At 43.6% G+C, this 125,825-nt stretch overlaps 2 protein-coding genes across 2 annotated transcripts; both read right to left on the bottom strand.

Annotated features, from left to right (window-relative positions):
- Positions 1-8,125: 8,125 nt before the first annotated feature.
- On the bottom strand, positions 8,126-16,365 carry LOC311102684 (ovarian cancer G-protein coupled receptor 1-like). Its single transcript, XM_084144055.1, has 2 exons — positions 16,104-16,365; positions 8,126-10,501 (listed from the first exon to the last, which is right to left on the bottom strand). The coding sequence occupies exon 2, from the start codon at positions 10,399-10,401 to the stop codon at positions 9,319-9,321; it is 1,083 nt and encodes a 360-aa protein (XP_084000181.1). The 5' UTR covers positions 10,402-10,501; positions 16,104-16,365; the 3' UTR covers positions 8,126-9,318.
- Positions 16,366-16,705: 340 nt separating this feature from the next.
- Positions 16,706-120,106, bottom strand: LOC311102682 (protein Daple-like). Its single transcript, XM_084144053.1, has 32 exons — positions 119,673-120,106; positions 113,984-114,084; positions 107,995-108,103; positions 64,842-64,911; positions 61,424-61,482; positions 57,268-57,351; positions 56,641-56,781; positions 56,244-56,440; positions 55,868-55,949; positions 55,231-55,389; positions 54,192-54,338; positions 53,816-53,960; positions 53,277-53,458; positions 52,639-52,776; positions 52,207-52,482; positions 51,496-52,041; positions 51,120-51,359; positions 47,707-47,834; positions 43,883-44,024; positions 43,473-43,682; positions 42,742-42,903; positions 42,151-42,428; positions 38,964-39,107; positions 38,146-38,332; positions 37,703-37,848; positions 37,480-37,569; positions 36,447-36,712; positions 34,125-34,334; positions 24,685-24,750; positions 24,471-24,539; positions 24,000-24,253; positions 16,706-19,976 (listed from the first exon to the last, which is right to left on the bottom strand). Exons 1-32 carry the CDS (start codon positions 119,730-119,732, stop codon positions 18,999-19,001), a joined length of 6,066 nt encoding a protein of 2,021 aa, XP_084000179.1. The 5' UTR covers positions 119,733-120,106; the 3' UTR covers positions 16,706-18,998.
- Between the last annotated feature and the right edge of the window lie 5,719 nt (positions 120,107-125,825).

The raw sequence follows: 125,825 nt of genomic DNA, 5'->3' as shown, positions 1-125,825 counted from the left end.
TGTTTGGAGGAGGAGGAATGCTGCCTATGACCCCAAGATACCATCCCCACCGTCAAACATGGAGGTGGAAACATTATGCTTTGGGGGTGTTTTTCTGCTAAGGGGACAGGACAACTTCACCGCATCAAAGGGACGATGGGCCTGGCCATGTACCGTCAAATCTTGGGTGAGGACCTCCTTCCCTCAGCCAGGGCATTGAAAATGGGTCGTGGATGGGTATTCCAGCATGACAATGACCCAAAACACCGGGCCAAGGCAACAAAGGAGTGGCTCAAGAAGAAGCACATTAAGGTCCTGGAGTGGCCTAGCCAGTCTCCAGACCTTAATCCCATAGAAAATCTGTGGAGGGAGCTGAAGGTTCGAGTTGCCAAACGTCAGCCTCGAAACCTTAATGACTTGGAGAAGATCTGCAAAGAGGAGTGGGACAAAATCTCCCCTGAGATGTGTGCAAACCTGGTGGCCAACTACAAGAAACGTCTGACCTCTGTGATTGCCAACAAGGGTTTTGCCACCAAGTACTAAGTAATGTTTTGCAGAGGGGTCAAATACTTATTTCCCTCATTAAAATGCAAATCAATTTATAACATTCCTGACATGCATTTTTCTGGATTTTTTTTATGTTATTCTGTCTCTCACTGTTCAAATAAACCTACCATTAAAATTATAGACTGATCATGTCTTTGTCAGTGGACAAACGTACAAAATCAGCAGGGGATCAAATACTTTTTTCCCCTCACACTACCACTGCACCTTCCACACTACCAACCACCAGACCACTACCCACAGTAGTGAAAATACCATGCTGCTGCTGTCATACTCATCCTCCCCTCCACACCACCCTCCCCCTCACTACCTCCCCAAACGACTGGGGCTGGACCTTGGTCTGTGACCAGGTGGAAGCCCCACCTGAGCCAAAAGCTACTACACTGCAAAACCCTACAATATCTCACGTTCAACTCACATCATTAATCATCTGATTGCATGGAACTTGAACACATATTACAGTACATGGCAGTCTTCCTAAAGGCTTGAGTTCAATGCTGTCATGTTTGGATCAAACCGAGAAGTGAGGTGTGGAGTTGGAGGAGTTGTGAATTGCCTGCAGCTGTGCATTTGATTGCTCCCGAACGTTTGTTTATTACAAACTTCATAAATTATAAACCATTGTCCTTTGTAGCTCAGTTGGTAGAGCATGGCGCTTGTACCGCCAGGGTAGTGGATTCGATTCCCGGGACCACCCATACATAAAATGTATGCATGTATGACTAAGTTGGATGAAAGTGTCTGCTACGTGGCATATATTATGTTATTATAATATTACAAGCTAAAACCTGATATCAGAAAACGCCATAAATCAAGTTGTTTTTGTAGCTTTGTGATGTTAATTCTAGAATAAACAAGGCACTAGATTAGAACTACAGTGGGGGAAAAAAGTATTTAGTCAGCCACCAATTGTGCAAGTTCTCCCACTTAAAAAGATGAGAGGCCTGTAATTTTCATCATAGGTACACGTCAACTATGACAGACAAATTGAGAAAAAAAATCCAGAAAATCACATTGTAGGATTTTTTATGAATTTATTTGCAAATTATGGTGGAAAATAAGTATTTGGTCACCTACAAACAAGCAAGATTTCTGGCTCTCACAGACCTGTAACTTCTTCTTTAAGAGGCTCATCTGTCCTCCACTTGTTACCTGTATTAATGGCACCTGTTTGAACTTGTTATCAGTATAAAAGACACCTGTCCACAACCTCAAACAGTCACACTCCACACTCCACTATGGCCAAGACCAAAGAGCTGTCAAAGGACACCAGAAACAAAATTGTAGACCTGCACCAGGCAGGGAAGACTGAATCTGCAATAGGTAAGCAGCTTGGTTTGAAGAAATCAACTGTGGGAGCAATTATTAGGAAATGGAAGACATACAAGACCACTGATAATCTCCCTCGATCTGGGGCTCCACGCAAGTTCTCACCCCGTGGGGTCAAAATTATCACAAGAACGGTGAGCAAAAATCCCAGAACCACACGGGGGGACCTAGTGAATGACCTGCAGAGAGCTGGGACCAAAGTAACAAAGCCTACCATCAGTAACACACTACGCCGCCAGGGACTCAAATCCTGCAGTGCCAGACGTGTCCCCCTGCTTAAGCCAGTACATGTCCAGGCCCGTCTGAAGTTTGCTAGAGTGCATTTGGATGATCCAGAAGAGGATTGGGAGAATGTCATATGGTCAGATGAAACAAAAACTTTTTGGTAAAAACTCAACTCGTCGTGTTTGGAGGACAAAGAATGCTGAGTTGCATCCAAAGAACACCATACCTACTGTGAAGCATGGGGGTGGAAACATCATGCTTTGAGGCTGTTTTTCTGCAAAGGGACCAGGACGACTGATCCGTGTAAAGGAAAGAACGAATGGGGCCATGTATCGTGAGTTTTGAGTGAAAACCTCCTTCCATCAGCAAGGGCATTGAAGATGAAACGTGGCTGGGTCTTTCAGCATGACAATGATCCCAAACACACCGCCCAGGCAACGAAGGAGTGGCTTCGTAAGAAGCATTTCAAGGTCCTGGAGTGGCCTAGCCAGTCTCCAGATCTCAACCCCATAGAACATCTTTGGAGGGAGTTGAAAGTCCGTGTTGCCTAGCGACAGCCCCAAAACATCACTGCTCTAGAGGAGATCTGCATGGAGGAATGGGCCAAAATACCAGCAACAGTGTGTGAAAACCTTGTGAAGACTTACAGAAAACGTTTGACCTGTGTCATTGCCAACAAAGGGTATATAACAAAGTATTGAGAAACTTTTGTTATTGACCAAATACTTATTTTCCACCATAATTAGCAAATAAATTCATTAAAAATCCTACAATGTGATTTTCTGGAGAAAAAAATCTAATTTTGTCTGTCATAGTTGACGTGTACCTATGATGAAAATTACAGGCCTCTCTCATCTTTTTAAGTGGGAGAACTTGCACAATTGGTGGCTGACTAAATACTTTTTTCCCCCACTGTATATACAACTGGTTTTAGTTTGTGATATAGACCTTGAAAACCACAACCTCTCAATAAATATCTCGTGTTGAAAAGTGTTCTTTTTTTGTTGTTGGTAAAATCATCACGCGTTGATTCGTAGGACCAAATTAGTAGAACCAAAGAGAGAATCAGTCACACACGCACACTGGGCAGACACACACACACACGTAGATCAGAAGGCAGACTGCTCCCAGGGACAGTTGACTTCCTTTGTGGCACGCTACTGACTGTGCACTGCTACTACCACTTCCTCTCCAGATCTGTGTGTTTTACACACCAGAAACACGGGCTTGGTAACATTTTGACTTAGTGACGAGTCGGTGAGAAAAGCACTTGCTAAAAGCAGAGTACCACTGCAACCTGTGTCCTAAAAACCCTCTTCTGTAATTCATCACAGAGATAGATTGTTTAAAGTTGCTAAACACACACTGTCTTACTAATATGAATGGTGTTAATGACATTTGTATTGGAAATCATAAATCAGTTATGTGATTGATTACTTTTAAAATTATTATTACATGATGTAACAGTTTATGGAGTGTATTAAAATCATCTGATTAGAACCAGAGCTCCACTGAAACATGATCTCATCAACTGCCAGTGCCAGTGTGTGCCATGCTAGTGGCCACCCTCCCTAAATATCCCACCTTCTCCCTCCCTCTCGCTCGCTCTCCCTTACTTCCTCCCTCTGCAGCCAAGGTCACTCACAGATCTGTCTAAAACAACCTTTCACACACACTTCTTAGTCAACACTGTCTGACAAACACATGGAATGGTTTCAGGCAACCCCGCAAAGACAGTAGACATATTGTATTCTCCAGCCAAAGAATTAAATCCAACATTATGCTCCTACTCTTGCTTGTAGGCCTTATGTCACACAGTTAGTTTATCTATAGTTTTGTTATCTAACATGGACATGATAGAAAGCGATGATATTAGGTTTGACCTTTCCAAATGAAGCCCTTTCCTTCTAGGTTCAGCCAAAGTAAAGTTAGTGTCGTCCAAAGGAGGCTTCTGTTGCTAGGTTAATAAACAAACCAAGGCTTTTTATTAGCTAGCTACTGGCTACACCTGAGAATGTTTAGTAATATTCGATGATGGAATTAATGAGTTGCTAACTTAATAAAATAAATGTTTTAATGCAGAACTGAACGATCTCAGCCCAACAAAAACAGGACGCTGACAATTACAGTGTCAATTCAACTCTAGTCCCACCGAGCCATGCATGTGTGTGTGTGCGCATGCACGGTTCTGTTTCAAGTGTGTCTGGAGTTTGATGCATTAGTTGTGTTTTTGAGTGTGTAGTTCTATTTTGAATCAAATTCCAACTTCCATGGCAAAGTTAACAAACTTTGGGTGTTTCTGGGATGAATCCTTCAAATTCTTCACAGGTGAGAGAGTTACAGAGACAGTCGGCATGATAGAGGAATGGCTGTAGTTGCATCTGCCTCCCAAACTCCTACAAGGTGGCAAAAGTGACAAATGAAAACATACGAGACAATTTGTTTTACTCCTCAGAGATATCAGATGAGAGATCTGAATAAGATACAAATTAAAGCATCAAATCTTGGAGAAAAAATTACATGAAAGCCCTCTCTTCCAGAGAACACAATCCCAGAAGAAGACACCTTAACTCAACAGAGGAATCTGTACAACTTCAAATATCAACCATCATGACAGCATTTTAATATTGAAGTTGTACATATAAGAGACAGATGTGCTGAGAACATTTCCAATAAGACCAAAAGAAAAAAAACAGCAAGGGTTCATAACTTCAGCAGAAGTAGAATAAAAGTCATGTAACAGCAACTATCCTACGCAACAAGAAGGCATTTCCTGCATCACTGAATACAGTGCGTCACTGCTAACGTCTAGCAAGACCGCATGGTCACTAAGCAAATCTTTCAAATAGCAAGAACTCAACAAGAGAAGAGAACATTAAACCCATGAATTGGTTTAGACATATTTTACACATATACATCTACAAAAATAGACTTTGAACATTACTCTACAGATATATCATACAGTGAGGGAAAAAAGTATTTGATCCCCTGCTGATTCTGCAAAGAGGAGTGGGACAAAAAGGGTTTTGCCACCAAGTACTAAGTGATGTTTTGCAAAGGGGGTCAAATACTTATTTCCCTCATTAAAATGCAAATCAATTTATAACATTTTTGACATGCGTTTTTCTGGATTTTTTTGTTGTTATTCTGTCTCTCTCTGTTCAAATAAACCTACCATTAAAGTTATAGACTGATCATTTCTTTGTCAGTGGGCAAATGTACAAAATCAGCAGGGGATCAAATACTTTTTTCCCTCACTGTATGTTCTTATTTTTATCATGTGGTTAAACTGCCATGCATATACATACAATATTTGAACAAATATTACATTTGATACCATTAGAGCCCCTATAGTAAATGTGAATTTCATTGCGTTTTCTTTTGGGCTGATAGCGACAATTGAGTCAACACTATTGTTACACAGTCTCCTACTGTATGAAGTTCTTCACCCCTGGCTTCTTGTTCCTATGATTTATGAGCTCTGAATGTTTGCCTTCCCTGTTCCAATTCATCATCACCCATTAGAACAACCAGTCTATCCTTAGGTGATTTACAACTGCCTCATTCACCACTGAAAAGCCTATTTTCCTATGTCCTTTTGCTTTGGGAAAAATCCCAATGTAAGGAGGGGAAACATGCAGCAGAAAATAATCTGTGCAGAGTGTGAAAGGTGAGAGGTCAGCTGTGCTGGTCCCCATGTGGGTCGTTTAACCTGGAAATACTCAGGCTGTGTGGCCAGGACACAGCCTGGGAAGACATGGGAACGGGAGAGGGGATGGGGGTGTCATGGGGCTGTTCCAACTAAGACATCCTTAATAGAGGCAGGGCAGGCCCCTGGGAAAGAGAGTGCGGTGGAGAACATTGTGATCGACCTACGCTCCACAAAGAAGTCAAGTAAGTCAGGACCTCTGGGGTACTATTGAGCTTGACTCTGCAATTCTGCTGGAATAATCCACTTAAAAACTATATTTTTGTATTTGTTTAATTGGTCCACTGTTGATAGAGTCACCAAATGTTGTGCATGTCAGCAATCAAGTTTTCAAGATCTAGAACTTTCAAATGATGCATAACTCGTCATACCAGCTGTATTTCTGCCTGCTTGAATGGCAATAGCTCAGATACACATTAAAACATGAAATGACCCGGGAATCAATAGAACATCGCTCAGAGATGCACAAAAACAATATAACATTCAAAATGAATGAATATTTCCTTTAAGGATCTTAACCAATAATGTATGCATTTATGTGAGCCCCAAAAGTATTGGGACAGTGACACATTTGTTGTTGTTTTGGCTCTGTACTCCAGCACTTTGGATTTGAAAGGATACAATGACTATGAGGTTAAAGTGCAGACTGTCAGCTTTAATTTGTGGGTATTTCCTTTCATATCGGGTAAACCGTTTAGAAATTACAACACTTTTGGTACATAGTATCCCCATTTTAGGGGACAAATTCACTTATACAGTGCCTTGCAAAAGTATTCATCCCCCTTCGCATCTTTCCTATTTTGTTGCATTACAACCTGTAATTTAAAATTGATGTTGATTTCATGTAATGGACAAAATAGTCCAAATTGGTGAAGTGAAATAAAAAAAATAACTTGTTTCAGTGCGTGCATATTTATTCAACCCCTTTGCTATGAAGCCCCTAAATAAGATCTGGTGCAACCAATTACCTTCAGAAGTCACATAATTAGTTAAATAAAGTCCACCTGTGTGCAATCTAAGTGTCACATGATCTGTCACATGATCTCAGTATATATACACCTGTTCTGAAAGGCCCCAGAGCTGCAACACCACTAAGCAAGGGGCACCACCAAGCAAACGGAACCATGAAGACCAAGGAGCTCTCCAAACAGGTCAGCGACAAAGTTGTGGAGAAGTACAGATCAGGGTTGGGTTATAAAAAAAAATCTGAAACTTTGAACATCCCACAGAGCACCATTAAATCCATTATTCAAAAATGGAAAGAATATGGCACCACAACAAACCTGCCAAGAGAGGGCTTGGGACCACTTTAAGCCGTACACTCCACAGAGCTGGGCTTTACGGAAGAGTGGCCAGAAAAAAGCCATTGCTTAAAGAAAAAAATAAGCAAACACGTTTGGTGTTCGCCAAAAGGCATGTGGGAGACTCACCAAACATTTGGAAGAAGGTACTCTGGTCAGATGAGACTAAAATTGAGCTTTTTGGCCATCAAGGAAAACGCTATGTCTGGCGCAAACCCAACACCTCTCATCACCCCGAGAACACAGTGAAGCATGGTGGTGGCAGCATCATGCTGTGGGGATGTTTTTCATCGGCAGGGACTGGGAAACTGGTCAGAATTGAAGGAATGATGGATGGCGCTAAATATAGGGAAATTCTTGAGGGAAACCTGTTTCAGTCGTCCAGAGATTTGAGACTGGGACGGAGGTTCACCTTCCAGCAGGACAATGACCCTAAGCATACTGCTAAAGCAATACTCGAGTGGTTTAAGGGGAAACATTTAAATGTCTTGGAATGGCCTAGTCAAAGCCCAAACCTCAATCCAATTGAGAATCTGTGGTATGACTTAAAGATTGCTGTACACCAGCGGAACCCATCCAACTTGAAGGAGCTGGAGCAGTTTTGCTTTGAAGAATGGGCAAAAATCACATTGGCTAGATGTGCCAAGCTTATAGAGACATACCTCAAGAGACTTGCAGCTGTAAATGCTGCAAAAGGTGGCTCTACAAAGTATTGACTTTGGAGGGGTGAATAGTTATGCACGCTCAAGTTCAGCTTTTTTGTCTTATTTCTTGTTTGTTTCACAATAAAAAATATTTTGCATCTTCAAAGTGGTAGGCATGTTGTGTAAATCAAATGATACTTCCAGGTTGTAAGGCAGGGTTCTTCAATTCCGGTCCTGGAGGGCCGAAACACTTCTGTTTTTTATTTCTACCTGGTAGTTAATTGCACTCACCTGGTGTCCCAGGTCTGAATTAGCCCCTGATTAGAAGGAGAGGATGAAAAACAGAGGTGTTTCGGCCCTCCAGGACCGGAATTGAAGAACCCTGTTGTAAGGCAACAAAATAGGAAAAATGCCAAGGGCGGTGAATACTTTCTCAAGCCACTGTATGTGTAATGAAGTAGTAAAAACATTTGTACATCTTTACTACGTTAAGATTGTGGACTGTACAAACTTGTTGGATGCATTTGCTGTTTGTTTTGGTTGTGTTCCAGATTATTTTGTGCCCAATAGAAATTAATTGTAAATAATGTAGTGTCCTTTTGGAGTCACTTTTATTGTAAATAAGAATAGAATAGGTTTCTAAACACTTTTACATTAATGTGGATGCTAACATGACTACACATAGTCCTGAATGAATCATGAATTATGATGAGTGAGAATGTTAGAGGCATAAATATCATAACCCCACGACATGCTAACCTCTCACCATTACAATAACAGGGAAGGTTAGCATTTTTGGTGGGGTATGACTTAAAATCCAAAGTGCTGGATTACAGAACCAAAACAACAACAGAAATTGTCACTGTCCCAATACTTCTGGAGCTCACTGTTTGTATGTATTTTTGTTTATGCTCTCCACACAGTGTAATTTATGATTCTGAGTTGAGGAATCCTTTACATACCCCTGAAACTGTGAGCAATTCACAGATATTGAGCAGCAAGAATCTAACCCTAACCCAAGAATCCCAGAGGACCTACGATAGAGATAAGTTAGGTAATAAGTAAGAGATACGTTAGGTCATGTGTTGATATGTCTGAGCTGTGCTGATAGGTATGAAGTCAGTCACTCCTGAAATCACCTTCTGGGATTTAAAACCCTGAGAATTAATATGAAATAATGTGATGAGCGATAGAAACATTCAAATGTTGCAGGAAGAAATCTGCCAGCCTATACAGAGATAGTTTTGAACTCAGGCTTATACACAAGGCAGCATCATGTATACACGTGTCCTGCACATGTTAAAGCAAAATAGAACAAGTTGTAAAATTAAAAACAAAAAAACATTATATTGATATGTATATTGACGTATACCTTATAACACTGTTATAGCACTGCTATAACACGTTTGTTATGACATCATCTCATTGCAGAATGTTCCATGTCACTGTCAGTATTTTTCCTCCATCCCTCTTATCCAAATCTGGTCCCAGCTCCTAGACTACTATTCAAGCATCTTTAGGTCCTTCCAAAGAGCTTTATAAAACCCTTGTATTATTTATATTACTGCTAGATCATCTGGTTCTGTGTCAGCGGTGTGACGGTTGTTGTCCCCTTCTCGTTGAAGGTGTCCACCTCGTTGGAGTCTGTCCCCGTGGCGGTGACAGAGCTGTGCTGTCCCCTGTGGTAGCAGCAGCAGAGGGCCTGGGTACAGGCCTCCTGGGCCTGCTGGATCCCCTGCTGGGCGCTCTCACTGACGAAGCAGTACAGCACTGGGTCGGCCACACAATTGAAGCTGGTAAGCAGCAGGGAGAAGTGGTAGTAGTTGAAGATGCTGATGATGAAGGGGCAGTCCCTCTCAAAGACGGTACGCAGCAGCAGGAATACGTGGTACGGAGAGAAACACACCAGGAAGATGACGATGGTGCTGGTCACCAGGTGCTTGATGCGGGTCTTCTGGGCGCTCTGAGTGCCCGTGCTCTTTCCGACCGCCCGCAGGACTCTGAAATATGACACGGACAGGATGCCCAGGGGGAACAGGAAGCCAACGGAGAAACGGTAGTAGTTAATTGGGTACTCCCACGGCTGCATGGGGTAGTGCTCAAAGCAAACCGATTGGTTGGTGCGGTCAGTGCTTAGTTCCTTGTGTCTGAAAAAGACCACACCCACAGCAATCTCTTTCAGCCAGATGAACGTGCTGGCCAACGTAGCCGCCCGCATGCTCCGGAATGCTGTAAAGTGGAACGGGTACACCACGGCCAGGTAACGGTCTATAGAGATACAACATAAGAACCCAATACTAATATAGATGTTTTCATAGAGCAGGAAGCCACACAGTTGGCACAGCCACTCCGCTTGGCTCCAGTCATCTCCCTGGAAGATGTACTGCAGCCAGAGAGGCAGCGAGGCCAGGTAGAGGAGGTCTGACACGGTCAGGTTGAGCAGGTAGACCCCCAGCTCGTTCTTGGCTCTCAGCTGCAGCCAGGCGTGGTAGAGGGAGAAGGCGTTGGTGGGCACGCCGATCAGAAGGACCAGGATGTAGGCTCCAGAGAACAGGTACTGATGGATCTCATGGCTGATGGTGCAGTTAATGTAGTCCGACCCAACCTTGGACATGTTGATCGTCATGGCAGACATGGCCCACATCCACATGCCATTTTCCTTTCTGTTAGTAGTAGCACCCACACACTACCAGGCTGTGAGACCCATGGTTAGGTTGATTCAACACAAAGGCCATTCCTCCCACTCAGCTCTGGAAGACAAAAACAAAAACAAATAAATATCACATGAGGAAAGGAAGTTGTGGTCCTGAAATGAAAATACATACAATGAGAGTAATCTGATAGAATGATATAATTAGGCATGGACTAAGAACAAGGCTTCACCAGCAGACTGTGACAATCTTAACTCAACTGGAAATAGCGATGGCCACTCACATCTTGAAATAACATACCAGTATGTTACAGTTGCAACTAGTGGCAAGCTTTACTCAAAATAGAGGCATCTTTCCTTATTATAAAAGTGTGCAAAAATACATTGGCAGTACACACATACTACTCCCACTGCAGTATTCAGACAGGAAATCTATTGTAATATCAATATAATTCAATGATGTCACATCTGTGAGGTGTTTGGAATCAGGGTGAAGTTACTACTTTATGTGTATCCGCATAGCTTCTCTATTTCTGCTGTGTGTGTTTTGTGTTCCCCCACAACCCCCAGACCTCCAATTAGAGTGATTCTCCTGTTTTGCTGTGAGGGACCTCAGGAGGACTGAGGAGATCAGGTAACAGTTTTCCCCACTATCTCAGACTATGGCTATGTCCTGATTTTCCAACCATCTCCTGAAGTGTGTACTTGCACACTTTCTTGCATTAATTTAGCAATGGTGGAAACTCCCTCCTGCCAATTCTTACACCAATCCCATGCTTTTAAATCCATGACGGGGAGTGTGCAAGTGCACACTTCAAGAGAAGGGTGGGGAATTCAGACATAGCCTAGCACTCCACAACAGACCTCCAGGACAGAGAAGAGATCAAGATAACATAGTCCCAGTCATGACTTCACAGCTTCTCAGAAGAGCCATACGCTCTTTTGTAAAAAAAAAAATTAACCCCTGAATGATAAGCCTATTGAAAACAATGTATATTATACCTGCGTAGTAATGTTGTAATTACACGAGTAACAACATTGTAAAAACATTCATTGTGTGACCATGATTAAAATACAGGACATTGCTCTGTTCAGGCATGATGAATCCCACTCCAGCTGGTGTGATTTCCCTAGAGCTTTTGCTGTTCTATGTGAAATTACCTCTGGTTCATCACACAGGCAGACACATCCAGGTGAGGTCTGCGCTCTACTAGCTGGCCTGGCCTACATAAACTCAGCAAAAAAAGAAACATCCCTTTTTTCAGGACCCTGTCTTTCAAAGATAATTAAGGTCACAGTTATGAAAACTTAGGACACTAAAGAGGCCTTTCTACTGACTCTGCAAAACACCAAAAGAAAGATGCCCAGGGTCCCTGCTCATCTGCGTGAACGTGCCTTAGACATGCTGCAAGGAGGCATGAGGACTGCAGATGTGGCCAGGGCAATAAATTGCAATGTCAGTACTGTGAGACGCCTAAGACAGCGTTACGGGGAGGCTGGACGGACAGCTGATCGTCCTCGCAGTGGCAGACCACGTGTAACAACACCTGCACAGGATCAGTACATCCGGACATCACACATGCGGGACAGGTACAGGATGGCAACAACAACTGCTTGAGTTACACCAGGAACACACAATCCCTCCATCAGTGCTCTGACTGTCCGCAATAGGCTGAGAGAGGCTGGACTGAGGGCTTGTAGGCCTGTTGTAAGGCAGGTCCTCAACAGACATCACCGGCAACAACGGTGGGCACAAACCCACCGTCGCTGGACCAGACAGGACTGGCAAAAAGTGCTCTTCACTGATGAGTTGCGGTTTTGTCTCACCAGGGGTGATGGTCGGATTCGCGTTTATCGTCGAAGGAATGAGCGTTACACCGAGGCCTGTACTCTGGAGCGGGATCGATTTGGAGGTGGAGGGTCCGTCATGGCCTGGGGCGGTGTGTCACAGCATCATCGGACTGAGCTTGTTGTCATTGCAGGCAATCTCAACGCTGTGCATTACAGGGAAGACATCCTCCTCCCTCATGTGGTACGCTTCCTGCAGGCTCATCCTGACATGACCCTCCAGCATGACAATGCCACCAGCTACACTGCTCGTTCTGTGCGTGATTACCTCCAAGACAGGAATGTCAGTGTTCTGCCATGGCCAGCGAAGAGCCCGGATCTCAATCCCATTGAGCATGTCTGGGACCTGTTGGATCGGAGGGTGAGGGCTAGGGCCATTCCCCCCCAGAAATGTCAGGGAACTTGCAGGTGCCTTGGTGGAAGAGTGGGGTAACATCTCACAGCAAGAACTGGCAAATCTGGTGCAGTCCATGAGGAGGAGATGCACTGCAGTACTTAATGCAGCTGGTGGCCACACCAGATACTGACTGTTACTTTTGATTTTGACCCCCCCTTTGTTCAGGGACACATTCCATTTCTGTTAGTCACATGTCTGTGGAACTTGTTCAGTTTATGTCTCAGTTGTTGAATCTTATGTTCATACAAATATTTACACATGTTAAGTTTGCTGAAAATAAATGCAGTTGACAGTGAGCGGACGTTTCTTTTTTTGCTGAATTTAGGTATCGATTTGCCAGGCCTTGCTACCAGGTGACTAGTGAGCCTGCTAACAGCCCTATGCATGTAACCTTGGCAACCTAAACTGGAACTACGAAGGCTGAATATCAGAAATACAAGACAGTCAATACAGAGGGAGGACGGCACGGTGACCATGGAAACAGGACACAAAATAATAATAATGTATTAAAGTTTTATAGTGCTATTCATTAGATCAATAATCTCAAAGCGCTTTAAAGCAACACAAAAAAGACACGAAATTGACTGTAGAATCATTTTTGATCATGTTCCACCTCTGTTGCCAAGGTGTACTGTACTCATGCCTGGAGTAGTAACATGTGCTGCTGAAGAACAAGGAGCTCTCATCTCAAATCAACATTATGATAGTCAAGAATGTAGTGATGAAATATTAAAATGCATCATTACCCTCACAGGTCCTTCCTACATTGTGATATTATTCCATAATGAAAATGTCCAGAGTTACTCTGCTCTTACTTTTGTCCTCATAACCTCAGGTCTGAATAGGCCCATGTGCAGATGGAGATAAGTCAACATAAAACCATAAACAATCACCACCGATACTGATGAGTGTAGCAAGGGGTGTGTTCAGTAGGCAGCAAATGTTTTGAAGCAGAGTGAAAAAGGGAGGTACTCCCTGAAATTATCCAATTACAAACATACATTATTATTTTGTAATCAGATAACATGTAAATGATTACATGTAATAGGTTACTCCCCAACCCTGGTCATAAAGAGGACTGTAGGTCAGGGACTCTTGAAAGACTGGACAATCTGATGTTTTTTCCCACAAATATTTTCCTTAATTTTAACATTTGAAATATATATTTTTGATAGACCAAAGTATCAGCTATCACACCATGTAACACCACAACCTCATTATTAACTTTTTTCATAAAATGCAACTAACTGGATTTGTCAACTCTGTCAGACACCATAAAAGGCATTTCATTTTTACAATTATTGCCCAACAAGTTGAAAGGCCTTGATTGTTTAATTCTAACGTTTGATTATTTAAATATGTAATACAAAATCTCCAAACGTATTTTTGTTTTGTTTTATAGCACTATTAAATGCTCCAGGGCTAATTTAGTTAGCATTTTGGCATGTTTTTCTACATTTAGAAAATAAAACATATATAAAGCAAACATTATACCTTAGGTCTAGCACAGCAAATACTTTAATAGTTTAAGCATCTGTTGCATAACAGTGATTCAAATATTTTTTCTGAATATTGACAAAAACTTTCTGAAGGGGGTTAGCCATCAGTGAAGGAGTTGACAAGCCACTGACAGAGTTGATAAGATACTCAAAACAGACATTTTTGCCTCTAAAACTAAAAGTTCAATACAAACATTTGTAAAATATGGAAAATGATTCATTTGAGAATCCATAATAACCATTATTAGAATCTATCAGGCAGATGGAGTTGCCAGTTTATGCTTGTGACAGTGGTGATGCCAATATTTGTTTAAATCTATCAAAAGTAGAGAACTTTACAGACCATGGGTTGTCTTGTAGCACTACATGTAATGAGGACATGAATAAGGGGTCCTTATGGTATAGCTGACCCTGCTCATTCCTGATTAATTTAGTATTTTAGACAAATCTAACGGCATTGACAAAATCTCTAGACACATATTTTAGGAATCAGTTTTGAAATAAATATTATTTAAAGTCTGACAGGGCTATTGCAAGAAACGGCATAAGATAATTTTTCAGTTAATACCAATTATTGCCAGTTTTAAGAATTGTAAACACTTTTTTTTTGAAGAGTTTGAAATTGGGGATCCTTTGCTCCAGACAAGGACATTTCCTGGCATAGAGCCGACATGGAAATGAATAATATTAAAAGCATTTAGAAAATTCACAAAACAAATATTTTCCCTTATAACATTTAGGTAAATGTACATTTTAATCTCAAATAATGCAACTAAATCTATAAAAAATAAGTTTTCCCTGCCGGACAAGGAGTGTCCCGACTTTCAAGAATCACTGAGGTGCATATCCTAATTTAATAAAGACTGCAGACTACAAACATTACAGCACAATCAGACCTTGAGTTAATGTCTAACTGAAAGCACTCCTGTGAGTCGGCCATGAGTATTGAGATCCAATTCATGTCTGTTTAAATTCAGCGGTCTCTAATCGCCTTTCCAAGGAGCCACTTGCTTGAGGCGATTGTGTGAGAGTGGGAGTGAGAGTGGAAGTGAGAGTGAGTGAGTGAGTGAGTGAGTGAGTGAGTGAGTGAGTGTGAGAGTGAGAGAGAGACTAAGTCCAAATCAGTTCATAGCTCTTCGCCAGTCAACCTATTCATTCATAGACCAATGCACCGGAGACGAAGACCGGCACCCAACTATGGTAGCCTGAGGGCATTACTTGGCCCACTAAGAAAAACACCAAGTGACTGGGGCACCACAAGAAGAATGCATTGGCACATTGACTTATCCTCTTAGTTTGACTTCCTACTTCCAAGCCTACTTCTTGTCCTAAACTCACATAGAATAATTATTCCACCATACTCACTTGCAGAGGTATTGGACAATGAATGTCATCAACGAGGATAGTAGCCTAGCTTAATATTTTAAAAGCTAGAAAATGCATTACTGTTATTGATATTACTCACGTAACAATATACAAAATCCTTTCCAAACCTTGCACCTGTTATCGCATTGCTCTCCAAGCTGAAATCTGTCCAGAATATTTATACTGACTAAATACTGTCCACGCCACAGCATTCTGATTTCTTTCTTTCAGTATAGCCTACAGGATGTTTAATAAGATAATTGCATTAGAAGATGCTAAAATAGGATACATACAAATGTATGCTATAATATACACAATGTAGGCTATTTCCCTCAGACAACAAACACTGGAAAGCCTATTGTACAATTGCAATAGCACAGCATTTAGGAATTATTTGCAAAGATGGTGCATTTCAAACAATAGTTTTAAAAACCAATTAGAGCTACCAAGGCTTAGCCTATTAAATAAAACTCAAATACATTGAATGAGTGCGGCAATGGACTAGGCTTAGAATATACAGTTGACTAAATAAGGCACGTGTTAAACACCCAAAATGTGCGATATTATAAAGAAACGATATATTTTGTTTTTACCTTATCGCTCCACTAATAGGCTGCGCGCGCTCTGTCTGATGGTATGAGTCCATAGGTTCCTTGGTAGCAACTCTTGTCAGTGCTCTGAAGAAACAATCGCTTCTTTTTTTTACCAATCTGAAAGTAACGCTGCTGTATCACACAAGTGCCACTTTTTAGGCTACATCTGAGGAACGTCAGAGGCAGGCGGTCGCAAGCTCTTTCCCTCAGCGCCACAGAACAGATTCCCGAGAAATGTGTGGGAGGTGAGAAGAATATGAATCAAAACCACACTTTCATGATAAGAATGCTCGTTGCGCTAGTGCCTTTTTCGGTCAGGACATCTTCTTGAACTTCATCATCTATCATCATGTGGGTGTATTCCTTACCCGCCTCCTTCCAGTAAACTACACTCCTACTGTGTGTTTATTCATGCAATAAATGCTGGGACTGACCCTCTGATAATATTTTAACTTGCATCAGTTGCATGGTGTGGGTAATACAGGATAATACAATTGCATGACACAGACATTTCTTAACATGATGGTGACATTACCCTGACAATGGTCACACCATAGTCACACAGTAACAGAAATAGGCCTACAAAGACAGGCAGGAGAAACTACATTTTACAAAACTTTATTTAAAAAAGAATCCATTGTTTTTGGACAAAAAAGGTCTATGCATCTTCATCAAGTTATGAAAACAAATCACAAACATTTGCAATATTTTCATTTCAGTATCTTTGCACGTTGGTAGGTCTGTCATATAACTCCATAGGCATTTTTTAGTAGTGTTTGGTCACGATTATCAAAATCAAATCTGTCCAGTACACACAGAAACGGTGTACCAGCCTGACAAAACCTTAGACAACCGTACACATGGTGATGGAACACGTATTGTGCATAGAAAAGAGAGGAGGATACGTAGTCAGTTGCACAACGATGCATTCAACCAAAATGTGTCTTCCGCATTTAACCCAACCCCTCTGAATCAGCGAGGTGCAGAGGGCTGCCTTAATCAACATCCACGTCATCAGCGCCCGGGGAGCAGTTGTTGTTGGTGGTTAACTGCCTTGCTCAAGGGCAGAACAGCAGATTTTTCCACCTTGCCAGCTCAGGGTTCGGTTACTGGCTCAATGCTCTTAACCGCTAGGCTACCTGCCTAGGCCTGTGTGTGATCCACAGCAAACAGCTGATATTCCTCTTGGGAATGCTAAGCATGCCAACCTTTGATCAATCTGTTTGGAATCTGAATAGAACAAGTTGAAGGAAGATTTGAGTGCCAAATATTTTCATGCTCTATATACTATATAATACACTGTAATAGGCTGACTAGTCATTTACCTAATAGAGGAGTCTAATGAGGTTTTTATCCACTGGCTTTTTACTAATACAGAAAACGCATCAATACATTAAGAGAATGAGATGTTGTGCACAATTCAAAACGACACCACCCTTACAGTGAACCACACAGTCAACTTCACAACAAACTCATTTAGGTTAGAAGATAAAAACACACAAACAAGCAGACATAGTTTTGTCATTTGAGAGGAACATAATAAATTAATGGAGTCTTACTGCCATTTTAGAGCTGGGTAGCGCTGTAAAGCAAAATATACAAAACGTAATAATTCAAAACTAAAAAGACAAACTTTAATAGCCCCTTGTCGATAATGTCACTGATTAGTTTTCTGCAGTAAAATGTATCCAGTGTTCAGACACATATCTACTTATTTATCCTTGTCTTATAGTGCTCTTCGGAATGTATTTGGAAAATAAGATGTATTATATGCACATACAAGACATCAGACTGACAGTGTTCTATTGTATAGGGATCAGTTTTCTGGGAGCATTCATGGTGTTTAGTCATGGAGAACATTATATATTTAACTTTTTTATTCTTCAACCTGACCAGTGTCTCTGAAACTCTCATATTCATCTTTCTTCATTTCTCTCTCCTCTGTCCATCATCACCACCATTATGTAAATCATCTCCAAATCTCAGTCTTTCTTCATCTTCAACTCACTACATCTCCATAACTTCTCTCAATCCTTTCCTCCAGAAATTGTCCCCTCTTGCTACAAAAAGCCCTGCTTTGTCTCTCTTCGCGAGTTGGTCAGTCTGGTTTACCCTCCCTCTACGGTATATCTGCCTGTTTCGTCCTGCCTCGCATACACCAAAACAGATATGGGATGAATTACATGCTCCCCACAAGCCAGTTTCACTTTGAGATGAGATATACTCTCTCAAAAGCCCATAGTTTGGTCACCCACAGACGCAACAGAAAACAGCATGTTCAAAGTGGGAGAGGACCCATTTCCAGTAATGTGTCACTGAGGCTGTGTTGAGATGAACAAACACTGTCCTCAAGCTCCTAAAGATGGAGGACAGATGTTACCATGCAATTACTCTGGGAGTGGTCTTTCTCTCCATCCCCAAAATGGTAGTTTTTCAGATTCAGAATAGAACTCATTGGACAGGGCCAAACCCACTGTGCTGTGCATAAAGTGCACAGAGAGCAACCAGTGTTGTCCAATAGAAAAAAGTAAAGAAAAATACATTAATTGCTCTCTAGTGCTTTTGTCTTCCTCAAAGCATTCCTGTACCTGTTAACGTAACTGCGGCGCTGGCGGTCCCGAGTCCCATGCCCACGTCTTGGTCATGCAAATCAAATCAACCATATGTTTGCCAGCTGGGTACAGGCCCCTGTGGTATGGTGGTCTCTTTGGGGCAGCATTTCCTTTATGAAGCTTTAAAGCAGTTAGGAAGTTTCAAACGATCAGAAACAGAAAGGATGTGGTCCAGTACAGTGAGGACCAGCCTAGCGGTGCCAGACCAGACCAGGCATCCTGTGGTTTAGCAGGAAGAACAGTGTTTGTACAGTACTGAGGCTTGCCTCTACACTAACGGCTCCTAGACACAGCCGTACTCATACCACACAGTCTGAGGGTCGTTGTTGGGGTCTGGGGAGGCGCTCTTGGGGTGCTCCTCCGTGCTGCAGCTCAGCCCCCCTCCTCCTCCTCCCCCCACCTCCGGTTTCTTCAGCCTTGCCTCCCTGCGCTGCACCTCCTCATCCTGTGCCTCCTCCAGCTTCAGAGCCAGCACCGCCCTCACCGGTGTCACCATGGCAACCTCCCCACCGTGGTTCTTCTGGGGGGTGGGCTGTCCTTGTGGCTGCAGTCCGGAGCTGGGGCTGTTGTTCCTGGGGGTGGAGCCTGGTGTTGTTATCCCTCCGTAGCACTTGGGCTGCAGGGACAGGGAGGAGGAGTGGTGCTGGGGAGGGGCCAGGCTGAGTGGTTCCTCTTTGGGTGGAGCCAGAGACAGCCTGCGGGGGTCTATGTCCGAGGGTCCTGCTAACCTGGCAGACTGGGGGCGCTCCCTGGCCATGGCTCCAGTCCCAGGCCTCCTGACCACCCAATCCCCACCACCTCCACTGGGCGAGCCTCCTGCCTCCATGTCTGGCCGGTAGCTGTCTGGACCATTGGAGCGCAGCAGGTCAGCGGAGGCCAGGCTGAAGGTCCGAGACAGACTGCTGCTGCCCAGACCTCCTCCACAGGGTGCAAGGAGTCCCAGGGGTGAAGGCCGCCCCCCTGTCCCTAACCCGTTGCTGGCCCGGTTGGGTAGGGTCTGTGAGTGGGACTGGGGCGTGGAGGTGGATCCCTCTTGGAGCCGGACACTGGGCTTGACACTCTGGCCTGGTTTGGAGGTCCTGCCTAGCCCCTCACCAGCCCGGTGGAGGTCTGTGTCTCTCTTCACAGTGGGCGTGACATAGCTGGTGGGGGTCTTGGCTCCGTCTCTCAGAGGAGAGGGCCGGCAAAGGGTGGATCTCTCTCGCTCTCCTAATGGGTTGAAGTAGTCCGCCACCAGATCCTCCCGACTGCCCGTCTGTACCTGAGGGGAGGGAGGAGAAAAAACAGACACAGTACGTAGACAGATTCATCAAGGAAATAAACCCTTATCACCCAGGGAGGTAGTCCATCCAGAGCTATAACTCTCCATGCTGAAATTCCTGGATTACTGAACAGACAACATCGGACTGATCCAATCAGTGTTTGTTTAGATGGTGTCGGTTGTTAAACAGCATTAAAGATTCCCCTTCTCACTGCTAGCAGGGCTAACAGTCAATGAGCTGATAAGAAAACTAAATTTAAGAAATCCTTTTATAAACAAAGGGAAGTATTGATTTGGTCTTATCTACCCTGCACCATTAAGAATACCGGGACTGTGAGGTAACACCATTGCTCAGGTATCAATCAATACAGCACTTTGGGATGTTGGTAAATGGGAGTCTTTAGGCATCAACAGCTCTCAATCAAATTTAGTTGTAAAAGGTTTAGAGGCAAAAACGTTGTGTCTTAATTAGTTTTACAGTATTTTAATTGGTTAGTCAGGATCAGAGGGGCACAAAACAATCAGATTGGTCTCTGCATTCAGAGAGATAGAAAGAGAGCAAGGCGTTGAAATCTCTCTCTCTCAAGGGGCTTTACTGGCATGGGAAACACATGTTTACATTGCCAAAGCAAGTGAAATAGATAAACAAAAGTGAAATAAACAATCAAAAATGAACAGTAAACATTACTCACAAAAGTTCCAAAAGAATAAAGACATTTCAAATGTGAAATTATATATATATATATATATATATATATATATATATATATATATATACAGTGTTGTAACGATAGTTAAAGTACAAAAGGGAAAATAAATAAATATGGGTTGTATTTACAATGGTGTTTGTTCTTCACTGATTGTCCTTTTTTTTTGTGGCAACAGGTCAAATCTTGATGCTGTGATTGCACACTGTGGTATTTCTGTGTAATCTGGGGGAAATATGAGTCTCTAATATGGTCATACATTTGGCAGGAGTTTAGGTAGTGCGGCTCAATTTCCACCTCATTTTGTGGGCAGTGTGCACATACAGTGCCTTCGGAAAGTATTCAGACCCCTTGACTTTTTCCACATATTGTTATGTTACAGCTTTATTCTAAAATTGATAAAAAATAAATACATCCTCAGCAATCTACACACAATACCCCATAATGACAAAGCGAAAACAGGTTAGAATTTTTTTTTTATGTATTAAAAGTAAAAAACAGAAATACCTTATTTAAGTATTCAGACCGTTTGCTATGAGACTCGAAGTTGAGCTCAGGTGCATCCTGTTTCCATTGATCATCCTTGAGATGTTTCTACAACTTGATTGGAGTCCACCTGTGGTAAATTCAATTGATTGGACATGATTTGGAAAGGCACACACCCGTCTAGATAAGGTCCCACAGTTGACAGTGCATGTCAGAGCAAAAACCAAGCAATGAGGTGGAAGGAATTGTCCGTAGAGCTCCGAGACAGGATTGTGTCGAGGCACAGATCTGGGGAAGAGTACGAAAACATTTCTGCACCATTGACGGTCCCCAAGAAAACAGTGGCCTCCATCATTCTTAAATGGAAGTAGTTTGAAACCACCAAGACTCTTCCGAGAGCTGGCCGCCCGGCCAAACTGAGCAATCGGGGGAGAAGGGCCTTGGTCAGGGAGGTGACCAAGAACCAGATGGTCACTCTGACAGAGCTCCAGATTTCCTCTGTGGAGATGGGAGACCCTTCCAGAAGGACAACCATCTCTGCAGCACTCCACCAATCAGTCCTTTATGGTAGTGGCCAGATGGAAGCCACTCTTCAGTAAAAGGCACATGACAGCCCGCTTAGAGTTTGCCAAAAGGCAACTGAAGACTCTCAGACCATGAAAAACAAGATTCTCTGTTCTGATGAAACCAAGATTGAACTCTTTGGCCTGAATGCCAAGCGTCACGTCTGGAGCAAATCTGGCACATCCCTACGGTGAGGCATTGTGGTGGCAGCGTCATACTGTTGGGATGTTTTTCAGCAGCGGGGACTGGGAGACTAGTCAGGATCGAGGGAAAGATGAACGGAACAAAGTACAGAGATCCTTGATGAAAACCTGCTCCAGGACCTCAGACTGGGGCAAAGATTCACCTTCAACAGGACAACGACCCTAAGCACGCAGCCAAGACAACACAGGAGTGGCTTCGGGACAAGTCTCTGAATGTCCTTGAGTGGCCCAGCCAGAGCCCGGACTTAAACCCAATCTAACATCTCTGGAGAGACATGAAAATAGCTGTGCAGAGACGCTCCCCATCCAACCTGACGGAGCTTGAGAAGATCTGCAGAGAAGAATGGGAGAAACTCCCCAAATACAGGTGTGCCAAGCTTGTAGCATCATACCCAAGAAGAATCAAGGCTGTAATCACTGCCAAAGGTGCTTTAACAAAGTACTGAGTAAAGGGTCTGAGTACTTATGTAAATGTGATACTTCAGTTTTTTATGTCTAAACCTGTTTTTGCTTTGTTGTTATGGGGTATTGTGTGTAGATTGATGAGGGAAAAAAAACATTTTAATCCATTCTAGAATAAGGCTGTAACGTAACAAAATGAGGAAAAAGTCAAGGGGTCTGAATACTTTCCGAAGGCACTGTAGCCGGTCTTCTCTTGAGAGCCAGGTCTGCCTACGGCGGCCTTTCTCAATAGCAAGGCTATGCTCACAGTCTGTACATAGTCAAAGCTTTCCTTACATCTTGGGTCAGTCACAGTGGTCAGGTATTCTGCCACTGTGTACTCTCTGTTGAGGGCAAAATAGCATTCTAGTTTGCTCTGTAATTTTGTTAATTCTTTCCAATGTGTCAAGTAATTATCTTTTTGTTTTCTCATGATTTGTTTCATCTTTCTGTAGGTGATGGCTTTGTTATGGAAGGTTTGGGAATCGCTTCCTTTTAGAATTTAATGGCTCTTTTCTGGATTTTGATAATTACCAGTTATTGGCCTAACTCTGCTCTGCATGCATTATTTGGTGTTTTACATTGTACACAGAGGATATTTTTGCAGAATTCTGCATGCAGTCTCAATTTGGTGTTTGTCCCATTTTGTGAATTCTTGGTTGGTGAGCGGACCCCAGACCTCACAACCATAAAGGGCAATGGGTTCTATAACTGATTTCTAGCCAGATCCTAATTGGTATGTCAAATTTTATATTCCTTTTGATGGCATAGAAGTATTGTTTTAGTGATTCACCATAGTGAAAGCGTAGGCTCAGGTTTTCTGAGTCTATGTTTTTGGTTGGATAGGTTTCGCAATTTCTTTCTTAGGTTTTTGCATTCTTCACAAACCATTTGTCATTGTTGTTAATTTTCTTAGGTTGTCTGCTTGAAATTGTTTGATTTGATAGGGAAGCTGAGCGGTCAAATATACCGTTTAGGTTTTCTACTGCCAAGTTTACACCTTCACTATTACAGTAAAACATTTTGTCCAGAAAGTTGTCTAAAAGGGATTTTGATTAATTTAGTAGAGTGAGTTCGGTCTGCTCTATACCAAATTAGCATACCCCCTGAGTCCCTTCCCTGTTTCACACCTGCTCTCTGTAAACTAGAGGCCAACCAGTGGGTCCATCTCCTCTATACCATGTTTCTTGTGTATTTGCAGACGTAAAACAAACTTAGTTCAGACCATTCATATTTTAGAGGCTCTTTTTGGGAGATAGTCTAGGTTGGCTGAATTATTTAACTAAATGATCACACATAATATAAACATGAGAATTGGCCATAAGAAGCCACAACGCCTTCATCCATTTCCGTATGACACTGTATGCTTATAGTGGCTGGTGAAATGTAACCACCCAGAATATATGTGTCATATAAAACTACTGGCTATATCCACAACGCCATTCATACCAAACCCTCCATACATCACTTCATGGCATAGTATGTGCCAGTTCTTACAGTGGTTGATGAATATGTTTAGCCATACTAAGCTAGTACCCCCACATTCCAAACCCTTCATCCATCTCCCCATGCCACGTCATCTCTCTATGCTTACAGTGGGTGGCGCGTGTGTCAATGCTTACAGTGGGTGGTGAGAGGGTGTTGCTCTCCTCCAGGAACTCTTCCAAGGTGACCATCTCGCTGCCAGGGGAGGAGGTCCGGTGGTGGGCAGGCCGGGGTGCACTCCTCTGGACCGGGGTGTGGGTGTGTGTGTGGGTGTCGTAAGGGACCGTGGAGCTCCGGGGGAGGGACAGGGAGTGGGACACGTCGTGACTAAGGCCCACTACGTCATCACTGGACAGACTAGCAGAACGGTCCTGCAGGCGCTCCAGGGAATCTGGATGGACAGAGGTAGAGATAGACAACTGCTGAAAATGACTTAATTAAGTCCGTATTTGGGGATAGTACCAGAAAGCAGGGTAAAATAGTGGTTGGAGATATGCTTAGGGTAACATACAGTCTGGTATAGAAAGCAAAGATTGTTAAAAATAAAAGAACATCTATTGAATATGTGGTTTGCAGGGTTTGCAGATAGGAATAGATGTTGGTTGTACCTTTGCAGTTGACAGGGGAGTTGCTGCTGGAGGTGTTGCGACTGAGCTCAGCAGAGCCTGGTCGATAACCTGCAGAGAAAGAGATGGAGGGGACTTCATTTTCACTATGGCTCAGGGATGGAAAGAACGAATAAGAATAAAGAGAGTGAGCAAGAAAGAATGTGATAGGGATACAGAGCAGTCTGAACATTTATTGATCATCCAGGTGCTTTACCTGCGTTTCCATGGACAAACAGGGCGTCAGGGGAGTGAACCCGAGAGTCGTCCTCATAGATGAAACCTGCAGAGGACACAGAGAGGAAAGGGGGAAGTGAGAGTTACTCATTCACGTCATCACACATTTATAGAGCGTTAAACGTACGTGTTATGAGTCATTGGTCTTAACAGACGTGTCCCCACATCATTGCACCAACGTCTCTTATTAACTGTTCCTGTCCCAAATTACAACTGAAACTGTGCACACTAAAAGGTCAGGAGTGTAAAGGGCGATTAAGGGGACATTTCTAAGCTGTAGGAAAAAAACTAAAACATGTTTACACAAAGTAGGAAGTGAGACGCCTGTTTTTCAAGTATAGTTCATAAATTAAAAGATGTTCATTTGACATAAGCATAACCATAAGCTTATGTCTCTCCACACGCTTCAACCTTATATGACAGCCTGTAGATAAACTATGAATACAGTGGCTTGCCAAAGTATTCAACCCCTTTGCATTTTTCCTATTTTGTTGCCTTACAACCTGGAATTAAAATAGATTTTTGGGGGGGTTTGTATCATTTGATTTGCACAACATGCCTACCACTTTGAAGATGCAAAATACATTTATTTTGTGAAACAAACAAGAAATAAGACAAAAACTGAAAACTTGAGCGTGCATAACTATTCACCCCCCACCCCCCACATCCCCACATCTAGCCACTTGGATTTTTGCCCATTCTTCAAGGCAAAACTGCTCCAGCTTCTTCAAGTTGGATGGGTTCCACTGGTGTACAGCAATATTTAAGTCATACCACAGATTCTCAATTGGATTGAGGTCGGGGCTTTGACTAGGCCATTCCAAGACATTTAAATGTTTCCCCTTTTTTTTATTTTTTTTATTTTTTTATTTCACCTTTATTTAACCAGGTAAACCAGTTGAGAACAAGTTCTCATTTACAACTGCGACCTGGCCAAGATAAAGCAAAGCAGTGCGATAAAAACAACAACACAGAGTTACATATGGGGTAAAACAAAACAAAGTCAAAAATACAACAGAAATACAATTAATATACAGTGTGCAAATTTAGCAAGTTATGGAGGTAAGGCAATAAAATAGGCTATAGTGCAAAATAATTACAATTTAGTATTAACACTGGAATGATGTGCAAGAGATGATGTGCAAATAGAGATACTGGGGTACAAATGAGCAAAATAAATAACAATATAGGGATGAGGTAGTTGGGTGGGCTAATTTCAGATGGGCTGTGTACAGGTGCAGTGATCGGTAAGGTGCTCTGACAACTGATGCTTAAAGTTAGTGAGGGAGATAAGTGTCTCCAGCTTCAGAGATTTTTGCAATTTGTTCCAGTCATTGGCAGCAGAGAACTGGAAGGAATTGCAGCCAAAGGAGGTGTTGGCTTTGGGGATGACCAGTGAGATATACCCGCTGGAGCGCAGACTACGGGTGGGTGTTGCTACGGTGACCAATGAGCTAAGATAAGGCGGGGATTTGCCTAGCAGTGATTTATAGATGGCCTGGAGCCAGTGGGTTTGGCGACGAATATGTAGTGAGGACCAGCCAACAAGAGCGTAAAGGTCACAGTGGTGGGTATTATATGGGGCTTTGGAGACAAAACGGATGGCACTGTGATAGACAACATCCAATTTGCTGAGTAGAGTGTTGGAGGCTATTTTGTAAATGACATCGCCGAAGTCAAGGATCGGTAGGATAGTCAGTTTTACGAGGGCATGTTTGGCAGCATGAGTGAAGGAGGCTTTGTTGCGAAATAGGAAACCGATTCTAGATTTAACTTTGGATTGGAGATTCTTAATGTGAGTCTGGAAGGAGAGTTTACAGTCTAACCAGACACCTAGATATTTGTAGTTGTCCACATACTCTAGGTCAGACCCGTCTAGAGTAGTGATTCTAGTCGGGTGGGCGGGTGCAAGCAGCGTTCGGTTGAAGAGCATGCATTTAGTTTTACTAGTGTTTAAGAGCAGTTGGAGGCTACTGAAGGAGTGTTGTATGGAATTGAAGCTCGTTTGGAGGTTTGTTAACACAGTGTCCAATGAAGGGCCAGATGTATACAAAATGGTGTCGTCTGCGTAGAGGTGGATCTGAGAGTCACCAGCAGCAAGAGCGACGTCATTGATATACACAGAGAAAAGAGTTGGCCCAAGAATTGAACCCTGTGGCACCCCCATAGAGACTGCCATAGGTCCAGACAACAGGCCCTCCGATTTGACACATTGAACTCTATCTGAGAAGTAGTTGGTGAACCAGGCGAGGCAGTCATTTGAGAAACCAAGGCTATTTAGTCTGCCAATAAGAATGCGGTGGTTGACAGAGTCGAAAGCCTTGGCCAGGTCAATGAAAACGGCTGCACAGTACTGTCTATTATCGATCGCGGTTATAATATCATTTAGGACCTTGAGCGTGGCTGAAGTGCACCCATGACCAGCTCGGAAACCGGATTGCATAGCGGAGAAGGTACGGTGGGATTCGAAATGGTCGGTGATCTGTTTGTTGACTTGGCTTTCAAAAACTTTTGAAAGGCAGGGCAGGATGGATATGGGTCTGTAACAGTTTGGATCTAGAGTGTCACCCCCTTTGAAGAGGGGGATGACCGCGGCAGCTTTCCAATCTCTGGGGTTCTCAGACGTTACGAAAGAGAGGTTGAACAGGCTAGTAATAGGGGTTGCGACAATTTCGGCGGCTAGTTTTAGAAAGAAAGGGTCCAGATTGTCTAGCCCAGATGATTTGTAGGGGTCCAGATTTTGCAGCTCTTTTAGAACATCAGCTGTCTGGATTTGTGTGAAGGAGAAGCGGGGGGGGGCATGGGCAAGTTGCAGCGGAGGGTGCAGAGCTGGTGGCTGGGGTAGTGGTAGCCAGGTGGAAAGCATGGCCAGCCGTAGCAAAATGCTTGTTGAAATTCTCGATTATTGTAGATTTATCGGTGGTGATAGTGTTTCCTAGCCTCAGTGCAGTGGGCAGCTGGGAGGAAGTGCTCTTATTTTCCATGGACTTTACAGTGTCCCACAACTTTTTGGAGTTAGTGCTACAGGATGCAAATTTCTGTTTGAAAAAGTTAGCCTTTGCTTTCCTAACTGCTTGTGTATATTGGTTCCTAACTTCCCTTTAAAGTTGCATATCGCGGGGGCTATTTGATGCTAATGCAGTACGCCACAGGATGTTTTTGTGCTGGTCAAGGGCAGTCAAGTCTGAGGAGAACCAGGGGCTATATCTGTTTTTAGTTCTGTATTTTTTGAATGGGGCATGTCTATTTAAGATTGAGAGGAAATTACTTTTAAAGAACAACCAGGCATCCTCTACTGACGGAATGAGATCTATATCCATCCAGGATACCTGGGCCAGGTCAATTAGGAAGGCCTGCTCGCTGAAGTGTTTTTGGGAGCGTTTGACAGTGATGAGGGGTGGTCGTTTGACCGCGGACCCGTTACGGACGCAGGCAATAAGGCAGTGATCGCTGAGATCCTGGTTGAAGACAGCGGAGGTGTATTTAGAGGGTAAGTTAGTCAGGATGATATCTATGAGGGTACCCATGTTTACGGATTTAGGGTTGTACCTGGTAGGTTCGTTGATAATTTGTGTGAGATTGAGGGCATCTAGTTTAGATTGTAGGATGGCCGGGGTGTTAAGCATATCCCAATTTAGGTCACCAAGCAGTACGAACTCTGAGGATAGATGGGGGGCAATCAATTCACATATGGTGTCCAGGGCACAGCTGGGGGCTGAGGGGGGTCTGTAGCAAGCGGCAACAGTGAGAGATTTATTTCTGGAAAGGTGGATTTTTAGAAGTAGAAGCTCAAACTGTTTGGGCACAGACCTGGATAGTATGATGGAGCTCTGCAGGCTATCTCTACAGTAGATTGCAACTCCACCCCCTTTGGCAGTTCTATCTAGACGGAAAATGTTATAGTTGGGGATGGAAATTTCAGAATTTTTGGTGGCCTTCCTAAGCCAGGATTCAGACACTGCTAGAACATCAGGGTTGGCGGAGTGTGCTAACGCAGTGAATAACTCAAACTTAGGAAGGAGGCTTCTGATATTTATGTGCAGAAAACCAAGACTTTTACGGTTACAGAAGTCAACAAATGATAGCTCCTGGGGAGTAGGAGTGATACTGGGGGCTGCAGGGCCTGGGTTAGCCTCTACATCACCAGAGGAACAGAGGAGGACTAGAATAAGGATACGACTAAAGGCTTTAAGAACTGGTCTTCTAGTGCGTTGGGTACATAGAATAAAGGGGGCAGTTCTCCGGGCGTTGTAGAAAAGATTCAGGGCATTATGTACAGAAAAGGATATGGAAGGATATGAGTACAGTTCAGGTAACCCTAAGCGTTGGGTAACAATGAAAGAGATAGCGTCATTGGAGGCATCGATTGAGCCGGTCTCGGCGTGTATGGGGGGAGGAACAAAGGAACTATATGAGGCAGTTTGAGAGGGACTAGGGGTTCTACATTGAAATTGTATAATAAGAACTAACCCAAACAGCAATAGGCAAGGCATAATTGACATGGGAGAGAGGCATAAAGCGGTCACATGTGTTATTAGAGAGAGCTAAGACACAACTGGAAATAGCGATAACGTTTGGGCTAAGACTAAACAGAATAAACAGGACAGAGTACCGTGTAAAGCAGGGGTGTCAAACTCATTCCATGGAGGGCCTAGTGTCTGCAGGTTTTTGGTTTTTCCTTTCAATTAAGCCCTAGACAACCAGGTGTGGGGAGTTCCTTACTAATTAGTGACCTTAATTCATCAATCAAGGACAAGGGAGGAGTGAAAACCCGCAGCCACTAGGCCCTCCGTGGAATGAGTTTGACACATGTGGTGTAAAGGAACAGTCCAGCAGGCATCAGCTGTGCAGCTGAGTGATCATAAGGTCCAGTGAACAGCAATATGTGAGTCCGAGAGCAGTTCAAATTGGTGCTTCAGCACAGCTAGCAGGGAGCACAGTTGTGGTTTGCGTGTGCTAGCGGGCCGGGGCTGGCAGATGGATCTTCGTGGTCGTCGCAACGGGAAGCCTGTTGAAACCACATCAGACTATTTCGTCGGCAAACCAGTCGTGTTGGATCGGCGGGGCTCAGTGTCAACACTAGGAGGTCCCGTCCGGTTGACAGAGAGGTAGATAGCCGGGAGATGGGCCTGAGGCTAGCTCAAGGCTAACTGGTGCTTGCTATAGGGCAATGGTAATGGTAATCAGCCAACAACAGGTTGCAGCTAGCTAGCTGGTTGTGATGATCCGGCGCTAGGGTCCAGTGATTCCGGCAGAAAGTCCAATAAGCTCTGGGTCGATAGCACGCTGGGTCGATAGCATTGCCCCTTAAACCACTCGAGTGTTGCTTTAGCAGTATGCTTAGGGTCATTGTCCTGCTGGAAGGTGAACCTCTGCCCCAGTCTCAAATCTCTGGAAGACTGAAACAGGTTTCCCAAAAGAATTTCCCTGTATTTAGCGCCATTCATCATTCCTTCAATTCTGACCAGTTTCCCCAGTCCCTGCCGATGAAAAGCATCCCCACAGCATGATGCTGCCACCACCATGCTTCACTGTGGGGTGTCCTCGGGGTGATGAGAGATGTTGGGATAGCGCCAGAAATACTGTTTTCCTTGATGGCCAAAAAGCTCAATTTTAGTCTCATCTGACCAGAGTACCTTCTTCCATATGTTTGGGGAGTCTCCCACATGCCTTTTGGCAAACACCAAAACTCTTTGCTTATTTTTTTCTTTAAGCAATGGCTTTTTTCTTGCTACTCTTCCGTAAAGCCCAGCTCTGTGGAGTGTATGGCTTAAAGTGGTCCTATGGACAGATACTCCAATCTCCGCTGTGGAGCTTTGCAGCTCCTTCAGGGTTATCTTTGGTCTCTTTGTTGCCTCTCTGTTTAATGCCCTCCATGCCTGGTCTGTGAGTTTTGGTGGGCGGCCCTCTCTTGGCAGGTTTGTTGTGGTGCCAAATTCTTCCCATTTTTTAATAATGGATTTAAATGGTGCTCCGTGGGAGTTTCAGATATTTTTTTATAACCCAACCCTGATCTGTACTTCTCCACAACTTTGTCCCTGACCTGTTTGGAGAGCTCCTTGGTCTTCATGGTGCTGCTTGCTTGGTGGTGCCCCTTGCTTAGTGGTGTGGCAGACTCTGGGGCCTTTCAGAACAGGTGTAAATATACTGAGATCATGTGACACTTAAATAAAGTCCACCTGTGTTTAATCTAACTAATTATGTGACTTCTGAAGGTAATTGGTAGCACCAGATTTTATTTAGGGGCTTCATAGCAAAGGGGGTGAATACATACAGTTGAAGTGGGAAGTTTACATACACTTAGGTTGGAGTCAATAAAACTTGTTTTTCAGCCACTACACACATTTCTTGTTAACAAACTATAGTTTTGGCAAGTCGGTTAGGACATCTACTTTGTGCATGACACAAGTAATTTTTCCAACAATTGTTTACAGACAGATTATTTCACTTATAATTCACTGTATCACAATTCCAGTGGGTCAGAAGTTTACATACACTAAGTTGACTGTGCCTTTAAACAGCTTGGAAAATTCCAGGAAATTATGTCACGGCTTTAGAAGCTTCTGATAGGCTAATTGACATAATTTGAGTCAATTGGAGGTGTACCTGTGGATGTATTTCAAGGCCTACCTAACTCAGTGCCTCTTTGCTTGACATCATGGGAAAATCTAAAGAAATCAGCCAAGACCTCAGAAAATAAATGGTAGACTTCCACAAGTCTGGTTCATCCTTGGGAGCAATTTCCAAACACCTGAAGGTACCACGTTCATCTGTACAAACAATAGTATGCAAGTATAAACACCATGGGACCACGCAGCCGTCATACCGCTCAGGAAGGATACACGTTCTGTCTCCTAGAGATGAACGTACTTTGGTGCAAAAGGTGCAAATCAATCCCAGAACAACAGCAAAGGACCTTGTGAAGATGGTGAAGGAACAGGTACAAAAGTATCTATATCCACAGTGAAACGAGTCCTATATCGACATAACCTGAAAGGCTGCTCAGCAAGGAAGAAGCCACTGCTCCAAAACTGCCATAAAAAAGCCAGACTACAGTTTGCATCTGCACATGGGGACAAAGATCGTACTTTTTGGAGAAATGTCCTCTGGTCTGATGAAACAAAAATAGAACTGTTTGGCCATAATGACCATCGTTATGTTTGGAGGAAAAAGGGGGATGCTTGCAAGCCGAAGAACACCATCCCAACCGTGAAACACGGGGGTGGCAGCATCATGCTGTGGGGATGCTTTGCTACAGGAGGGACTGGTGCACTTCACAAAATAGATGGCATCATGAGCTAGGAACATTATGTGGATATTGAAGCAACATCTCAAGACATCAGTCAGGACGTTAAGGCTTGGTCGCAAATGGGTCTTCCAAATGGACAATAACCCCAAGCATACTTCCAAAGTTGTGCCAAAATGGCTTAAGGACCACAAAGTCAAGGTATTGGAGTGGCCATCACAAAGCCTTGACCTCAATCCTATAGAACATTTGAGGGCAGAACTGAAAAAGCGTGTGCGAGCAAGGAGGCCTACAAACCTGACTCAGTTACACCAGCTCTGTCAGGAGGAATGGGCCAAAATTCACCCAACTTATTGTGGGAAGCATGTGGAAGGCTACCCGAAACGTTTGACCCAAGTTAAACAATTTAAAGGCAATGCTACCAAATACTAATTGAGTATGTAAACTTCTGACCCACTGGGAATGTGATGAAAGAAATAAAAGCTGAAATAAATCATTCTCTACTATTATTCTGACATTTCACATTCTTAAAATAAAGTGGTGATCCTAACTGACCTAAGACGGGGAATTTTTACTAGGATTAAATGTCAGGAATTGTGAAAAACTGAAGAATAGGACTGAAGCAATGTCTGAGACCCCCCTACTTGATAAATACCACACTGTGTGTGTGTGCGTGTGTGTGTGTGTGTGTGTGTGTGTGTGTGTGTGTGTGTGTGATCCCTCAGAGAGATACACCAACCACTAGGCCTACCAACTCCCCATTCAGTGTGAATGGAACAGCAGGCTGAAAGAGGCAATCCTGCCACCATGGTAACCCTGAAATTATGTTGCCAGCTTTTGATTTACTAGTAATTTTGCATGCTGAACAACCCCAGGCAATATCAGTAGCCTAGTGCGTAGGCTAGCGCACTGTGCGTAGGCTAGCGCACTGCCCAACGAGCGGTAGGCCTGTTTCTGATCTGGCATCACCTTCAGCATTCAAAGGACTTTTAAACTGCTTTTTACTAGGATTAAATGTCAGAAATTGTGAAAAACTGAGTTTAAATGTATTTGGCTAAGGTGTATGTAAACTTCCGACTTCAACTGTGTATGCACGCACCAGTTTTCTGTTATTTATTTTTTATAATTTTTTGAAACAAGTTATTTTTTCATTTCACTTCACCAATTTGGGCTATTTTGTGTATGTCCATTACATGAAATCCAAATAAAAATCTATTGAAATTACAGGTTGTAATGCAACAAAATAGGAAAAACATCAAGGGGGATGAATACTTTTGCAAGGCACTGTAATCCACTTAGTGTCTACATACTGAATCCAAATGTTGCTCCTGTATAATATAATGTAGAAACTGGCTCTGCAAGATGATGTAGCCTAGAGCCACAAGGCTCCTTCCTGTAAGTGTTTGTGTATCTATTCCCCAGTTGATGGAACAAGGTTCTGAGATTCGACCAGAAGGTTTCATGGAAAGTAAACAAACTTTCCATTAGACCGTGACTGTGATTATTGACTGAGGACGGCAGAATTATTCCATAAGAAAGCACTGAACACTGATGGTCTGCCAGATTTTTCAGGACTGCGTAAACAATGCATTCTGGGGGATTAGAGATTTAAGTCACCTGTTTGGTGTTATTCTAGAACACTTGCTAGGTTTCCATCCAATTGGCAACAGATTGTCATGTGAATATTCAAAAAAGATGCGCATTTCCATCAAACGGACTTGTTGCAGATAAAATGCTGTGCGTGATTACGTAGTGCACATAACAATCACTTTTGCGATGAAGTTTCCATGTACCGAATAACATTTATTTAACCCTTATTTTTACCAGGTAAGTTGACTAAGAACACATTCTCATTCACAGCAACGACCTGGGGAATAGTTACAGGAAGGAAGAGGGGGGATTAAAGCAGAAGTTCAATGTGTTTCAATCGCATTTTCACTCTCTCAATGGTTTTGTCACAAAATTGGTTGCGGTAAAATTGCGAACTTGCCCAATCTGCAACAAAACTGTGGCTGGAAACTTGGTTAATGACTTTAAGTAGAGACTGAAGCAAATTGGTTTCATGACATAGAAAGGACATACTGCAGGCCAATACTAAGTCATGGTCACATTGAAGATGGCGGTCACATTGAAGATGGCAGGCAGATAATGCATGGGCATTGGGCCTACTGTACCTTTGGCCCTGCGTCCAGGCCTGGAGCTGGAGTTGGGTATCAGGCCTGAGGTGGAGGTGTGGTTGGCGGGGGTGGAGTGAGCAGCAGCCCCCCCTAGCTCCACACCTCTCCGTCTGGCATACAGCTCCTCAGCGCCGTTCACACTATCACTTCTGCCCCCTGGAGTACGGAACAGCTCCCTGCCTCTGGCCACTCCACTGTCGTTTAGTGCTAGGGAAACAATGACAGAGAAGTTAGTACCTAATGGTAACACATCCGTCCAAACAAACAAACACCAATCTGGACACAGCAGAGGCAGGTGAGCTGGAGGCTGCTGGACAGTGGACACAGCTAGGCAGGTAGACAACAACTTTGTTAGAGCAGAGAAGGGTAACCGTCAGCAAAAGCTTTCTAAGGAAACAAGTTGACTTCTGGCCTTTGGCATGTTTGCTACGGTACACCAATATACAGTAGTCTCATAATTACCACTTCTTCAGTCAGACCTTTCCAAATGGCAAGGTACGTACACCAATGGTTTCCAGATGCATTTTGGACCTACCAATGTTGCTATCCGATTATAGTCTTTCGATCAATTTTAGTTATTCAGGCTAAACCTTGGCCTGCTAAGACAGAATAGAACACTGAATGTTCTACTTCAACATTCTACAGGAAGTGAGCCTTTAGGGAGGGTCTGGTCCTGTACCCTAGGCTGATTCCCTTCCCTGCTCCCTCTCTCCCTCAGTCAAGCATGGGATTGGTCATTGATGCAAACAGCACCGTGTTAGTAGCTCCAATAGAACAGTTATTCTCTATTTTAGCACAGCCATTGTCATTAACGTAGGCTGAGCGAGGGGATAACAAGAATGGTGTGGAGGGAAAAGAGATGGATAGTGATTGTAAAAAAGCATGGCAGAGAGTGACAGACAGCACACAAGAGTACAGGATATGGACTAAAGGAAGATAGTGGTGTGTGTTTGGGTGTGAGACAAGGAGAGTCAGGGAGAGTATAGTGCTAGCTGGAGGCAGTCATTATCAGCAATGCAACACAGGCTAACACTTAACATGGAACAACACAGCACAGAGAGCAGGTGCACACAGGCATCCTAAACACTCAATCACTCCCTAAGTGGCATTTCTATCACCCTGGGGGGGGAAAAAGCACAAATCCTTTGAACAGCAGTAAATATTGCAGATTGCCTCTTCAAGTAGTTCTCCTCTCAACATCCCTCCATCCATGTGGAACATGGGATTGATACCGTCTGCCAGACTAAGAGACACAGCAGACAGAGTAACTGCCTTTATTGGGCTGGTAGGCATCGCTCTTCACAGTTGCCCACTTTACATTATTAAACATATCAGGTGACACACAGATATATCGCATTCTCACAGAAGGAGGCAAAGCTGCTGGCTGGCTGGTTGCAGTAAGGGAGGGCTCCAATCCAAAACAAGGCTACTTACTGCAGGGTCTACCCAGAGTCTAGAGTGGAGTACCTGGTGAGAGGCTGTAGGCCTCAAACTAGCCTGTTCAGTTCAGAGTTCAGTCCCTGTGTGTGTGTGTGTGTGTGTGTGTGTGTGTGTGTGTTGTGATGGGAGGAAAGCTTGATAAGTGTGTGTATTAAGACGTCTGTTTTCTGTAAGGAAATAATGACAGAGGGCCAAAAAGTAAAGATGTTACAGATAAAAGAAGGGGGTAAATAAAGAGGACTGCGTGAAGATGATGAAGATGGTGGTGTTAGAACTGTCCAATGATGGGCTGGAGGGGCTCGGTGCTGCAGGTGGGGATGTCAGAGGAGGACCAGAAGCGAAGGCGTCTAGAGAGAGAACGTTGTGAGGGAGGCGTCTTGGGAACCTTCTCCTGGCTCCTAGTCCTCAGATAGCCAAACCGCTTGGCTGCTGTGACAGGGGGTATTGCTGGCAGGACTGTTGGTACTGGTGGCAGGGCTGAGGCTAGGAATGGGGGTACTGAACGGGAGGGGGTTATGTTATACATAAATGACAAAGAGAAGAGGGAGAAAGAGATTGAGTGAGTGATTGAGTGAAAGAAAGAAAGAGTAGTTAACTGCATGCATTATATAAATCAACAGGGTCCGAAATAGCCCAACAAAGACGACGAGATAAAGTATTAAAATGTTTAGTCATGCAATAGATCCCCATTGAACTAGTAGAGAATGAAGAACAGATGTAAAAAACAAAGGCAAGATGAGCTTTAGGGGGAAGACATTTTAGATTTTGTGTAGCTAGCCTACAGCTCCCTCTTGTGGAAAAAAGAGGACTTGTAGAACTGTATGGCCAGGACAACTTCCATTACCCTGGATGAGTAGACATCCCCTGTGTCTGTCTTACCTCTGCTGGAGTGGGTGGGGGTGAGGGCAGGGAAGTGTCCCTGTCCATGGTGGTTCTCCTCCAGAGAGTGGTTCCATACAGAGTCCAGGCTGAGGTGGGACTGGCGGGGGGGCAGTGGAGGGGGAGGCATGTCAGGGAAGTCCAGGGTGGGAAGTTCGGGCAGGGGAATGTCTGGGGTGCTCCGCACCCTCTCCCTGGAGCTGTCCTGTCTGTTCTTTGGCTTGATGAGTTTGGCCAGAGCCTTGGCCCTGGCCCAATTGTTCCTCCTGACAGACAGACACAGACAGGAAATCACAGTTACACTCTGGGGGCCCTAGCACCAGTAATTTCACCCCTATGTCTAAATGTAATACTTGTTTTAAATAAATAATTTTGACAGTTAGGCTTTTTCATTTCCACATGTAGCAAGAGAAGTGTTTATGTTGTCCAATCTATATGGTAGTAGGTGACTCAGACTGACAATAGTTGTCATGCATCTAATTAGCCTATTTCTCAGCCTCCTCATCTAATTGGCTTTCAAGTTCAAAAAAGTTTGGTGAATCAGGTTGGACTTGGATGGAGAGTGAGTGAGTTGTTCAAGATGGATAAACAAAAAGGCCAGACCAAGTGGTGCACAAAAACCGCAGCAAAAAAGCTTTATCTGATCAAGCTTGTTTCAAAACCCCCCCTTCTGTGAATACTGGTAAGCCTACGAGTGATGAGACTGATAGAGGCTAGACTGCATTGTCTGCATAATGAAACAATCCCTAGTAAGCTATTGTTTTGACGGTGGACTAATTGTATTATTTGGCATTAATAGACAGGTTTTATGCAGCGCAAACTTTCTATCCAAGCTGCGAGAGAGTGCGAGGACAGCTAAGGTAGGCTATAGGCATACAGGACAATTGTATATAAAAAATATTTTAAAAAATCACTTACTGATTAGTATGCTGTTGTGGGGTGGGGCTAGGGCTTGCTAATGCATCCATTTGTCATCCTATCCATAGTTCATTGACTTAGCTACATTAGAAAGTCAAAATGTAACAGTACTAACTTTTTAGGGGCTGGATCATAATACTTGTACTGATCCATGATCTTCTCCTCCAGTTTCTCCTTCTGCCTCCGGAGCGAGTTCAACTTGTCACTGGAAACACAGGAGTAGTTCGATTTATTTATGACATTCAATTAATCAAAATTACTTTCCTCTATATACCCACATGTGCATGCACACACAAGCATGTGATCATGACCGCGCACACACCTACACACGCACTTACATGTACTGTTTCTGCTCTTCGTGGTAGAGCTCCTTGCTCTCCATGGTTCTCTCCAGCAGGGTCTGGTTCTGTTGGCTCAACATCTGGATCTGACTCAGTAGGTGGTGGTTCTCCTCCTCCAGGTTCCCCTTCAGACGTGTCAGCAGCTGGAGACAGAACACATAGAGACACCCTGTTGCTAAGACTGCAGCATTTACGTGTCACTACAATTCAATTGCATTATATCTAACTTTAGAAATGCACTAAACATTTAATATGGTTTAAGTCAATTAGCAGTTAGTGAGACTGACCCAGATTAAGTTGTATATTAAAGATTAGGACACATATTAAACCTAATCCTGGACAAAACAGCACTTTCAAGTCTCTAAAGCATAAAAGCACTTTCAAGTCCTGTGAATGTGCAGTAGCTCATTGCAGTCCTTGAGTGTCAGTGGTCTGTGTACCTCACAGTGGTTGTCCAGCTTGGTCATGGAGATGTCCAGACCCTGGTGCTGCTCCTTCATTGAGTCGTATCTGGCCTGCCAGCAGTTCACCTCCAGCTGAGCTCTGTTCAGACTAGTCTTCAGCTCCTTGGTCTGCACCTGCAGCCTGTCATACTCTGCACGCAGTTGGGAGTGAGTCTGGGTCAACCTACAGGGGGTGTGTAGAGACATTATGAAGAGACATATGAGGACCTGGTGCTTTGCAAAATAAATCACTCTTCAAAAGCCTAATTTTAGGGTCAGCTCATCAGTTTTGTAGTTAATTTTGTTCGATTTTTGCTGAGAATTGAGTTCAGCCATATAGAATTTTTCTGCCCATTCACTGACGTTTTCCACTTGGCAACAACAGCTTTATCTGATTGTAGTGTTAAAAAAACATGGCAGTGTATGTAAATGGAAAAGATAAGGAGAAAGTCAGCCATTACAGTATTTAACCACCAGAGGGTACCAGTGTCAGGCTGTTCTCTACCAGTGTTACCGCTGCACTCATTTTTTCCAGAGGAAACACTGTTCTCTACATTTTTGACATTTGAGTCATTTAGCACACTCTTATTCAGGGCGACTTAGAGGAGCAATTAGAGTTACGTGCCTTGCTCAAGGGCAAATTGACAGACTTTTCACCTAGCCGGCTCGGGGATTCAAACCAGTGACCTTTCAGTTACTGGCCCAACGCTCTTAACCACTAAGCTACCTACATTCTCTCCCATATGGTGCCGTTTGTAAAGCTGGAGTTAGTAGGTGTGGTTGTATAGAGGTGCTGCTGTGCTGACTGAGCTCACCTGTCCACCTCCCCCCTCAGACTCTGCTTCTCCCTCAGAATCAGGGCATTTTTGTGAATCTCTTCTCCCAGACTCTCCCGTTCCTTCTGGAGGGTGGACTCCACTGCCTCCATGGCATCTTTCTGCTTCAGCAGCACTATGTACCTGCACAGACAGAGACAAAGACACAGAGACTGGGTTAAAGACAGATCCTCCTCAGAAGTCACATAAACAGATATATGGCGCCTAGTTAACTGTCCCCAGGTTTTGTGTTGTGTTACATCTAAAATAGGCCATGGCGATCCCATCCCTTATAGAATCCTATTGATCACCAAAACACCTAACCTCTCTTTACACTCAAGAAAGAAACAACAATAGCGATGTTAGGTTGGACAAGAGTTGGTTGGAAAAGTCATGAGATATTGAGCGCCTGAGACGTGGTAGTGGTGTGTTCTAAGAGCTGACATGATAATAATATAATATAATATGCCATTTAGCAGACGCTTTTATCCAAAGCGACTTACAGTCATGTGTGCATACAGTGGGGAAAAAAAGTATTTAGTCAGCCACCAATTGTGCAAGTTCTCCCACTTAAAAAGATGAGAGAGGCCTGTAATTTTCATCATAGGTACATGTCAACTATGACAGACAAAAGGAGAAAATTTTTTCCAGAAAATCACATTGTAGGATTTTAAATTAATTTATTTGCAAATGATGGTGGAAAATAAGTATTTGGTCAATAACAAAAGTTTCTCAATACTTTGTTATATACCCTTTGTTGGCAATGACACAGGTCAAACGTTTTCTGTAAGTCTTCACAAGGTTTTCACACACTGTTGCTGGTATTTTGGCCCATTCCTCCATGCAGATCTCCTCTAGAGCAGTGATGTTTTGGGGCTGTCGCTGGGCAACACGGACTTTCAACTCCCTCCAAAGATTTTCTATGGGGTTGAGATCTGGAGACTGGCTAGGCCACTCTGGGACCTTGAAATGCTTCTTACGAAGCCACTCCTTCGTTGCCCGGGCGGTGTGTTTGGGATCATTGTCATGCTGAAAGACCCAGCCACGTTTCATCTTCAATGCCCTTGCTGATGGAAGGAGGTTTTCACTCAAAATCTCACGATACATGGCCCCATTCATTATTTCCTTTACACGGATCAGTCGTCCTGGTCCCTTTGCAGAAAAACAGCCCCAAAGCATGATGTTTCCACCCCCATGCTTCACAGTAGGTATGGTGTTCTTTGGATGCAACTCTGCATTCTTTGTCCTCCAAACACGACGAGTTGAGTTTTTCCCAAAAAGTTCTATTTTGGTTTCATCTGACCATATGACATTCTCCCAATCCTCTTCTGGATCATCCAAATGCACTCTAGCAAACTTCAGACGGGCCTGGACATGTACTGGCTTAAGCAGGGGGACACGTCTGACACTGCAGGATTTGAGTCCCTGGCGGCGTAGTGTGTTACTGATGGTAGGCTTTGTTACTTTGGTCCCAGCTCTCTGCAGGTCATTCACTAGGTCCCCCCGTGTGGTTCTGGGATTTTTGCTCACCGTTCTTGTGATCATTTTGACCCCACGGGGTGAGATCTTGCGTGGAGCCCCAGATCGAGGGAGATTATCAGTGGTCTTGTATGTCTTCCATTTCCTAATAATTGCTCCCACAGTTGATTTCTTCAAACCAAGCTGCTTACCTATTTCAGATTCAGTCTTCCCAGCCTGGTGCAGGTCTACAATTTTGTTTCTGGTGTCCTTTGACAGCTCGTTGGTCTTGGCCATAGTGGAGTTTGGAGTGTGACTGTTTGAGGTTGTGGACAGGTGTCTTTTATACTGATAACAAGTTCAAACAGGTGCCATTAATACAGGTAACGAGTGGAGGACAGAGGAGCCTCTTAAAGAAGAAGTTACAGGTCTGTGAGAGCCAGAAATCTTGCTTGTTTGTAGGTGACCAAATACTTATTTTCCACCATAATTTGCAAATAAATTCATTAAAAATCCTACAATGTGATTTTCTGGATTTTTTTTCCTCAATTTGTCTGTCATAGTTGACGTGTACCTATGATGAAAATTACAGGCCTCTCTCATCTTTTTAAGTGGGAGAACATGCACAATTGGTGGCTGACTAAATACTTTTTTCCCCCACTGTACATTTTTACGTATGTGTGGTCCCGGGGATCGAACCCACTACCCTGTCATTACAAGCGCCGTGCTCTACCAATTGAGCTACAGAGGACCACAGACCTTGGCTATCCCATCAGGGTCGTTTAATTCATTTTCACCAAATGAAAAAGGAAAACACTGACCGAAACAGGGAGGGACTACCTTCATCTGTCCACAACAAACTCTAATTTTAGTTCTGTTGAAAAACATTTTTTAAAGGTTTTGCTACGGTGTGCCCTAACAAAAACACAACCCAGGCCTTTGAGGCGTACATGGACCAGCTGATATTCCAGCTGATTAGGCCCTTGACGGTACAGCAGGCAGACTCTTCTAATCCCTGGGCCTCAACCCCATGCCCCTACTCCATTATTCATAAAGGAGAGAAGGATAGGAGGAGAGATTATTAGTCAGCCAGATCAGCACGTCACAGTGCCTCTCACATCACTCCATTTAAACTGACCTAACGGTATGGTTCACAATATAGTTCCACAGTATGAGTCATAATGTCCATAAAACCTAGTGGTCAAACAGGGAAATGGTTCCAATCGTTTTTCCACCATCCATTTTTGTTTTACCATAGGGGATTTTAGAAACACTTCAAATAAGGGCTGTGTTTCGTGTAAGCTTACCCTGGCGTGACGTTTTGATAACCACGTAAATCTCTCTAGGAAAAGGTAACTTATCAATATATTCGCCTGTATGCTTATGTTACTAGCTCCTAACAATGCAGTCAAATGTCAAACAGCTAAAATATAAAGAAAAGGACAAAAAAGGCAATAAATCAAGAACGGCGGGACGAATCCAATTAACAACCCAAATAGCACTGTGGAAGTATCAAAATTCAATCTATACACATGTACACTGGGGGAATTTACACAAGATAAACTAAGAATTATATGTATAGCAGTAGATATATTGGAGTGAGCTATGTCAAGAATCCAGTAAATACTGTAAATAAATATGTGAGTATATAAATAAATATGCGTGTGCCCAGTGGTTTGTGCAACCCCTGTGTGTGTGTGTTCCATGTGTGTGTATGTGTGTGACCCACTTGTTCTCCAGTGAACGGTGCTCCTGCTCCAGAGTTCTCTGGTTGCCCTTTAGGGCGGCGTGTTGGGCGATGAGCTGCTCGTACTCTGCCGCCTGTCTTTCGTGAACGCTCAGCAGGCGCTCGTGGTCCTGCAGCACGCCCTCCCTGCCCACCCGCGCCTCCTCCCGCTGCCGCTGCCACGCCTCCGACTCACTCTCCAGAGCCCCCACCTGGCCCTGCAGCATGGCATTCTGGGCCATGAGAGATGCACTCTGGGAGTTGAGGGTGGAGTTCTCCACCTAAAGGTGGGAGGATCACTTTATTAAACCTATTAAGATGCTGTCTGTGTCAGCTGGCATTCAAACATACCACAACATTTATAGAGGTATAATCCTTCTCAGATTATCACAACATCTCCATTCAACTCAAATTGGTTATCCTACAACATCTACATAGGCAATAACTGACACAGATACTCTAACTAAGAATGCAAACAAGGGGGCGAGACACAAAAACAACTGCCAGACCACCACACAGCCAAGCTCAGAGCAAGAAGCAGAGTAGCTGTGATAACATGTTGGAGTCTAGCCCCTGTAGTATGTATTTTAGTACCTGTAGTTTGGCTGTCTGTTTGTGCAGGGCCGTGTTGTGCTCCTGCAGTGCTACAGCCTGCCTCTGTAGGGCCACAGTCTGGGCATTCAGCTGGCTGTTCTGGTTGTCTAGCTGTCTCAGCAGATCCTTCAGTAGGTTCTTCTCTGTCTGCAAGGTTGCATTCTGGAGGGAAAGAGGGAAGTGGGTAAGATTATACATGGACAATACACTGAGTGTACAAAATATTAAGAACACCTTCCTAATATTCAGTTCTTGAACTGGTGCACCTGGTACATACGACCATACCCCGTTCAAAGGCACTTAAAATATTTTGTCTTGCCCGTTCACCCTCTGAATGGCACACACACAATCCATATCTCAATTGTTACAAGGCTTAAAAATCCTTCTTTAACCTGTCTCTTCATCTTTACTGATTGAAGTGGATTTAACAGGTGACATCAATAAGGGACCAGAGCTTTCATTTGGATTCACCTGGTCACTCGATGTCATGGAAAAGGCAGAGGTTCTTAATGTTTTGTACACTCAGTGTATACCATTTGGATAACAGTTTGCCACATGCTTGCATATGCCAGTATGTTTTGACAGATACTGCAGTAGCTGTTTAGCGACTCATGTTCTAAGCATTCACAGCCATTACTTGTCAGAAGCTCAACCAAACATTCAACCCTTGCCTTTAATTCAACCCTATCCTTTATCATCCATTCTATCCATATAGAAAGAACACCACTCACGTTCTTCTCTATGTCGATGAGGCGGTCCTTGAGTTTGAGGAGCTGCGCGGTGGCCTCTCTCGTCTCTGTCTCCCACTTCTCCTCCTCCTGACCCTGGCTGGGCCTGCCCTGGCTCTGACCTGCAGCCTGCTGTGTGGAGCTCTGGGTCTGGGAGTGGGCCTCCTCCTCCTCCTCCTGCCTCTGTCTCAGAGCCTCCACAGTCTTCTTCATCTGATCACAACACAGAGGACAACAGTGTGGGAAAAAAGATTGTAAGTGAACAAATTACCTAAAAGAGAGTAGAAGTAAGCGTGAAAGTGTTTGTTTGTGTGTGTGTCTGTGTGCCAGAGTATGATTATTAGAGAATGTGTGTGCTCCAAATATGTATGAGTGTGTGTTTGTGTGAATGAGAGAGGTGTATAGGTACGTACAGTGCTGAGTTCAGTGCGTAGCTGCTGGTTGAGACTACTAGACTCCTCTAGTCGAGACTCCAGACCATTAATCTTCTCTTCACGGATGTCCAGAGTCTTCTTCAGCGTTGACTCGATCTTACTCTCCAAGATCTTGTACTTACTGAGACAGGCATACAGTATGTCTAAATGTCATATCAAGTCCAATAGAATGTCCCAGACACAAATTACTTCATTGTGATTCAAATTAATCAGCAATGTGGTGCTTTTATTTAGGTGCCATGATCAAACATAATGGAAATTCCTGCAGAACGATGCAAATGTACTTATCTATACTAATGAGGCTGAATGTACCATTTATTTTAGCTTATTTCTTCTAATATCAAGAGTGAGAAGTCATGTTTAAAAGTTTTACAACCATATGACTATGAGGGAAAAACCAGAAAAACCCAAGCCAAGAGGTGGAACACAATATCATCATGAGCGTGCAGTGCACACAAGAGATTACTAAGCGCTGTTAGAATGTAACTCAGGGTAGTGAATTTCTTTGAGGTTAACTGATTAGTGGCAGCTTGGGTTTCATTGAGCACCAATAGCTGGAGAAGGAATGTCTTTGCTTTGTAATCCAACCCCTCTGGGTAACACTACCTTGGGTCTCTAACTCTTACCTTGAGAGGTGCCTTTTAACACATCCTCAGAGACTCGTAAGAAAAACCCTCAAGAAGATGCCCTACTTTGGGGGCAATACAAGTCTTTTAAAAAGTGTCTTATTTCATAGCTTTCCCCCTCAGAAAGGCTGGATTTCAGGAGTGTACAGTACAGCTATTCCCACAGTGCTGTCCCACTGTGCTCACCTCACCAGACCTGGGGTTCAAATAGTATTCATTTTATTTCAAATACTTTAGCTGTGCTTGATTGAACTTGACTGGTACAATTGAACCAATGGAATATTCCTAAAAGTGTAAAACCTCACCCATCTGGCACTCCAGGCAGGCTCAATCAAACACTCAAAGAATTTGAAAAAAAGAACACTACTTGAACCCAGGTCTGGTGCTCACTGTGACTGTATGCTACCTCACCCGGCAGGACAAGATTCTAGAACTCCTCTGCTCTCCAGGGAAAATTCCAGAGAAAATGTAACTGCTGCAAGCCACACAAGAAAGGAAACAATCTTTCCCCTGTATTTTGCCATTCCCCAAACAGTCTCATGAAATTGGTTATAACAGAACACTGCACATGTGCCACTGGAGTTATTCTGACCCCCTTTAGAGAGGAGTATTCAAGGACAGGCCCTCACACACACAGTTTTGAGTCACACACACACACATATTCATGCCACCACAGTAGTACCAAAATAAAATATGGAGAAATAAAGCCGGAGAGAAAGAGAGATTATACACTTTCAACACAGGTTTGAACATAAACCCGGACTCACCCACTATACCTGGCACAGGAAGTAGGTAGGAAGGTTGGGAAGCATCCATTAAAGCAAATAACACTGGCTTAACATGAAAAGCCCCTTTACTTTGAGCTTTACAAAACCCAACATGACCCCTGTTCCTCATCCAAAGTGGACATTGGGAACACATATTTTCACAAGGGGCCAAGAAGCAGTTCAGCACACACACACATGCTATGAATTACAAAATACCTGCTAAAAAATACTCAATACACTCGGTTCCCTTTAAAAAAATACTGGTAGTGTGGTGGCATACTGGGACAGTGTAGATGTAGTGTAAAGCATTTGGTAGTGTGATGCCAGTCGAAGCTTGCATCCACTACAAGACCATGGTGCTTGCCTACGGCGCAGCAAGGGGAACTGCCCCTCCCTACCTTCAGGCTATGCTCAAACCCTACATCCCAACTCGAGCACTCCGTTCTGCCGCCTCTGGTCTCTTGGCCGTCCCACCCCTACAGGAGTTAGCTCCCGCTTGGCCCAGTCAAATCTCTTCCCTGTCATGGCACCCCAATGGTGGAACCATCTTCTGAAAACGTCTGAAACTCTACCTCTTCGAAAAGTATCTTAAATAATACATTAAATAAGACATAAAAAAAGTAAGTTATCACTACGACTGTGATATGTGGTTGTCTCACCAAGCTATCTTAAGATGAATACATTAACTGTAAGTCGCTTTGGATAAGAGTGTCTGCTAAATGACTAAAATGTAAAAAGACGCATTCTGGTAGATCAGTGGAGGCTCCTCAGAGGATTAAGAGGAGGACCATCCTCAGTGAATTTCATAAAAATAGTAAAACATTATTATTATTTTTTTATTCCTTTTTAGATAACTATACTAAATATAATCACATCACCAAATAATTGATTAAAACACACTATTTTGCAATTAAGGTCTACAATAGCCTCAACAGCACTCTGTAGGGTAGCACCATTGTGTAGCCGGAGGACAGCTAGCTTCCGTTCTCCTCTGGGTACATTGACTTCAATACAAAACCTAGGAGGCTCATGGTTCTCACCCCCTTCCATAGACTTACACAGTAATTATGACAACTTCCAGAGGATGTTCTCCATCCTATCAGAGCTCTTGCAGCATGAACTGACATGTTGTCCACCCAATCAAAGGATCAGAGAATGAATCTAGTACTGAAAGCATAAGCTATAGCTAGCTAGCACTGCAGTGCATAAAATGGGGTCCTCTGTAGCTCAGCTGGTAGAGCACGGCGCTTGTAACGCCAAGGTAGTGGGTTCGATCCCCGGGACCACCCATACACAAAAATGTATGCACGCATGACTGTAAGTCGCTTTGGATAAAAGCGTCTGCTAAATGGCATATTATTATTATTATGTGATGAGTAGTTGACTCAAAGAGAGAACAAGACAATAGTTGAAGAATTTTGAACAAATCAATTTCTTCCACTCTACTCAAACACCCTGCTCAAACAGAAGGATGCTACGTTAGCTAGCTGGCTATGACTAAACACCACAACACTGGACCTCTTCCAAGTCAAGGTAAGCTTTTGGTTTTACTAATTTATTGCCACCGGGGCCCACCGGTGTAAGTGCTAAACTGCTTACTGACTATACACTAACGTTACTGCATGATTGTAGCGGGTTTACTAACACATTAGTTCTATTAGCTATGTTGACTATGACGTGACTTTAGCTAATATGGTGACAACGATGTAGGCTGTGTGTAGCGTTTATGATATGGTTTGGCTTGGAAAGTTTTTTTTGTTGCCTGGTCAGATACAGCTGATGTGTTCTGCACTGAAGTCCACAAGCGAAGGGAAAAGATGAGTAGGAGAGAGAGCACATTGATGCGAGAAGGAATACAACGTGGCTGCTATGAAAGTGAACTGTGTTAACGTGTGATCAGGGGTGTATTCATTCCGACGATTCTATTGAAAAAAGTTTCTTAAACGGAAGCTAACGGAACAAAACGGGGATAAACATACCTGAATTTGTCCAACAGAAACTCTCGTTTGCAACTGTTGGACTAATGATTACACCCTATATCAGCTAGATGCAGGCAAGAGTGTGCAAGGCGGTCCATGTGTCACCTCAAATGTTTCTCTCTACCTGTGTGCAACTACGTTGTAGACTTTCATTCATAGGCTAGGTTGTAGCAACCTCACGATGGGTATAAGGACAATTCAAGTATCATGTAGTATCCTAAACCTATCGCTGTTACATTGAACTGGGTGAATGGAATATGAATGACAGTCATCCAATTTGCTGTAATAGAAATAAGGCCATGCTCATAAAAAATAAAATCCTCCCTCATCTTAAACGGCACTGACCGCCACTGTGTTAGATGTATTGTATAAAATCTGGTAGTGTGATGAGGGAGGATGCATGCTGGTAGATGTAGTGTAAAGCCTCTTACTTGTCTTCACAGCTGTTCTTCTCCTGCAGTAGTTTCTCTCTGTTGAGGCCGATCTTCTCCAGCTCGTTGCTCAGTGTCTCCAACTCGTTCCACTGCTGCTGCACCTTCAGCTTCTCATTCACCAGGTCCTGGACAGGACAGAACACACACAATGAAACCCTGACTCTATTGACCTGTCTACCAAAACAGTTTTAAGGGTCAGACACACAGAGAAATTTGACTGGCGATAGGTACTTAGCACCTCTGTCCAGAGTGTCGGCAGTTAACTTGTCGTTGTTCATATAGAAGAGTTTTACCTCCGATTTGCTTCGTTGAATACTCCGGCCCACAAGGTGGCAGTAGCTTGTTTGGCTTGTGCCTGCTGTAGCTAATGTAAGCTAACTAGCAATAATTTGTAGTAAGCCCTTGTTGATACTAACCACATGGCCACAACTAGATATCTAGCAACATTAAAATGAAATCACAATGATTTGTTTTTGACTGAAGCAGCTGCCTGTTAGCTGTTGAGCATCGGTGGACTAGCTAGCTATGTTGTGCTAAATGGCGATGCTAACCGTTTATCTAACATTAGCTAGCAAGCAAACTGGCAGCATGGGATAGTGAATTAAATGACATCTTCATCATCTTGCTAACGGTAGATAGCTAGCTTGGTAAAGCATTTAGTGTTGTGTGCATTGTGCTGCACCTAACACCCCATTCATTTCATACGAAGTGTGTGTGACTGCCTAGCTCAGTTAGCAAGCTAACATTAGCTAGCTAACTAACGAGCAGGTGCTTATTATCAAACTGAACCATACAGAAAAATCCTTCAAGCACAAAACTCCTTAGCTAGATGTAAAAGATGTAAAGATCTGCTCTAGAATGTTGTTTATTATGCAGCTTTATTGTTGTAGTTACAATTCTGATGAAAAAGGGGTGGGAAAAGTGCACTCTTTTTGAAAAATTCTTGTCACTTCTGTCGGCTCCCTTACGAAAAAAGATTGCAGTCAGAGTGCAGTATAACTGCAGTATGCTGCAATTACTGCATCCAAAATACCACAGTCGACTGCAGTTACTGCACTTTAACTGCAGTTTCAAAACCGCAATCTTTTTTTGTAAGGGCTTCCCCAGGTGGAGGTTTGTGCTCTCTGATTGGCTCAAAGTCAAGTTCTCGGCAACTGACGAGCATTGCGATTCTACAAGTAGAAACGTCAGGTTCGTCGGTACCAGGTCTGTATATACGTTTTTTACATTTTATTATTAAATTTGCAAAAATTTCTAAAAACATGTTTTCACTTTGTCATTATGGGGTATTGTGTGTAGATTGATTATATCGTTGTTTTCCTCATCAATTTTAGAATAAGGTTGTAACGTAACAAAATGTGGAAAAAGGGAAGGGGTCTGAATACTTTCCGAATGCAGTGCATTCAGGAAGAGGGCACTTTTCCCTGTGTAATCCACCCGGGAAACACAGTCCAAAGAGTTCAATTTTGGTTTCATCAGACCAGAGAATCTTGTTTCTCATGGTCTGAGGTACAAATCAATATTACGAAGGTGTTCTTAATGTTTTGTACACTCAGTGTATATCATAGGCTATGTAGCCTATTGGATAACAGCTCAATCATATGGGCTATATTGGGCTTGGGCTCATACAATGTCTTTAATGTATGGCTCATCAGGCTCAGGTAGTGCAGTGGGGGAAAAAAGTATTTAGTCAGCCACCAATTGTGCAAGTTCTCCCACTTAAAAAGATGAGAGAGGCCTGTAATTTTCATCATAGGTACACAGACAAAATGAGAAAAAAAAATCCTAAAAATCACATTGTAGGATTTCTTATGAATTTATTTGCAAATTATGGTGGAAAATAAGTATTTGGTCAATAACAAAAGTTTCTCAATACTTTGTTATATACCCTTTGTTGGCAATGACACAGGTCAAACGTTTTCTGTAAGTCTTCACAAGGTTTTCACACACTGTTGCTGGTATTTTGGCCCATTCCTCCATGCAGATCTCCTCTAGAGCAGTGATGTTTTGGGGCTGTCGCTGGGCAACACGGACTTTCAACTCCCTCCAAAGATTTTCTATGGGGTTGAGATCTGGGACTGGCTAGGCCACTCCAGGACCTTGAAATGCTTCTTACGAAGCCACTCCTTCATTGCCCGGGCGGTGTGTTTGGGATCATTGTCATGCTGAAAGACCCAGCCACATTTCATCTTCAATGCCCTTGCTGATGGAAGGAGGTTTTCACTCAAAATCTCACGATACATGGCCCCATTCATTCTTTCCTTTACACGGATCAGTCGTCCTGGTCCCTTTGCAGAAAAACAGCCCCAAAGCATGACGTTTCCACCCCCATGCTTCACAGTAGTTATGTTGTTCTTTGGATGCAACTCAGCATTCTTTGTCCTCCAAACACGACGAGTTGAGTTTTTACCAAAAAGTTATATTTTGGTTTCATCTGACCATATGACATTCTCCCAATCCTCTTCTGGATCATCCAAATGCACTCTAGCAAACTTCAGATGGGCCTGGACATGTACTGGCTTAAGCAGGGGGACACATCTGGCACTGCAGGATTTGAGTCCCTGGCGGCGTAGTGTGTTACTGATGGTAGGCTTTGTTACTTCGGTCCCAGCTCTCTGCAGGTTATTCACTAGGTCCCCCCGTGTGGTTGTGATCATTTTGACCCCACAGGGTGAGATCTTGCGTGGAGCCCCAGATCGAGGGAGATTATCAGTGGTCTTGTATGTCTTCCATTTCCTAATAATTGCTCCCACAGTTGATTTCTTCAAACCAAGCTGCTTACCTATTGCAGATTCAGTCTTCCCAGCCTGGTGCAGGTCTACAATTTTGTTTCTGGTGTCCTTTGACAGCTCTTTGGTCTTGGCCATAGTGGAGTTTGGAGTGTGACTGTTTGAGGTTGTGGACAGGTGTCTTTTATACTGATAACAAGTTCAAACAGGTGCCATTAATACAGGTAACAAGTGGAGGACAGAGGAGCCTCTTAAAGAAGAAGTTACAGGTCTGTGAGAGCCAGAAATCTTGCTTGTTTGTAGGTGACCAAATACTTATTTTCCACCATAATTTGCAAATAAATTCATAAAAAATCCTACAATGTGATCTTCTGGATTTTTTTTCTCAATTTGTCTGTCATAGTTGACGTGTTCCTATGATGAAAATTACAGGCCTCTCTCATCTTTTTAAGTGGGAGAACTTGCACAATTGGTGGCTGACTAAATACTTTTTTCCCCTACTGTATATTTGAGTGACACATCTGGTTTGGGTGTGAAATACCGGAATACACAGGGAAAAAAGGGATTTATTCTTGGGCTGTAACATTTGTAAAATACATTTGAAAACATTCAACCCTAGTATTGTACACCTATCACTTCAACCTTCTGTACATTATCCTCCAACCTCTTCCCCATACATACCTCTCGGAGTGTGGCCAGGGTCCTCTTGTCAATGGTGGCCTGTTTCTGCAACTCCTTGTTCTCCCTCTCCAGCTGTTTGACCTTCCCAGCCACCTCCTTTAACCTCTCCAGCTCCTTCTCCTTGGTGATGCCCTCCTTCTCCAAGGAGGCCAACTTTAGAGCGCTCTCCTCCAGCACCCCCCCCTTCACTTCCAGCTGCTGCCACAACCTCCGCGCCTCCTTCTCCAGCTGCTTCCTCTCCTTAAAATCAATAAAATTCAGTTCAATTCAGTGTATATACATTTGTATTATCCCATCAGGGAAATTCATTGTGCAGCTAGAAGTGCATAATACTCAACAACTACAGTATACATGTAACATACACACACAGACGTACCTTCTCTGACTGGCCCAGCTCCTGTTCCAGCCCCCTCTTCTCCTTCTCCACCGCCTCCAGGCATTTCCCCGCCAGGCGCACCTCCTCCAGCTCCCGTCTCAGCCCCCCAGTCTCTGTCTCTGCCTGCTTCAGCTCCCTCACCAGCCCCTGGATCTTAGTGGAGCTGTTGTTCAGGCTCTGCTGGAGCCTCTGGTTCTCCTGGCCCAGGCTGCTGACGCTCAGCTCCAGCCGCTCCGCCCTCTTCCCCTGGGACCGCAGCGCCTCCACGGAGTGGGTCAGATCCTCCCTCTCCCTCTCCAGCTCCCCGTTCTCTTGTTGGAGCTGGGCCAGGCGCACGGCGGCTGGCCGGAGGGACTCCACGGTGCGGCGGAGCTCCAGGTTCTCCTCGTCCAAGAGGCTGTGGTCATTCTCCAGCGTGGCGAGGCGCAGGCTCACGTTCTGGGCCGTATCCGCCTGCTTCTTCAGCCTCCGGTTGTCCTGCTCCAGGCTGGTGTTGTCTCTCTCCAGGGCCTCAGCCCTGTCACATGTGATCTTCAGGGAGGCCACCTACATTTACATTTACAGTTCAGTCATGTTGCAATGATTGTGATATGTAGTTGTTTTAACTACCTAAGTTGAATGCACTGATTGCAACTCACAATCACTGCAAGTAAAACATTTTTCAAAAATAACTGCAAATAATCGGCAAAACAAGTACAAGACCTGCCTCACCTCTCTTTGCAGCTGCTCCTTGCTCCTCTCCAGACGTGTTTTATCCCTCTCCAGCTCCTCCCCCCTCTCCCTCAGTGTCTCCAGCTCCTTGGTGGCCTGCCTGCCCTGGGCCTCTAGCCGGGCCAGCTTGGACCCTGTGTCGGTGATGGTCTGGTGGAGGACGTGGTTCTCGGTCTCCACCTCCCTGACTTGGGCCTCGCTGTCGATCTGGGCGCGCTGACGCAGGGAGCTCACCGCCTGGCTCAGGTGCTCCTTCTCCTGCTCCAGCTCGGAGATCTGGGGAACACATAAAGACAGTCAGGTGGGATAACGAGGACGTAAGAGGGACCACTGATGACAACGTGACACAGACACGGTTAGGACCCTGAAGTTTTCCTCCGGGCCATGAAATGGTGCATTTAGCATGTGTAAAGGTAGTAGTACAGTTTGTACCTGTCTATTCTTGTCTGCCTGCAGTGTCTCCACAGTCTTCTCCAGTTCCTGCTTGTCTTTGAGAAGGTCTTCTCCCAAACCCTCCATGTCCTGGGTGGTCTGCTTCTCCTGGTCCAGCAGGGTCTGCATACGCTCCAGCTATAGAAGAAACAGCAGACACAAAATGGATGACAATCATGATAGAAACCACAGACACTAAATTGATTAAATTCATCAATCATCATAAATATGAAAGCACAATATGTCAGAAGTATGTGTGAGAGATATGTACATTCAAAACATTCCCACCGGTGCTGGGACAATGACAAATACGATGAATAGAGAAAGAAAGATTGCACTCAGTATATGCTGCTCTGCTCCCACCTGCATTCTTTAATTTAACTGCACTACAATACATACTGCAATGCATTCTGCTGACTATCTATATAGGGCATATGTGGGAACAGCATATTATGCCACAACACACAGACTGCCATTCTATAAAGCATGTGGGACCAGCATAAAGTACTGTCTGCATGCTTCCTTTCTGTATTCAAGGGAAGTGCGTCCATCTGTGTGCGTCAGAGTTGGTGATTTTGCATGTATGAGAATCTGTCTGTGTGTGAGTATGTGTGCAAATCAGTGCATGTGTACAGTACCTTCTTGCTGAGGCCCTGGTTCTCTCTCTCCAACTCCATGGCGTGTGGCCGGCCCTCCTCCTGACTTTGTGAAGCCTCTCTGAGCTCCTGGATGGTGCTCTTCAGACCCTGGTTCTCCTTCTCCAGCTTCAGCAGACGGCTCGATGCAGACTCGTTCAGCTCAAACACAAACGACTTGCGCGCTGCACAGGGGGGGGGGGGAGAGAGGGGTGCTTGTTCAGTTCTGTTTGTGAATACATTTTCTCCTATTTAAAAAACTGTCTAGTATCTTGTATTTGGAGATGTTCTGTGCATGTGATCATGGTAGTGGCACACTGTGTAGGTTTGTATACAGTGTGTTGACAGAGGAGTGAGCACTGCTTTGTGATGAATGTAAAACTTAGCCAGATGCCATCACAGAGTGAAATATTATCTTCAACACTACGGCCAAAATATATGAAGTCTGTATTTTCAGCCCTTTTGCGTCCAAAATCTCCATCAACAGCTAATGGAAGATGATTAATATGAGCTCAATGTAATGTGTGTGTGTGTGTCCTTACTGTCATTTTTGTCGCTGTTCTTGGCCAGCTGCTCCAGTTCCCAGCCCAGGTGGGCAGACTCGTTCATGCTCTGTTTCTGAGAGATCTCCAGCAGCATGTTCTCTTCTGTCAACTCCTCCAGGCGCATCTTATCTGTGTCCCGGTCCTGAGGAGGGACAGCAGAGTGGGTCAGACACACACAACAGTGCACACACATACCCTTTTCACACTATTGTGCCAACCCTGACCATATTGTGTTAGTGTTCAGATACTTTCTTGTTACATCTTCTTTTCCAGCAATTACGGTGGATGTGTAACTCAGTTTTGTCAAAAGGGTAAAGACATACACAGACCGCGTGATCCAGTCATTGATAGACACCGGGTTCAATTTTCTCACCATCTCCACGTCGTGTAGTTTGGAGCGCAGCTGCAGGTTCTCCTTCTCCAGCTCATGTAGTTTGTCACAGCGCTCCCTGGAGGCTCCCAGCTGTTCCTCCAGCAGGGTTCTGGTCTCCATCAGAGTGGCGTTATCTTCTCTCAGCTCCTGTAGACACATATAATACAGACAGACACACAGTGAGATGGAGACAGATGGACATATACAGCGTGTTTGAGGGGATCGGCCTGAGCAAGACGCTGTGCAGATTTGCTAATCTTGATCACATAATGAGTAGTTAATTGGGGATGCAAGGTGATTTGTAGATCAGTGATTCCACTGCAATGTAGTCAATCTCAAAAACGCACACAGTAAGATGGAGAGTGTGAAATATAATGAGTCAGAGGCTGAGATGGAGACAGAGGGACATAGTGATTCAGCGGCCTGCCACTGACAGCTGTGGAGACCCGTGCCTGGACAAACCCATAAAACCCTGGGCCTGGTCATTCTGCTGATCAGGAGATGCCACTGTTCCCCTGTGAAAGAGACAGCAGGGGTTGTAGTCAATGTTGTAGTACTGATTTGACCCAGAAACATGAAAGACGTGCTGCTAAGGATCATGGTTCTTATGGGTCTTAATGTGCGCCACCAATCCCCTCATCCTGTACTCAGAGTGTGTCTAATGCGTCTTGACAGATGAGATTGGCTAAACATGTGGATGTGTGTTGACAGATGAGATTGGCTAAACATGTGGATGTGTGTTGACAGGTGAGATTGGCTAAACATGTGGATGTGTGTTGACAGGTGAGATTGGCTAAACATGTGGATGTGTGTTGACAGGTGAGAAAAATGTGTTGTCCCTTTCAAACAAAGGCGCATGAACAGTGGACTACGCTGAAGATATTTGATACTTTATTAAAACCAATTTGTTTTGTCAAATTCCTTCACCAGGTTATTTTCCTTTAATGTACAGTATTATTTGATTTCAAGTGTCATTCAATTGATGGTGAGTCACAACATTTATTCAATTCAATTAAATGAAATGTTCAGTGTGAATCACCTCGACTCGTGTCTTGTAGAAGTGGACGTCGTGTAGCCTCTCCATGCAGCGGCTCAACTCTGTGTCCAGTCTGTCCACCTTGGCTGCCTTCTCCCTTAGAGCGTCCACTTCATCCCTGTACGCACGCACTGACCGCGCCTCTGCAAGTAACTGCATGTTCTGCACAGGTCACAAACACACACTATGGAGCTGACTCCGCAGGGCACACAAACAACACTATGGACTAGATGTGATCTGCAGTGAGGTTATGACAAAATGAAATCTTTCTATTTTAGAATGTGCTGGTCTCATGGGAATATCTTAAAATGGTACTGGCTTTTGTAATGTGAGAGCAGCTAAAACCTTGCCCTACTGTGAATATTCTGAAGACAGAATAAATATTCTATGCTTTCTAGCATGTAATTTGTGGTCAAGATTTGAAATGTCTGGGAACCATTTTTCCTGACTGGAAAAAGAAGGGAAAGTTGGGTCTCAGTGCATGTTTGTGAGTAAGAGAAACTGTGGGAGAGAGTAAGAGGGAAAGAAACAGAGGGAGAATGTGAGGGGGAGATAAACAAGCAGAGAGAGTGAGGGGAAGAGAGAGGGGGAGAGTGTGAGGGGGACACATGAAAGCCAAAGTGAAAGAGGAAATCTGCACCTCCTGCTTGAGTTTCTGCATCTCTAGATCCAGCCTCTCCACCTCATGTTTGGTATCCACCAGCTGCTCAGCCTTCTCCTCCCTGGGAGAGACACAGCACACATTTGGTTGGCAAATCAATTTGTTCAGACATAACATGTTGACATATCTACATTGTAATTAGAGAGGGCTTCTAGTAATACGGAAGCTAAAATCTTGGAAAATAATTTGTCTAAATAAAATATATGAAATGCTAAAATCTTTTTTCTAGCCTCAAGCACATCTTGTAAATACTTTGTCTCAATAAAATAAATATATTAAATGCCAAAATATCCCTAAATCTAGCCTCTAGCATCTAACTGTAGCCTGCCATGGTAGAGATTTCCTTGTGACTCACAGTTCCTGTCGCGAGCGTCTCAGTTTGGCTTTAGTGTCAGCCAGCTCCACAGCCAGATGCTGCCGGTCCTCTTTGGACAGCCAGGAGATAGGTCCGCCCAGGCCTAGGTCGGTCCTCTCAGGGTTGGGGTAACCCAGGTGGTTAGAGGGCTGCTGGGACTGGAGGTAGTCCCTCTCCTGGGTCAGCTCCACGATCGCCTGGAGGAGGGTGGAGAAGAACACTGTCAGTCTATTGGCTGTGTGTAAAAAGAACACAAATCAAGTCTGAATGACAGACATAAATCCATTAGGTACATATCATGTACAGATGTATTTTTTACTTTTAAAGGTATTGTGAGTAATACAGTTGATTTTAAAAGTTGTAATTGGGTGTGTTTCAGACTGTCTTTGATACCAACCTCTGCACATTCATCTCTTTCATCTATGAGTTTGCGGAGGTGCAGGGCCATGTTCCTGGACAGGGGGTCCAGCTCCTCAGGGGGCATGTCTGGCAACTCCAGCCACTGCAGGTCCAACACATTCTCCTGGTTATGGGTCACCTGAAGGGGTAGACAGACAATATAACTACAAAGCGCTATCTTGTATTTCTGCAGCTGTGCAGTGCAACATATTGTCTAAATAAATACATTACTGTAGCCCTAGAAATAAGACTTGAATGTGCCAGTATATGATGACTCACAGTACATAATGTGAGAAAAAGATTCACTATAAAAAAGTGGATTGACATGCATGAACATGAACATTGTCTAAATGTCAATAGAAATGCCATACTGTGGGAGTGTAGGCCTAGGATTAATACCTGTTTGTGTCTTTACTTTATTAGATACATTTGACAGGGACAGTGCACATAAATCAATATTTCTGTAAATGTGCCAGATTTAGCCAGACGCCTAATTTTAATCTGTATTTTCTAGTGTATCTGAAGATAATGTGAGAAGAATAATCACTATATTAAAGGAAGGGCTAATGCGCATGAACATGTGTGCCTGCTTTGACGTGCACACACCTACACCTGCACTACTCACCTCTTGAATGTGGGAGACGATGGCTGCCTGCTTCTCGAGGTCGAGCAGTTTGATCTTCTCAATGATCTCTTCTTTCCTCTCACACTGCAGAGAGAGAAACAATGACAGACCTCTATTAGATACCTATAGGTACTATAAACTATCAGGAACATATTCTGATTGACTTGGTTTTTGAAAAACTGGGTGTTTGAATGGTCATAATTACACATAAACCAGATGAAAAGAAGGTTTTAAATCTTATAGAAATACTGTATAGGGTAACATTGAGGACCTGAGGCAGCACGTATCTAATTGTCAGCTTAGGGCTTGTTGTTGGACTCTGGAAATTACAATTCAATGGAGAGAAGAAAAAAAAACAGGATTAGGCCAATTATAAGAGGCATACAGTGGGGAAAAAAAGTATTTAGTCAGCCACCAATTGTGCAAGTTCTCCCACTTAAAAAGATGAGAGAGGCCTGTAATTTTCATCATAGGTACATGTCAACTATGACAGACAAAATGAGAAAAAATAATCCAGAAAATCACATTGTAGGATTTTTAATGAATTTATTTGCAAATTATGGTGGAAAATAAGTATTTGGTCAATAACAAAAGTTTCTCAATACTTTGTTATATACCCTTTGTTGGCAATGACACAGGTCAAACGTTTTCTGTAAGTCTTCACAAGGTTTTCACACACTGTTGCTGGCCCAATTTTGGCCCATTCCTCCATGCAGATCTCCTCTAGAGCAGTGATGTTTTGGGGCTGTCGCTGGGCAACACGGACTTTCAACTCCCTCCAAAGATGTTCTATGGGGTTGAGATCTGGAGACTGGCTAGGCCACTCCAGGACCTTGAAATGCTTCTTACGAAGCCACTCCTTCGTTGCCCGGGCGGTGTGTTTGGGATCATTGTCATGCTGAAAGACCCAGCCACGTTTCATCTTCAATGCCCTTGCTGATGGAAGGAGGTTTTCACTTAAAAATTCACGATACATGGCCCCATTCATTCTTTCCTTTACACGGATCAGTCGTCCTGGTCCCTTTGCAGAAAAACAGCCCCAAAGCATGATGTTTCCACCCCCATGCTTCACAGTAGGTATGGTGTTCTTTGGATGCAACTCAGCATTCTTTGTCCTCCAAACACAACGAGTTGAGTTTTTACCAAAAAGTTTTGGTTTCATCTGATCATATGACATTCTCCCAATCCTCTTCTGGATCATCCAAATGCACTCTAGCACACTTCAGACGGGCCTGGACATGTACTGGCTTAAGCAGGGGGACACGTCTGGCGCAGCAGGATTTGAGTCTCTGGCGGCGTAGTGTGTTACTGATGGTAGGCTTTGTTACTTTGGTCCCAGCTCTCTGCAGGTCATTCACTAGGTCCCCCCGTGTGGTTCTGGGATTTTTGCTCACCGTTCTTGTGATCATTTTGACCCCACGGGGTGAGATCTTGCGTGGAGCCTCAGATCGAGGGAGATTATCAGTGGTCTTGTATGTCTTCCATTTCCTAATAATTGCTCCCACAGTTGATTTCTTCAAACCAAGCTGCTTACCTATTGCAGATTCAGTCTTCCCAGCCTGTTGCAGGTATACAATTTTGTTTCTGGTGTCCTTTGACAGCTCTTTGGTCTTGGCCATAGTGGAGTTTGGAGTGTGACTGTTTGAGGTTGTGGACAGGTGTCTTTTATACTGATAACAAGTTCAAACAGGTGCCATTAATACAGGTAACGAGTGGAGGACAGAGGAGCCTCTTAAAGAAGAAGTTACAGGTCTGTGAGAGCCAGAAATCTTGCTTGTTTATAGGTGACCAAATACTTATTTTCCACCATAATTTGCAAATAAATTCATAAAAAATCCTACAATGTGATTTTCTGGATTTTGTTTTCTAAATTTGTCTGTCATAGTTGACGTGTACCTATGATGAAAATTACAGGCCTCTCTCATCTTTTTAAGTGGGAGAACTTGCACAATTGGTGGCTGACTAAATAGTTTTTTTCCCCACTGTAGATAACGCATTGATTTACATAATGCATTCCATCTATGCCCGACATTGATATTTTTTGATGTATCATGTTTTGAAAAAAATTACTGAGGACAATTCAACAACTATTCAACACTTCATCCCACTTTTTCCCAGGAACAAGAAAAACCAGTGCAGGTAGAGAAACAGAGGGGGAAAATGTAGGGAGAGGCCGGGGGATTGGGAGGGAAAGAAAACAATAGTGTACAGAGCCAAGAGAATGGCACAGTACAGCCTCTGGTGCAGACACAGGTGGGTGGGCCCTGGCCTGCACTATTTAACCCTTTATCAAATCAAATTGTACATTTTTACATTTTAGTCATTTAGCAGACGCTCTTATCCAGAGCGACTTACAGTTAGTGAGTGCATACATTATTTTTTATATTTTTCATACTGGCCCCCCGTGGGAATCGGACCCACAACCCTGGCGTTACAAACGCCATACTCTACCAACTGAGCTACATCCCTGCCGGCCATTCCCTCCCCTACCCTGGACGACGCTGGGCCAATTGTGCGCCGCCCCATGGGTCTCCCGGTCGCGGCCGGCTACGACAGAGCCTGGATACGAACCAGGATCTCTAGTGGCACAGTTAGCACTGCGATTCAGTGCCTTAGACCACTGCGCCACATATGTGTTTAGCAGATGTTATTGAGGGTGTAGAGCCTCTGCCATGCTCTGTGGTATTGGTGCTACATTGGACATGTCGATTTCAAAAGAGAAATTCATTTCAAAACATTTGATGGCCATTTTGAATTGATTCATAAAATGTTGATAAGATAACATGCCATTGCTGTTGCACTTTTGGCTACTGTTATCAGTTGCAGTTAATAGTTCTGACATGTAAAATTATGCCAATACAGCTTTTAGTGCTGAGCGATTAGTGCTTTTTGAGGTCGGCTCGGTTTCGGTTCGATTATAAAAAAATAATCTCGGTTTTCGTTTTCGATTATTTTTTTAAAACATTCAACGCATTATGAAATAATGACATTAAAATACTTTTACAGCTTTTTAATGGTAATTCCAAAGCCAAAAATTTTGAACATTCAATTGCCAAAACATAGAAAATATTCCATTGTCTCCGTCGGGTCCACATTGGGTAGACAATAGAAAAATAGGATATTACTATGAAATCAGTAAATATTTCAGTTGTGTATATTACTTTGTTTTTATTTCAGTTGTGTATATTACTTTGTTTTTATTTCAGTTGTGTATATTACTTTGTTTTTATTTGATGACTGTTATTTTTGATTCCTTAAAAGTCATCATCTTATCTCTGCTCAGGCAGTTGCAGACAACCAGCCAGACAACGTTATCTCTGCTCCCCATACTGTCTTTAGTCATCCTATTTAGCTAGGCTAGCCTGACAAAGCATGCTGCAGAGCTGTCTGACTAAATCATTTGATTAGTTCTTCAAAGTAGATAAGGGGCACTTTCATGAACTGTCTCTATCCCTCTCTTCTATGTGTCGTGTACTTTCCTCTCTCATGCGGTCTGTATGTATCTAACAGGCATAAAAGTGTATCCATCCTTGTCTGAGCTGTAAAAAAAACAGGCACAATGGATTATGGTCATTGTAGTTAATTACCATGTTTCTGCGCTGAACTAGGCAGAATATTTGCTTAATGAAAACTACAACGCCCTTCAGCCCAGCGTCCCACTCTCCCGTGAATGATCCGTGAATGATTTGATTAAGAAAACTAAATTGAAGCGAGGTCGGTCAATTAGTTGTTTAATAACCCCCCACCCCCCCCAAAAAAACGAAAAAACGAAATGTTGGTTAATTGCTCAGAACTAGCAGCTTTACTTCCTGGTGTGATCAGGTGCCAGGTGGGGTAGTGTTTGCCAAGGCAGATAGATACTGTAGTACAGAGATTATGGGACTTGTGAGTGTGACTTTACACTGCTCTACCTTGTTAAGAGAGCTCAGTCTATATTATCTCCCCCTCCCCCCTGTGTTAAAATAGTATTTGAAATCGTTCAATTACTTTAGATGTGCTTGATTGAGCTTGCCTGAGCGTAGTGCCAGATGGGTGGACTTTGCACTTTGTCAGACTATTCCATTGCACCAGGCAAGCTCAATCAAGCACAGCTAAAGTTTTTGGAATACTATTTGAGTCCAGATCTGCTCGTCTCAATTAGTGTGTATTGTGTTACCTGCACAGCACAGCCTAGGATCAACAGCAGCAGTCTCTTCACCTCTTCCATGCCCTTGCCTGTTGAAGAGAAGATAAAGACATAACTGATTAAAACCACCTTTCCTTTTAGCCAATTGATTTTGAGCTCAGAGTTGGTTTTGGTTTAAATCCCACAGGCAGGCAGCAAATCCCAAATGACAGCTTTGTGGGCCTCTCCCATCCCCCCAGTTCTTACACCAATGGGCTAAAGGATCTCTCCCCCATCCCTGTTGGTTTGGTTAGGAGCCATCAGTTAGTCGGTCAATCTTTAAATCAGCCTCAGCTCAGGGTTATGTTCGGGTGTTTTTGTGGATGTAGCAACCCTTTATTTTTCAAGTTTCAAGTTTTAAGGTCACGTGCACAAGTACAGTGAAATGCCTTTAATGTAAGCTCCAAACCCAACAATGCCGTAATCAATATAGCACAAAAAATAACAAGGTAGAACAAAAACACAGAGGAAATAAAAACAAGAACACAAGACAGTAAGAAGCTTTATACAGGTTCAGTTCCAATACCATATTTACAATGTGCAGGGATACTGGATTATAGCGGTAAGGTGACTAGGCATCAGGATATATGATAAACAGTAGCAGCAGCGTAAATTATGATTGTATGCGAGTGTGTGTGTGTGTGTGTGTAGAGTCAGACAAAATTTGTGTGCATGTTATTTGTGTGTTGGCGTGTCAGTGTGCGTGAATGTGCACAGTCCTGTGAGTGTGCTTAGAAATATATATAAAATACAAGGGTCAACTCAAGATAGTCCATGTAGCCATTCTGTTAGCTATTTAGCAGTCTAATGGCTTGGGGATAGAAGCTGTTCAGTAGCCGGTTGGTGTCAGACATGATGAACCGGTACCGCTTGCCGTGCGGAAGCGCTATACATATGATTTACAAGTCTTTACACCTTCGTTTTGTACAGGGTTTGCCTGGGATCAGCTGTGTGTGTGTGTGTGTGTGTGTGTGTGTGTGTGTGTCCTTGCCTGGAAGGGACTCCTAAAAAGCTTGATCAGAACTCTGGGGAAAAGGGCAACAAGGTTACCATGGAGACCCTGTCTGCGACCCAGCCCATATTCCATTGAGACCAACTAAAAAGACAAGAGAGGTACACACAGGCAGGCAGTGGTGTCGCCCTGAGAGGAGCTTTTCACCGTTTCTACAATCTACACTGAACACGGGAACTACACTGAACATGGGAACTCATGGAAAAGCTAACTTCCTGAGGCCATTCCATACAAACATATCACATTACATTTTAGTCATTTAGTAGACGCTCTTATCCAGAGCGGCTTACAGTTAGTGAGTGCATACGTTTTCATACTACACATCCATCCACAAACAATAATATGAACACATACCCCATTACCCACTATTCAGATTCAGTTCACATACCAAGGCTGGCTTACAGCAAAAGCCTTCCAACAACACCATCACTCCCATTCGTACACCACTATTGTTCTTGACTGCTAAACACGTTTTCTTATAAGGGCCAATCAAAGGCCTTGATCTAGATAAATTGGCACCGGTAGGAAAATAAAATCTGCCAAATGGGTCCTGATAAAAAGTTATTTCTGTGTCTGACAGTCGCAGGAAACAACATGTAAAACAAGCATGCGCGCGTCAGGGTAGTGGCCTAACCCATGAAAGACCTAGCCGCCAGCAGGAGAAGGCACAACACTGTCTGTCTGACGGTGAAGCTGAACACTTCAAACATGAGGATGAGGCAATTTAAGATGGCATCATCCTGAAGATATTTTATCCCATGCCAGCACAGTTACAAAAGCCATGGAAATAACTGGTCTGGTGATCCTTTTATTCATTAATGCATACAGTACAGCACTGTACTGCATGAACTATACTGAACAAAAATATAAATGCAACAAGTAAAATGTTGGTACCATGTTTCATGAGCTGAAATAAAATATCCCAGAATGTTTCCATACGCACAACAAGCTTATTTCTCTTCAATTTGTGCACAACATTTTTTACATCCCTTTTAGTGAACATTTCTCCTTTGCCAAGATAATCCTTCCACCTGACTGATGTGGCACATCAAGAAGCTGATTAAACAGCATGATCATTACACAGGTGCACCTTGTGCTGGAGACAAAAGGCCACTACAATGTGCAGTTTTGTCACACAACAGATGTCTCATGTTTTGAGGGAGTGTGCTGCCAGAGAATTGAATGTTAATTTCTCTATCATAAGCCGCCTCGCCGATGTCGTTTTAGAGTATTCGTGAGTACATCCAACCGGCCTCACAACCACAGACCACGTGTAACCACGCCAGCCCAGGACCTCTACATCCAGCTTCTTCACCTGCGGGATCGTCTGAGACCAGCCACACAGACAGCTGATGAAACTGAGGAGTATTTATGTCTGTAATAAAGCCCTTTTGTGGAGAAAAACTCATTCTGATTGGCTGGGCCTGGCTCCCCAGTGGGTGGGCCTCCCAGGCCAACCCATGGCTGCACCCCTGCCCAGTAATGTGAAATCCATAGATTAGGGCCTAATTCATTTATTTAAATTGACGGATTTCCTTATATGAACTGTAACTCAAAATCTTTGAAAGTATTGCATGTTGCGTTTATATTTTTGTTCAGTATACATACAGTATGTGTGGGCTATGGGGTATTCGTTTTATGGAGCTATCATGGAGTTTCAAAAGCCTTAAGTATATAGAGGAGGCCCCAAGAACCACACTAGCTAGATGGAATCTGTCGTAACAGAGTAGCATACACAAGATATGGTTCTGTGTTCTGAGATGAAATTATATGAGGAAACAAAAACAACTCTTCCTTCTCATAAACGTTTAGTTTGTACTAAATCAGACTATGGTCCCATCAAGGCCCAATACTATAGTAGCATTAGGTGAACTATTCCCAGCTGTGCCTGTGTCTGTGTCTTGAGGACAGCGGGCCTCTGTATCTGCCCTCTACTCACCCACTATAATCAGGTCTGGCCCTCTCCATAGCCACAAACATACAGCTAGCCATATCAGGTGTGACCCTGAGAGGTTGTCGACACTAGGCCGGAGGCCCCTCACACTCAGCACTCTACATGGCCTGATTAACCTCCTACATGCAGATAGACAGACTGCAGGGTTCCAAATGGGCCTTTTCCTGCCTTTCCCACTTCCTGACTGACCCCAAAAAAGGGCCACAACATGTGCATCCCTCTCACCCAACAGAGAACAGGCCCTCATTCAGGACAGTATAGTAACTGGCCTGCAATGACAAGGGGATATGTAGAGTGGCTTTTTAACAACTTGTTAGTATGTAGGGGACAATGTAAGCACTTGTTGTGAATCTTGCACTAGCTAGCTAGTCAACTGGATTTCGAGGAGTAGCTACCTGAGACTTGTTGTGCGTTTGGGAACAAGAGACAGAGCACCACAGTACCTGAGAGGGGGTCCTTAGCCATGGTCAGCACATTAGGCAGGGTCATCAGGATGAGCTGCTGGAGACACTCCTGAAATCACAGAGGAGAACATAAGAGGTTAACTAACAGAAGTAATAGAGGAAGGAAACAATAGCAGCAGAAGTCCTGTGTGCCTGCCACTGCCGGTAAGGCAGTCATGGTTAACTAGGCTACCTCATAAAGCCCCAGCCTCCAGCCAGAACAGAACAGGACGCTTCCACTGGCGTGAATATGGAGGGCGAGGTCGCTTACAAACCTCTACCAGCGACCCACAGCTAGGTGGGAACGGGAAACACACATTGACAGACAGACAACCTTGATGGAAATGAGCCCGTTTTCAGCTTGTGGAGAACATGTTTGGGGAGGAGGGAAGTTCACATAGCAATCAATGCAGTGCCCAGCTGTAACCCTCTCCTAGTGACAAAATATCTGCTGAACTCTAGGCTGCAATAACAAACACATTCACAGCCAGACTTTTTATTTTCTTATTTTACCTGGTAAGTTGACTGAGAACACATTCTCATTTACAGCAACGACCTGGGGAATAGTTACAGGGGGGAGGAGAGGGGATGAATGAACCAATTGGAAGCTGGGGATGATTAGGTGGCCATGATGGTATGAGGGCCAGATTGGGAATTTAGCCAAGACACCGGGGTTACCACCCCTACTCTTACGATAAGTGCCATGGGAACTTTAGTGACCACAGAGTCAGGACACCCGTTTAACATCCCATCTGAAAGACAGCACCCTACACAGGGCAATGTCCCCACTCACTGCCCTGGGGCATTGGGATATTTATTTATTTTTAGACCAGAGGACAGAGTGCCTCCTACTGGCCCGCCAACACCACTTCCAGCAGCATCTGGTCTCCCATCCAGGGACCAACCAGGACCAACCCTGCATAGCTTCAGAGGCAAGCCAGCAGTGGGATGCAGGGTGGTATGCTGCTGGCAACTGGACACATTGAGAGGTAGGAAGGAACACAATCACATACATACACACAACCTGTGCACGTACGTACTGTTTGTTCTCTCATGTCACACTCCCATGCCTCTGTCTGTCTGTCTGTCTGTCTGTGTGTGTGAGAGAGAGTGAGTGAACCTGAGGCGCAATGGACACCTTGATAACAGGCTATAACACAGCACACAGTAGACAAGACCCAACACGTCCAAATGACCTCAGCCCCTCGTTTAAACACATACACACCCCTACACAGACACTACACACACACACAAACACACTGCTGGTATGTCACCTGTAATGATTATAGCTGTAAACACCAGGCACGTGCTTCACACAACTCATTGTGGTAGAAAGAATAACTTTACTCTAGTTGGAGAGTTTAACTGAAGTCAGTTTAAATATTCTTCAGGTCATACTGCAGGTCTTGTAATGACATAAAATGGGAAAACTGAAAGATTAGGTTTAGGTCCAAAAGGCTTCTTAACAGCTTTAACCCCCAAGCCATAAGACTCCTGAACAGCTAATCATGGCTACCCGGACTATTTGCATTGTCCCCCACCCCCCCACCCCCACTATTACGCTGCTGCTACTCTTTGTTTATTATCTATGCATAGTCAATTTAACTACCTACATGTACATATTACCTCAATTACCTCGACTAACCTGTGCCCCCGCACATTGACTCTGTACTGGTACCCCCTGTATATAGCCTCGCTACTGTTATTTTACTGCTGCTCTTTATTTTTTTTTATTTTTTTTCTTAACACTTATTTTTCTTAAAACTGCATTGTTGGTTAAGGGCTTGTAAGTTAGCATTTCACTGTAAGGTCTACAACTGCTGTATTCAGCGCATGTGACAAATACAATTTTATTTTATTTTATTTGATTTGTGGTCAACCCCTGACTGAAGCAAGTGACTAAAATCCTGACCCAAGCCAAGCCCAGTCACATGACATGAGCAAGCTTGACAGACAGAGAGAGAACTGACACCAATCAGCAGCACCTAAATACAGAAGTTAGCCTACTATGACATCACTCCTTTTCTTTCCCCTCCAGACTCTGGAGGCATTAGATTAGAAAGGCCTGGGGGAGAAGAGAAGAGGGGCCTCCTGTATAGAGGGTCTGGGTGGTGGTATGATGACCACCCACTCTCCCTCCCTGGCAGAGGACTCGGCCTAGCTACAGCTCTATTGTCAGGTAAAAACTGTTGAACATTCCATTTGTTACCCTTGTCATCCACAAAAACGCCCCCCACTTCTCCATTTAAAATGCTCTGAACTAGAAACCAGGACCGCACAATGGGTTTAGAAAGAGCAGAACAGAGCAGTCCAATTGCCTGCAAAGCTTCTCATCTTACACTAGCAGCACCTTAGAGATGTCACGAGAATAAAAAGATGGGTGTTACTTTTCCTTAGCTAAGGTTACCTGGTTGTTGTGAAAATCTGGGTGCATATTTGGACATTCAACAATAACCTTCTCAAGTGTTATGGCCTACAACATTAAAACTTTAAACTAAATCAACATTAAACAATGTCCAATTACCAGCTTTTTGTCATGTGGCTAGCACTGGGGCTTTGTGGAGGAGTTACAGGCTTCATGTTTCAGTAGACAGGTGATCATAGAGAGGAACCTGAGGGGGAATGACAGCTCTGAGACAGGCTGCCTATCAGTTTACCCTCTGGAGGACAGGCCAGTGAGGACACTAACAGTAGCTGCAGGTGTTGGATATGATGCATATCTAAATATACTGAACAAAAATATAAACGCAACATGTAAAGTTAAGGTCCCATGTTTCATGAGCTGAAATAAAAGATCCCAAAAATGTGTAACCACGCCAGCCCAGGACCTCTACATCCAGCTTCTTCACCTGCGGGATCGTCTGAGACCAGCCACACAGACAGCTGATGAAACTGAGGAGTATTTCTGTCTGTAATAAAGCCGTTTTGTGGAGGAAAACTCATTCTGATTGGCTGGGCCTGGCTCCCCAGTGGGTGGGCCTATTCCCTCCCAGGCCCACCCATGGCTGTGCCCCTGCCCAGTCATGTGAAATCCATAGATTAGGGCCTAATGAATTTATTTTGATTGACTGATTAATTTCTATGAACTGTAACTCAGTAAAATCTTTGAAATTGTTGCATGTTGCGTTTATATTTTTGTTCAGTATAGTTCTTCCCTAACTCTGTCTACATCCCAAATGGCAGCCAGGCTCTGGTCAAAAGTAGTGGACTATAAAGCGAATAGGGTGTCATTTGGGAAGCATATTCTCTTTGCCTGGTCAACTCCTGCTGTCAGCCAGTCCAAACCAACTCCATCAGGAGCAGAGGAGAAACCAAACCAGAGCAAATTAAACATGACAGCACCCTTGCAGATGATGCCTCTAAGGCTATAACTAACCAAAGAGCATATTGATGGAAATAGGAGAGATATTGCCTTGTTGTTTCTCCAGTACTCGGCTCATTAGGCACCAAACTGAAAAAAAGGACTGAAACAGGGAGGGGGAAAACACTAATTTTCATTTGACCTTTTAAAATGTTTTGGTATGGTGGGCTTAACTGAACATGACACTGTGGTATTAGCCAAGTTAGTGGAAAACAACAGGCTAACTGGCTGGGACACACTAATACACTAAAAAAATACGTCCGTTTTACATTATTGATGGATTTCAGCATTCAGGTAAGGTCATGTTCAGGTACTGGAGTCTCCTCTTCTATCCAATCGCTCTCTCTTTTTCCATTACCCACCTAACAATGATAATTACTTCAAGTACAAAAACTACAATGTTTTCGGTGACCTCATATTCGTGTGTGATGCAGTAGGTAGGAACGTCCATTTGACAACAGCCATTTCCACTCTCAAATCTACCTTTGTTACATCATTAGGCGTGAGATGAGTTAGCACTACAGATAAAAAAGTGAAAGGTCGATGGGAATCTCCATCACAGATAAAAGGAGAAAGAGACGAGAGCTCCAGTCTCCTCTCCAACCTCCCCCACCACCACCAAGATCAAGGAGACAGAGGCAGGCTGGGTAGCTCTGCTCCGCTCCAGCGCTGGGCTCTACACAGTAACGTCAATCAGAGCATTCCCACAGGCCACACAGCCCTCAATTGGCCTCCCCATCACTGATCCTCTCCCCCCTCAGCACAGACAGACCATGGAAACAGCAGGACTCCTGCTTCCATCCACTCTACCGGGGCTGCTTCAAAGCACCACTTCTATACTTGCATACTAATTTGTGTAACTGGGCGAAAGCAGAGGCAATCTCACTCAGACGTTTAAGTTATTGCACTTAAAATACAGAAATTCCCTTCCCCATGCTATTCCAACGTATTGTAGGTGTTCAGCATAAACAATGGGCTGTATATACAGAGCTCAATGAGCAGGTATTATCAGAGGGAGAAAGACCACACCCTAAAAAAGTTTTCCTGAGGAGAAGGCAACACTAGTCTATAGTCAACAGTGCTGCTACTGTTGTGTTAGGGGGGCCCTACAGTGTTCTGCTCCTGTTCTATGGGATGAGGCCCGACGGGCACATAGGAGTCTGCTAGCAGCTAGCTGGTAGTCCTGAGCAACAGACTTCTGCAATAGCCTGGGGACACAGTTAGCTAGCTGGAGGCCCTTGAGGGTGTCACAGCTATGAACAATCTGGCGATATGCCCAGCCAGCACCCTGCACCCAACTGCTGCCACCTGCCACCCTACCTACCAAGGCAAACAGCAGAGTGACTGTCTGAGGATATTACCACGCTACACTGGAAACATAAGGACCTGACTCACAGGGAAACACACACTGGCTACCTGGGTTGTTTTTGTCACATTGAACTGAGAACAATTAATGACGCATGCTAAAGGTCCAGGTCCTTCAATATGATTTAGATTTTGTTCTGAAATGTGTATAATATTCTGTATAAAAGGTGTAATAAGTTGTATATCATTTCTGTGAAGGCTGTATTTGTGTGAACAATGTAAAAAGGAAAAATAAACAACAAAAGGAAATGAAGAATGCTATGTAAAAAAAAAAATCTAGGTATTGGTTGAGTGGAGGAAGTCATCATGTTCAGTAAAATCACAGAGACTGGATCAATACCCATAGTAGAACAGAACAGCCTGGTGAGTATTTCAATATATTATATGTAAGTGACCCATTTAGAGAAAAACCCCTACACCCCCCTTGGTCTGACCTCTGATCCAGGCTAGGATCAATAACACAATCACCAGCTACCCACACTCACTGGTGGAGCTCAATCACATGGGCTGTGTGTGTGTGTGTGTGTGTGTGTGTGTGTGTGTGTGTGTGTGTGTGTGTGCGCATGTGTGAGAGAGAGGGGGGAAAAGAGAGAGAGGGGGAAAGAGAGAGAGGGGGAACAGAGAGAGAGGGGAAAAGAGAGAGAGAGGGGAAAAGAGAGGGAGGGGGGGGGGTGAAGAGAGAAACCACTAGTCAATTCCCCCAATGTTCATGGCCCATCTCCCCTGTTAACTGTCCCAGTGCACCATATTCCCTGTTGGGTAGACACCCACCATTCCCTTCCCAGAACTGACTACACTTCTGTAAATAGTAAGCACTCATACATACAACGCTTCAGTATGTACACATTTTAACATCGATGTTCTGTGAATGCTTCTCTGCTATGAACTAATCATTCCATCAGCAGAGCTTCAGTGGCTGTTTTCTTCACAATTCTGACCACACCGTACTGAATTATTTCTCACCTGGGCGCCTCGGTCTAGTCTACAGGTATCTCAACAACCACAGGGTACTACATACGCTATATAAAGCGGTACATTATGAGAGACGGGGTTTGGTAATAACTGCCTGTGCAGATATACTGTACAGAAAACAGACAGACTGAGAGGCATGGAGGAAAGAGAGTGATCATTAATTGCAAAGACAAAGAGGCTAAAATAAGAAGTTACGGCGCAATTGCAGTGCAAAGTATTCAGACCCCTTGACTTTTTCCACATTTTGTTAAGTTACAGCCTTATTCTAAAATGGATTAAATAAAAAAATTATTCATCAATCTACACACAATACCACATAATGACAAAGCAAAAACAGTTTTAGTAATTTTTGCAAATTTGTTACAAATAAAACATAAACATCTTATTTACATATGTACTCAGACCGTATGCTATGAGACTCGAAATTGAGCTCAGGTGCATCCTGTTTCCATTGATCATCCTTGAGATGTTTCTACAACTTGGAGTTCACCGGTGGTAAATTCAATTGATTGGACATGATTTGGAAAGGCACACACCTATCTATATAAAGGTCCCACAGTTGACAGTGCATGTCAACTTTGCACTGTAATAGCGCCGTTACAGCTGATGCCTGCTGGACTGTTCCTTTACACGGTACCCTGTCCTGTTTATTCTGTTTAGCCTCAGCCCAAACTTTATCACCATTACCAGTTGTTGTCTTAGCTCTCTCTAATAACACCTGTGATTGCTTTAAGCCTCTCTCCCATGTCAATATGCCTTGCCTATTGCTGTTTGGGTTAGTTCTTATTATACAGTCCCTCTCAAACTGCCTCAAATAGTTCCTTTGTTCCACCCCCCATACACGCCGAGACCGGCTCAATCGGTGCCTCCAGTGATGCTATCTCTTTCATTGTTACCCAACGCTTAGGTTTACCTCAACTGTACTCATATCCTTCCATATCCTTTTCTGTACATAATGCCCTGAATCTTTTCTACAACGCCCGGAAATCTGCCCCCTTTATTCTCTGTACCCAACGCACTAGAAGACCAGTTCTTAAAGCCTTTAGTCGTATGCTTATTCTAGTCCTCCTCTGTTCCTCTGGGTATGTAGAGGTTAACCCAGGCCCTGTAGCCACCAGTATCACTCCTACTCCCCAAGAGCTATCATTTGTTGACTTCTGTAACCGTAAAAGCCTTGGTTTTCTGCACGTAAATATCAGAAGCCTCCTTCCTAAGTTTGAGTTATTCACTGTGTTAGCACACTCCGCCAACCCTGATGTTCTAGCAGTGTCTGAATCCTGGCTTAGGAAGGCCACCAAAAATTCTGAAATGTCCATCCCCAACTATAACATTTTCCGTCTAGTTAGAACTGCCAAAAGGGGTGGAGTTGCAATCTACTGTAGAGCTCTATCATACTATCTAGGTCTGTGCCCAAACAGTTTGAGCTTCTACTTCTAAAAATCCACCTTTCCAGAAATAAGTCTCGCACTGTTGCCGCTTGCTACAGACCCCCCTCAGCCCCCAGCTGTGCCCTGGACGCCGTATGTGAACTGATTGCCCCCCATTTATCCTCAGAGTTCGTACTGCTTGGTGACCTAAATTGGGATATGCTTAACACCCCGGCCATCCTACAATCCAAACTAGATGCCCTCAATCTCACACAAATTATCAACGAACCTACCAGGTACAACCCTAAATCCGTAAACATGGGTACCCTCATAGATATCATCCTGACTAACTTACCCTCTAAATACACCTCCGCTGTCTTCAACCAGGATCTCAGCGATCACTGCCTTATTGCCTGCGTCCGTAACAGGTCCACGGTCAAACGACCACCCCTCTTCACTGTCAAACGCTCCCTAAAACACTTCAGCGAGCAGGCCTTCCTAATTGACCTTTGCAAATTATGGTGGAAAATAAGTATTTGGTCACCTACAAACAAGCAAGATTTCTGGCTCTCACAGACCTGTAACTTCTTCTTTAAGAGGCTCCTCTGTCCTCCACTTGTTACCTGTATTAATGGCACCTTTTTGAACTTATTATCAGTATATAAAAGACACCTGTCCACAACCTCAAACAGTCACACTCCAAACTCCACTATGGCCAAGACCAAAGAGCTGTCAAAGGACACCAGAAACAAAATTGTAGACCTGCACCAGGCTGGGAAGACTGAATCTACAATAGGTAAGCAGCTTGGTTTGAAGAAATCAACTGTGGGAGCAATTATTAGGAAATGGAAGACATACAAGACCACTGATAATCTCCCTCGATCTGGGGCTCCACGCAAGATCTCACCCCGTGGGGTCAAAATGATCACAAGAACGGTGAGCAAAAATCCCAGAACCACACGGGGGGACCTAGTGAATGACCTGCAGAGAGCTGGGACCAAAGTAACAAAGCCTAACATCAGTAACACACTACGCCGCCAGGGACTCAAATCCTGCAGTGCCAGACGTGTCCCCCTGCTTAAGCCAGTACATGTCCAGGCCCGTCTGAAGTTTGCTAGAGTGCATTTGGATAATCCAGAAGAGGATTGGGAGAATGTCATATGGTCAGATGAAACCAAAATAGAACTTTTTGGTAAAAACTCAACTCGTCGTGTTTGGAGGACAAAGAATGCTGAGTTGCATCCAAAGAACACCATACCTACTGTGAAGCATGGGGGTGGAAACATCATGCTTTGGGGCTGTTTTTCTGCAAAGGGACCAGGACGACTGATCCGTGTAAAGGAAAGAATGAATGGGGCCATGTATCGTGAGATTTTGAGTAAAAACCTCCTTCCATCAGCAAGGGCATTGAAGATGAAACGTGGCTGGGTCTTTCAGCATGACAATGATCCCAAACACATCGCCCGGGCAACGAAGGAGTGGCTTCGTAAGAAGCATTTCAAGGTCCTGGAGTGGCCTAGCCAGTCTCCAGATCTCAACCCCATAGAAAATCTTTGGAGGGAGTTGAAAGTCCGTGTTGCCCAGCGACAGCCCCAAAACATCACTGCTCTAGAGGAGATCTGCATGGAGGAATGGGCCAAAATACCAGCAACAGTGTGTGAAAACCTTGTGAAGACTTACAGAAAACGTTTGACCTGTGTCATTGCCAACAAAGCGTATATAACAAAGTATTGAGAAACTTTTGTTATTGACCAAATACTTATTTTCCACCATAATTTGCAAATAAATTCATAAAAAATCCTACAATGTGATTTTCTGGAATTTCTTTTTCTCATTTTGTCTGTCATAGTTGACGTGTACCTATGATGAAAATTACAGGCCTCTCATCTTTTTAAGTGGGAGAACTTGCACAATTGGTGGCTGACTAAATACTTTTTTTCCCCACTGTATAGCCCCTGGTTCTCCTCAGACTTGACTGCCCTTGACCAGCACAAAAACATCCAGTGGCGTACTGCATTAGCATCAAATTGCCCCCGCGATATGCAACTTTTCAGGGAAGTTAGGAACCAATATACACAAGCAGTTAGGAAAGCAAAGGCTAACTTTTTCAAACAGAAATTTGCATCCTGTAGCACTAACTCCAAAAAGTTTTGGGACACTAAAGTCCATGGAGAATAAGAGCACTTCCTCCCAGCTGCCCACTGCACTGAGGCTAGGAAACACTATCACCACCGATAAATCTACAATAATCGAGAATTTCAACAAGCATTTTGCTACGGCTGGCCATGCTTTCCACCTGGCTACCACTACCCTGGCCACCAGCTCTGCACCCTCCGCTGCAACTTGCCTTGGTTCCTCAAATGACTGCCTCGCCTGGTTCACCAACTACTTCTCAGATAGAGTTCAATGTGTCAAAAATTGTCTGGACCTATGGCAGTCTCTATGGGGGTGCCACAGGGTTCAATTCTTGGGCCGACTCTTTTCTCTGTGTATATCAATGATGTCGCTCTTGCTGCTGGTGACTCTCAGATCCACCTCTACGCAGACGACACCATTTTGTATACATCTGGCCCTTCATTGGACACTGTTAACAAACCTCCAAACGAGCTTCAATGCCATACAACACTCTTTCAGTAGCCTCCAACTGCTCTTAAACACTAGTAAAACTAAATGAATGCTCTTCAATCGAACGCTGCTGGCACCCGCCCACCCGACTAGAATCACTACTCTCGACGGGTCTGACCTAGAGTATGTGGACAACTACAAATACCTAGGTGTCTGGTTAGACCGTAAACTCTCCTTCCAGACTCACATTAAGAATCTCCAATCCAAAGTTAAATCTAGAATCGGTTTCCTATTTCGCAACAAAGCCTCCTTCACTCATGCTGCCAAACATGCCCTCGTAAAACTGACTATCCTACCGATCCTTGACTTCGGCGATGTCATTTACAAAATAGCCTCCAACACTCTACTCAGCAAATTGGATGTAGTCTATCACAGTGCCATCCGTTCTCCAAAGCCCCATATACTACCCACCACTGTGACCTGTACGCTCTTGTTGGCTGGTCCTCACTACATATTCGTCGCCAAACCCACTGGCTCCAGGCAATCTATAAATCACTACTAGGCAAATCCCCGCCTTATCTTAGCTCATTGGTCACCATAGCAACACCCACCCGTAGTATGCGCTCCAGCAGGTATATCTCACTGGTCATCCCCAAAGCCAACACCTCCTTTGGCCGCCATTCCTTCCAGTTCTCTGCTGCCAATGACTGGAACAAATTGCAAAAATCTCTGAAGCTGGAGACTCTCATCTCCCTCACTAACTTTAAGCATCAGTTGTCAGAGCACCTTACCGATCACTGCACCTGTACACAGCCCATCTGAAATTAGCCCACCCAACTACCTCATCCCTATATTGTTATTTATTTTGCTTAATTTCACCCCAGTATCTCTATTTGCACATCATCTCTTGCACATCTATCATTCCAGTGTTAATACTAATTGTAATTATTTTGCACTATAGCCTATTTATTGCCTTACCTCCATAACTTGCTACATTTGCACACACTGTATATATATTTTCTGTTGTATTTTTGACTTTGTTTTTTTTACCCCATATGTAACTCTGTGTTGTTGTTTTTATCGCACTGCTTTGCTTTATCTTGGCCAGGTCGCAGTTGTAAATGAGAACTTGTTCTCAACTAGCTTACCTGGTTAAATAAAGGTGAAATAAAAATAAAATAAAAAATGTCAGAGCAAAAACCAAGCCATGAGGTCGAAGGACTTGTCCGTAGAGCTCAGAGACAGGATTGTGTCTAGGCACAGATCTGGGGAAGCGTACCAAAAAATGTCTGAGCATTGAAGGTCCCCAAGAACACAGTGGCCTCCATCATTCTTTAATGGAAGAAGTTTGGAACCACCAAGACTCTTCCTAGAGCTGGCCTCCCGTAAAAACTGAGCAATCGGGGGAGAAGGGTCTTGGTCAGGGAGGTGACCAAGAACCCGATGGTCACTCTGAAAGAGCTCCAGAGTTCCTCTGTGGAGATGGAATAACCTTCCAGAACGACAACCATCTCTGCAGCACTCCACCAAATCAGGCCTTTATGGCAGACTGGCCAGACAGAAGCTACTCCTCAGTAACAGGCACGACAGTAGGCTTGGAGTTTGCCAAGAGGCACCTAAAGGACTGACCATGAGAAACAAGATTCTCTGGTCTGATGTAACCAAGATTGAACTCTCTGGCCTGAAAGTCAAGCGTCACGTCTGGAGGAAACCTGGCACCATCCCTATGGTGAAGCATGGTGGTGGCAGCATCATGCTGTGGGATGTTTTTCAGCAGCAGGGACTGGGAGACTAGTCAGGATCGAGGGAAAGATTAACAGAGCAAAGTACAGAGAGATCCTTAATGAAAACCTGCTCCAGAGCTCCCAAGACCTCAGACTGGGGCGAAGGTTCACCTTCCAACAGGACAACGACCCTAAGCACACAGCCAAGACAACGCAGGAGTGGCTTCGGGACAAGTCTCTGAATGTCCTTGAGTGGCCCAGCCAGAGCCTAGACTTGATCCCGATCTAACATCTCTGGAGAGACTTGAAAATAGTGACGTTCCCCATCCAACCTGACGTTCCCAAATACAGGTGTGCCAAGGTTGGAGCGGTATACCAAAGAACACTCAAGGCTGTAATTGCTGCCAAAGGTGTTTCAACAATGTACTGAGTAAAGGGTCTGAATACTTATGTAAATTCGATTTCAGTTTTTTATTTTTAATACATTTTCAAAAAAAATCTAAAAACCTTATTTTGCTTTGTCATTATGGGGTATTTTGTGTAGATTAATGAGGGGAAAAAACAATTTTATAATAAGGCAGTAACGTAACAAAAAGTAAACGGGTCTGAATACTTACCGAATGCACTGTATATTGCTTATTCAACAATGGATTAAACAAATGATCAAGCTTGTTGACCGAGTGAGTAAATACGCTACCTATATCCTGGTAACCATAGTGGGTGTTGAAGAGAGCCAATGAACCATACAGACACATGACACACCAATCATCAGGCTACTTTACATTCTCTGTCACATGCTACAGTTATCTAACTATTATGGCTCTTTTTCTGTGTTAAAGACATCTTTATGTGGCCATCATAAAACTAGGAACAAGTGGTGTTTTACTAGCTGAAGATGTATTGGTACAGTTGAAGTCGGAAGTTTACATACACTTAGGTTGGAGTCATTAAAACTAGTTTTTCACCCACTCCACAAAATTCTTCTTAACAAACTATAGTTTTGGCAAGTCGGTTAGGACATCTACTTTGTGCATGACGCAAGTAATTTTTCCAACAATTGTTTACAGACAGATTATTTCACTTATAATTCACTGTATCACAATTCCAGTGGGTCAGAAGTTTACATTCACTAAGTTGGCTGTGCCTTTAAACAGCTTGGAAAATTCCAGAAAATGATGTCATGGCTTTAGAAGCTTCTGATAGGCTAATTGACATCATTTGAGTCAATTGGAGGTGTACCTGTGGATGTATTTCAAGGCCTACCTTCAAACTCAGTGCCTCTTTGCTTGACATCATGGGAAAATCTAAAGAAATCAGCCAAGACCTCAGAAAAAGAATGGTAGACCTCCACACGTCTGGTTCATCCTTGGGAGCAATTTCCAAAACGCCTGAAGGTACCACGTCCATCTGTACAAACAATAGTACGCAAGTATAAACACCATGGGACCACGCAGCCGTCATACCGCTCAGGAAGGAGACGCGTTCTTTCTCCTAGAGATGAACGTACTTTGGTGCAAAAAGTGCAAATCAATCCCAGAACAACAGCAAAGGACCTTGTGAAGATGCTGGAGGAAACAGGTACAAAAGTATCTATATCCACAGTAAGACGAGTCCTATATCGACATAATCTGAAAGGCCACTCAGCAAGGAAGAAGCCACTGCTCTAAAACCGCCATAAAAATTGCTGTGGGGGTGCTTTGCTGCAGGAGAGACTGGTGCACTTCACAAAATAGATGGCATCATGAGGAAAGAACATTAGGTGGATATATTGAAGCAACATCTCAAGACATCAGTCAGGAAGTTAAAGCTTGGTCGCAAATGGGTCTTCCAAATGGACAATGACCCCAAGCATACTTCCAAAGTTGTGGCAAAATGGCTTAAGGACAACAAAGTCAAGGTATTGGAGTGGCCATCACAAAGCCCTGACCTCAATCCTATAGAACATTTGTGGGCAGAACTGAAAAAACGTGTGCGAGCAAGGAGGCCTACAAACCTGACTCAGTTACACCAGCTCTGTCAGGAGGAATGGGCCAAAATTCACCCAACTTATTGTGGGAAGCTTGTGGAAGGCTACCCGAAACGTTTGACCCAAGTTAAACAATTTAAAGGCAATGCTACCAAATACTAATTGAGTGTATGTAAACTTCTGACCCACTGGGAATGTGATGAAAGAAATAAAAGCTGAAATAAATCATTCTCTCTACTCTTATTCTGACATTTCACATTCTTAAAATAAAAGTGGTGATCCTAACTGACCTAAGACAGGGAATTTTTACTAGGATTAAATGTCAGGAATTGTGAAAAACTGAAGAATAGGACTGAAGCAATGTCTGAGACCCCCTACTTGATAAATACCACACTGTGTGTGTGTGTGTGTGTGTGTGTGTGTGTGTGATCCCTCAGAGAGATACACCAACCACTAGGCCTACTAACTCCCCATTCAGTGTGAATGGAACAGCAGGCTGAAAGAGGCAGTCCTGCCACCATGGTAACCCTGAAATTATGTTGCCAGCTTTTGATTTACCAGTCATTTTGCATGCTGAACAACCCCAGGCAATATCAGTAGCCTAGTCAAACTCACTGTGCGTAGCCTAGCGCACTGACCAACGAGCGTTAGGCCTATTTCTGATCTGGCACATCTGCGCATCACCTTCAGCATTCAAAGGAGTTTTAAACGGCTTGCGCAATATTAGGCTTTATTAGTTGAGTGACAACCAACGTAATTTGCTAGGTTATTTTGATCAAATGCACAGGTGAAAATTGTGTTTTACCGGAATAATAATAGCCTAAGCTACTGCCGGAGACAACTCATCTGGCTATAGGTGCATTCTGATCGGGGCTTACATTAGATTTTATATTGATTGTTCAGGTTCACCATCAGCAATAGATTTTGTAGTTTTGCTTGAAACAATCAGTATATTTGGTCATTTCTAGATCTACAGGGTAAATTTCATAATTTCATAACGAGGACAGCAATCACTTTTGCTACACACACTGCGTGATCGAAGCGGGAGAAGAGAAGCTCACTCCGAGTCCATTAATACTTCCCAATGGTCTAAACCATTCAATTCTGAGACGGGGGTGAAATCCAAACTTGTGCAAGTATCCCTCGCCGCTGCACATGGAATGGGGCAGGGTCACCACACATTTTTATTGGTTGAGGCGCATTTGCATTCCACCACGCTCGACACAACGTAGCCGGCGTGGTGATACGTCAGCACGTATATGTAACCAGACTCCGCTAGTTAGCTGGCTAACATTATAGGTTTACAAAGTCACATCTAATAATAAAAAGCGTTGTTTTAGCTCTTATTGCAGGACTTTGACTGAGGGAAATAACCTTCCCAGTAAGTCTATTGTGCATACTGCACTCAACAGCCCTACCTATGGATTGTGCACCCATGAAATGGAGTATCAGCCTACTCAGTGACACCCACAGAATACAACTATGTAGAGTTATATATGAGTCTTAGCTCTTACTGCAGGACTCTGAAACTACTGTGAAATGAGCCAGGGTGTACAGAATGTTCAATATGCACAATAGACTGACTGGGAAGGTGATTTCCCACAGTCAAAGTCCTGGAATAAGACCTAAAATGCTAATAGTTGTGTAAATATGAGAATTCTCAAATGTTTTAAAGATTAATACAACTGTAATAACAAATAGTCGTTGCATAAGTATTCAGCTCCCCGAGTCGATATACACTGAACAAAAATATAAATGCAACAATTACAACAATTTTACTGAGTTACAGTAAGGAAATTAGTCAATTGAAATAAATAAATAAGGCCCTAACTTATGGATTTCACATGACTGGGAATACAGATATGCATCTGTTGGTCCCAGATGCCTTAAATAAAAAGGTATGGGGCGTGGATAAGAAAACCAGTCAGTATCTGGTGTGACCACTATTTGCCTCATGCAGCACGACACATCTCCTTCGCATAGAGTTAATCAGGATGTTGATTGTGGCCTGTGGAATGTTGGCCCACTCCTCTTCAATGGCTGTGCGAAGTTGCTGGATATCGGCGGGAACTGGAACACGCTGTTGTACACGTCGATCCAGAGCATCCCAAACATGGGTGACATATGTCTGGTGAGTATGCAGGCCATAAAAGAACTGGGACATTTTCAACTTCCAGGAATTGTGTACAGATCCTTGCAACATGGGGCCGTGCATTATCATGAGGCGGTGGCAGTGGATGAATGGCACGACAATGGTCCTCAGGACCTTGTCACGGTATTGTGTACATTCAAATTGCCATCGATAAAATGCAATCATGTTTGTTGTCCATAGCTTATGCCAGCCTATATCATAACCCCACCTCCACCATGGGGCACTCTGTTCACAACGTTGACGTCAGCAAACCGCTCGTCCACATGACGCCATACACGCTATCTGCCATCTGCCCGGTACAGTTGAAACCGGGATTCATCCGTGAAGAGCACACTTCTCCAGCGTGCCAGTGGCCATCAAAGGTGAGCATTTGCCCACTGAAGTCGGTTACCGAACTGCAGTCAGGTCAAGACCCTGGTGAGGAAGACGAGCACGCAGATGAGCTTCCCTGAGACTGGTTGTGCAGAAACTCTTCGGTTGTGAAAACCCACAGTTTCATCAGCTGTCCCGGTGGCTGGTCTCAGACAATCCTGCAGGTGAAGAAGCCAGATATGGAGGTCCTGGGCTGGCGTGGTTACACATGGTCTGCGGTTGTAAGGCCAGTTGGACATACCGCCAAATTCTCTAAAACAACGTTGGAGGCGGTTTATGGTAGAGAAATGACCATTACATTATCTGGCAACAGCTCTGGTGGAGATTCCTGCATTCAGCATGCCAACTGCACACTCCCTCAAAACTTCAGACATCTGTGGCATTGTGTTGTGACAAAACTGCACATTTTAGAGCAGCCTTTTATTATCCCCAGCCCAAGGAGCACCCGTGTAATGATCATGCTGTTTAATCAGCTTCTTGATATGCCACACCTGTCAGGTGGATGGATTACCTTGGCAAAATTTGAAATGCTCACTAACAAGTATGTAACCAAATTTGAGAGAAATAAGCTTTTTGTGCATATGAAGAATTTCTGGGATCTTTTATTTCAGCTCATGAAACATGGGACAAACACTTTACATGTTGCATTTATATTTTTGTTCAGTGTACGTTAGAAACACTTTTGGCATCGATTACAGCTGTGAGTCTTCTTGGGTAAGTCTATAAGAGCTTTGCACACCTGGATTGTGCAATATTTGCCCATTATTATTTTCAAAATTCTTCAAACTCTGTCAAGATGTTGGGGATCATGGCTAGACAGAAATGTTCAAGTCTTGCCATAGATTTTCAAGCAGATTTAATTTGAAACTGTATCTTGCCCACTCAGGAACAAATGTTTTGTAAATATTTGCATTCTGTATATTTGCATTCTTCATATCACTGTTATTTAGGTCATTACAATGTTGTTTTCTCCCATCACAGCCATTGAACTCTGTAGCGGTTTTAAAAATCAGAAATGGCCTCATGGTAACATCCCTGAGCAGTTTCATTCCTGTCCTGCAGCTCAGTTCAGAAGGATGACTATATTTCATGTGTCTGGGTGGTTTAATACATAATCCACAGCATAATTATTAACTTGACCATGCTTAAAGATATATCCAAAGTCTGATTTGTTGTTACCCATCTACCAATCACTGCCCTTCTTTATGTAGGCATATAAACGTGCCCATTTGGGGATCTGATAGTATTTCTGATTGGTTTAAGGCACCACCTCTAATGAGTTGTGGAGCTTCTCAAAGTAATGTTTTCTTCACCTCAAACAGCAAGCAAACAAAGTCTGTTTTTACATCTATTGAGAATGACAATAGTTCCTCAATGTAAAAATCTGTGCAGCTCTCTCCCTTTCAATAAGCACTCAGCGTGAAAAGGGAAAAATGTAATGCTCTGATCCAGTGGAAACGTCATAAAGATTACATCTTATCCCTTGCGCAAATAGCCTACAGCTTTGTCTGTCCCGAGCTCACTGGCATGGGAAACTCTGAAGGCCCAGAATATTTTATACAATGTTGCAAGTTTGCTAGAGCAAGCTTTGGCCAGACCCAAGTTAATGGTTGATACAATGTTTTAAGTTAGTTGCAGACAGGCCTTGCGTAGCCAACTACTTTAATAATTTTTTCATTGGCAAGATTAGCAAACTTAGGCATGACATGCCAGCAACAATTGCTGACACTACACATCCAAGTATATCTGACCAAATTATGAAAGACAAGCACTGTAATTTTGAATTCCGTAAAGTGAGTGTGGAAGAGGTGAACATTTCTTTTTTATTTTTTATTTTTTTCTGGGGGAAGATCAGCTTAATATTGCAGATAGATTGTAACTTCTATCAATGTAATTGTCTGCATCACTTCCAATCCCCCATGTTTTTTAAATATATACTCCCCTTTATTACTTTTCAACCCCGCCATCCTTTCCCTACTTGGGGTAAATTAGTGAACAACAATGCCCAGGCCTCTACTTCCAGCCTATACTTACTATCTACACCTTATGGACACATTCAATTTTACAATAATTATATTTGATTTGTTTTTGCTCCTGAACTTCTTCTACTCTCAACCTCTCCGATCATTTTCACGATGTCCATCCGGTTTACTTCTATATGACATATCTTTCTAACTGTGCTCTTTCCCAAAAGCTCCCAACATACAACCTATATACTTATTATGGACACAGTATGCTTACATTATTAGTTATCTTGTTATTATTTGTTGTTAGTTGTTATTAGTCCCATCCTTCAACTCCATTCAATACCTCCCATCTATATCTTAACACCATCCATATAGGATTTCTATTTGCCATATATATTTCAACCGTACTGTGATGTTTTACAAAAGTTCTGAACCTTTCTATTCTCATTGCTTCTACAGATTGTGAATTAAAAATTATTTTTTTTGCTAAAAGTATTATTATATTATTGATCGATTGACTATGACTTTTCAAATCACCCAGTAATGCTATCTGCAAGGTTAGCTCCAGGTAAATATTGCAATCCTTTAGCCATTCCTGGACCTGTGTCCAAAAACAAGCTACAAATGGACAGAACCAAAACAAATGATCTAATGATTCTCTCTTCACAGCAAAATCTGCAGAGCTGGGAAGATTGTATCCCCCATATAAATAACATTCTATTGGTAGCAAGAATTTTATATAATAATTTAAATTGAAAGATTCTAATTTTTGAATCCGGTGTCGTTTTGCGTGTCAGTTCATAAACACTATGCCATGGGATCGGTACGTCAAAAATCTCTTCCCAACTATTTTGCAATCTATATGGGACGGCTGTCAATCCTTTGGTCCTTAAGTGAAACTGATATACTTTTTTATTTATCACAGTTTTCCTTAACCAATTATGTTCTTTAATGCAAGGCCGACAGACAAGTTCCTTACTTTCTCCCCCTTCCACTTTCCTCTTCCACTTTTGCGGTAAGGCTGCAATTATTTGGTTGTAATTTTGGGTAGAGCAGACATTTCCATATGTTTTTGTTAGCTGCATGTGCGACATAATTCCACCAGTCTTACCGATGATATCATTTACGAAGATTATACCTTTTTAAACATTCTGTCAAAAAATACAGTTTTTTTGTCAATTAGTATATTTGAATTTAACCACAATATTTGTTGCATTATTTGTTCTGTCGTTTCTGGAGGATTAAAGGTGAACATTTTTTAGTTGTCTATTAACAATGACAAGCCACCGGGGTCTGACAACTTGGATGGGAAATTACTGAGGATAATAGCAGACAAAATTGCCACTCCTATTTGCCATATTTTCAATTTAAGCCTACTAGAATGTATGTGCCCCAAGGCTTGGAGGGAAGCAAAAGTCATTCCGCTACCTAAGAATAGTAACGCCCCATTTATTGGCTCAAATAGCCGACCAATTAGCCTGTTACCAACCCTTAGTAAACTATTGTGAAAAATTGTGTTTGACAAGATACAATGCTATTTTACAGTAAACAAACTTTCAGCATGCTTATAGAGAAGGACATTCAACAAGCACAGCACTTACACAAATTACTGATGATTGGCTGAGAGAAATTGATTATCAAAAGATTGTGGGGGCTGTTTTGTTAGACTTCAGTGTGGCTTTTGACATTATCGATCATAGTCTGCTGCTGGAAAAACGTATGTGTTATGGCTTTACACCCCCTGCTATAATGTGGATAAAGAGTTGCTTGTCTAACAGAGTACAGAGGGTGTTCTTTAATAGAAGCCTCTCAAAATTAATCGAGGTAGAATCAGGAATTCCCCAGGGCAGCTGTTTAGGCCCCTTACCTTTTTTCCATCTTTACTAACGACATGCCACTGGCTTTGAGTATGTATGCGGATGACTCAACACTATACACGTCAGCTGCTACAGCAACTGAAATAACAGCAACACTTAATAAAGAGTTGCAGTTAGTTTTGGAATGGGTGGCAAGGAATATTTCCAAAACTAAAAGCATTGTATTTGGGTCAAATCATTCACTAAACCCTAAACCTCAACTACATCTCGTAATGAATAATGTGGAAATTTAGCAAGTTGAGGTGACTAAACTGCTTGGAGTAACCCTGGATTGTAAACTGTCATGGTCAAAGCAAGGCAGGTCCTACAGGCCTTAGTTTTGTCACACCTAGACTACTGTTCAGTTGTGTGGTCAGGTGCCACAAGGAGGGACTTGGGAAAATTGCAGTTGGCTCAGAACAGGGCAGCACGGCTGGCCCTTAAAAGTACATGGAGAGCTAACATTAATGACATGCATGTTAGTCTCTCCTGGCTTAGAGTGGAAGAGAGATTGACTTCATCACTGCTTGTTTTTTTAAGAGGTGTAGACAAGCTGAATGTACCAAGCCGTCTGTTTGGAATGCTGACACAGCTCGGACACCCATGCATACCCCACGAGACATGCCACCAGAGGTCTCTTCACAGTCCCCAAATCCAGAACAGACTACGGGAAACGCACAGTACTACATAGAGCCATGACTACATGGAACTCCATTCCACATCATGTAACTCAGTCAAGCAGTAAAATCAGATTTTTAAAAAACTGATAAAACTACACTTTATGGAACAGCGCGGACTGTGGACACACACACACACACACAGGCACACACACAGCATTTACAAACACATGCTAACACGCACTCTACACACATACATTTTAATATTGTTCTTTTGCTGTATTATTGATTTTGTATTGTAAATATGTTGTTATGGTAGAGTAGTGTGTAATAAGGTGTTGTGTTATGTATTGTTTTATTGTATGTAAATTGTGGTTGGACCCCAGGAAGAGTAGCTGCTGCCTTGCAGCCGCTAATGGGGATCCGTAATAAATACAAAGTAGCCAATGTGATTTATAGGATATTTATTTTTAAAATCAGGATATTTTCTACCTGCAGGCTGCAATGTTTTTATTTGTTGGCTTTATGTAGGCTATTTTTACATAGTTGGCAATGGCAATAGAAGTTACATTTTAGGTTTGTATAATTTTCATTTAGATTGATATAATTTTGATTAACTACATGACAATGATTTTGAGATACGAAAACGTTATTATAAATTAAATGAAACTGTTCCACGAAAACGTGCATACGAAAACCATAACTGGCACGCAGATCAATAGAAATGGTAAGATTAAATTGGCATTCCATATGAGAAAAGGTTGCCGACTCCTCGTGTAGCTTATTACCGGCAACTTCAGGAGAGTAAAGCCAGAAACTGCGAAAGCCAGTAGGAGCGGGAGGAGGATGGTCGGATCAGGTTTTTGTCTTCTGGTTATCTTGATCTCTGGCTCCCTCGACTCATGTGTCTTATTTCATCAAACAGCTTAAAGCATCAGAAAAGCTCAATGCATATATAGTTGATTTTATTAAAACACATGGGGTTTGTCTATATATGGAAAAATACATGTTTAATTTCAACCAAGATTTTCAGTTGACCAAGATGTTTTTTTAGGCGGGGACAGCCCTAGATGTGTTAAGCTAGACTTTACTCCATAGCTTGCCTAAAAAAGGGGCTGAATACTTATGCAATGACTAGATTTTAGTTGTGCGCTGCAACTCCCGTTGCGACCCAGCCGGCCGCGACGAGAGTTGCAGCGCACAATTGGCCCAGCTTTGTCAGGGTTAGGGAGGTTTTGGCCGGCTGGGATGTCCTTGTCCCATCACGCTCTAGCGACTCCTTGTGGCAGCCGGGCACATGCGTGTTAACTTTGGTCGCCAGCTGTACGGTGTTTCCTCCGACACATTGTGGCGGCTGGCTTCCGGGTTAAGTGAGCAGTGTGTCAAGAAGCAGTGCGGCTTGGCGGAGTCGTGTTTCGGAGGACGCATAGCTCTCGACCTTCGCCTCTCCCGAGTCCGTACGGGAGTTACAGCGATGGGACAAGACTAACTACCAATTAGATATCACAAATTTGGGGAGAAAAAGGGGTGAAAAGTACACACCCCCCAAGAAAATTAAGCACACACGCACAGAGAGGAAGAGCTCATGAGCTTCACCAGCAGCAGATTTCAATTTAAAATGGAAAATGAATGTGTTTATGCAACAAATGTTAGTGCATCAGCAGCAGCAGCTCACTAACATTCTGGAAACATCGTTGGGACGAATGGCTATGAAGAACTGTTAGGTCAGAAGGTCCAAGTAAGATCTCACTGGCAAGAAAGGTTGGACATTTCCCTTTGATGCCAGGGTCCATTTCCTCTTCCTTTCTTGCTATGCAGAACAGTGCAGAGCACTGCAATCTAGAAAACCCATAGAAATTCATTTTTGTTTGGTTTTCTAGACCTCTGGCTTGATGTGTTTTGGTGAGGGATAAGCCTGTTCACATTAAGCTCAGAGAGGAGCTGTAGACCGAGTGTTTCAAATTCGACATCATTAGGCGTGAGATGAGTTAGCACTACAGATAAAAAAGTGAAAGGTCGATGGGAATCTCCATCACAGATAAAAGGAGAAAGAGACGAGAGCTCCAGTCTCCTCTCCAACGTCCCCCACCACCACCAAGATCAAGGAGACAGAGGCAGGCTGGGTAGCTCTGCTCCGCTCCAGCGCTGGGCTCTACACAGTAACATCAATCAGAGCATTCCCACAGGACACACAGCCCTCAATTGGCCTCCCCATCACTGATCCTCTCCCCCCTCAGCACAGACAGACCATGGAAACAGCAGGACTCCTGCTTCCATCCACTCTGCCAGGGCTGCTTCAAAGCACCACTTCTATACTTGCATACTAATTTGTGTAACTGGGCGAAAGCAGAGGCAATCTCACTCAGACGTTTAAGTTATTGCACTTAAAATACAGAAATTCCCTTCCCCATGCTATTCCAACGTATTGTAGGTGTTCAGCATAAACAATGGGCTGTATATACAGAGCTCAATGAGCAGGTATTATCAGAGGGAGAAAGACCACACCCTAAACAAGTTTTCCTGAGGAGAAGGCAACACTAGTCTATAGTCAACAGTGCTGCTACTGTTGTGTTAGGGGGGCCCTACAGTGTTCTGCTCCTGTTCTATGGGATGAGGCCCGACGGGCACATAGGAGTCTGCTAGCAGCTAGCTGGTAGTCCTGAGCAACAGACTTCTGCAATAGCCTGGGGACACAGTCAGCTAGCTGGAGGCCCTTGAGGGTGTCACAGCTATGAACAATCTGGCGATATGCCCAGCCAGCACCCTGCACCCAACTGCTGCCACCTGCCACCTTACCTACCAAGGCAAACAGCAGAGTGACTGTCTGAGGATATTACCAGGCTACACTGGAAACATAAGGACCTGACTCACAGGGAAATACACACGCGCTACCTGGGTTGTTTTTGTCACATTGAACTGAGAACAATTAATGACGCATGCTAAAGGTCCAGGTCCTTCAATATGATTTAGATTTTGTTCTGAAATGTGTATAATATTCTGTATAAAAGTGTAATACGTTTTATATAATTTGTGTGAACAATGTAAAAAGGAAAAATAAACAACAAAAGGAAATGAAGAATGCTATGTAAAAAAAATATATATCTAGGTATTGGTTGAGTGGATGAAGTCAACATGTTCAGTAAAATCACAGAGACTGGATCAATACCCATAGTAGAACAGAACAAAACAGCCTGGTGAGTATTTCAATATATTATATGTACTAGTGACCCACTTTGAGAAAACCCCCTACACCCCCCTTGGTCTGACCTCTGATCCAGGCTAGGATCAATAACACAATATCACAGTCACCAGCTACACACACTCACTGGTGGAGCTCAATCACATGGGCTGTTTGTGTGTGTGTGAGTGAGAGTGAGAGTGAGAGAGTGAGTGAGTGAGTGAGAGAGAGAGAGCAAAGAGAGAAACCACTAGTCAATTCCCCCAATGTTCACGGCCCATGCCCCCTGCTAACTGTCCCAGTGCACCATATCACCTGTATACATTTTAATATCGATATTCTGTGAATGCTTCTGAAATACAGAAAGCTTCTCTCTGTAGTGCACTGAGCATTCCATCAGCAGAGCTTCAGTGGCTGTGTGATCAAAGCTTCAGAATTCAGAATTATTTCTCACCTGGGCGCCTCGGTCTAGTCTACAGGTATCTCACCAACCACAGGGTACTACATACACTATATAAAGCGATACTTTCTGAGAGACGGGGGATTGGGAATAACTGCCTGTGCAGGCTCCTCTCCATGCTCTGTCACATGCTTACTCTGTCACATGTTAACTAATATGGCTCTTTTTCTGTGTTAAAGACATCTTTATGTGGCCATCATAAACTAAGAACAAGGAGCGCTTAACTTGCTGAAGATAGATGGCTATTATAGCAGTCTATTTCCACAGAGGGCCTGCTGGCCAAGTTTTCCCACTCAGAAACATGACTGCAACAAACACTTGACTGACTGGGAGGTTCACCACAGTTCACATTTCAAAGACTTCTCAATGTAACAAATGAATGAGAAGTAATTCATAAATAACAAAACATTTCAAAGTGTCAAAAGTTTCTTTTTGGCAGTCAGCCATATTTCAAAGCCCAGACTGCATATAATCCTCCTGTCAAAGAACTGTGGCAAGGACACCCAGTTGCAAAGAGAGACACTCTGCTCACAAAGAATAGAACTGAAGCAATGTCCAAGACCCCACACTTGATAAAGTGTGCATACTCTTCCCTGTGTGTGTGTGTGTGTGTGTGTGTGTGTGTGTGTGTGTGTATGTGTGTGTGTGTGTGTGTGTGTGTGTGTGAGAGATATCAAAATAATTCAAATTAATATTTTTGTTCGATATTCCAAATGCCTGTATCGCAAGATAGAATCCCATTTACACCAGAGATCTGTATATAATGACGAGATGCTCATGTCTCCGCCCTAACAATGGGAGTCGTTGTCCCAAACACGGGAAGGCAGGCAAAAAGCTTAAATCCAAAATAAGCCCATAGAAACACATTGGGCTTATTTTGGACAGAATGACGAGTGTGACACCTCTCGCTTCGCATCTTCCTCTCGGTTTACACACACCAAGCCCCTCCCCCTGCCACTCACAACAACGAAGAGAGATCATTTCTTTCTGAAGGCTTCAACTCGCTATTTGCATTTGAGGTTTGGTCCAACAGAATCGGTCATATGGACACCAAAACACATTGAGACATTATTTTACTGCAATAGAGGAGAAGTTAACCTTTTTAACAATACCCTTTTTATGTCTCAACTCTGTAGACTATTACAACGGGAGTATGAATGAACATTGATTCTGGAAAATGAATGCTCAGTTTGTCACGCTCGGAATGGCTGTACCTCTTATACTAACTATCTAGACTGTTTTTATAAATGTGCAATTGGCATAAAACAATTATATAAGGAATTGGCAACTCGTTCTCATTCTGAATAATAAGGTAGGCCACTTGATTTAAACATCTGAACTAAGTGGACAGGCTAGCATGCTTTTCAAACAGTTGGAGACGGACAGAAAAGGTGTGTTCATAACAATTCAACTGTTCTGCCTTGCTAGCTAGCAAATAGTATAAAGATTAGCTGGCTACCTACTAGGACGTGGGCTTGTACTTCAGTTTGATTATGAGACCTTTGTTAATTTTCTATAATGCCTGCTACAAGAAGTTAGTCATTAGGGAATGTTAAACTATTTTTATAAAAATAATTACATTATTAATGGGTCTTATGGTTGTGGAAGGCTTATATTTAGCCTAGGTATAAAATTTCACAAGCCCTGAATGTATTAGATTATTGCAGACCGTTTGAAATGGAGTGTATTTGACCTTTAAATTGTACAAACCTTATTTAGAGAAAAATAAAAAAATAAAAAGTTTTTAAAAAGCTAGAATTGTCCATAAGTTTAAAAAGAAAATCGAATTATGATTTCTAGGCCATATCGTCCAGCCCTAGTGTGTGAGAGAGATCCCTCAGAGACCATACACCAACCACTAGGCCTACCAACTCCCCATTCAGTGTGAATGCAACAGCAGGCTGGAAAGAGGCATTCCTGCCTCCATGGTAACCCCACCCCACACTACTCTTCTCTCCTTTCCTTTATTGACAGAGTGATGACACCTCCCCTGAACTCCCCTTCCCCTTTTCCCCAACCCCCAGTGTCCACTGAAGGGATGTAGTCTTGTGGAACCCTCCCCTCCCCAGTTGTTCCATTCTCCTCTGCTGAGTGTGCTGTGGAGGTCTGGGGGCCAGTGGGCCAGGGTGGGTGTAGGGCTGGGGCTGACAGGGTCAGGGTAACATGACCAAGCCCTTATGAGTGGGGAGTGTGGAGGTCTGGGGGCCGGGATGGGAATAAGGCTAGGGCTGACAGGGATAGGGTGGCATGATGACCAAGCCCCTCTGGGGGTACAAGCAGGGCTCTCCCACACACCAATGTTCCTACAGCCTCGTGGCAGCCAGGCTGCTGATGTTAGTGCCTGGATCACTGCTTCTATAGCCTAGTGGCAGAAGACCCCTTTGAAGATCTATGAACAGAGGAAGCAGTCACTTCTCCACATGGTGTGTGGAAGACCTTACTAATGTGCTCAGCTTTCTTCCAATTCCCTTAACGTTGCTCTAATGTTTGGGACCAGTACCACAGAGGACATGTTGGCAGCAAATGTTGTGCTAAAGTAAAACAGATGCCTCTCCAAGACAGTTAAATAACAGAGTCATGACAGAACTGGCCCATATGGCAATTAAACTGTGGAGCCACGCAGACAGACGTCGCCCATTTAGCAATCTGGAGCAAAAACAAAGAGTGAGATCAATGAGATACCACACCAGACCTCCCACCCAGCCATACAAACAAAAACACACTGGCTGCTTGTGGCCTTAAATAACTTGGACAATAACTCACTCAGTCAGGATGTGAACTGGCTGGATCTAGACTAGAGTGTTCTTCACGTGTCTCACATGCAAACCTCACCAGCCATGTTGCGTGACCGAGCATTGCAAAATAAACGTACACATACATGTTAAAGTTCACCCACACCGTTCACACGCGTGAACGAGCCTGCGTAGCCAAGACCTAAAATACAACTTGGTTCTATTTGAGATGCTCCACGCGCTGCAAGTTCCTTCCTCATTGAATATGGAAAATAGAAATCCACATGGACGCTTGAATGATAAACGAGGAGAGATTACTTAAAGATAACTAAAAACTAACTAGGTTTCCCTTTTTATCTGCAGATTCATCGTCTGAATAGAGAATCACACGATTTTGTATGACTCTGGGTCAAAATTCTACAAAGAACTAGGGATGGGGGTTTGAAATAATTTCACTATTCGAATAGTATCATGAATTTTTGTCAGATATCCGGATATTAAAAATGTGGCTTTTTAAACATCCGTTTTTAACCTGAGCACTGCTGCGCAAGGGAAAGGCTGGTCCTCTATTGCTGCAGCTCTCATCTGTGTGATCAGATGGAGACCTCAGCTACAGTCATAACAGTGCCTGTCTTGACTGGAGTAGCCTAGAGAAGCTAGCTTTGAGGCCACATGCTGTGCTTTCTCCCCAACCCCATTAAGATAAAACAACAGCCTACCAGTTGGTTGCTCGTTGAAGCCTACTCCTCATTTCACTAACTTTTAATTCCATTGCATTAGTGAACTCTCACTCCACTTGATACACATTGAGCCGCTTTGCCAGGCCAACATTACTCAATTAATAATTTGACATGTCATGGTATATCCTTGTATGTAACAATGTCACATGGATATTTACATTTAAATGTACAAAGAACCTGCTAAAAAGAGGACCATATGCATGTCAGGTAAAAATAACAACCCAATGTTAAATCTCCCAGGCCAAACTAGTTAGCAACAGCTAGCCAGTTAGCTAAATGTCCATGAATGTCTGTGTGTTTTGTCCTGCCCCTAAATTAATACAGTTGGTTCACAGTTTGTTTTGATATTTTAACCTGCGTGTCATGATCGCTTCTGGTGTGGATAGACAAAATGGCGGATGCGTTATGGCAGACGCACGTGCATGGCCGCTGTAGTCAGCATGTCAGACCTGGGGTTCTTTAGACATGTTGGATCAGCCATGAGCCTCATAACTATCTAGAGAGGGTTCTTCGAGTGTCTCAGACCGATGATGGAGCATCATTATGGAGGTCATCATGAATGACTTGAATTAGTGTCTTGGAGACAATGGAAAAATCTCAAATGCATACTTCTCGCATCCTTGCTTTCTCAAAACCCATTGGATGAAAAAACTGAGGTTTCTCCCCTGACCACCTTCTCCAATGGGTTTTGAGAAGGAGGCGAGGAGAGAGGAGGCAAGGAGTATGCAATTGAGATTCTCCCACACGACCTAAGAACCTCATTCATCAGTTTCACACAGAGACAAAGCTGTCTTTAGAACCAACCAGTTACCACACATACCGGAGCTTATGGAATGTAGTGGTGGAGCAGAATGTCATATTACCACAAGCTAAGTGGAGCGGAACGCTTCAGTGGTCCTCTGTAGCTCAGCTTGTAACGCCAAGGTAGTGGGTTCGATCCCCGGGACCACCCATACACAAAAAAAAAAAAATGTATGCACGCATGACTGTAAGTCGCTTTGGATAAAAGCGTCTGCTAAATGGCATATTATTATTATTATTATTATTATTATTATTATTATTATTTACTCCTGAGGTGCTGACCTGTTGCACACTCTACAACCACTGATTATTATTTGACCCTGCTGGTCATCTATGAACGTGTGAACATCTTGAAGAACAATCTGGCCTTAATGGCCATGTACTATAATCTCTACCCGGCACAGCCAGAAGAGGAATGGCCACCCCTCAGAGCCTGGTTCCTCTAGGTTTCTTCATAGGTTCCTTCCTTTCTAGGGAGTTTCTCCTAGCCACCGTGCTTCTACATTTGCATTGCTTTCTGTTTGGGATTTTAGGCTGGGTTTCTGTATAAGCACTTTGTGACATTTGCTGATGTAAAAAGGGCTTTCTAAGTTAATTTGATTGATTGATGGCATTCAAAATGCAGGTAGTGCATTCACCTTGTTTTATGGCTACATTGGCAGGAAGAGGGGAGCCAAGAGTGTCACCAGGGCGTGTGGACCGAGTTGTAACTCATTTGAAAGCAGGGGAAGTTTGAAGGGCGCAAGAGAGGGTGTGTGGTGTGCATCATGAGTGAATGCAGGGCAAAGAGTGGGAGATGTGTAGAAACCTCGTTTGGGTGCTCTACATGTTCTGTGCCACTTTGCAAGATGGGGCCGTGCTTCCAGAAGCTCCATGACATGTTGTAGACTAAATGCAAACACTAAAGTGACAGTGTGAAATATGAATTTGTCCTACAAATCTTTTATTGTCTCTGAACAGTTGTGTTTTGTATCTTCTCTCTGTCTAATACTTGTTGCATTCACTGAATTGTTGTCAAAGTAGGCTACTATTTCAACATTGTGTCAGGCCTCGTCTGTACTAAATCTATTTTATTTTAATAGTCTCTGAATAGTTGTTTGCATTTTCACATTGTTACAGACGTAAGAATCGTCGTCAATCAAATAGCCTACTTGGTGAGGGTTTTGAAATACTTCCTGAATATTGTCCTCTGGTCACATTTTGGATAATATTTTAAATACTTATATGTAAATAACATTTATTAGTATAATATATTATACTTGGTACATTTTAAGTGCACAATTTAGTCAAATGTACTACAATTGAAATACTCTAGGCTTTTTGTTGTTGAGTGTTAATAGTTTTTGATAGTAGTGTCTACACAATGGAAGATAAAATGAGTGTTATTCCTATTGGCATGAATGTGGTGTCATATTAAAGAAGAGGTTGCGCTCGTTAAAACTAACTTAACTTGTAATTGTCATTTGTTCTTAGTTTTTTAGCTATGTCTGTTTTTAATGTGTGAGAAAATGAGCTTTATCTTAAATTCTCAGTAATCTACAGCAGAATTATATTGTGGTCTAAAGGGTTAATCAACATTATTTAAAAATTATTTCAGTCTTATGTGATGTATATAAAGTGTAATATTAGGACGCAAACTCAAAATTGTATACATTTCAACTCTATATCGGACATGGTACAGGTGTCTTTTTTTTTTGTAAGCCAATAACCATGTGTGTGAGGTGTATACTTTTGTTTGAAATAAGATTTGTTTAAGACTACCAAGAAACACCCTGCGTGACCCTGATTTAGCCCACGGCAGGCAGGCTCAGTCTCTCCCTCTCTCAGCCGAAAGTCAGAATGGTCAAAACAAAACACAAGTACTGGGACTAATCTACGGCACAGGAATGTAGAGACAGTAAAAAATCTAACTCAGAGAGGCCTTGTTTTTGTGTTTCCCACGGCAGCGGTCTCAGGACGGGGGTTTCCTGTACTTGGGGTGAGGAGGCAGGAGGAGACAGTCAGGCTTCACAGAGGTAAAGAGGAAAGCGAGCAAGAAGAGAGGAAAAGGGGTGTGGTAGGTAGAAAAAGGGGTAGGGAGTGAGAGCCAGTGGCTCTTGTCCTGGTCTCTAGAGCTTTACAGATGTACAGTGAGGGAAAAAAGTATTTGATCCCCTGCTGATTTTGTACATTTGCCCACTGACAAAGACATGATCAGTCCATAATTTTAATGGTAGGTTTATTTGAACAGTGAGAGACAGAATAACAACAAAAAAATCCAGAAGAACGCATGTCAAAAATGTTATGAATTGATTTGCATTTTAATGAGGGAAATAAGTATTTGACCCCTCTGCAAAACATGACTTAGTACTTGGTGGCAAAACCCAATCACAGAGGTCAGACGTTTCTTGTAGTTGGCCACCAGGTTTGCACACATCTCAGGAGGGATTTTGTCCCACTCCTCTTTGCAGATCTTCTCCAAGTCATTAAGGTTTCGAGGCTGACGTTTGGAAACTCGAACCTTCAGCTCCCTCCACAGATTTTCTATGGGATTAAGGTCTGGAGACTGGCTAGGCCACTCCAGGACCTTAATGTGCTTCTTCTTGAGCCACTCCTTTGTTGCCTTGGCCGTGTGTTTTGGGTCATTGTCATGCTGGAATAGCCATCCACGACCCATTTTCAATGCCCTGGCAGAGGGAAGGAGGTTCTCACCCAAGATTTGACGGTACATGGTCCCGTCCATCGTCCCTTTGATGCGGTGAAGTTGTCATGTCCCCTTAGCAGAAAAACACCCCCAAAGCATAATGTTTCCACCTCCATGTTTGACGGTGAAGATGGTGTTCTTGGGGTCATAGGCAGCATTCCTCCTCCAAACATGGCGAGTTGAGTTGATGCCAAAGAGCTCGATTTTGGTCTCATCTGACCACAACACTTTCACCCAGTTCTCCTCTGAATCATTCAGATGTTTATTGGCAAACTTCAGACAGGCCTGTATATGTGCTTTCTTGAGCAGGGGGATTTCTTGGTGACTATGGTCCCAGCTGCCTTGAGATCATTGACAAGATCCTCCCGTGTAGTTCTGGGCTGATTCCTCACCGCTCTCATGATCATTGCAACTCCACGAGGTGAGATCTTGCATGGAGCCCCAGGCCGAGGGAGATTGACAGTTCTTTTGTGTTTCTTCCATTTGCGAATAATCGCACCAACTGTTGTCACATTCTCACCAAGCTGCTTGGCGATGGTCTTGTAGCCCATTCCAGCCTTGTGTAGGTCTACAATCTTGTCCCTGACATCCTTGGAGAGCTCTTTGGTCTTGGCCATGGTGGAGAGTTTGGAATCTGATTGATTGATTGCTTCTGTGTACAGGTGTCTTTTATACAGGTAACAAGCTGAGATTAGGAGCACTCCCTTTAAGAGTGTGCTCCTAATCTCAGCTTGTTACCTGTATAAAAAGACACCTGGGAGCCAGAAATCTTTCTGATTGAAAGGGGGTCAAATACTTATTTCCCTCATTAAAATGCAAATCAATTTATAACATTTTTGACATGCGTTTTTCTTGATTTTTTTGTTGTTATTCTGTCTCTCACTGTTCAAATAAACCTACCATTAAAATTATAGACTGATCATGTCTTTGTCAGTGGGCAAACGTACAAAATCAGCAGGGGATCAAATACTTTTTTCCCTCACTGTATAGCTAACAGCGAACAGGTTGAGAAACTGAACACCGCTGGGAACATGGAGAGCAAGCTCATTTGGGCACCTGCACAAAAGAGGAGACAAAGGTAGTGTAGAGCCAGAAGGCCAGCTCAGGGATCCTCCTCCCTCTGCCCCAACCCCAGCTGCAATGCAGTGCAATACACTCCACATTGCACCAAGCTACAGACAGACACATGCCAAAAACCATCTGCCTAATGCTTTTGCTGGCTGGCTTCATTCAAAAGACGTATGCCTGTGCAATATGTAGGTCCATTTGCATGTTGATATGAGCATCACATACACACCAACCTACAGACAGCACAGGGGATGGATAGAAGTCATAATACAGCAGAACCTGAGAGCTGTCCTGACTGACAGCACAGTTCTCCTGTAGCACATCAGAAAATGATGGAGTCATGTTACAGTGAGGTGGGGGGGGGACACTGCCTGACTCTCCAGACAATAAGCTGGGGTGAGTAGGAGGAAGGAACCAAAAAAATGTTGCCCCTCCCGTTGTGTTCCCATTGTCTGTTCTGGTAGGACACTTTATGGTGCAGCAGAGTGTAATTTTGGAGCTAATCTAATTTGGGGAGAAAATAGAAGAGGCGACTCAGGGGGAGACAGACATGATCCCTGTGAGTGAATAGGGGCCCTGCCTGCTGTCTCTGACCTACAGTGTGTACTGTCTATAGGGCTCAATGGGATGAGAGCAAGTCATCATAATATCTTCACATGCCTGTCTCCCATTTCTGGATGAAATTGGGGCACCGCCAGCCCAGTCTGGGCGGCTTAAGCAAGGAAATGTGAGCCAGGCTTCAGGTTTAGACCTAAATCCAGGCTATGCTGGTATATGTATTAAACCAGTATTAGATTTGGCAGTTATTGTTAATCCTGGATGGGATGCCACCAGGAGGACCCCACCCCTTGCCACACGCACAAATAGGGTCACACATTCTACACACACGTGCACTTACACACACGGCTGGCCTTTTAACTTGTAAACTGGTGTTTTAAGCGTATTAACAATCCTTACGGTGCATAGCTTAATAAAGCATTTATAACAGCATAGGGTCAAGATGAAAGGGAAAGATAATACTTTTTGGTCAAGTTGCCAGGTTACCACCACTTGTAGTGTATAGTTGGGGGTTGGTGTGAGGGATTGTAACACTGCCTTCTAGGCCATGCTTTCTATAAGCATGTCAGCCGTAAGCTGGGTTTGGTAAAGCTGTGAAAATGTTTTTGCTTTAACTCAACCTAAGTTCATTATCAAATAAATGTCCTATGTTAATAATACACACATGGAGGCATACCTGCACACACACACACACACACGATTGGTGCCTTAGATTTATGGTTAGAAGAGAAGTGATAGGTTGGTGAGAGATTAGTCATACTGCCCTCCTACACCAACATCCTTTACAACTGAGGAGGAGTGATCTAACTGCCTCCCAAATAGCACACTATTCCCTACATAGTGCACTATTTTGACCAGAGCCCTATAGAGGAATAGGGTGCCATATGGGACACAGCCATTATACACTGCTCAAAAAAATAAAGGGAACACTTAAACAACACAATGTAACTCCAAGTCAATCACAATTCTGTGAAATCAAACTGTCCACTTAGGAAGCAACACTGATTGACAATAAATTGCACATGCTGTTGTGCAAATGGAATAGACAACAGGTGGATATTATAGGCAATTAGCAAGACACCCCCGATAAAGAAGTGGTTCTGCAGGTGGTGACCACAGACCACTTCTCAGTTCCTATGCTTCCTGGCTGATGTTTTGGTCACTTTTGAATGCTGGCGGTGCTTTCACTCTAGTGGTAGCATGAGACGGAGTCTACAACCCACACAAGTGGCTCAGTTAGTGCAGCTCATCCAGGATGGCACATCAATGCGAGCTGTGGCAAGAAGGTTTGCTGTGTCTGTCAGCGTAGTGTCCAGAGCATAGAGGCGCTACCAGGAGACAGGCCAGTACATCAGGAGACGTGGAGGAGGCCGTAGGAGGGCAACAACCCAGCAGCAGGACCGCTACCTCCGCCTTTGTGCAAGGAGGAGCAGCAGGAGCACTGCCAGAGCCCTGCAAAATGACCTCCAGCAGGCCACAAATGTGCATGTGTCTGCTCAAACGGTCAGAAACAGACTCCATGAGGGTGGTATGAGGACCCGACGTCCACAGGTGGGGGTTGTGCTTACAGCCCAACACCGTGCAGGACGTTTGGCATTTGCCAGAGAACACCAAGATTGGCAAATTCGCCACTGGCGCCCTGTGCTCTTCACAGATGAAAGCAGGTTCACACTGAGCACATGTGACAGACGTGACAGAGTCTGGAGACACCGTGGAGAACATTCTGCTGCCTGCAACATCCTCCAGCATGACCGGTTTGGCGGTGGGTCAGTCATGGTGTGGGGTGGCATTTCTTTGGGGGGCCGCACAGCCCTCCATGTGCTCGCCAGAGGTAGCCTGACTGCCATTAGGTACTGAGATGAGATCCTCAGACCCCTTGTGAGACCATATGCTGGTGCGGTTGGCCCTGGGTTCCTCCTAATGCAAGACAATGCTAGACCTCATGTGGCTGGAGTGTGTCAGCAGTTCCTGCAAGAGGAAGGCATTGATGCTATGGACTGGCCCGCCCGTTCCCCAGACCTGAATCCAATTGAGCACATCTGGGACATCATGTCTCGCTCCATCCACCAACGCCACGTTGCACCACAGACTGTCCAGGAGTTGGCGGATGCTTTAGTCCAGGTCTGGGAGGAGATCCCTCAGGAGACTATCCGCCACCTCATCAGGAGCATGCCCAGGCATTGTAGGGAGGTCATACAGGCACGTGGAGGCCACACACACTACTGAGCCTCATTTCGACTTGTTTTAAGGACATTACATCAAAGTTGGATCAGCCTGTAGTGTGGTTTTCCACTTTAATTTTGAGGGTGACTCCAAATCCAGACCTCCATGGGTTGATACATTTGATTTCCATTGATCATTTTTGTGTGATTTTGTTGTCAGCACATTCAACTATGTAAAGAAAAAAGTATTTAATAAGATTATTTCATTCATTCAGATCTAGGATGTGTTGTTTAAGTGTTCCCTATATTTTTTTGAGCAGTGTATTACTTTACCTGGCAACTGTAACCCTCCCTTTCACATCCACTAACCGTTTCTCTCAGACGGTGGCACACACATACAAAAGGCCAGCCTGCGGTGCCACCATTTCTTATCTACCCAGGCCTTCTGGGCATGCATTTGTGTGGTCATAACTCCTTTTCAATGGTAACTTGTGTGATCAGATCACATTGTCCAGACTGAACTAACACAGGCACCCTGAGGGGATAAACGGCTGGGAGGGAGGGAGGGAAGGAGGCACATGTGTAGAGGAAGGGAGGGATGGAAGAAGAGAGGAGGAGGCCTGCAACCAGAGAGCTGCGTGATCATTCCATGGTAAAGGGTGTTTGGTTAATTTGCTATGTAGTATGCTAATTGCCATAGATCCATCTAGAGCAATCAATGTCAGGGTCAATATGGAATCATGGTAAAGCACAATCAGATCTGTGTGATGGTACGATGGTTGATGGGAACCTGATGTTAAAGGTCAATGAGGCTGTTGTTTCTGTTCCATCACTTGGAGCTATAATAACAAATCAGAAGAAACATGCATGACTTGCTCTCTCCTCTAACAACCAACCAGCAGCACCGCTGGCCTGAGGCAGGAACAGAACCCAACTATACACCCATCTAGCTTAACACATTTCTACTCTCCATTAGTTTCCCACTACAGATCTTAAATTGGTCCTAGTTGTGTCCTGTCCTCTACTCTGCCTTATCTAACTGCGTTCACACAAAAACAGGTAAATCACTTTAGCCACAGCTGGCATTTACATAGTTATGTAAATGCCAGCTGAAAAGTACCCAGGAACTTGCCTGGGTCATGGCCCAGTGAGACATGGGTGGCGGCACACGTAGAAAAGTCTGAGCCTTTTGGGTAAAACACTCGGGTAAATCCTCAGTTGAAATGCACCAACAAAAGGGAGTTAACTGTGTTTGTGTGAAAGCAGTTAGATCAGGCAGAGTAGAGGACAGGACACAGCTTGGACCAATTTAAGATCAGTCATCTGAAACTAATGGAGAGATGTATCACCAGCACACTCACGGGGCTTTGATATGTGTTAAACAAGAACCTCATCCTCAACCACCTGAATGAGGGGAGATTAGGCGTTAATGTGTCAGGGACGGTGTGAGCCAGAACAGGAGTGGAGTGACTTACACTAAACAAAAATATAAATGCAACATGTAAAGTATGTTTCATGAGCTGAAATAAAAGATCCCACATATTCCATATGCACAAAAAGCTTATTTCGCTCTTATTTTGTGCACAAATTTGATTACATCCCTGTTAGTGAACATTTCTCCTTCGCCAAGATAATCCATCCACCTGACAGGTGTGGCATATCAAAAGCTGGTTTAAATGGCATGATTATTACACAGGTGTACCATATGATGGGGACAATAAAAGGCCACTTTTTTCATTAGAATCCTTTTCGAGTTGCCATGTGGCTTGGTGAGTCTACTCACATGGAAGGTGAGTCCCTGCTCTGAACACACACACAGCTCTGTTACTAATTTGCCTAGTGAGCAGATACCCGACAGTATTAAACCCCACTCAGACTTCTAACAGGGTGCTGGCAAGGCTCTCTCCCTCTCTGTGTGTAGCTCAGTCCTATCTACACAATGAGAGGGGCCTCCCTCCGAGTGCCATGGGTGTATGCACTTTACAAGGAGCACTGAAGCAGTTGTTTTAGTCACACAACACACACACACCACTGCATCAGAGGCCCCATCTACGTTACACTCAATACACTATAACCAACCACTACGATGCTATTACAAAATCTACTTTAAAACAGAACAATTACAGAATTACATTCAGAGAGAGTGAAAGTAAAAGGAAAGAGGGAGACTTGGCCATAGACTGTTTGTGGTGATAACATAACACTGCTTAGTTAGGTATGAACCACTGAAGTGGGTGACACCATTAACATACAAAGCAGGCAGAGATGTGAAACTTCGGACCTGGCGGGACAGCCAGTGGCAAGGTCGGGAGGTGTGTTACAGCCAAAGGCGGCGTTTGAATGGAGTGTGTGACGTAGGGCTGACCCCATTTAGTCGACTGGTCGATTGTTTGGGCGATAGGCTGTTGGTCGACCAAGATTTCTTTAGTCGATCAGAAGCAAAAAATAAAAAAGATAATTATGGTGTACAAGACAACTGTCTGAGTCGCGCCTGTCTGAGTGGACGAATCCATTGTGGAGGCTGTGGGGATGGCACAGTCCATCACTAAGACGTGCTAATGAAATTGTATATGGTTAAGGACAATGGGGCAACACGAATAAAAATATTATCTTGTCACAAAAGCGCTTTCTCACGTGTTTGATAACGGTCACTGTCCGCGGTTCTGAAACATCAGTGCGCTGTTGAATTGGCGCATTTTCCTAGACCATGTTTCTGTGTGTATAAGAGCAAAGTTAACCAGCATATTGATGTTGAGAACAATGTTGCAGAGGCAGCAGCGGAATTAGGAAACGAGAAAACAGCCCTTGCCTTAATTGTCTAATAAAAGTAAGGAGCGGGGAAAACAATTTAATTAGGTCTATAAATCAATAGCCTAACTGTTAAATGTGCTTGGCTATATAAATCATCCATATACAGTTGAAGTCGGAAGTTTACGCACACTTAGGCTGGAGTCATTAAAACTAATTTTTCAACCACTTCACAAATATCTTGTTAACAAACTATAGTTTTGGCAAGTCGGTTAGGACATCGACGTTGTGCATGACAAGTAATTTTTCCAACAATTCTTTACAGACAGATTATTTCACTTATAATTCACTGTATCACAATTCAGTGGGTCAGAAGTTTACATACACTAAGTTGACTGTGCCTTTAAACAGCTTGGGAAAAATCGACAAAATTATGTCATGGCTTTAGAAGCTTCAACATTGTAAAAACGATTCTGGGCCCTCAGTTTCCCGCACCAGTAAGCTCGGGACAGACACAGCTGTAGGCTATTTGCACAAGGGATAAGAAGTAATCAGGTAGGCCTATTTTATGACGTTTCAACTGGATCAGAGCATGACATTTTTCCTTTTCACGCTGAGTGGTTATCGAAATGGAGAGCGCTGGAAAGATTTTTCAAATACATTGAGGATCTATTGTCATTCTCAACGGATGTAAAACAGAATTTGTTTGCTTGCTGTTTGAGGTGAAGAAAACATTACTTTGTGAAGCTCCACAGCTCATTAGTGGTGGTGTGTTAAGCCAATCAGAAATACTATCAGATACCCAAATGGACACATTTATATACCTACATTTGTGCGCAGGCCAGGTAGCCTATAGGCCTACTTCTATGCGTTGCTCACATTGACAGTAGTGCTCCAAACAAAAGACACTGAAGACACAAAAGACACATGATCTCGCCATCACGGTTGACAACTCCGTTGTGTCCTCCTCCCAGAGTGCGAAGAGCCTTGGCGTGACCCTGGACAACACCCTGTCGTTCTCCGCTAACATCAAGGCGGTGACCCGATCCTGTAGGTTCATGCTCTACAACATTCGGAGAGTACGACCCTGCCTTACACAGGAAGCGGCACAGGTCCTAATCCAGGCACTTGTCATCTCCCGTCTGGATTACTGCAACTCGCTGTTGGCTGGGCTCCCTGCCTGTGCCATTAAACCCCTACAACTCATCCAGAATGCCGCAGCCCGTCTGGTGTTCAACCTTCCCAAGTTCTCTCACGTCACCCCGCTCCTCCGCACACTCCACTGGCTTCCAGTTGAAGCTCGCATCTGTTACAAGACCATGGTGCTTGCCTATGGAGCTGTGAGGGGAACGGCACCTCCGTACCTTCAGGCTCTGATCAGTCCCTACACCCAAACGAGGGCATTGCGTTCATCCACCTCTGGCCTGCTGGCTCCCCTTCCTCTGCGGAAGCATAGTTCCCGCTCAGCCCAGTCAAAACTGTTCACTGCTCTGGCACCCCAATGGTGGAACAAGCTCCCTCCCGACGCCAGGACAGCGGAGTCACTCACCACCTTCCGGAGACATTTGAAACCTCACCTCTTTAAGGAATACCTGGGATAGGATAAAGCCGAAGAACACCATCCCAACCGTGAAACACGGGGGTGGCAGCATCATGCTGTGGGGGTGCTTTGCTACAGGAGGGACTGGTGCACTTCACAAAATAGATGGCATCATGAGGAAGGAACATTAGGTGGATATATTAAAGCAACATCTCAAGACATCAGTCAGGAAGTTAAAGCTTGGTCGCAAATGGGTCTTCCAAATGGACAATGACCCCAGGCATACTTCCAAAGTTGTGGAAATATGGCTTGAGGACAACAAAGTCAAGGTATTGGAGTGGCCATCACAAAGCCCTGACCTCAATCCTATAGAACATTTGTGGGCAGAACTGAAAAAGCGTGTGCGAGCAAGGAGGCCTACAAACCTGACTCAGTTACACCAGCTGTCAGGAGGAATGGGCCACAATTCACACAACTTATTGTGGGAAGCTTGTGGAAGGCTACCCAGAACGTTTAACCCAAGTTAAACAATTTAAAAGCAATGCTACCAAATACTAATTGAGTGTATGTAAACTTCTGACCCACTGGGAATGTGATGAATTAAATAAAAGCTGAAATAAATCATTCTCTACTATTATTCTGACATTTCACATTCTTAAAATAAAGTGGTGATCCTAACTGACCTAAGACAGGGAATTTTTACCAGGATTAAATGTCAGGAATTGTGAAAAATTGAGTTTAAAATGTATTTGGCTGAGGTGTATGTAAACTTCCGACTTCAACTGTATACAGTACCAATAATTTGTGGAATGTCTTTCCTTCTTAACGCATTTGAGCCAATCAGTTGTGTTGTGACAAGGTAGGGGTGGGTATGCAGAAGAATAATAAGCAAAGAGAAACGACAGTCCATCATTAATTTAAGACATGAAGGTCAAGTCAATACGGAACATTTCAAGAACTTTCAAAATTTCTTCAAGTGCAGTTGCAAAACCCATCAAGCGCTATGATGAAACCGGATCTCATGAGGACCGCCACAGGAAAGGAAGACCCAGAGTTACCTCTGCTGCAGAGGATAAGTTCATTAGAGTTAACTGCACCTCAGATTGCAGTCCAAATAAATGCTTCACAGAGTTCAAGTCACAGACACATCTCAACATCAACTGTTCAGAGGAGACTGCGTGAAACCAGGCCTTCATGGTCGAATTGCTGCAAAGAAACCACTACTAAAGGACACCAATAAGAAGAAGAGACTTGCTTGGGCCAAAATACACGAGCAATGGACATTAGAATGGTGGAAATCTGTCCTTTGGTCTGGAGTCCAAATCTGAGATTTTTGGTTCCAACCACTGTGTCTTTGTGAGACGCAGAGTAGGTGAACGGATGATCTACGCATGGTGTGGTTCCCACCGTGAAGCATGGAGGAGGAGGTGTGATGGTGCTTTGCTGGTGACACTGTTGGTGATTTATTTTGAATTCAAGGCACACTAAACCAGCATGACTACCACAGCATTCTGCAGCGAAACGCCATCCCATCTGGTTTGCGCTTAGTGGGACTATCATTTGTTTTTCAACAGGACAATGACCCAAAACACACCTCCAGGCTGTGTAAGGGCTAGTTGACCAAGAAGGAGAGTGATGGAGTGCTTCATCAGATGACCTGGCCTCCACAATCACACGACCTCAACCCAATTGAGATAGTTTGGGATGAGTTGGACCGCAGAGTGAAGGAAAAGCAGCAAACAAGTGCTCAGCATATGTGGGAACTCCTTCAAGACTGTTGGAAAAGCATTCCTCATGAAGCTGGTTGAGAGAATGGCAAGAGTGTGCAAAGCTGTCATCAAGGCAAAGGGTGGCTACTTTGAAGAATCTAAAATGTATTTAGAATTGTTTAATACTTTTTTGGTTACTACATGATTCCATATGTGTTATTTCATCGTTTTGATTTCTTCACTATTATTCTACAATGTAGAAAATAGTACAAATAAAGAAAAACCCTTGAATGAGTAGGTGTGTCCAAACATTTGACTGGTACTGTATATATCTACAGAAATAAGTCAGATCCTGCTTCTGTTGCCTGTTTGAGTGTTTGTTTAATAACCTACTGATTCCGTGAGCACCAAGCCTCACGCAACCACATGTCGGATAAACAATTTCACAAATGCGGCTGTTTTTAAATCTTTGCTATGCTGTAATAAAGGCTTTACTTTTTTCCCCGTTAGAAAAGCCTCTCCGGTATTACTTAATGTATTTAGTGTTGTTTACACTGTTCCAAATTGTCATAAACATTATATTTGTAATAATAGTCCTCCTTTTTCTTGATCTCGTTATTATCATAATCATCATAATAAGTAATGTCATTATCATTAGTAGGCTTAGTATAGCAGCCTTGTATAACCACCATCGAGCTGTAGGCCTAAGAGCGCATCCTGTTTAATACCGTAACTTCCTTAAGACAATAATTCAATACTTATATAGGCTACTGTATCAATCAATCATTCATTCATGTCACCACACAGCATACGAGTCATTCATGATTTGAAATGCAATCAAGCATTTAGTCAAAATAAAGCGACCCTTGAAAAATGTGTGTAAACAAATAAACCGTTGCATTTAGGCAATTGCATTCACGAATGCATGTTACTGTTTAAGTCTTTGCTGTAATAAAGGCTTTACAATTTTTTTTAAATAATTACAGACTCTCTGGTCCGCTTATAATTTATTTAGTGTTGTTTACATTGTTCCAAACGGTCAATTTTTTTTATATTGTAATCTAACAGCACCTGTTTGACACACATAATATGCACGCAGCGCTTTCTCCTTACCTTATTTTTCTTGATCTCTAGTATTTTCCACAACGAGTCTCGGCCGACCCAGATTAGTTTTTGTCAGGGACAGCCCTAGTGTGACATTTGCACACTGAACAAAAATATAAAACGCAACATGTAAAGCGTTGGTCCCATGTTTCATGAGCTGAAATAAAAGATCCCCGAAATGTTCCATTCACACAAAAACCTTATTTCTCTCAAATTGTGTGCACAACTTTGTTTACATCCCAGTTAGTGAACATTTCTCCTTTGCCAAGACAATCCATCCATCTGACAGGTGTGGCATATCAAAAGCTGATTAAAACGGCATGATCATTACACAGGTGCACCTTCTGCTGGGGACAATAAAAGTCCACTCTAAAATAGGCAGTTTTGTCACACAACACAATGCCACAGATGTCTCAAGTTGCAGTAATGACCATCAGAGCCTCTGCCAGAAAATGTAATGTTCATTTCTCTACCAATGTTGTTTTAAAGAATTTGGCAGTACATCCAACCGGCCTCACAACCGCAGACCACGTGTAACCACGCCAGCCCAGGACCGCCACATCATGTTTGGGATGCTCTGGAGCGATGTGTACGACAGAGTGTTCCAGTTCCGGCCAATATCCAGCAACTTCGTACAGCCATTGAAGAGGTTCGGGACAACTCAGTAAAATATTTGAAATTGTTGCGTTTATATTTTTTGTTCAGTTTAGATGGGAAACCGAATAGACAAAGGAGGAATGTTGTTGAAAGAAGTCAGCCAGGAACCAATGGGTCTCTCTTCTCTGCCTCACCATGTATGTGAGTGTGTAGTGGATTTCACCCACTCAATTACAGCGGACAGAAAGTGTAGGCCATTCCTCGGGAGGACTAGCAATCATGATTCGTAATGAAACACTACTACTCTACTCCATCTAAAGATAGTGTGAGGAAAGGCCTTCTCTCTACTTCACTTTTCCCAAATTACATCAATTACAGGTTGTGAGTAAAACATACAGAAATCTAGAAAAGATAGACTACCGTTGTTTTCGGTAATGCAAAGATTTCTGATGTAGGCTAATTTTCATTAATGACTGACCTATCCACCACAAATATTGCAAACATTTCAACATCACAACATTTTCAAAATCATTCAAACATATTGATGATATCATGCATTAGTAGTTGTTTGAGAATCGAGATATCACTGGAAGGACAGCAGACAACACAATAAGGAGAGAGAGAGATTCCTCCAGGGGTAACAACCACACCCCAGTAGCCAGGTCTAACCCCCAGGATCAGGATGCGCGCACACACACACACCAGCTGCTGTCTGATCACCAAGACTACACACACCTCCTGGTGCATGAGGTGAGTGGGAGGGAAATGGATAGACAGAACTAAGCTCACCTGGTAGTAGTTCTTGACGTGCCTGATCACAATGTTGAGGTTCTGGATTCGTAGGTTCACATCATTGTTCACATTCTTATTCACTCGCTGGTTGGTGGGGCTGGGGTCTCTGGATAATAAAATACAATAAATTACATGACAACCTAGTTTACAACAACTTTTTTAACAACTACAAAAAACTACAGCATTTTCCTTTCCTGAGGATTATTTTGGCTATGCATATTTTCTCCCAAAAGCTGCTTAGTCTGGCATGCAGGAGGCGAGACTTATGTATATAATCCTATAGGTTCTTAGGCTATTAGCTTCCCTTTTTATGTGCACCAACTCCAGTGAATGAGTTGCTTTTATCAAATATCAACACAAAAGGAAAATACTAGATTACTTTTGGTGATTATGCTATACTTTAGATCGGAACGGCATATATAATATGAAGCTTATTCAGAACATGCCGGCAGAGCTGGGAAGATTATCGACACCGACCATAACGATCACTTAACGCAGGGATTTTGCTGATACCGTTCATTACGATAAGTTGCCTATACTAGAGAAACGTTAGAAATTAAATACGTTTGCTAATATGGGTGATTGTTAATGGGACAATTGATGGCTACAACCATCAAACTAGTAGTAGTAGTTTAAAAGGATCATTTAAAAAAAAACAATGGTGCACATTAATGTTATAAACATATCGTTCTATTTATTATTATCGCATAAATTCAGGCAATTTATCACAATATAGATTTTTGTCCATAACACCCAGCTCTAACAGACGTGATGTCATTCTTTCCTCGAAACAAGGAGACCAAGAATACCCGATTGTTTTGTTTAGAGACTTAATATTATTATGGAAGCACATGGCTTTTATAAATAGCATTGTTCACCTACACAAGCTGGAAACACACACAAGGTCCCCACAGGAGAGGGTTCAACCCTCAAAGCGAAACATTTAAAATACCCTTGAAATACATTGAGCTGATCAATATTACAACATTTAAAACTGGTCACATGACTACTGTACTTGCAAAGTAAACAGTGAGTGGACATTGTACCAGTTCTAGCCTGATAACGGCACCCCTATTCCCTATACAGTGGATTCGGAAAGTATTCAGACCCCTTGACTTTTTCCACAAAGCAAAAACAGGTTCAGTCATTTTTGGAAATGTAATAAAAATAAAACTGAAATATCACATTTACTTAAGTATTCAGACCCTTTACTCAGTATTTAGTTGAAGCGCCTTTGGCAGTGATCACAGCCTCAAGTCTTCTTGGGTATGACACTACAAGCTCGGCACACCTGTATTTGGGGAGTTTCTCCCATTCTTCTCTGCAGATCCTCTCAAGCTCTGTCAGGTTGGATGGGGAGCGTCGCTGCACAGCTATTTTCAGGTCTCTCCAGAGATGTTCGAACGGGTTCAAGCCAGGCTCTGGCTGGGCCACTCAATGACATTCAGAGACTTGTCCTGAAGCCACTCCTGTGTTGTCTTGGCTGTCTGCTTTGGGTCGTTGTCCTGTTGGAAGGTGAACTGTCGCCCCAGTCTGAGGTCCTGAGTGCTCTGGAGCAGGTTTTCATCAAGGATCTCTCTGTACTTTGCTTCGTTAATCTTTCTCTCGATCCTGACTAGTCTCCCAGTCCCTGCCGCTGAAAAACATCCCCACAGCATGATGCTGCCACAACCATGCTTCACCGTAGGGATGGTGCCAGGTTTCCTCCAGACATGATGCTTGGCATTCAGGACAAAGAGTTCCCTCTTGGTTTCATCAGACCAGAGAATCTTGTTTTTAATGGTCTGAGAGTCTTTAGGTACCTTTTGGCAAACTCCAAGCAGGCTGTCATGTGCCTTTTACTGAGGAGTGTCTTCCATCTGGCCACTACCATAAAGGCCTGATTGGTGGAGTGCTGCAGAGATAGTTGTCCTTCTGGAAGGTTCTCCCATCTCCACAGAGGAAATCTGGAGCTCTTTCAGAGTGACCATCGGGTTCTTGGTCACCTCCCTGACCAAGGCCCTTCTCCCCCGATTGCTCAGTTTGGCCGGGCGGCCAGCTCTAGGAAGAGTCTTGGTGGTTCCAAACTTCTTCCATTTAAGAATAATAGAGGCCACTGTTTTCTTGGGGACCTTCAATGCTGCAGACATTTTTGGTACCCTTCCCCAGATCTGTGCCTCGACACAATCCTGTCTCGGAGCTCTACGGACAATTCCTTCCACCTCATGGCTTGGTTTTTGCTCTGACATGCACTGTCAACTGTGGGACCTTATATAGACAGGTGTGTGCCTTTCCAATCAAGTTGTAGAAACAGCTCAAGGGTGATCAATGGAAACAGGATGCACCTGAGCTCAATTTCGAGTCTCATAGCAAAGGGTCTGAATACTTATGTAAATAAGGATTCTGTTTTTTATATTTAATACATTTGCAAAAAATTCTAAAACCTGTTTTCACTTTGTCGTTATGGGGTATTGTGTGTAGATTGATGAGGAAAAAAATGTATTCAATCAATTTTAGAATAAGGCTTTAAATGCGGAAAAAGGGAAGGGGTCTGAATATTTTCCGAATGCACTGTATATAGTGCAATACTTTTGATCAGAGGGTTCCCTTTCAGATGGAGCCCATGTTCTTGGCTAGGGTGGGCTGATTGGAGGGCCTGCCCTGGATAGGCGTTGTTTGTGCCAACCTCATTTACATATATTTTGTGGGCACACCATGCAGATGCTGCCAGGCTTGGCCCGGTATTCCAGTATGTCTCTGGAAGGGCTTTAGTTTAAAAACAACCTGCCTTTAGTTCTACCTTTACAGCCTTCTCTGACATGGCCCATGGCTATTTCCAGTTCCCATTGGGAGGTTGGGAAAGCAAGGTCTGTATCCAAAAAGCCCCTCAGGGAGTAGGAGGGCTGATCTAGGTTCAGCGCTCCCCTGTCCATCTAATCTTATGTATTATTATCTAGAAGGTAAAGCTAATCCTATATCAGCACTACTAGAATACAGGCCCAGAGCATGCTTGAGTAGTGGAGAAACATCCCATGAAGAATAGAATAGAGGGTATCTGGAACAGCCAGAGGGGTCTTTAACCACATACAGTATGTATCCTCACGTACATCTAAAGCTGAGTACATTGGCACACACAGGAGGTCTGTGTACACATAGGAAATCTGATGAGGTCTGGTGGGTAATGAGAGTAGGCAGAGGGGCTGTATGTGTGTGTGTGGAGTGAGTTCTGCTGCTGGAAATGCTGGCCTTGAGGATTCCAGCTCTCCACTCATCTGTGGAAGAGGTTTAACGTAAACAGCTCAGACACCTGTGTGTGCGGGTGCGTGCGCATGTGTGTATCGAAGTCGACCAGAGAGGAACTAGGCTATACACTGAGTGTACAAAACATTAAGAACCTCTGCTCTTTCCATGACAGACTGACCAGGTGAATGCTATGATCCCTTATTGATGTCACTTGTAAATCCACTTCAAATCAGTGTAGATGAAGGAGAGGAGACAGGTTAAATAAGGATTTTTAAGCCATGAGACAATTGAGAGGAGAGGGGGCCTGTCCAGTTAGCACAGCTGGGAGCAACACAAAGGGACAGACGCTAGGCACAGGAAGAGAGTGAGGGAAAGAAGAGAAGAGCATAATTAAAGGAGAGAGAAAAGTGGTAGCTGATGTCAGAAACCATCACTTTAATTGGTCAAACTAAACAAATGAGCACACAATTGGAATATAATTGTTGACCATGATTACTTTGATGAAGTACACTGCTCAAAAAAATAAAGGGAACACTAAAATAACACATCCTAGATCTGAATGAATGAAATAATCTTATTAAATACTTTTTTCTTTACATAGTTGAATGTGCTGACAACAAATTCACACAAAAATTATCAATGGAAATCAAATTTATCAACGCATGGAGGTCTGGATTTGGAGTCATCCTCTGGCGAGCACATGGAGGGCTGTGCGGCCCCCCAAAGAAATGCCAACCCACACCATGACTTACCCACCGCCAAACCGGTCATGCTGGAGGATGTTGCAGGCAGCAGAACGTTCTCCACGGCGTCTCCAGACTCTGTCACGTGCTCAGTGTGAACCTGCTTTCATCTCTGAAGAGCACAGGGCGCCAGTGGCGAATTTGCCAATCTTGGTGTTCTCTGGCAAATGCCAAATGTCCTGCACGGTGTTGGGCTGTAAGCACAACCCCCACCTGTGGACGTCGGGCCCTCATACCACCCTCATGGAGTCTGTTTCTGACCGTTTGAGCAGACACATGCACATTTGTGGCCTGCTGGAGGTCATTTTGCAGGGCTCTGGCAGTGCTCCTCCTGCTCCTCCTTGCACAAAGGCGGAGGTAGCGGTCCTGCTGCTGGGTTGTTGCCCTCCTACGGCCTCCTCCACGTCTCCTGATGTACTGGCCTTTCTCCTGGTAGCGCCTCCATGCTCTGGACACTACGCTGACAGACACAGCAAACCTTCTTGCCACAGCTCGCATTGATGTGCCATCCTGGATGAGCTGCACTACCTGAGCCACTTGTGTGAGTTGTAGACTCCGTCTCATGCTACCACTAGAGTGAAAGCACCGCCAGCATTCAAAAGTGACCAAAACATCAGCCAGGAAGCATAGGAACTGAGAAGTGGTCTGTGGTCACCACCTGCAAAACCAGTCCTTTATTGGGGGTGTCTTGCTAATTGCCTATAATTTCCACCTGTTGTCTATTCCATTTGCACAACAGCATGTGAAATGTATTGTCAATTAGTGTTGCTTCCTACGTGGACAGATTGATTTCACAGAAGTGTGATTGACTTGGAGTTACATTGTGTTGTTTAAGTGTTCCCTTTATTTTTTTGAGCAGTGTATGTCAATGAAGAAAAGAGTGTAAACTACACTAAAGAGCTTGGTTTATGTGACTGAAGCAGACCGAACAACACACATACACCTGTACTTCAAGACATCAATGGGAAACAAGACGGCTGTCAAGCTGTTCTCCATGCAATAGTTCAAGAGAACAGTAGTCAGACCTTCTGGATTTACTTTTTCACAGGCTGAATTAAGCTTCTATGACACAGTCACAACATTACAGGGAGTTTCTTACAAAAACTTGTGAATGTTCACTGACTGCACAGGCTCAGCCTGCAATTCAGAGTAGGCATACATAGCTTCCCTTTGAAGTTAGAGCACAGGATGTGGTTCAAAACCCTGAGACAGGTTCAGAGAAAGCCTGAGCCATATTATTTTGTCAGACAATGTCTGGGCAGTCAAAGCTGTCATCAAGGCAAAGGGTGGCTATTTGAGGAATCTCAAATATAACATATTTTGATTTGATAAACAATTTTATGTTACTACATGATTACATATGTATTATTTCATAGTTTTGATGTCTTCAATATTATTCTACAATGTAGAAATAAAGAAAAACACTTGAATGAGTAGGTGTTCTAAAACCTTTGACCGACAGTGTACATACTTCTTTAATAGATGCACATACATTTCCCTTAACAGTGAGATGGGTGTGTTCACTGTTTTCAGTGTACAAAATTAATCTTTGAGCTCAAGATCTCTGATGCTGTGGGAGGTTTCCTAGTCATAACCAAACAGACAGTCAGGGAGCATAATCACTAGACAGTCAGGGAGCATCAAAAATAACAAAAACGATGGATAGCGGGACTATATTTAACAAATTGACAGCAAGGAAATATAACACATTTTCAGTTCAGCCCTCCGGAACTCGTTGAAGACCGAATGTGGCCCGAGGCAAAATTTGTTAGACACCCCTGATCTAGAGCGAGAGAGGCAGGGACAGAGAGATACTTTAGGATAACATTGACTCATGAGGGGCAGGAAAGAAGCTAAAAGAGTGAGTGAGAGTCCAGTCAGGGAGCCATGAAGGCATGGGGAGCGTTTCTGAACAGTCAGATAGCAGGGGAAGCCATGCCAGGATGAACACAGTCAGATACCAGGGGAAGCCATGCCAGGATGTGGTTACGAAAGGAGGTAGATTGAGGCCACACACTCACATGTGTGTCATGATTTTGTGCAGGAAGACCCCATCCACCAGATCCATGAACATGGAGAGCTTGTCCTCTGAGCCACAGCCCAGGGGTCCAAAGGTCTTCACCTGCAGGGAGGGGAGGAAAGGGAAGACAGGAATAGATTACTCTAAGCGCTCAGCTCACCTATGAAGAGATGGGCCACATCTGGGTGTTAGTACTTTCAGTTTCCAAGAATACACACAGACATTTCCTGCTCTGACAGCCATCAATGCAAGTTCCATACTCTCTATATGTCTAAGACTGAGCATGTAAAATATATTTAGACTGTAGATATAGGAGCCAGGAGGTACTGTAGGTGGGAAAGGGGACACCTAGTCAGTTGCACAACTGAATGCATTCAACTGAAATGTGTGTTCAGCATTTAACCTAACCCCTAAGAAACAGACAGGTGTGGGGGGGGCTGCCTTAATCAACATCCACGTCATCAGTGCCCGGGGAGCAGTTCTTGTTGGGGGTTAACTACCTTGCTCAAGGGCAGATTTTCCACCTTGCTGGCTCGGGGGTTTGAATCAGCGACCTTTTGGTTACTGGCCCAACGCTCTTAACTGCTATGCTGTAGGCCTGTCATTACACTGGTCTACCCAAATGATGCACTCTCCTTTCATAGCCTGGTGGCATGGTGTATTGTACTGTAGCCATAGCCTGGTGCTATCCTGAATGTGCTTTAGCCATAGCCTGGTTCCACAGTGTAACCCTGTGTTGTAGCCAACACTCCTATCATGCCATGCATCTACGTGGCCATGCCACATATTCACGCTGCTTCATGTGGCCATGCCATGTGTCCACGTTGCTTCATGTGGCCATGCAATGTATCCACGTTGCTTCATGTGGCCATGCCACGTATTCACGCTGCTTCATGTGGCCATGCCATGTGTCCACGTTGCTTCATGTGGCCATGCCACGTATTCACGTTGCTTCATGTGGCCATGCCATGTATCCACGTTGCTTCATGTGGCCATGCCATGTATCCACGTTGCTTCATGTGGCCATGCAATGTATCCACGTTGCTTCATGTGGCCAAGCCATGTATCCACGTTGCTTCATTTGGCCATGCAATGTATCCACGTTGCTTCATGTGGCCAAGCCATGTATCCACGTTGCTTCATTTGGCCATGCCATGTATCCACGTTGCTTCATTTGGCCATGCCATGTATCCACGTTGCTTCATTTGGCCATGCCATGTATCCAAGTAGCCAAGCCATGTATCCACGTTGCTTCATTTGGCCATGCCATGTACAGTGAGGGAAAAAAAGTATTTGATCCCCTGCTGATTTTGTACATTTGCCCACTGACAAAGAAATGATCAGTCTATAATTTTAATAGTAGGTTTATTTGAACAATGAGAGACAGAATAACAAAAAAATCCTGGAAAACGCATATCAAAAATGTTATAAATTGATTTGCATTTTAATGAGGGAAATAAGTATTTGACCCCCTCTCAATCTGAAAGATTTCTGGCTCCCAGGTGTCTTTTATACAGGTAACGAGCTGAGATTAGGAGCACACTCTTAAAGGGAGTGCTCCTAATCTCAGTTTGTTACCTGTATAAAAGACACCTGTCCACAGAAGCAATCAATCAATCAGATTCCAATCTCTCCACCATGGCCAAGACCAAAGAGCTCTCCAATGATGTCAGGGACAAGATTGTAGACCTACACAAGGCTGCAATGGGCTACAACACCATCGCCAAGCTGCTTGCTGAGAAGGTGACAACAGTTGGTGCGATTATTTGCAAATGGAAGAAACAAAAGACCTGTCAATCTCCCTCGGCCTGGGGCTCCATGCAAGATCTCACCTCATGGAGTTGCAATGATCATGAGAACGGTGAGGAATCAGCCCAGAACTACACGGGACCATAGTCACCAAGAAAACAATTGGTAACACACTACGCCGTGAAGGACTGAAATCCTGCAGCGCCCGCAAGGTCCCCCTGCTCAAGAAAGCACATATACAGGCCCGTCTGAAGTTTGCCAATTAACATCTGACTGATTCAGAGGAGAACTGGGTGAAAGTGTTGTGGTCAGATGAGACCAAAACCGAGCTCTATGGCATCAACTCAACTCGCCGTGTTTGGAGGAGGAGGAATGCTGCCTATGACCCCAAGAACCCCATCCCCACCGTCAAACATGGAGGTGGAAACATTATGCTTTGGGGGTGTTTTTCTGCTAAGGGGACAGGACAACTTCACCGCATCAAAAGGGACAATGGACGGGGCCATGTACCGTCAAATCTTGGGTGAGAACCTCCTTCCCTCAGCCAGGGCATTGAAAATGGGTATTCCAGCATGACAATGACCCAAAACACACGGCCAAGGCAACAAAGGAGTGGCTCAAGAAGAAGCCCATTAAGGTCCTGGAGTGGCCTAGCCAGTCTCCAGACCTTAATCCCATAGAAAATCTGTGGAGGGAGCTGAAGGTTCGAGTTGCCAAACGTCAGCCTCGAAACCTTAATGACTTGGAGAAGATCTGCAAAGAGGAGTGGGACAAAATCCCTCCTGAGATGTGTGCAAACCTGGTGGCCAACTAAAAGAAACATCTGACATCTGTGATCGTCAACAAGGGTTTTGCCACCAAGTACTAAGTCATGTTTTGCAGAGGGGTCAAATACTTATTTCCCTCATTAAAATGCAATTCAATTTATAACATTTTTGACATGGATTTTTTTGTTGTTATTCTGTCTCTCACTGTTCAAATAAACCTTCCATTAAAATTATAGACTGATCATGTCTTTGTCAGTGGGCAAACGTACAAAATCAGCAGGGGATCAAATACCTCTTTCCCCTCTGTATCCACGTGGCCATGTCATGTATCCAAGTTGCTTCATGTGGGCATGCCATGTATCCACGTTGCTTCATGTGGCCATGCCATGTATCCAAGTGGCCAAGCCATATATCCAAGTGGCCATGCCATGTATCCACGTTGCTTCATGTGGCCATGCCATGTATTTCATGTGGCCATGCCATGTATCCACGTTGCTTCATGTGGCCATGCCATGTATCCACGTGGCCATGCCATGTATCCAAGTTGCTTCATGTGGCCATGCCATGCATTTCATGTGGCCATGCCTTGTATCCACGTTGCCATGCATTCATGTTTTGTATGGCAATAAACAAACCCAGAGAGGAGTTGTCTAAAGTTGGACCACCAGGCTAGTCTTCTGATCCAATCTAGCATAGCCTATACTGCCCTCATCTTTCTACAGTCGTGGTCAAAGGTTTTGAGAATTGGTCTTCACAAAGTTTGCTGCTTTAGTGTTTTTAGATATTTTTGTCAAATGTTACTATGGTATACTCAAGTATAATTACAAGCATTCCATAAGTGTCAAAGGCTTTTATTGACAATTACATTAAGTTTATGCAAAGAGTCAATTTTTGCAGTGTTGACCCTTCTTTTTCAAGACCTCTGCAATCCGCCCTGGCATGCTGTCAATTAACTTCTGGGCCACATCCTGACTGATGACAGCCCATTCTTGCATAATCAATGCTTTGTCAGAATTTGTGGGTTTTTGTTTGTCCACCTGCCTCTTGAGGATTGACCACAAGTTCTCAATGGGATTAAGGTCTGGGGAGTTTCCTGGCCATGGACCCAAAATGTCGATGTTTTGTTCCCAGAGCCACTTAGTTATCACTTTTGCCTTATGGCAAGGCGGTCCATCATGCTGGAAAAGGCATTGGCCGTCACCAAACTGTTCTTGGATGGTTGGGAGAAGTTGCTCTCGGAGGATGTGTTGGTACCATTCTTTATTCATGGCTGTGTTCTTAGGCAAAATTGTGAGTGAGCCCACTCCCTTGGCTGAGAAGCAACCCCACACATGAATGGTCTCAGGATGCTTTACTGTTGGCATGACACAGGACTGATGGTAGCGCTCACTTTGTCTTCTCCGGACAAGCTTTTTTCCGGATGCCCAAACAATCGGAAAGGGGATTCATCAGAGAAAATGACTTTACCCCAGTCCTCAGCAGTCCAATCCCTGTACCTTTTGCAGAATATCAGTCTGTCCCTGAAGTTTTTCCTGGAGAGAAGCGGCTTCCTCGCTGCCCTTCTTGACACCAGGCCATCATCCAAAAGTCTTCGCCTCACTGTGCGTGCAGATGCACTCCCACCTGCCTGCTGCCATTCCTGAGCAAGCTCTGCACTGGTCAATGTCAGACATGCAGAAAATATCAAAGATTAACACTTTTGGTCCTATCAAATTCTCTTGAGATGAAATTTGGTCGCCTATAAATCCAATAGCTATTCAGTAAATATGTGTAAATGAACAGCTACAGGTAACTGTCTAAATAAAGGAAACACTTAAGTAAACAACGGATACAAAGTATTACTGAACAAAAATATAACGCAACATGCTACAATTTCAACCATTTTACTGAGTTAGAGTTCATATAAGGAAATCAGTCAATTGAAATGCATTCATTAGGCCCTAATCTAGGGATTTTACATGACTGGGCAGGGGCGAAACCATGGGTGGGCATAGGGCCACCCACTTGGGAGCAAGGCCCACCCACTGGGGAACCAGGCCCAGCCAATCAGAATGAGTTTTTCCCCACAAAAGGGCTTTATTATAGAAATAAATACCCCTCAGTTTCATCAGCAGTCCGGGTATCTGGTCTCAGAAGATTCCGCAGGTAAGGAAGCCGGATGTGGAGGTCCTGGGCTGGCATGGTCTGCGGTTGTGAGGCCGGTTGGACATACTGCCAAATTCTCTTAAACAACGGAGGCGGCTTATGGTAGAGATACGTACATTAAATTATCTGGCAACAGCTCTGTTGGACATTCCTGCAGTCAGCATGACAATTACACGCTCCCTCAACTTGAGACATCTGTGGCATTGGGTTGTGTGACAAAACTGCACATTTTAGAATGGCCTTTTATTGCCCCCAGCACAAAATGCACCTGTGTAATGATCATGCTGTTTAATCAGCTTCTTGATATGCCACATCTGTTAGGTGGATGGATTTTCTTGGAAAATAAGAAATGCTCACTAACAGGGATGTAAACAAATTTGTGCACAATTTGAGAGAAATACGCTTTTTGTGCATATGGAAAATTTCTGAGATCTTTTATTTCACCTCATGAAACATGGGACCAACATTTTACATGTAGCGTTTATATTTTTGTTCAGTATATATTGAAAGCAGCCGCTTCCACACAGGTGTTGTTCCTGAGTTAAGCAATTAACGTCCAATCATGCTTAGGGTCATGTATAAAAATGCGAAGTTGCTCATTATTTTGGCTACCATGACTAGAAGAGATTAGTGACTTTGAAAGAGGGGTCTCAAGTGAGGATGAGGGGTCTCAAAGGAGGATAGGGTGTTTAAAGTGTGTGCCAGTCACCAGATCTAAACCCAATTTAAATGGGAGATTTAAAGTGCCTGAGACAGCGTTTTCCACCACAATCAACACCAAATGATGGAGTTTCTCGTGGAATAATTGTTGCATCCCTTCAATAGTCAGTAACTCTGCTACTGTACGTGTGAGACAGAAAAACGAACATGTGAAACATACTGTATCACTAGGACTGGTTTAGCAGATTGAGTTCAAAATATAATTAAAGTGGCCAACAGCAGTTTAACAGGACACACCAACACAGCTGAATTATTCTCAGCCATTGAGTGTTTGCTCTGAGTACACTACATTTAGTCTAGGCTACTTACCCACACCACCAGCGGGGTATCCATGAAGTTTCCCATCAACTCTGACACTGTAATATCCATTTTGAGAAACTTCAGACAATTCCTCCCAGTTCTTAAATCCGAAAATTAGTGGTCACCGCCCGAACGTTCACGGTAACTCATTATTCGTCTCGAGGGACCTTGCATGCCTGCTCGAGACTGAACAATGCCGTGAGGCATCGAAGATAAACCGCACGTTGTTGGGGATCTAGCGATAACAAATCATCACCGCGATATAGTTTCCCATGACGAAAAAATGCTGTAATGAAAACAAAAAAAATCCAGTGCAGGTCACAGTCTTTCAAAAAATGTAGGCGCCGTTTTCAGAGTCCATCTTTAGACGAAGTTAATCTTAAACCGTAATAAAGCAGACGCGTTCACACTTGCAAGCAACACTTATTTCGCACACAGGAAAACCTAACGTAGTTGGCGCATCATCCAACATGTAACCGAATGAATAGCGCGCTTCAGTGACAGCACGGATAGCCAATCAAATCTGCTATACGACCTCAAACCAAACAGAGAACAGCCAATCCACGACCCCAGAAAACTGACCAAAACATGAAATATTTTAAATTGCCCAAGAGTACTCTCCACTGTCCAGAACCAATAACTGCAGTTATTGGCTATTGAGAATGGGAAACACTCTTTTCACTACACTTCGGTACTGAAGTGTCTTTTTCGTAGCAGGTTAGGATAATTAACGTAACAGGTTAGGAGACTGAGGTTAAGGTTAGAAAATGCTCTCCTAACCTGCTACGAAAATCACTTTGTATTGAAGAGTGTGTCCCTCCCTACTGAGTGTGTCCTTATTGAGAATCGGTCAATCAGAGGTCCTGGTAGAACAAATGTAGGTGTATCATCACACTCATCACAGCAGCAAAATAATAAATGAAGGATACACAAGTCCTTTCATTCCGTAACAGTGACAAAATAACATACTGTAAAAGTTGTAATTCTTTCCCAGACATATTTTAGGAAAACCATTTTCAAAATGGAACACACGTGGTAAAATAGCAGAATAGCAGGGACCTTGCACACAAGGGGATAAAGGTATTGCACTGTACAGAAGAAGAAAACATCTATTGTGTGTGTACATAAAACCATAGTTTAGTCTACCTACCAGAATCCAATTAGAAGCACTGCTGCTATACTTTCATGTGGTGTCCATGGTGCATCTCACTGTAACCCCTGCTGTCCAGAGGTTAACATGTCAGCTAGTTTAGTAGAAGCTATGCCACTTGGTAAACAGTCAGTGATATCAATAGACAATCAAATAGAAAAAAAGGAAAAGAGTTGAACGCTGTTACACTCATATTATTTAATGCAGTTCTCACAATGTATTAAACAATGGAGATATAATAATGTGACTTTTTCTTTTTTAACTTATTTACATTTTTGTTTCATTATATTTTATTATACACCGAAGTATATATATATATATATATATATATATATATATATATATATATATATATATTTTATATATAACAAAACATGACATAGAAAGTAACACTTAACATTACATAGTCTCTCATGACAACTTATCGAGTAGTTGATTTGGTTCTGGGTGTCGATATTACCTGGCATAACAATATTAGTAATAGACAATATTCAACATAATATTTTTAACAACCACAGAACCACTTACAAGCAAGTCTACAGATGCACACACTGACACACATTCACTCACTCACACGCATTCAAGCACTCACCTACTTCAGTTTTTCCCCTCTGCTATGGCTTTTTCTAGCTGTAGATAATATAACATCTCACCCCAGTTCAAAGTCTGGGTCTAAGTTTTATTTCTAGTTTTGGAGTATGATTATTGACAAAACAAAGACAATGAAATGTCTTGGAAAGGAAATTAAGAAGGTTTTAGAGTGATTTACTCTTAGTTCTTTTTCTATGAACTAAGTTGTGAGTGCTGGGGTGACTGAAGGCTTCACATGCTTGATAATCCTCTCCCACAGTCAGAGCAGTGTTAAAGGCTTCTTCTATCATGTACTCTCTGATGACTGGTTAGGTGACATGATGCAGTGATGGTATCTCTGATGTTTTCGCTGGTGAACTTTGAGCGTACTTAGTTGAGAGAAACTCACCCCACAGGAGTAAGGGTTTTTCTCCAGTATGTATTCACTGATGTTTTTTCAGGCTACACTGTATTGAGAAACTCACCCCACAAGTCAGAACAGGAGTAAGGTTTTTCTCTAGTATGTATTCTCTGATGTATTTGCAGGCTAGACTGCTATAAGAATCTCCTCCCACAGTCAGAGCAGGAGTAAGGTCTATCTCTCTGATGAGAATCTTTGAATTCTCCAGGCAAAGCTATGGAGAACAAAACAAATGTAACTTTTTGTTGGCAAATCGTATTAGTATCATGATGAGATAATATCTACCTCTATCAATAAAAATGGAGATATAATAATTTAGTCAAACTATTTACCCCCTCTTGATATGGCCTGCTCTTACCTCGATAAACAGGTTTCCCAATCTCCTCCTCCTCCTCTTCAGCATTAATAACATTCAGCCCCAGAGTTTGAATGCAGTCTTCCAGCTTCACTGATGCCATCTCTGGATCCTGCAGTGCACACTGGGCTCCACTGTTACAATCAGGACCCAGTAGGTTTGGGTGTGGGAGGAGAGCAGCAGGCTAGGTTTGTCCTCACCGTCCCACAACAAAGAATATACAATTACATCCTAGATAAATATTGTATCTTATTAACCACCTTAACATCCACAGTTTTCTTGCACGTAAAGTCATACCATATAAAAATAAATCATGACAGCTGTGATGGAAACAGGAAGTTTCTGTACAATTTTATAAATGCAGACAGATAACTCGTTCACTCGACACGATGGGATTGTTTTGTATCGGTAAAATATATTATGTGAGAAATGGCGGTGGAAACGCCTTTATGCACAAATACTGATATAATAACCATTATATCAAAGCAAACTTGGAGTGACGTGATGATCTGGTGTGTGGGCCTCCCACTACAACTAGGGAAACGATGCAGTTTATTAGGCTTCTGGAAGGCCTAGACCTGTTCCTGGAGAGCTACCGTCCTGTAGGTTTTTGCTCCAACCCTAATCTAGCACACCTGATTCTAATAATTAGCAGGTTGATAAGATTAATCAGGTTAGTAACACCTGGGGTTGGAGCGAAAACCTACAGGAGGGTAGCTCTCCAGGAACAGGGTTGGGCAACACATCTCCATCTAGCTTTTGGGGGGGTCGTCATCTTATTTTTTCATTGTAAATATGTATTTTTTAAATTGCAACTGCAGAGTTTTAAAACAACCTATCACTCGAATATCGTTGCTTTAAATCAGTGCGCACGCGAGCACCCTGTTTTTCTCTCTCAATCAATTCCATTCAAATTGCATCCAAAATTGATAGGCATAATCCACAGGAGGTTGGTGGCACCTTAATTTGAGAGGAAGGGCTCTTAGTAATGGCTGGAGCGGAATCGGTGGAACGGTATCAAATACATCAAACACATGGTTTCCATTTGTTTGATGCCATTCCAATTGCGCCGTTCCAGGCATTATTACAAGCCGTCCTCCCCTCAGCAGCCTCCACTGGCCTAATCCTCTTCAAGATTGATATACACTATACATACAAAAGTATGTGGACACCCCTTCAAATTAGTGGATTGGGCTATTTCAGCCACACCCGTTGCTGACAGGTGTATAAAATTGAGCACACAGACATGCAATCTCTATAGACAAACATTGGCAGTAGAATGGCCTTACTGAAGAGCTCAGTGACTTTCAACATGGTACTGTCATAGGATGCCACCTTTCCAACAAGTCAGTCGTCAAATTTCTGCCCTGCTAGAGCTGCCCCGGTCAACTGTGAGCTGTTATTGTGAACTGGAAACGTCTAGAAGCAACACGAAGTGTCCTCAGTTGCAACATTCACTACCGAGTTCCAAACTGCCTCTGGAAGCAACGTCAATACAAGAACTGTTAGTCGGGAGCTTCATTAAATGGGTTTCCATGACCGAGCAGCCGCACACAAGCCTAAGATCACCATGCGCATTGCCAAGCATCAGCTGGAATGGTGTAAAGCTCGCTGCCATTGGACTCTGGAGCAGTGGAAACGCGTTCTCTGGAGTGATGAATCACGCTTCACCATCTGGCAGTCCGACGGACGAATCTGGGTTTGGCGGATGCCAGGAGAACGCCAACTGCCCGAATGCATAGTGCTAACTCTAAAGTTTGGTGGAGGAGGAATAATGGTTTGGGACTGTTTTTCATGGTTCGGGCTAGGCCCCTAAGTTCCAGTGAAGGGAAATCTTAACGCCACAGCATACAATGTCATTCTAGACGATTCTGTGCTTCCAACTTTGTGGCAACAGTTTGGGGAAGGCCCTTTCCTGTTTCAGCATGACAATGCCCCTGTGCACAAAGCGAGGTCCATACAGAAATGGTTTATCGAGATTGGTGTGGAAGAACTTGACTGGCCTGCACAGAGCCCTGACCTCAACCCCATCAAAAACCTTTGGAATGAATTGGAACGCAGACTGCGAGCCAGGCCTAATCGCCCAACATCAGTGCCCGACCTCCCTAATGCTCTTGTTGCTGAATGGAAGCAAGTCCCCGCAGCAATGTTCCAACATCTAGTGGAAAGCCTTCCCAGAAGAGTGGTGGCTATTAGGGCAGCAAAGGGGGGACCAACCCCATATTAATGCCCATGATTTTGGAATGAGATGTCGACGAGCAGGTGTCCACATACTTTTGGTCATGTAGTATATATATATATATAAACTCAGCAAAAGAAGAAACATCCTCTCACTGTCAACTGCGTTTATTTTCAGCAAACGTTCTCTCATGTGATGTTAGCTGTCCTGATGATGGGAAACTCTTCTCACATTTAGAACAGTGGTAGGAATGCTGCTGTCCTGTATGTGTCATGTGATGATGCTTGAGCGCTATTGATGACATGAAACTTATTTCACAATCAGGGCAAGAGTAAGGTTTTTCTCCTGTGTGGATCCTTTGGTGTGATTTTAATGCCGCTGAGCCGGCAAATCTTTCACCACAGTCAGAGCAGTGGAATGGTTTCTCAAAAGTATGACATGTCTGTGTCTTGTCAAGCCTCCTGATTGAGTAAAGCTTCTCCCACAGTCAGAGCAGTGGAATGGCTTCTCTCCAGTATGAACTCTCCGATGTTTTGTTAAACCTTGTGAAGTCGACAGAAGTTTCCCACAGTCAGAACAACAATCTGATTGTTTACTTTTGTGAAGATTTTTGTGTTTTTTTCAGATTCTGGTGTCTTTTCAGTTCTCCTGATGTAGAGAAGCTCTTTTCATTCTCAGGCTGACGTTGGCTGGAGCTCAGTCCTATATTAATTCAAAGGACTTGAGTTAGACACAGGAGAAGATAATTCAGTTGCTTTGTCTTTCCCTATCTCATAACTTTTGAGATAATGTTATATTATATAGAGTTATTGTTTATGATTCAAAACCATGCAACATAATTAAATACATACATACCCCTAGGCTACAACTTAAAAGGACATATGCATTAAAATGCTGATTGCCAAGAGAACGTGCATTGAGACAATTGTTATGGCAGCAGGATGGCCCTTAACAAATGAACTTTACCCTCACTTTCTACCCTGAGTATTACTGTACACACAGTGAAATAATCAAAACCTCTTAAACCAAAATGCAACTCACGGAGAGGAATTGAAACCTCAGTGTCATCGTCCACTGTGTTGCATAGTTTGAAAGTGGAACCCGCTCCCAGGAGTTTCCTACAGTCCTCCAGGCACATGTAATCCCTTCTGATAGTTGGTAGTGAGCGATTGGCTTTAGGTTGGTGGAAAGGAGACATGTAGTCTCCCGAGTGACGCAGTGGTCTAAGGCTGTCGTAGCCGGCCGCGACTGGGAGAACCATGGGGCGGCGCACAATTGGCCCAGTGTCGTCCAGGGTAGTGGAGGGAATGGCCGGCAGGGATGTAGCTCAGTTGGTAGAGCATGGCGTTTGCAATGCCAGGGTTGTGGGTTTGATTCCCACGGGGGACCAGTATAAAAATAAAAAAATGGTATGCACTCACTAACTGTAAGTTGCTCTGGATAAGAGTGTCTGCTAAATGACGTAAATGTAATGTTGAAGTATTTCT

This window comes from Coregonus lavaretus, assembly GCF_964263955.1.
Source record: "Coregonus lavaretus genome assembly, chromosome: 27".
Lineage (NCBI taxonomy): Eukaryota > Metazoa > Chordata > Actinopteri > Salmoniformes > Salmonidae > Coregonus > Coregonus lavaretus.
The sequence above is the reverse complement of the archived record's forward strand: the minus strand, read 5'-3'. Positions and strand labels throughout refer to the sequence as shown.

Excerpts from the sequence above, each read along its gene's own strand:
- LOC311102684 (XM_084144055.1), bottom strand. The coding sequence starts at position 10,401 with ATGTGGATGTGGGCCATGTCTGCCATGACGATCAACATGTCCAAGGTT.
- LOC311102682 (XM_084144053.1), bottom strand. The coding sequence starts at position 119,732 with ATGGATATTACAGTGTCAGAGTTGATGGGAAACTTCATGGATACCCCG. Across the intron at positions 47,835-51,119 it reads CCCTGGCCACACTCCGAGAG|GACCTGGTGAATGAGAAGCT; the intron begins GTATGTATGGGG and ends TGTCCTGTCCAG. Across the intron at positions 43,683-43,882 it reads TACGCACTGAACTCAGCACT|ATGAAGAAGACTGTGGAGGC; the intron begins GTACGTACCTAT and ends TGTTGTGATCAG.